Source organism: Halichoerus grypus, chromosome 8 (assembly GCF_964656455.1).
Source record: "Halichoerus grypus chromosome 8, mHalGry1.hap1.1, whole genome shotgun sequence".
NCBI classification, from domain to species: Eukaryota; Metazoa; Chordata; class Mammalia; order Carnivora; family Phocidae; genus Halichoerus; species Halichoerus grypus.
The window spans coordinates 105,345,339-105,489,517 of NC_135719.1; the positions used below are offsets into that span (position 1 = coordinate 105,345,339).

The following is a 144,179-nucleotide window of genomic DNA, read 5'->3' on the forward strand; positions in this document are numbered from 1 at the left end:
GAGAGAGAGGGAGAAGCAGGCTTCCCACTGAGCAGGGAGCCCGATTCGGGGCTCCATCCCAGGACCCGAGGATCATGACCCCGGCGGAAGGCAGCCGCTTAACCGACTGAGCCACCCAGGCGTCCCTTGATGGTTTTTTTATATGTGTACGCTCGTGTAACCAACTGTTCAGACCAAGATAAAGAATGTGAAAAGCATCCCTTAAGGTTCCCTTGTGCACCTTTCCAGTCTATAATCCCCCATTAGTAAACCAATATTCTGATTTACATAAACATTCATTAGCTTTACTGCAAAAATTTTCAAAACAAACAAATGAAAACTCTAAAGGGCAGTTAACTGGAAATTGCTTTTGTGTAAACTTACCAATTGGCCTAAGTATGAATACCAATTATTTGGCGCCAAAATTCTGAAGCAATTTTGAAGCCAGTCATCTCCGAAGCCCCGCCCCACTTCCTACGCCACGCCCCCTGTTTGCTCTTCTCCTTCCCAAAAGTACTGGGGCTCACCAGGCGGTGGGAAGAGACCGCTTTTCTGTCATGCGCACTAGGGATAGGCGCGCTTCCCTCTTTTCCACAAACCAACTCACTAGGACCCGGCCTCGTCATGCGCATTGAGAGTTCCCAGGAGCGCGCGGTAAGGCGCATGAGCAGATAAGCTCTCGAGGGCGGAAGTGAGCAGCGGCTGCGCGGAGGTTGGGGCCGCCGCGCTTGCTGTGGGGTGGGCAAGCTGCAGAAATGACGCCCCCCGGGAGTCGCGTGGTTCCAGTGGCAGTGTTGCTGCTTTTGCTTTGGGGGGCTCCCTGGATCCACGGGCGGCGGAGCGACGTGCGCATCATCACGGACGAGAACTGGAAAGAGTTGCTGGAAGGAGAGTGGATGATAGAATTGTGAGTGTGGGGGGCGGTTGTCTCGGGTCCCCTCGGTGGGCCGGAAAGTCCGTGTCTTAGATCCAAGTCTGGACACCCGACTTCACCTCCATTTACCACCTCCTGCGGGTCCCAGGTTCGCCAGTACTCCACTCCGAGCCGTGGAGCCGGCGCCCCTGACTCCTCGGGATCCCTAAACTCCTCTTCGGATCAGCTTGGTCCCACCCCCTCCTCGTTTCTTATCGGGAAATATTAAGTTTCTTCTAAAGTGTGTACCCCCAGTTTCGTTTCTAGCGCTGTGGTGCTCGTAAGAGACGGCGTTCAACTTGGAATTCTCTCAACTTTTCATGACTTTGGGGCTGGAGATTGTTCGTCTGACTAGTTTCTATACGTTATCTATTTTAGAATGATCTTTCACAAACTTCTAGACTTACTTTTGACCAAACTTTACAAAACAGGAAATTGAGCAGAACCTCTTCTCCTTTGGTCTAATTATCCTTTAACAGTCCATTTACAGTGTTGGAATTTGAGACTCTTTTATTTTATGGACTGGGTATATTTTTATTTTAGGTGCTGAGTAAATTCAAGTTGGGTTATTGTTAAATTTTCCTTATCTTTTTTTTTTCTTTTCTCTTTCTCTGCATCTCAGTTTTCCTTTGGATGTGTGTTTTTGCAAAGTACTGAATATCTTCGATTGTTACTCTTACATTCAAGTGTTATTGCATTAAAAAATAAAATTAATGTATGACTGTGATTATAAACTCTGAAGACCACCGGGTCATCATTTACTCGTCAGAGGAAATCATATGTCTGTGGTGATTCTGTTATAATGTCTCTTCTGCATGGGTAGAAAATAAACTGCCAGCCTTTGCTTTAGTTGCTAAATTGGTGGTGGTGGTGATGATGGTTGTAGTACTATTGATAATAGTAGGGTTAGTGGTATTAGTAACAAACACCACTATTGAGTGTTAACTGTACTAAACACTGCTAAGCACTTTATATACACTATCCTATTTAATTCTCTACAAATTTTGTAAGATGGGTATTACTTCCCGCATTTTACAAGTGAGAGAAATACCTAAAGGCTTTAATTAATCTGACCTGGTATTGCTATACCGGCTTCCTTTCCGTTTTCGAAGCCTAAGAGTAGGTATGCAATAATTGTTAGAACAGCCCCCTTCTTTAACAGAGTTCAGGTGAGTGTTTTCCTCTATGCTGGGGTTGCCAGTTAATGGATGGAGGTGGATGTCCCTAAAGGAGAGCTCAAAAGGCCAAATCAATAACTCTTGAGTCATAAAATCAAAAAAGGCATAGAATATTTATATGGAGGAAAAGATAGGGGAAAATGTTTATGTAGTATACATATAATCTGTAACTTAGTGAAATGAATTTTCAGGCACTATTGAAGCTATACAGGGGAGAGGAAATATAACCAGAGACAACATTTGGTTTTTATTGTCATGAATAACTTGTTTTAGATTGTGCCAGTAAAATATTCACAGTTTCATGAGTATTAAACAATAGTGATTATGAATTTATATGCAAAATACAGTCAAGTAATACTTAGGAGTTTTTTTTTTTAAACTCGTTTGATCAAACTGTAAAAATACAATGGTCAAAAATTTATTAGGGGATTTGAATTAGAACTTCTCTGTGAAATTAGAATATACTGTAGTACTTTCTCCTTTAGCTTACTGAGTTTGAGGTTAAGACTTAAAAAGGGCCTAAGAAACAAAAGGAACTTGAAAGGGGGATCTAGTACTAGTCTTAATGATAGTCTGCTCTTGTCACAAGTCTGTTATATGCATTACATCCATCCTTATCAGTTTTGTTACAGAGATATTTTCATTGAAATACAATCTCTTGTTAAGGACTTTTCCCTTTTATGTATGGTACTAGTCTTGTTCCACAGTGCCACTTACTTTTAGGAGTTCTATTGTCATAAAATAAGTTCAAATATAATGAAATGTAGAAACTGTACTCTTGTGTTCAAGTACACGCTTTATTCTTCTTGGTTTCATTAAAAAAAAACTGAGGCAAATTAAAAGACGATATGCAATAAAGCGAAGAATAAAATCCTAGGGAGAAGTCAGGGCCTTGAAAGATGCAGAATATCAGAGGAGTAATTAAAAAGCTAATAAACTTACCCATAGATTTGTAAACCTGAGGTCTTAGAAACTGGCTGACCAAGGGCTGGCCAGAGGAATTTTGTTTGGCTTGCCTAATGTTTGTGTCTGGGTTAACTTTTGAGGTAACGTTTTTACATAAAAATGCAGATTTTCAGCTTTTAAATAAGATAGAGCCTGCTTCCTAGCTGTAAATCCCTTCCTGGTGGTCTTGCTGAGTGATTGATGGTGCCCCTCTTAAGCAGGGGCATGCATTTCCTTGTTCAGCTCAGCCCTGGGCACTTCCTATTTTTCTCATTTGTGACTCATGTAGTGCAAAGTATTAAAACTGGTGAACTCCAAATTTGGTTTTGAGGTTTCTGGTTGCCACATATTTGTGGAGAAATTCAATTTTTTTTTTTTTTAAGACTTTATTTTTGAGAGAAAGCGCACATGTGGGGGAGGGGGCAGAGGGAGAAGCCAACTCCCCGCTGCTGAGCAGGGAGCCTGACTCGGGGCTCCATCTCAGGACCCTGGGATGACCTGAGCCGAAGACAGATGCTTAACCGACTGAGCCACCCAGGCACCCTGAGAAATTCAAAGGTTTTTAAAGAGCTGTTTTGCATGTGAACTTACGAACTTATTTTTGTGTCTTAAGAACTTATTTCAGAATTACTTTTCTGTGATCAGCGTTATCAGTTAGTTTTGATTTCCAGAACGTTAGACCCACAGTTAAAACTTTTTCATCTTCACAAAGTTAATCATTTTGCTTTTTGTTTTTGGTATAAAATATTCTTCATAAATTATACACTTAGAATTTTTATCTCCATATGGTCATATTAGATTGCTTAACTTTTTTTGTACTCTGTTTCTTAGTTATGCTCCATGGTGTCCTGCTTGTCAGAATCTTCAACCAGAATGGGAAAGTTTTGCTGAATGGGGAGAAGATCTTGAGGTTAATGTTGCAAAAGTAGATGTCACAGAGCAGCCAGGTACTGTAAGTCTGTGGTTAGTCTTTGCAGATTGGGTTCATATATTCATCCTGTTTGCCACATCACTTGGTCTTAACTACCTTTTATTAGGTTTTGAAAACATAACTGTCTGTAGTACTTAAGCTGACCCACCCACCTCTCTGATGAGGGATCCTTGTGCAGTGGCTGCAGAAAGCAGATTCCGTGGTTGTATATGCAACTCATTCCTTTTATGTGTGGCTCTAAGGGACCTTGGAGACATTGCCCTCTCCCCATTCTTGCCCATTTAACTGCCTCTGATCTTTTTTTCCTTTGTATCCCAGGCCCCAGAATAGCGTGTAAGATGCCTTTGAGAAGTCCTAGAATACTGTGGTTTAGGTGGACATTGGAAAAACCATCATTTGCATCCATACCAAGCTTCAGAATAAGGAGCATGTGGTTGAAGTTCTTTGTAGAGCCAAGGGCACATTCCCTGACCAGCGATCCTGATCTCTTAATTGGGTTTCAAATTTAATATCTATGATTTGAGGACATGCTTTTAATACAAAGACCTCAAGGTTGTGGGGTCAAATATACTCCTGACTTGGCCCCCTGAATAAGTGGCAGGCTCTGTTCTTAAGGATGCTCCTTTCTTAGACCAGCCTCATCTTATGTGTTCTTGGTCACAATAAACCTGGATTTGTTGACTCCGTTCCCACCTCAGATGGTAATAATAGCTAATATTTATTGAGTGCTTACCTAGTACAGATATTGCTCCAGATTTGCATTTATCCTATACAACCTTGTGAGGTAATATCCCCATTTTACAGATAAGAAAACTGAGGCATAGAGAGATTAATCCTTGGTTATATTATTGCCTAACACATGGTTAATAATGTTATTGTTATTGCTCATCTTACGAAAGGTTCAAAATATTTTCCATTTTAACAACATGTTAGACTCTGCCTTTGTTTTTTGAATGTCAAATGCAATTTCATTTGATTTTAGAACTTTCTAAAACTACTGTTATATTGTGCTGCCCCATTACTCATCGCTAGTAGTCTTATCGTCCAGTGGTATAATTGATCAAATGTTAATAAATATATATTCACAGATATCTTCAGTATTCAAGCTTTTACATACTTTTAGTTGAGATAATGTGCAATAGTGTTTATTTTTTAATTTTATTTTACTATGTTATGTTAATCACCATACATTACATCATTAGTTTTTGATGTAGTGTTCCATGATTCATTGTTTGCGTATAACACCCAGTGCTCCATTCAATACGTGCCCTCTTTAATACCCATCACCAGGCTAACCCATCCTCCCACCCCCTTCCCCTCTAGAACCCTCAGTTTGTTTCTCAGAGTCCATAGTCTCTCATGGTTCGTCTCCCCCTCCGATTTTCACCCCCCTTCATTTTTCCCTTCCTACTAAGTGTTGATTTTTTAAAGTTGCTTTCAGTACATAATTGGGATTTTTTTTATTGTTTGTTACAAAGCTCAACTATTTTCAGGTATAATTTCATATGCTTTCCCAGTTAGTATTTAAATACAGAATCAACTTTTAAGTACTGATTGTTGGCTTATATAAAACCTGTTGTGTGTTCTTTCTTGTATTTATTTCTAATCTTTATCATTTTTAGGGCTGAGTGGACGATTTATCATAACTGCTCTTCCTACTATTTATCAGTAAGTATTTGAAGATTCTGTAATTATGGAGAAGGATGCAACATAGTATAATCAGAATAGTAGACCTCTGGCCTGGGTCATGTTTAAAGAGCATTATATTCAGTAAGGCTCATTTTGCTCTTAGCACTATCCTAGGTGTCTTTAGGTAGATGGTTGAGGTATAAAACAGTCCCTGGTTGGGGCGCCTGGGTGGCTCAGTCGTTAAGCGTCTGCCTTGAGCCCAGGTCATGATCTCAGGGTCCTGGGATTGAGCCCCGCATCAGGCTCTCTGCTCCGCGGGAGGCCTGCTTCTCCCTCTCCCACTCCCTCTGCTTGTGTTCTCTCTCTCACTGTGTCTCTCTCTGTCAAATAAATAAATAAAATCTTAAAAAAAAAAATGAAAAATAACAGTCCCTGGTCTCAGAGCTTTGTAATTATTTTGGAGGGTGGTGTTCACATGAAATCGTGTGAAGCCATATAGCATAGTAAATGATTATGAGCCCAGAGTTGTGTTAAGTCCTGTAGAAAGTTTGGTAAGGGAAAAATCACTGGGCTAGTAGGGTGGTTCCTGGAGAATATGGGGATGTAAATGCAACCCTGAATTTTCAAAAGAGTGCAGAAGTAAGCATTCCATCCTTTGAATAATCTCATGAACAGTCATAAATAGGGAAGTTGTATGTTCAAAAATGAACTAAGAAAGGGCTATATAGCTCAGTCTTTGGACAGTAGTAGGTGAAATGATTGAGTGCTAAGTCAGAATGAGCAAGATTATGTAGTCTTCAGTATCAGGTCTTTTAGTTTGAATTTATCTTCTAAATTGGGGATAGGAAGTCTCAAATCTGTACAGGCATACCTCATTTTATTGTGCTTCCCAGATATTGCAGCTTTTTACAGATTAAAGGCTTGTGGCAACCTTGTGTCAAGCGAATCTATCCACCATTTTTCCAACAGCATTTGCTCACTCTGTCTCTCTGTCACATTTTGGTAATTCTTGAGTATTTCAAACTTTTTCATTACTCTGTTTCTTATGGTGGCCCATAATAAGTGATTACAACTTGCTGAAAGCTCAGATGATGGTTTACATTTTTTAGCAATAAAATATTTTTAAATGAAGGTATGTACATTTTTTTTAGACATAATACTATTGCATAGCATTAATAGACTACAGTATAGTAAATATTTATATGTACTTGGAAACCAAAAAGTCTTGTGACTTTATTGTGATAATTGTTTTACTGGGGTGGTACTGTGATATCTCCCAGGTATTGCCTGTACCTGCCCGATACCTTAAAGTTCATCTAGTTGGTGGGTTGAATGCCAGGAGGTACTTCTCATTTAAAGTATAAAAGCAAGCTGGCAATTTTTTGTGTGTCTATATCTCACTTTTCTTTGTCATTTTTCTTTTTCATGTTTATGTCTGTTTCCCTCTACCTTTGTATTCATCCCTACTCCCTTTGTGTTTTTTCATGTCATCATAAGTACTGCTGTCCCTTTTCACTCAGTCCTTTTCTCCACATGTCCCTTAACTGGTTCTGATTGTGTCTCTCATCTTCCTTCTCACTTCTTAACATCCCTTAAACTTATCTGGAATTTCCTGTGCTTTTTTAACTTACATTGTTTATGCCCATTCTTTTGCCTGTTGAACTTCTACCTATTCTTCAAAAACAGCTCAAATGCCATTGCCTTTACAAAACGTTTTTTTGAGTGGGGGCTTCCTTGTGGTCTTTGGCTCTGGATGGCTAAAGGATCCTCTAACCCTACTGTAGGTAGTAGGGAGCTCTTGAAAGTTTGCACTTAAGAGATAAAAATAGAAGTATTGTATAGGATGAGACTGGCAGTGTTATTGGGGGCAGTTTGAAAATAGTGAAGATGTGGGAGGAGAGAGAGAATTTTTGAACCTATGAGAACTCCATACATTGGGAATGGGAGGGAGGGAGGGGCCTATCAGGAAGAATGCAAAGTAGACTGTAAAATACAATCACTGAAATAGGAGGAAAGGAAATATGACCAGATACCTCCAGCAATTTAAAGTAGCATGGCTAAGATGATGTGATTAGGGCTGAAAATTCCAGAAAAATGCCTTTAATTTTTAACCTAGATAGCTTAAAAGTAGCTAATAATTAATAAGTGCCAGACACTATTCTAACTTTACATATAGTCATTCTTTTAATATGTTCATTACACATTTATTGAGGTATAATTGACATATAACTTCTGTGTTTCATTGTTTTACTATTTGGAAAGATAATAATAGTCTTAAGGCTTATTATTGTTTATAACCCCATTGTTTAAATAAATTTGGAGCTAAGATGTTATGAGTAGGCAATTAGTATAATTTGTTACTTGTGCATTACTAATGATTTTGAATATAAGGATTGATTGTAAAATGAGGTTAAAGAAATAGCAAAACAAATACAAATTTATTTGGTTCTGTTTAATAATGTGATTCTGATCCTCTTTAGTTGTAAAGATGGTGAATTTAGGCGCTATCAGGGCCCAAGGACTAAGAAGGACTTCATAAACTTTATAAGTGAGAAAGAGTGGAAGAGTATTGAACCTGTTTCATCATGGTTTGGTCCAGGTTCTGTTCTGTAAGTATGAGGATTTTTCTTTTATTTATTTCAGAATTAACTGGACCAATTATATTTTGTGGAAATAAAGCATTTTTATAGACCCTTAAGGTACATTCATATTTACTGTGATATTTTTAGCTTGACTTTTTCTTCTAAGTCAGGTGCTTTGATCCTTGTTAAGCTAGAAGGAGGCATTCACTAGAATTGAAAGCCTTTTCAGGAATATTTTAGCTCTGTAGATCATGGTCATTTCATATCAAAAACTAATCAGGCTTACTGAGCAATATGATGGGTAAAGTTATCATTTGAGTTTAATATTTGAATGAGAAGCCTCAAACATATACCTCCTCTTGCTACTTTAGATTTCAGTTCTTAATGTGATTAAATTATTCTACCCATCTGATAATATTTTGGTTGAATAGTATGGATGAACAGTGCCCTTAATGGCATGAGTAACCACTGGACTTTATATATAGCTAGATATATGGAGTAGTAAGGGTTGGAGATAGCATATTTCCTGCTAGCTGTTGGGGTGTAAGGCCTCACAGGTCATTTGAGAGACATTTAGAAATACTGAGTTTTGCTGAGGTCCCCATGGACTCATCCTGGTGTGGCTAAGCTATCTCTTCCTGTCTCCTCACCACACTTGCTCTTGGTATACACAAGATCTACCAATGATATATACACACCAATGGTATAAGAGATAATACACACCAATCTTGGTATACACCAAGATCTACCAATGGTATATACACACCAATAGTATAAGAGATAAAAATATAAAGAGATATGAAAATATAAAAAGATATACCAGTAGTATATACACACCAATGGTATAAGAGATAAAAATGCTCTGGGTTCTGGGAGTGGAGGAAAGATCAGCCATAAGCGATATTTTGAAATAGAATTTTGTCTTTAGCACCTTTCCCTTACACCTCTCTTCCTGTGAAAATCTCTGAATTGAATTGTCCTGTAGCTGTCAGAATTCCCCCACTGAACCACCATGCCAACCCAGTTAAGGCACCTAATCTTCCTGATAGAGCCTGATTAGTGCTGATTGTAGTGAGGCTATACGGTGCTTTATGTTTCAGTTCTTGTTCCTATTCCCGTTTTGCAGTTTAAACAACAGAAACAACATGATTGAACCACCTTTCTATGTTCAACTGAAAATGCAACTGATTTTTGTTAATTTGAAGTCTCATAAATGACTTCTCCCCTCTCCAGTAGAAGAAGGGGTTGCTTGTAAGACTTTGTTCAAAGAATCCTCAGGGATTCAGCAGTCCATGCCTTTGTCTTGTGGACTGAATAAGAGGTACTTCCAATGTCAGTGTGTTCACCCACCCGATGATGGGCAACAGATGGGTCATCTTGCCTACAGGAACTTTGGCTTAGGTGTGAATTAGTTTTATGTGTTGGTGGCAACACTTGCTCTAGAGGGGAAACAGTTCGGAACCCACAAACCGTTTTTAGTTCTGGAGCATGCCTTTTTCTAACTGTCCATCTAAACTATTTGGGTTTATGTGAAAATAATAATAATTTTTATTTATAGGGGCGCCTGGGTGGCTCAGTCGTTAAGCGTCTGCCTTCGGCTCAGGTCATGATCCCAGGGTCCTGGGATCGAGCCCCATGTCGGGCTCCCTGCTTGGGGGGAAGTCTGCTTCTCCCTCTTCCACTCCCCCTGCTTGTGTTCCCTCTCTCACTGTGTCTCTCTCTGTCAAATAAAATCTTTAAAAAAAAAAAAAAAAAATTTTTTTATTTATATTATTACTTAGTATTGATTTTCAAGGTAATTTCTTTGTATATCATTAAACTATATCAAGCTAATGCTATGATAAGTTTTATTTAATTTTAACACAAAAGGTGGGTAATTTTTAGGTGGGAAGGATCAGTTCAACAAGTGCTCCCGGTTCTTCCTTCAGGCTCTCTTCTCTGCTCATTCTTTGGAGAATTTTAAGTGTCAATAAGAGTTGCCATTTGCTTACAGTACACTTGACTTTAACTGGTTCCATAGAGCTCATAAGCTGTTATTCAGAGTATATTGGAGAAATCATCAGGTGAAAGGTGAAAGGCTAATGTCAAAGCAGTAGGGACAAGGAAAAAAGTTATCAAGTGTTTTATTTATGAGGACATCACATAGTGACAGCAATTCAAGAACTGTTAATTTTCATTAATGAGACTTCTTAATACAGGCTTGAAATCAGTGATGTATCACTAATCTTGATTAACACCAGCAATAAAATCTGTCATGTTGGGGAAATTGTAGACTGAAAACTAGAAGGTATAGATAGACACATTCTACTTCAAAGCTGTGTGTCTTACTCAGTTTCTCAGTCCTCTCTCCTTTCTTTCAGGATGAGTAGTATGTCTGCACTCTTTCAGCTATCTATGTGGATCCGGGTATGGACTAAAGTTTTATTTCTATTTTAAACATTTTTGACACTACCCTTTTATTTTAAACAACCAGGTTTTTTATTTATTTTTTCTTTTGATTTTAGACTTGCCATAACTATTTTATTGAAGAACTTGGATTACCAGTTTGGGGATCATATGCAGTTTTTGCTTTAGCAACTCTACTTTCAGGACTATTACTAGGACTCGTAAGTATTTCATTTTTCAGAGTACTAGGAGAAAACCTTTTACGTCTGGTAATTTAATATAGTTACACGAGCTCAATCATATACATTCAGATTTCTTGTGTTTATTTTTGCAGTGTATGATATTTGTGGCAGATTGCCTTTTTCCTTCAAAAAGGCGCAGACCACAGCCATACCCTTCTAGTAAGTATATTTTTTAGTATTTATTTTTTATTTTTTTGTTCACTGTAATTCTGTTCATTTCTGTGAACACAATTACACCTGTAACAGGTTGCCCTTCCAGCTTAGCTTTCTAAATGTGGAATGGTAGGTTATATTGGAAGTGGCAGGGGGATATTTATTTCATGTAAGAATGACAGCCTGGTGGATTTTGGAACATAGTTATTTTCTTGGGTTTTATAATGTAGAGAATTTTAACATTGCATATAACTTGTCGATATTTAATGACATTGATCTGATGTCATTTTATTTGAACCATCATATTCCTGGATCCATTTGAGTATACTTGAATCAGAAGAAGTTGAATATATTCTACTCTTGAAGTCATTCTTTATAATAGTGATCACATTTGAAGATTTTTCTTTGTATGCTAGCCAAGTCTAAGTTTTTATGGTAGGGTATTGGGAACAGTAATTCTCGTAGCTGATTTAGGAGTGGCATTGACACTGGATTACAAGATGAGTTTATATAATTAGAAGTATTCACTGATGTCTGTCTTAGTATAATTGCCTCTCAAACATGCATTTAATCTTGAAAATTACGGTGTTATGGAAGCCTTCCTATTTGCTGTTTATAAAGAACTTTCACTTTGTGCCATCCCATTCACTTTTCCGTAACTGTCTAGATTTCATAAGTGATACTCTTTCCATTTTGTGGTTGAGGAAAATAAGGCTCAGAGAGATGAATTATTTTTCCAGGGTCACACAGAAGTGACAGAGTGGAGAATAGAGCCTAAATTAGACTGTTGGCATGACATTTTCATTGTGCTGCCTTTCATGACTTAGGATTTATTGAGGTCAGAACTCGTGAAATGATATCAGTGGAGATTGCTGATAACTGACAGGTTGTCTTTTCTTAGATCATTACATCAATACTGAAAAGGACATATACAGGGGAAGGAATCATTTTATCCAGCAAGAGCCACTGACATGTAGGGAAAGAAATGCAAGCACAGATTACTTAAGAGACAATTTAAAAGTTGGCGAGTGTACATTTAATATTTATATCACTTGAAACACTTTTAACAAATTTGTCTCTTTAAGTAATCTGTGGCACAACTGATAGATAGTAACCCATACTTGAATCTGATACCACCCTTTCTATAGCAGGCCACATGATTTGAGTTGTTTTCTAGGATGTGTTTAGCTTAGATTTTGAGTTGCTAGGGAAAGACCCAACTCAGTCCAGCTTTAAGCAAAATAGAAGTTGATTGCTTTTCAGGTAGCAAGCAAGTCTGAGGGCAGAGATGGCTGGATCCTAGGCCTCAAATGTTGAGATGTTGTGTTTCTCAATTGCTTAGTTGTCCATGCCTTAGCTTGCTCCATTTTTGGCTCTTTCCAGTCCTTAGCATAAAATGATTAAGAAAGCCATAGCTCACAATCCAGAGTAAGAAGGAAATACGCTTTTCCCCTACACCCACCTATCTTTCAGAAAAATTCTGATGCACTCCACTAGTGTAAAGAGCTCACTTGTTTGGAACAGTCACTGTAAACCAGGGTTTCTCAACCTGGACACTTCTCACATTTGGGCTGGTTACTTCACTGTCTTTTGTACATTGTTGGATGTTCGGCAGCATCCCACTGGTTGGCGGTAGCACCACTCCTCTTAGTTGTGACAACCAAAAATATCTCCAGATGTTGCTGAGTGTTCTTTTGGGTGGGGCGGGTTGGGGGGAGGCGCGTGTGTGCAGCAAAATCACCCCTGGTGGAGAACCACTGGGGTGAACTGTAGTGCTCACCACAGCTACATGGGATGTGGTACAGGGAAGGGGCTATTAACCCAACAGAAAGAGGGAGGCCCGACCAAACAACAGATTGTCTACCATGTGGTAATTGCTTCTGGTGTTTTCTTCTGCCTTGCACCCTCGCATCTCCCTACTCTTCTGAATTGCCTAAGATTAGGGGCAGTCTAGTATCACTGAACAGACTGAAGCTCATTGGCCCAACTCTATGTTCTGTATCTCTCTGTTACATGGTGTGTTCTAAGTTTAAGTTAACTATCAATAGGCCTTGTTAAAAAAATGGAAAGGGTATGTGTGTGTGGACAGAGTTAAAAAGTCATTGAGCTGTACACTTAAGATTTGTACATTTCATTTGTAATTATATCTTAATAAAATTATATCTTTAAAGAAGAACATTTGTGAAACTCGTTGGAAAAAACCTGGATAAGAATATAACCGTCAGGGGCACCTGGGTGGCTCAGTTGGTTAAGCGACTGCCTTCAGCTCAGGTCATGATCCTGGAGTCCCAGGATCGAGTCCCGCATCGGGCTCCCTGCTCAGCAGGGAGTCTGCTTCTCCCTCTGACCCTCCCCCCCTCATGCTTTCTCTCTATCTCATTCTCTCTCTCAAATAAATAAATAAAATCTTAAAAAAAAAAAAAAAAGAGAATATAACCGTCAGTAGTAAATGTCTGATTCCTGTTTATGTGGGAACTGAAACAAGGGTAGTGTTGGAGTCTGTTTCAGTGTACTTGTTCACTGGAAGATTTAATAGCAAATTAAGATGGTTCTGTTGAATGCCGTGTATTTTCCACATTCATAGCATTAATTTTGGTTTATTAATTTCAGTTCAGTTTATAAACAGGCAGGTAATTATAATGAATTTGGTAAGTAAAATGGATCTTTCAAACCAATTTTTATTTTTATGGTGTCACTCTTTTTTTTTTTTTTTTAGATTTTATTTATTTATTTGACAGAGAGAGAGATAGCGAGAGCAGGAACACAAGCAGGGGGAGTGGGAGAGGGAGAAGCAGGCTTCCCGCCGAGCAGGGAGCCCGATGTGGGGACTCGATCCCAGGACCCTGGGATCATGACCTGAGCCGAAGGCAGACGCTTAACGACTGAGCCACCCAGGCGCCCTTTATGGTGTCACTCTTAAAGATAACTTTTTCCTTTTGGAAATCTAAACTTACGATTGATAAATAAGTGGCAAAGCAGTTTATGGGCATAGAATCGTGTCTTGATTTTACTCCAGTGCAAATCTGTTAACAGCAACAACAACAACAAAAACCCATTTCTGGTCTTGATCTTTTTTTAATGCTCACCATGAATGTTGTTGTCTCTTGCCATACAATGTTATTAAGATATTACTGACTATATTCCTGATGCTGTACTTTTCATCTCAGTGACTTATTTATTTTATAACTGGAAGTTTGTACCTCTTAATTCCCTCTGGTCTTTATCTTTAAGAAAAATTATTACCTGAATCTTCTCAACCTTTGCAAAAAGTGGAGGAGGAACAAGAGGCTGATGAAGAAGATGTTTCAGAAGAGGAAGCAGGAAGTAAAGAAGGAGCAAACAAAGACTTTGCACAGAATGCCATAAGACAACGTGCTTTGGGTCCTTCATTGGCCACAGATAAATCCTAGTTAATTTTTCTTAATATCATAATATTATTTTGGCAGAAAGAGAAGATCATTTCTTTTGGTTTGAAGTGAACTGTGACATGCTTGTACATTGCAGGGTTCAGTCTAGATTATCATTAGATTGAACAGACTACCTTCAGAAAATAAAAGTAGCACTACATAAAAACGTTTGAAATAGGATTTAAGAATGGCAATATGATGGTTTAAACAATTCTTTAATTTTTGAAAAATCTGGTGCCAAGCAATAAGATTTGAGTATGTTTGTTTAATAATTGGTTTCAAGTTTTCTGAGTTGAAAATTTACATTTCCCGAATATTGCATTATTGAGGTATTTAAGGAGATTACTTTGGAGAAAAAGATTTCTCATTTGATATAATTTTTCTCAGTTTCACTGTGTGAAAAAACGAACATATTTCCCATAAATGGGAACTTTGCCCATTGTCTAAAGAAATGTGTATTTGAGTGACAACTCTGGTCATTTTAGAGAGATAGTTCAAGATTTCTTCATATTTTTAGATTATGCAACTAATAAAAACTACCTTGTTTAATTACAGTTTTCTACATGTGATAATACAGGATATGCTACTGATTTAGGAAGTTTTTATATAAGTCCATGGTGTTGTCTTGATTCCTATAAAGGTTGGTTACCTTTTTTGTTCCCCTCTGTTCAGTGTATGATTTGTATTTTTCTTAACCATGGGTTACATTTTTCATTTTCCAAATTGGGTAATTTTTGGAATGTTTTTCATTCTTTAATAAATAGTCCTTTTTTGTTGTGTCAAACCGAAGTTTACTGAGGGATCCTTAAAATTGAAGAGCTGTCTACTGATCATTTAAAATTTTGGCCATTCATTTCAGATTTTATATCATTCTGTTGAACCTCTCCTTGAACCATGTTTTTTTGTTTTTGTTTTTTTTTGGATATGAAGGTGAACATTCCTGATTTTTATTTGATGTGGAAAAGCCTTGGTATTTTACATTTTCAAAATTCATAGAAACTTAATTTGATATAAAATAAAGTTAGCATTCTACTCAGGAAAAAGTATCTTATAGTGTATGTTTTCAATGTATATTCATCATGCAGAAAGTTCCTAATTAATTTTACAAAGTCTGTATATGCTTGATGTTTAAAAATCACAGCATTCTTACGTTTTTGAACACACAAAATCTGTATTCTGCTGTACTTTTTTATTGTGTAGTATTTCATAGGTGGGCATCAGCAGGATGGGACATTTAAAATATTTTTACTCCTCAGAGAGTTAGAGCACAGAGTTTTCACCTTACAGTGAAAGTAGGGAGGGGTGCTGGGTGGCAATAAGAACTATATTACCTACAAGAAGGGGAAAAACCATAACTCAGAGTGAATCCCTTGTCCATTTATGTAATAGACAATTTCTGTAATGTCCCCTTTTGTCTGGATTCTGCTGCTGTGTGAATCCATTAGACTTATACAGTATCATAATGTACAACAGTTTTCTTGAAAGGCCTTGCCTTTAGAATATTAAATATTCTACCATTGAAGAGTTTTGGATGTATAATAATTCTGTGATGCTTTAGAAAAATAGTCTAAGCACAAAATAAACTTTTCTAAGCACTTCACTCAAGCTGGAGACAAGTGTGATTTCTTGTTGCATATTAAGAAAAGCTTAATTACTTTGTATTTAACGATGTTCAGATGAATAGTTATGTCACTGTGTGTGTTCTTGATCTGCACAGTCCAAAGGCTAGAGTCATACACATCTTTTTCTGTTACTTGAGATGATAGAGGAAAATAGTACTTATTAATCAGGCATGCTGTTTTCTAGTGTTCTAGTATACACGGCGTAGATTTTAAGTTTCTAAGTGATTAGAAAATAGTATATATGTAGAAAATTAAAAGTAGCCCGAACAGGTAGAGACATGATATTTCAGAAAAGATAATCTTGCATTTCATAAGGACTCTTGCATCTCTCCAGTGACTCTTCAGTCACTCTAGACATCTGAATAAACAGTTTTCTGTCACACCAGCGGTGCACAGAAGGTATAGGGATCGTTTTACCTTTAACAGACCCCTTTTGTTCCATTATTGGGCTAAGGGTACTCTATATGGCAGAGAGATTAAGGCGCAATATCAGCGTCCTAGAGAACTCTGCTCATCACTGCTCCCCCCCGCCCCCCAGTAATTATTCAGTGCTTCCATGGAGGTGTAAAATCTGATCACTCCAATGGAAAATGCAGTTCTACCACATACTGCATGGATACTTAATGAGCAAGAATGACAAGAGTTGTAATGAAGAGTCCTGTGTATATAATAGTAGCTTCCATTCACGAGGGTTCTTTTTTCTCCACATTCTTGCCAACATTTATCTCATCTCTGAGTCTAGTCATTCTGACAGGTGTAAGGTGATACCTCATTGTGGTTTTGATTTGCATTTCCCTGAGGATGAGTGACATTGAGCATCTTTTCATGCGTCTGTTGGCCATTTGGATGTTGTCTTGGGAAAATTGTCAGTCAGGTCCTCTGCCCATTTTAATCGGATTATTTGGGTGTTTTTGGTGTCAACTTGTATAAATTCTTTAATATGTTTTGGATATTAGCCCATTACTGGATAGATCATTTGCAAATATCTTCTCCCATTCAGTAGGTTGCCTTTTCATTTTGTCGATGGTTTCCTTCACTGTGCAAAAGCTTTTTATTTTGATGTAGTCCCAACAGTTTATTTTGCTTTTGTTTGAGGAAATGTATCTAGAAAGTGTTGCTAATGCCAATGTCAGAGAAATTACTGCCTATGTTTTCTTCTAGAAGTTTTATGTTTTCAGGTCTTACATTTAGGTCTTTAATCCATTTTGAGTTTATTTTTATGTATGGTATGAGAAAGTGGTCCAATTTCATTTGTAAATGATGCTTTTGAAAGCAGTTTTCTGTCAAGTTGTGTCCTTATTCAGCCCAGTGCATCAAAGGCATAGTTCTGGACGCAATTACATTATGAGATTAACATTAAAATAAACATTTTGACTCATTTTAGGGTTACCCAGGATATTCTGATCCATCCCAACAGTTAAAGGTAGAAGTCTTTCAATAAGTTATTTTTTCCATTTTATTGAGGTATGATTGACCAAACAAATTACTTTTGTTAGGGCTCTTTTATTAATAAAATAATTGACCTGGGGTGGAATTTAAACGAGTGGTCCTAACAGTAAATTTACAATTGTCAAAGTAAAATTTTAAGTATCTTACTTGCAGATTTAGATTTGTATTGTTTATCTAGCAACTTTTGCATTTGTTTTAAAACATTAAAACAAGAACAACAATAAATTTAAATTGGAACTTTGATAATATATAAGTAGTAAGGTCAAATTCAATACTTGAACAGATCTAAAATATATCCTTTTTTTTTTTTTCCGTATCATTATTTTTAATGTCCATCATTTACAATACGAGGGCCAGAGCTTTCTCCCCAATTCAAGTTTATAAATTCTCAATTGGCTTGTGAGGCCAATAGGGATACTTCTTGTCTAATTTGGTTTCTGGGAAGACTTCATTCAGGTCCTCAATGGTCATCTGATCAAATGGAATTATGTTCCTCATCTTCTCCAGCTCTTTTTCATATTCCTCAATCCTGGCCTTTGAGAGAGACATAAACTCGGCACAACTTTTCACATCTTTTTCTTCAGCATCCACCTGAACAGTATATTTATCCTCTGGCACAGGAACCTTCAGGGCATTAAACTTCTTCTCAAAGTCATCTACCAAACCAGCCTTCGCCACATTGGCCTTGTAGTAAGCCCAGTTGATAGCAGGTGGTTTCTCAGGGAGAGCAGCCAACCTGGAGGTAAGTGTCTCATTCCAGGATTTCAGGGAGTTAGCAATGGCCTTCTGGTTTCAGGGTATGATCTCCCCAAAAGTTACCCAGTCAATGGTTTTTAGAGCAAATTTTTGCGCAGCCATCTTGAGATCCTTCACCGACCCCAGCGGCCCATATATCTTCTTTTAATGATTGTTTCTTTTGAGTCATTAATTACAAATGGTGGTAATATCAGTATTGTGGCCATTAATGAAATCAGCTCTCTCTCTACCTATCTGGCTGTGACATTATTTTTACACCTATTTTGGTTGTGTTTTGATAACTCAGACTGGTTGTATCCTGAAAATGACAATATGAAAAATGAAAATATAAGAAGTCAATTAACCAAATAGAGGTTAGATTCTCTGAAATTTCTTTCAAATCTAAATTAAGAGTCAGTTTTGAACTGAGTGAAAATATATTTAATTTTGAAGAATAACTCAAGTATTAAGTACTTTTAAAAAACTTTCCTAGGTTCAGTGTTTTTAATACAGCAAGTCACAGAAATAAGGTTGCTAGTGGATTGGAATATATTAAGTTCAGTACTTAGGAAGATTCAGCTTATTGCTACCTGGGCATTCTGAAGAAAATTTCTCTAAACTTCAGATGTTTCTGCTTCCACAGAAGCATACATACTATATACTTGGTTGGAAAATTTAAATGTAATCAACTTTATCTCCCCGCCCCAATGTAACTAATACTCCTGAAACAATTTTAACAAATCCTCTGTTGTTCTGTGAACATGTTTCACATTCCATCTGTTGGTTTAAGAGTCAGCTCAAATCCCTTAAGTCCTTTCTGGCCCACAATTGTAGTTTTTTTTTTTTTTAAACTAAACTAAAATGTAGGTTTTCATCATTCCCTGGCAGTTAAATCACATTCTGTCTTGTAATATTTCTTCTCACATTTATTATACCAATTAACTGAGTGACAGAGCAAATCACAGTACATCCCGTGGCCTCAATTTATGAGTTAAGTGATTTCTGGGGTTCTCTGCCTTTAACAAGATAGTCACTGTATTCATAAATTGTCTCTAAAGCCTGATTGTCATCACCTTGAGCCCTGAAAATAGTTTGAGACAAAGCATACTGTTGTGCGGAGACTTGGCAGAAGTCAGGAGACCTGGCCTCAAGTCTTTTCTCCGCCCCTGACTAGGAATGTGACTACTACCTCTCTCTACACTGATTTTTCATTTTTGTGAAATCAGTGTAAGTCGAGTAGTATAGTTGTTGGATAAATTACTTTGAGGAAGTTCTTGAAATGAACAATGAAGTTATTTGCAACTTTAGTTTCCTGGGCAGGTTTCCTAGAATATTAATGCCAGGGGAATGAAGACAGTTGAATAGTCAAGTTGTTCTTGTTGACAGTAAACTGTGGGTGTCACTAGGCACCAACTTGGGTCCTCCCGTCTACTGAGATGGGGGAACAGGAAAAGAAAAAGGCTATTCTGCCTTCACTATCATTGCAAACACTGATGCCTACTCTACTCTCTAACGTTCATGTCCTTCCAGCAGAACCCAGATTTTCCATTCTCCATCTTTTTCTCTTCAGCCATGTGCTTCAAGATAAGCTGACTCCCTCCTCACCTACTAGGGTTGAGTTTGGATTATTAAGACACATGTGGTCCAGCTTGAGCCAGTGAGGAGGTAAGGGGCTTCTTGTCATAAGGTCTCTGCTTAAAAATGAGGACTCAAAGGAGATGTCTTTTTCTTTTGGAGTTGGCCATTTTCTTAGAATCTCAGAGCCTGAGGATGAAATGAACAGACAGGAGGGCAGAGCCAAGGGAATCAGAAAAGCAAAGCTAGAGCTTTGCCAAGAGCACATCCTACCTCCAGGCATCTTGTTATTAGAGATAATTTTTCTTATTACCTAACCGTGTTGAATAAGGCTTTTCAGTTACTTGTAACTAAAGTATCACTATGGTTCTCACCTTTCTGGACTTTGTGAACAATGGTGTCTTGATTTGGCCTAACTCGGCTCAATTCCATGTAATTTTCAGATTGCTCACCTCAAGCTATGGTTTACTTTTCTTCCTGTGACATTCCAAGGTCAGGAAAAAGAGTTATCTTTATATATGTGGTTGAAACTAATGGGATAAGTCAGTTGTACTCTAAACAGACTTGGTAGTGAAAGGTTAAGTGAGTATAGTTTTCATTTTGGGGAGCTATATTTTTTTCTTTAATTTTGCTCACATTTTATTACATTAGTGTTAGGATCTGTAAGCATTAGAGGTGAAATCCTGGAAGCTAAAAATAGTGTGTTGAGTGTAAGTATAGCTAGCTATTTAGTGTTAACTCGGGCTTTGAGCCTAAAATAGCCTTGTTTGGCTTGTAAAATACTCTTTTATTTGGATTTTGTGTTTAGTGAGCAAATTTCTATTTTCATTTTTGACAGTAACTTGAGTTTTCCACTGAGAATGAGAACAATATAAGTTTGAAGATGGTAAAGAAGGAATTATTTTGCCATTCTGTCTCATTTGAGGAGGAGCAAATAAAGGATGAGGTAGTAAAGGGTGAAGTTTGTTTATGTCTTCTGGAACGTTTCTTTTCTAAGTTTATTGTTTGTTTATTACCAAGATTAAATGAAAATGTGAAAATGTCAATCATAACTTAGCATGTGCAAACAGCTTGATATGGAAGGTTTCTAATCTGATGTTTATGAAAGGGGATTCCAGCAAATAACCGTACTGCTTAATAGACTGTAACTTGCATCGTAGTTTGAAAAACCTGTCAAGAATGCAGTTACTTTTTTTGAAGTGCGAGCTCCTTGTCAGTGCATGCCTAGATGCCTCATTGTTGGGGGGAGCCGGACTCCTTGCTAACTTTGAGTTCTATGCTGTATGTAAAAATTTTTAGTTATGTTCACTGTTTAGGTATGAATCCAAGGTGTTAAATGGCTCCAGCCTTCAGGCTGATTTTTAATCTGAGGATATGCAAATTGTGTAAAATGATGTGTTACTTATTCTCACCCTTGGATATGAACTTCCAGGGAGATTATAGTATACAAAGACAAGACACTGTGATGAATTTTTCATTAAAGGGCTGTCTTTTATTCTGTGATTATAGCCTTCTTAATGTTTTAAAATGAAAAATGCCAGATTTTTAAAAATGACCGTACTTTAGTAAAGTTAAGAATTGACAGTCTCTTGTGAGTATCTTAAATTTGGAGAATTTTATTGGACCATAAAATTTTGAAGTCTGGGAACCACTCATCTTTTCCAAGATGAGTAAACTGAAGTTTCTTCCCTAGACAGCTCATGAAGGGCAAATAGTAAGAATTCCAATCTTCTCACAGTTGATTTCTTCTTTCTTCATAAAATTTTCTCTGAGTGGAGTTATTGGAAGCTATGCCATGTTATACAACGGTAAGCTTAAATGTTCTGTTCACATTGTTAAGTAGAACCCAAGTCTGATCAAGCAGGGCTGTTGGCTTTAGGAGATCTGTCCAGTCACAGTTTGTATTTACTGTGCCACGGAAGCCTGTAGTAACCTCATTTTTCTGTGTCTCTGTGTTACGTTGGAATCATCAAGGAGCATAATTGAATTTTAGCTTCATCAGTAACATTTCCACCTGTTCATATAGGGAGATCAAATTAAATCTGATATTGGTGCTAAGGCATAGAAAGTGCACCAGTTGGGTACACTGAGGGTCTGTAACATTATTTTTTTCTGGTTGAAGCATCATCATTATAAATAGTAACAAGGAGAAGTACCCAAGTTAAGTTCATGTCAGTCACATTCTGTCCTGGCACCTTGTACGAGAGCTCAATAAATGTTTGCTCAGTATATTTACTTAGCTTTTTACCACTGATCTTGAGGTAGACAAAGAAAGCTCTGACTTTGCACAAAACAGTTCTTATTAGAATATTTTCCATTTTATTTCACTGATAATACTCTGTCCTATGATCCCCATGAATTTACCTTATCTCTCCTGTGAGGTATTGTTAAGAACACTTTACTCATGGGGTGCCTCGGTGGCTGAGTTGGTTGAGCATCTGCCTTTGGCTCAGGTCACGATCCCAGGGTCCTGGTATGAGCCCTGCGTCCCCAGAGCAGGGAGTCCGCTTGTCCCTCTCCCTCTGACATTTCCCCTGCTCATGCTCTCTTGCTCTCTCTCTCAAGTAAATAAATAAAATCTTTAAGAAAAAAAAGCACACTTTACTCGTGTGTACTGCTGTAGAGTTTACAAAGTGCTTTCACAAGCTTTGTCTCATTTGACTTACCACATCCTTAACGAGTGGACAGGGCAACTATTATTATTATTTTACTGATAAGGAAATTGAAACTCAGGCCAAAAGACCTGCTTGAGGTTACACAACCATTAAGGGGGTGGATTTAAGACTTGAACCTAGGTTCACTTAACTTTAGTAGAGTTCAGTGTTTCTCAGATTATCTTTAGCTCACTAGTCCCACAGATGTTTCGTGAACAGTCTCATGGTAGAATGAGTTAGGGAAAGTTTGTATATGCTGTTCCTTCTGGATGTTCGTAGTACAGGCTAAATCCCTGTACCAGTAAGACCAGTTTACCGTTGTTTAACCTGATGCTTCCCTATAGAACCTCTTTTTAAATTAACATTCTTTAAACATCTCAAGGTATTAGTTTTCCTTAGTTTCCTTAAAGTACACTTTGGGGGAGTGTTAGTATAGGAACTTTGATACCATGCTACCCTCATCTTATATGGGGCTTTCTTTATGGTACCTCATAATTTAAGCTTCTTACTCAATTGTTGAATGCTGGCTTCCTGAAAATATACCAAAATAATCCTATTGATTAAGCAAAGCTGAGTTTATTCTTTACTATGGTTAGGACAATCACTTCATTGACAGAGTCTTAGTATACTGTGTTCTGGAGAGAGGGAGAGCAAAGGCAGATTATTTGAGTTCTTTTGGGGTCTGGTTTAAGGTGGGTTTCTTGATTTGAGGTCTTCTTTATGATTGGACAAATTTGGGACTAGGATTTTAAAGTAAATCTTGAAAAGTAAATACTCATTCAGTGCTACCTGTTCTGAGAAGGGAGTATATACTTTGTTGAGGGGAAGTTGAACAGTGTTCAGATAAAGGACTTTGAGGAAGTTCTTGAAATGAACAATAAAGTTATTTGCAACTTTAGCTTTCTGGGCTAGTTTCCTAGAATATTAATGCCATGTGAATGAAGACAGTAGAACAGTAAAGTTGTTAATGTTGACCGTCAACTGTGTGATTGCAAATAGTTTCAGTTCTCAGTATCACCCCCTTATTGCCATTCTTTGGTCTGAGCTGAAAGATTCATAATGGAATGTGGTCTCACAATCTTTACTACAGATCTTCACTGCTGTTTGTGGTATCATGATCATGTATCACGGTTCCCAGATGGTGGTTTCAACATAGTGTTAGGTTTTTTTTTGTTGTTTTCATTGATGATTTGTTTAAACTATGTGATGGGACACCAGGTGCTGAGCAGCATTTAAAACTTGCCATCACCCATCTGAGACCCTGTATAGCAGACAACTTCTAGGAGAAGGGCTATGATCAGTTTGTAGAGTCCCTTTTAAACCCTGAGCCAAGAGTACCCAAATTAAGATGGAAGAACAGTTTTCATTTCCATTGTGATGAGTCTGCAGTACTGGACATGAGATTATTAGCCAAATTACCTAATTTTGTGATTTCTATGTTAGCTTATCAGATCTCTTTTAGAAGTATTAAAGATGCCAGAGAGGTCTGCAGGGATATAATCACACCATTTTCCCCTAAAACAGCACAGGCTTCCTCTCAAGACACCAGTATTGTATCTAATGGGCTCTAACTCAGTTCAATTTCCTGAACCTCTTGGATGAGGATTACCTTGGTGGAACTTTATAGCCTTAGCAGCTTTGTCTAGCTCTCCTGCTTTTTTCTCTGAACCATAGCATGTAAGATGTCTCCCTATTTCTAGGCCTCTTGCAAAGTGAAATAAAGAGTCTAGCAAAGAAAAGAAAGCAATCTAGAATCCGCTGTGAGCGGCTAAGGTTTCAGTTTTCAAAACAAGGCCTAATTTTTCTCCTTTCACTAATTTACCTAATAACTTTTTCTAAGAGGCAAATTGATGAGTCACAGTGGCTGATACCAGACTATTCTGAGGGCAGGTGTCCATTTACCATGGTAACAACCCCTTGTCCAGTTTGCAGTTAGTAGCCAATAGACTTCCGTGTTACAGATCTAATTGTACTACAAATTCAATTTTATGTTACAAATGGAGTCTTGGTGGCCCCACAGTCATCTGTTTTTGGTTAGAATACCCTTATGGGGTTGTCAAATGGTTTTTTATGATTTGGGGCCACTTGAGAGGAGTCTGGCTCCAGGTGTTGAAATTTATAGTGTCAAGATCATCAGTTAGGTGTATCTAAAGTAAAAAAAATTGTGTGTTTTACCTGTAAAACTAGATAAAGTGAGACAGCTTCCAAATCTCTACCATATGTTCCCTCGTTCTCTGCCAGGGTCTATATCTGAAAGTTCAGATACCAAAGCTAGCTCCTACAAAAGGTCCCAAATATTAGTTTTGGTGGATACCAGAACCTTTTTTTCTACATATAATATCATAGAGGATTTTAGGTTTATGGCTATCCATGTGTTGTTTGCCATCTAAAAAGTTGCCTAATGAAAGGATTGAGTTTAATTACCCAGAAAGTTACCAGATTTCATTCAAGGAAATGGAATCAAGGGAAGTGGGATAGTTCCTCCCAAAGGAAAATGTATAATTCCAACAGTCAGTTTGGTTGTATGGTTTACCAGTTCAAGAGTAATTTATCTCTTCCAGAAGGCCAAATCTTTGGGTCTTAGGTTGTGCACAGTTTAGGAGGATTCTGAGGCAAGTCTCCTCATACCTGTTGATGGTAAGATTGGATGTATTGCATGAGCCCCTTGAAATATTTGGTTGTCTCCTTGCTAGTAGCATGTAGAGTCTAGAATCAGATGTAATATTCCTAGATGCTTGGACAGGCCTATTACTCATGAGGCAAGAGTTGATGAACCCCAGAGGAGTCATTAAAGCCAATGAGAATATCTTCAAACCGTAGAACTTGGAGAGTCTCTGAGAGCTTTGCTAAACTGAATTTCAGAATTCCATTTGTTCTTTCTACTTTTCCTGGAAGTGGGGACAATGCATAGCAGACTGTCTGAGTAAGTGGTAATAACTCTTTAATAATAGTCCCAGAAAGGGCGCCTGGGTGGCTCAGTTGGTTAAGTGACTGCCTTCAGCTCAGGTCATGATCCTGGAGTCCCGGGATCGAGTCCCGCATCGGGCTCCCTGCTCGGCAGGGAGTCTGCTTCTCCCTCTGACCCTCCCGCCTCTCATGCTCTCTCTCTATCTCATTCTCTCTCAAATGAATAAATAAAATCTTTAAAAAAAAAAAAATAATAATAGTCCCAGAAAAATTGGTACCCTGTTCACTATAGAGAGAGATTGGGATTCCTCAGGTTAGGGCATGAATCAGGTAATATTTTTTATACTGTAGAGCTAGTGGTATGGCACAAAAGGATTTCAGTATATATATGTGAATAAGGCTAGAACAATGGCCAGAGCATATTTAATACTCATACTAGGGTGTAGTTGTGTGAAACCCATTTGGAGATGTTCAAAGAGGACCTGACTTTGGGGCTCTTGTCCAAGGTCAACCTTTACAGTTTTACCAAGATTATGTTGGTGACATGGAACATACGTCAGAGGTACCACCAGCAGTTTTAGTAAAGTTTCCCCACTGATGGTTAAATTTATGTCACTTGACTGAGCTAAGGGTTGCCCACATAGCTGGTAAAACATTATTTCTAGGTGTGTCAGGTTGTTTCTGGAAGAGATTAGCATTTGAATCATTGGACTGAGTAAAAAAAGATCTGCCCTATCAATGTGGGTGGGCAACATCAAGTCAGTTCAGGGCCCAAATAGAACAAAAAGGCTAAAGGAGGGTGATTTTCTCTCCCTTTCCCCTTGGACATCGAAGTTCCTTTGGGGGCAGTAACAGATCACAGGACTTCTTGGCCTTCATAACCACATGATCCAATTTCTGTCTCTCTTTCTGTGTGTGTGTGTGTGTGTGTGTGTGTGTGTGTGTGTGTGTGTTTGTGTATTTATTTATTTGCTTCTGTTTCTTTGGATAACCCTAATACACCAATGTTGTTTCAGTACAGTGGCCAATTTTTCCTTATTGTAGTGAGTAGTTTCATGTAAACTTCTGACAGGAAGTGGTTAAGAGAGAGGTTAAGAGATTATCCATATGCAGTTTCCATCCAGATTTCTTCCAGTAGCTTTCTTCTACTTCTGTATCTAATTGCTGGCATCTTGTAAAATAGCCTCACCTCTTTAAAAGTTTGGTCTTTTGGGATTTCATGGATGCTAGGATTTTAATAAGGATGCCTGTCTCGCATTGTGATCAGCCAGGGTATTTTGTTTAGTGTTGTGTTATCCCTTTTGAGACGAGTTCCAACCATTATAATAACCAGTACTTTAGGAAGTATTAGAGTACTTAAAAGTTCTTTAATCTGCTAACTGATCTTAATTAGATTTTCTGTTGAGATCAAGACTCATACCTGTTAATCAGTTTATATATTGATTCTCTTATGTGTAAGTAGCCAACAAGCTCTGGTGAGTATAATGAGGCAAATTTTACCTCTTGCAGGGTGTCACATCCTAGAGGTGAAGTGTGAGACTTGTTATAGTTTGTCTCCCCTAATATTTTTCTATGTAGGTCCATCAACAAAGAAGTTTAAGTCTGTATTTTCTAATAAATCAATTTGGAGCATAGGTCGTTCCTGCACAGGTTAAACAGTTATGAGTGTCTTTTTCAGGTAATAGAAGGGCAGCAGTATTCAAAGTATTGCAACAGCGGGTGTAAATGCGTGCAAGAGAAGATAATAGGAATTCATAGAAAATAGGATCACCTGCTGAGAAATGTATATTTCTAGCAGGCAACAAAGATTGTACAGCATGAGACACCCTCAAGTTTAAAGGTGACCCTAAAACCAAGTCTGCAGAAGCCTCCACTTGGTTAGCTGCTGTAGCTGCTGTCCTTACCAGGTCCATAGGGTTTGCTACTAGGTTAAGAGGAAGACTGTAGTAAGCACTTGGCCTCTAGTGATTCCCATGAAATTGAATCAGAACATTAAAAGCTTGTTCAGATTCCTCTTGTACAAATAGAAGGGTTATGATAATTAGGAAAACCCATAGTGAGACATCATTGAAGAGCTCAACTTTGCTGTTGTAGTACAGACAGCCTAGGGTAATCTGTAAATGAATGAGTGTTGGTGTGTTCCAATAATACTTTATTTATAAAACAGGTGACCGGATGTGGACATTTTCTTTTACTGAAGAATTTAGTCTTTACTATTTATTGTGGTTACTAATAAATTTGGAGTTCTTTCCACCATCTTATTATACTGCTTTATAAGTATTCTTATATACATATTTTTCCCTTTCTTTTGGATACAGATTTTTTAAAATTTTGTTTTAAATTCCATCTTTCTTCTCCATTGAAAGTGATGCTATTTTAATTTTTTTGTGCTCCCAGAAATTCTAAAAAGCATGTTTAACTTAACAGATTCAAAATTTAATTGCTATTTTTGCCCCATTGCCCAAGTTATATACTATTATTTTTTATTTTACTTCTCTGTATTTAACCCCACAATTTTGGTATGATTGTCACTGCCCCATACAGTAGTAGTTTAGACTTTCTTATGCATTTTCGACTTACCTTGCTCACCATTGGTTTTTGCATCACAGACCATTTTGGGGAGGGTCCATTTTACTTCTTTCTGGAGTAGGTCTTCTGATTTTTAGAAGCCAGTTATTAGACTGATTTCTTTGATGTAATCTTTTCCTCTACCTGCATTAAGATCTACCCTTTGTTGTTCTGTAATGTCTAGTTGTGAATCAATTTAAGCATTTTAGGATTCATCGAGATTCATGAATCTGAGGATTTGTTCCTTTTACCAGTTTTGGAAAATTTTCAGTGGTTATGTTTTGAATATTGCCTCATCCTTATATTATTTATTAGCTCCTTCTGATAGTCTTATTAGAGGTGTGTTAAACGTTCTCCCTCTGTTCTCAATATCTATTAAATTCCTTTTTTTATCTCTTATTATTCTTTCCTTCATTCTGAATAATTTCTTCAAAATTATCTTTAATAGTAATTCTAAAACAATGTCTAATCTTTGTTTCATCTCTATTGAGTTTCTAAATCCAATTATGTGTTTTAAATTTCTAGACACTCTTCTTACGAAATATGCCTGTTCATACTCTTAAGTACTATCTTTTTATATTCAAATATAGTCAGTGTAATTATTTCCAGTCTTTGTGAGTCTGATACGGTTGTGTTCTGTTTTGAGTGTCAGTCATGTATGCTGATTTGTTTTCTCTTATGCTTTAGGATTTTTTAATCTTAATTTCATAATTTACTTTATCTGTAGATTTTTGGGGACCTGGCTTTAAGGTACGTTCCACTAGGATTTGTATTTATTTCTGCCAGTCACTTGGGAGTGTTTTAAATTAAATTCGCACCTTGGAGTTTTTCACCCCCAAAGGGACTATAGATTTTGTTTGTGTGTGCAGGGCCAGATTGTGGAGAAACTCCCAGAGGAATCTTCCCTGCTCCCAGAGCTAAGGTAAAATAGGTACATTTCCTTCCTTTTTCCTTCTGTGTTTATCTTATTTCTGAGGGAGTTGTTGGTGGGTCTCATCTCATCTGACCTGTCACCCTAGGTCCTAGGTTTTTTCTCTAGTGCCCTTGTTTGTATAAAGACCAAAAAGCTGGAATCCACTAGCATTGATCAGCAGAAGCATCACTGCTGTTAGCTCTTACACTTAGCTGTCTCACTTGGTTTAAGTTCTTGCTTCATTTTTGGCCAATGGAGTATTTCTTCATAATGCCCAGCCATGAATATAAAGAGATTTAAAAAAAAAATTTTATCCAGAACTTTTAGTTGTCTGTCCCAGGAGTTTTTAAGTTACCCATTCCACTAAATCATTTTGCTTGAAACAGAAGTACTCTCCTGTTCTTTTTGGTATTGTGGGTTTACACTTAAAAAAAAAAAATCTCTTTACCATTACTTTAGTAGAGTTTTGAGAAAATCAGAGATTAACGAAAGCTTTTTATTGTGGAAGGTCTTTTAGCTATTACATTGGGGACTTTTTTATGCTGAAGCATGTGGTGGTGATGTCACAGACACAGAATTGAATTTAAATTTATAGCTGCATCCTGAAATTAATTGTGATGCTTTTGTTCCTTTTATTGTCAAATATTTTTATTATCAGTTGGGTTTGGCAGATGAATGTGTGTATCTAAAGGTAAGTTCTTGTGTCATTTCATTCAGTTAAGCTATTAAAACTGATATATTCGGGCGCCTGGGTGGCTCAGTTGGTTAAGCGACTGCCTTCAGCTCAGGTCATGATCCTGGAGTCCAGGGATCCAGTCCGGCATCAGGCTCCCTGCTCAGCAGGGAGTCTGCTTCTCCCTCTGACCCTCCCCCCTCTCATGTGCTCTCTTGCTCTCTCTCATTCTCTCTCTCAAATAAATAAATAAAATCTTTAAAAAAAAAAAACCTGATATATTCAATTGATAAATTCTGCTCATTTTCATGAAACTTTAAAATGATATAAAGTAGATATCATAAAGTTATAAATGTTGAGACTTTTACTCCTAGATATGCTGTCCATAGTGTTAGCTCTTTATTAAATTTTAAAGGCCAGAGAGTGACCTTTTCATGGGTCAGAAGAGAAATGAAAATTCTTGAGAGTTACTCTCTTAAGATCTTACTCAGATCTTACTCAGATCTTACTCAGATCTTACAGTAACTTACTCAGTTACTATGTTTTGTAACAAAGGACAAAATAGTTAATTAACTTGGTAAAGATAAATTTTCTTTTACCTTGGAAAGGGCACATTTGTAATTAGTTTTATGCCTGAGGTAGGACTGACTCAGCAACAAATTCTCAATATGGTAAAATGCAAACCTGATTTATTTGGGTAGAAACGAATAGAACAGAAGGGTCTGAACTTGTGATCTGGGGGTTTGGGATCCCCTGATATTATGTACAGTTTTACATATATATTTGTGTTCATGCATTTTCCTGGGCCCAACCCTCCTTGGCCTTCACATCCCTTTTGGCATAAGGTACATTTGTGCAGTGTACAAACTGTGTAACTGTATATGGCAGTTAGATTTCCCAAAAGCTTGCATCCCATAGTTTGAGAAACTGAAAAAGATAAATGAAAGCAACATGATTTCACTTACTGAGGAAAACTTGTCTTATGGGGTTGGGATTTAAAAACTTAAAAGTCATCTTTATCAGGTGTATTAAGTGTGGAGGTGATAAGAGTGAAGTCTCTCAGTCAGATGTTAACATTTCTTTTTTGTTTATTCTAACATCCTTTTGTATGTGTTTACTACACCTGGGAGGGGCTATTCATCCCTGGAGAAGTGGCTGTCTTGCAGATCTTTAAAAAACTTGCTGGGGGGACGCCTGGGTGGCTCAGTCATTAAGTGTCTGCCTTTGGCTTAGGTCACCGAGTCCTTGCTCAGCAGGGAGCCTGCTTCTCCCTCTCCCTCTGCCTCTCCCCCTGCTTGTGCTCTCTCTCTCTCCGACAAATAAAATCTTTAAAAAATAAATAAAAACTTGCTGGATTTCTTGAAGACTGGGCTTAAAATGTGCCATGCTTAGTGGCTCACTGTTTTTCCAGCTGACATTTCAGGCTGGCAAGGAACTTGGGCACTGGTTAACCATAGTTTTAGTTCACAATTCTATTTTTTCTTTTTAAGGGAAGTAGCTAATAGATCTTTTAAAGACAACAAACATTACCAAAAGAAAGGAAACATGGGGAAAAGAGCAACAAAAGTTTTGTGTGCCAAATATAAAATGATATGATTGGCATAAATTGTTAGGCAGCTGGTTTGTTAAAAATTATTTCAAGTATCAATAGGGCCAAATTCATTTTTATTAACAAATTAAATGGAAAATTTTGCTAAATTATATTTCTTTTAGGCTCCTCTGCTTTTTTGTTCTTTGTATAAATCAAATATTTCCTTTCTCCCTTAAAAAATGTAGGACTTAATATTTCCTATCAACAACCTTGAAATACACCTTTCTCTTTCCCAGGTAAAATGCTTTCGTTTTTCATCTTTTTGCTGGCTAGTGATAGACTTCTTTAAGAGCTCATGTACATAAGTTCTTGAGCAGTGCTGACTGCAGTTTATGACACTCTTTTTTCCATGTTGGCTAAAAAAAAAACCCAGCTTGATCTGAGTCCTGTGTTGTCTGTCCATGGATGTGGGATACTCTCTTTGCTTATTCAATGACTCTCAAAGAATTAATACTCATCAGGGATCACCTCACAGTCTACCTCCATTTGGAACAGATCATTTAAGGGGTAAAATTCTCATTTGTGAACATCTTTAAGGCTGTTTTATGCACTTAGTAATAGACTCCCACTGATTGGTATCTACTTCATGTTTGTGTCAGCAACTCATACTTCAGGGCAAGCATGTATCTTTCCCTTAGCTTGGGTCTCCACCATCCCTTCCCCTACACTCCCTCAAAGCAGAGCCCATGGCAAAGACTGGCAAATAAGAAGTCCCTTTGGGAGTGATCCCACTGAGCAAGAATGAGGGGTCAGGAGAATTGAATAGGGAGAGAGGGGAAACTAATCCGGTGATACATTATGGAGTGGTCCATCCCTATAGGTGACTCGTGCAGTCTTGCTAGGGCATTCTTTTAAATGTGTCTCAGAACTGTTTGCTTGGGGGACAAGAAGGGGAAGCTTTTATCCATTGGTTTCTGCTTCCTGTTTGGTAAGGCTGGATTTGCAATGGTGTGAATGAGGTCCAGTAAAATGTTGTGAACTTAATTCTGAGCACAAACTGCGCATCTAGTGACTACTTACTGACTTGAAAATTATGGTTCTATCTCTGCCAATAGAAATAGCACAAGTAGCACATTTGTATTCCTATTTCCCCAAATCTAAACAAATAAGCTGTATTTCATTTTACAGTGTTTTAAACAAGATATTATTCTGCTGATTTTTTTCTGGGGTCCAACATTCTTCCTATAGAATTTACAAAACAATATCTGCAGAGCTTACCTCCAGCAGTCATAATAAGGCATTGCTCATGTAATACCCTTCAGAAATGTGCTATGTGGACATGTGTTCACTTAACAGAACCACTTTTTAAAAAAAAAAAATCCTTTAAAAATTTCCTTACTTTGAAGTAAGTGTAGACTTACAGAAGAGAGTGGCAAAAATAATATAGAGAGTTCCCATATAACCTTTACTCAGCTTTCTCTCATTTTGATACTTATTTAACAGAATTAATAGGGAAATTAACATCGACACTCGACTATTTACTAATCTGTAAACCTTATTCGAATTTCAACAATTTTCCCACTAATGTTGGAATAATCCTCTGCTCCCAGATCTAATCCAGGATCACACACACATTGCATGTATTTGTCACGTTTCTGTCTCCTTTGTCTTTCATGACCTTGACCTTGACACTTCTGGAGAATACTGGTCAGTTATTTTCTAGAATATCCCCCAGTTTGGGTTTGTCTGATGTTTTCTGATGATTGGATGCGAGATGATGTATTTTTTTTTTTTTTTTTTACAAGAACACCACAGAAGTTGTGTTGTACCCTTCTCAGTGTATCCTGTCAGGGGCACATGATCTTGCTATGCCTTATTACTGGTGTTCACTTTGATTACTTAAGATGTATGCCAGGTTTCTGCCCTGTAACTATTTTTGCCTTTGTAATTAGTATCTTGTAGGGAGATACTTTGAGACTATATAAATATCCTTTTTCTCATAATACTTTTGCCTCCTGATTTTATCATCCATTGATGGATCTTCTATGCAATAGTTATTACGTATGGTATTTGCCTAATGGTGACTTTGTTTCCTTCATTCCTTCCACATTTATTAATTGGAATGCTAAGTTTTTTAAAGATTTTATTTATTTATTTGACAGAGAGAGAGCACAAACGGGCAGCAGCAGGCAAAGGGAGAGGGAGAAGCAGGCTCCCCGCTGAGCAGAGAGCCCAATGCGGGGCTCGATCCCAGGACCCTGGGATCATGACCTGAGCCAGAGGCAGATGCTTAATCGACTGAGCCACCCAGGCACCCCACCCCTCCAATCACTTTCTATACTTTCAAAACGCATTAATTTATGGTTTATCCTTTTGGCATTTCTTTTGAACAAATGAATGAATATATATATATAATGAATACATACATAGTGTTGTATCCCCTCTGTCTTACACAAAAGGTGGCATACTATAGATACTCTTCATTTTGCTTTTCAAATTTAATATGTTCTGGAAATCACTCCATATCTTCATTTTTTTTTTATTTAAAAATTTTTTTTTTTTTAAAGATTTTTATTTATTTGACAGAGAGAGACAGCGAGAGAGGGAACACAGCAGGGGGAGTAGGAGAGGGAGAAGCAGGCTTCCTGCCGAACAGGGAGCCCGATGCGGGGCTCGATCCCAGGACCCTGGGATCATGACCTGAGCTGAAGGCAGATGCTTAATGACTGAGCCACCCAGGCGCCCCCATTTTTTTTTTTATAGCTGCATAGTATTTCACTTGTGTGGATGGCTCAATTTATTCAACGACTCCCCTGCTGATGGCATTGAGCATCTAGGTTGCTTCTAATATTTTGTAGTTACAAACAGTGCTGCAGTGAATCACCTTGTGCTTATTCATTTTGTATTGCTGGAGGTTTATCTTCAGAGTAGACTCCTAAAAGTGGGATTGTTAGGGCAGAAGTTACGTGCATCTATAGTTTTTGTTAAGTGTTGTCAAATTTCATTCCAGAAAGCGTTGTATCAATCTTCATTCCCACTGGCAATTTACAAGAATATTTCCCCACAGTTTTGCCATGTATTATCATACTTTCTAATTTTTGCCAGTCTGATAGATAAAAATGGTATCTCAGTGGTTTTTTTTTTTTTTTTTTTAATTTCTCTAAGATTTTTTTCACATTTTTAAGGACTATTTTATATTTCAGGGGTGAATTGTCTCTGTATCTTTTTCCCCTTTTTTCTACTGGGTTTTTGGTCCTTTATTGATTTCAAGAACTCTTTACATATTACAGATACGCCTTGCAAATATTTTCTCCCAGTCTGTCAGTTGTCTTTTATCTTTGTTTATTGTGGGTGGGGTTTTTTTTGCTGTTGTTGTTATGTATTGTATTTATTTTTATGTGGTCAGATTATTAGTCTTTTCTTTTATTGCCTCTTTAAATCTTTGTCTCTACACCAAAATTGAAGAGGAATTTACTCTATTTTCTTCTAGTACCTGGATAGTTTTATTTGTCAGATATCTGATACATTTAGAGTTCATTCTTTTGTATGGAATGCAATACAGATCTAATTTTACCTTTTGCTCCAAATGGCTCTCTTCTTGTCCTGACACCATTCAAAAGTGATTTGAGATGTCACTTTTAGCATATACTAAATTGTATCAAATCACCTTTAAAAATTCACTTTTGCTCTTTTTGCACTTTGTCATGGTGTGGTTAGTGTTATCTGTTCGTTGCCTGTGGCCACAGATAATGCTCCAGATTGGTGTTTGTTCTTCTGAAAGAATAGTTAATTAAGCCAGAGAAATTTACCTTCTGGCTATGTACTTATTAAACACTGTTACCTAAATTGAACCCACTGCTATGAGGCATTGCATTGTTCCTTCTGCCCAAATGTTATCTGAGTCAGTTTCTGTTGTATTGTAAAATCGTTAGGCTGAAATGAAGCTTCCTACAATGAATCTCAGGGCTGCTGGTTTGGAACTACTGTATTGAGACCTTGAAGAATGGCCTCATGAGCACTAGCTTTTTTGAAGGTTCATTGGCTTTGGCTCCTTGACTTGTTTTCTTAATTCAGCTGCTAGATCTTGGGAGACAAATTGTAATACTGTGATTACTGCCAGACTAGTCATTAGAAATATGAGGTAATTTAACTTTTGCATTACACCTACATCTAGAGTACAGAGTTGCCTGGCAACAATGACATCCTTGTTAAAATACAAAAAATCTGAAACAAAGTCCAGACATTGTCCTTCCAAGATGACTTTACGTTGATGTGAGGAGAAACACTATCCTAGGGGTGCCTGGCTGGCTCAGTCCATGGAGCATGTGACTCTTGATCTTGGGGTTGTGAGTTCAAGCCCCATATTGGGTGTAGAGATTACTTAAAAATAAAACCTGGGGTGTCTGGGTGGCTTAGTCGTTAAGCGTCTGCCTTCGGCTCAGGTCATGATCCCAGGGTCCTGGATCGAGCCCCGCATCGGGCTCCCTGCTCTGCGGGAAGCCTGCTTCTCCCTCTCGCACTCCCCCCTGCTCGTGTTCCCTCTCTCGCTGTGTCTCTCTCTGTCAGATAAATAAATAAAATCTTAAAAAAAAAATAAAACCTTAAAAAAAACCCCACCATCCTAAAAAATCTTCCTGTTTACAAAGGAAACAATGAGCTGTTTGGGGAAATAGACTAACTTAGGCTAATGCAGTACTGTACCTTTTTCCCATCCTATAAGGCCTGTCTTAAGTATTTGATTAGTGCTGTACTGTGGCTTTGCTTACAAAGCACCTCAAATTTGTGGGCTTCAAATTTGAGAATATATGGAAAGTGCCCAAAAGCCAGAGGAACTTTTATTTCTTGCCCTTATTTTGTCCTTTTATTTTAATACGATTTTATTTTATTAATATTTTTTTCTGACTTATTTTAAAGTGAAGAAAGATGCCGTCCAAATGAAGCCGAGGTGTTGCTTAGTGATTTTTTTTTTTACAGACATGTTATTCACACCCTTGACCTCCAGAGGGAGCAAGAGGGTTATAGTTAAATAGGAATTGTTCCTGAAAAAGAACTTTCTACTCTCCTGTTCTCTCCCCTCCACTCCCTTGTCTTCCCTTTCTCTTTTACCCTACCTACATAAACATGTTGATTTTGAAGAATCATGTCTTCTTTATCATTTTCTATTTTCCTGCTTCTTTTGTGTAACATCCACATAGGTTTCCCTAAACCGTTATTAAGCATATCTGTTTTCTAGTTGTTAGCCTTCCATTCCCCTGTGGTGGAGGGGGTACCTTGCTGTTTCAAGAGTGATTCTCAAGGAACCCAGATAGAAATTTGTTTCAGCAATTGGGGATATTTCTTTGGAAATAGTATTGGTCCTTTCACCCCCATCGCTGCACTCTGCCCCTCCCCCTACTCAGAGGGGTCTACACATTCTTTTTTCCCTATTCCTACCCAACAACAGAAATGTTAGAGTGTATGGTGAAACTCTAAACCGTAGGTCCATTTTGGGTAGTCAGAGAGCCCACCCTCTAGGTGGCTTCTGTGCTGAAAAACTGGTCCATCCCAAGGTCCTTTGTTGATAGAAAGGTCAGTTATTAGGGAGTGCTTTGTTTCTCCGTGATCTCCGCGATGAAGGATCCCAAGTGTTTATTTTCTCTCAGATAAAATTCTGTACAAAAATGATTACCTAGTTCCCACATACATATTTTCTCTCTCCTCTGGTTGTAGCTAAAATCTAGATGGGTTTGTGATGACTGAATCTGGACCTTAAATGTTACACTGAATCTTGAGAGCTCGCCTTGAGGTAGATTTGGATTGGGTCAGGATTGTTCTTTTTGTCCCCATTGTCCTAACGTAGCTTGACCTACAGAAGCTTCCACCTCTGGTGTAGTCTGTGCGTGGACCTACCTTTCTTCATAAGGTTTTAGGCACCATCTGTGTGCTACTGACTCCAAAGTTTCTATCATCTCTGGGCCCCCTTCTAAGGGGCCTGTTTGACACGATCACTTAGACGTTTAATTGAAATTTCAGATTTACTGGGTGTAAAACAGAATCCTTGACTTTTCTTGCCCCAAACCTGTTTCTTCTCTAGTATTCCCAAATGAACCATCTGTCTATTACTCACTTAGGAGTCATTCTTGGTTCCCTGTTTTCTTCACCCCCTACGATCTCATCCTTCAGCTAATTCTATTTTAATTCCAAAATATTTCCTACATCTGCCTACTTTGCTCTCTCTCTCTCATGCTCTCTACTTCACTTGAGCTTGCTACGTTTCTCTGTCATCCAGACCATTAAGATAGATTCCTAACAGGTGTAATGATGGCAGTGACTTGGAAAAATTTAATGTGCTTTTCTTTTTTCCCAAATATACCTGCTCAGAGAGGGGATAAAAGAATACAAACCGAGGGGCACCTGGGTGGTTCAGTTGATTAAGCATCTGCCTTTGGCTCAGGTCATGATCTCAGGGTCCTGGGATGGAGCCCCGCATCAGGCTCCCTTTTCAGTGGGGAACCTGCTTCTCCCTCTCCTCTGCCTCTCCTACCACTTGCGCTCACTCTCTCAAACAAATAAATCTCTAAAAAAAAAAAAAAAAAAATACAAACTGAAAAAGCTAAGATTTGGCTTCTGACATTAAAAAATAGGGTCATACAGAAAGACAGTAGACTTGAAAGCTAGTCTTTGTAGGGAGAGAAAGGATTTTATGAATGTTTTTAGTGCCCATTTACATAGCAGAGATCAGGACTAAAAGACTAGATTATAAATTTCTTCCATAATACATAGACGGTCTGTACTGTTCACCGTCCATGCTGAGTGAGTGAGAAGGCTATTCAGATGATGGGACTATGATAATGAAGCCTGCGTACCTGCCCACGTCGGTTTTTGGAGGAAGAAGACAGAGGGAAAGAAGACAGGAGATAATGGTCAGTTAAGGATTCTAATCTTCCCTTGGGGCTGCAACCCAGAGGGAAAGAGAAGCGAACTAAATACCTGGAGGAATACAGAGGGCAGAGGGGCTCCTCCTTGGTTTCTAGTCTGGGACACTGGGAGAAGTCACCTGGAGGCCCTGTGAGGGGCCTTCCTGGCCAACCCGGAGGGTGACCACATGTGAGTACGTTCAGAGATGTGGTCAGAGAGAGTGAGGATCTCATTCGTGTCCCCAAGCCTTTGTTCTTCCAAGGCATGAACGTGGAATTTCGAGCCACCAGGGCTGGCATGGGCCTATTGAGGTGGGGGCTTCGAGGTATTCAGAAGGGCCTGTAATGCCAGTGAGAGCAGAGGTGACTACTAGTCCCACCTGGCTGAGAGTTTGTACAGACCAAGACGTAGACCAGCTCAGCCTCGGCTGCAGCCCCTACTGACACCGTTGTAGGCTAATGACCCGGGGGACAAGGGACATTGCTGGGGAGCCAGAGGACCCTGCATGGTTTTGAGGACTCTTTTCCCACCAAATCCATAAGGCCATGCATGCTTCTCTCCCTCCATATACCATCCTGGAGGGCGGGGGTGGTGCCAAAATCTAGACACTTAACATGTCTAACCAAAGAGGCTGACTTTTACCTAAAAAGACTACTTAAATCACTGTGTTGGCCTAAGGGTTGTGTCCCTGCTCCTTCTATTTTCCTATAGTTGATAGGAGCTAGTGAGCAAGAACAGATCAACTGTAGACCAAGTGGAAGTCTAATTTCTCTGCATATTTGGGTTCTGGGCTGAGTTCTTTGTAACCCTGCTGCACCGGTTGCTTCTACATCACTCTTACCACCCCTACAGTGCCTACTCCACACAGGAAGCAGAGCAGGATCATAACACCTTTCTACATCTTCCGAAGTCTTCCCGTTGGGCACAGAATGAAGCACCTCACCTCAGCATACAGAGCCCCATATGATCAGGGCCTGTCTCCTCTCTGTCCTCATCCTAAACCTTGTCCTCTGAGCTCCAGCTCAGTGGCCCTTCTGTTCCATGAACAAGCTCTGCTCTTTCCCATCTCGAGCCTTCATACTTGCTGTTTATGCTGATGCCTTCCCTTTGCCCTTTCAGACCCAATGTCTATCCTTTCTCACTTTGTTCTGTGACCCCCTAGGCTGACCTATGAATTACATCAGTGGACATGCTAGTGTTCTGGCTTCCTATTGGAATTGGCCAACGGGAAGCACTAGCAGGGTATCAGACGGAGGGAAAAGATACTTATTCAGGATATTTATTCTCCCTGCTTCTTTCCGGCTAGGTCACCGGGGATTGGCTGTGTCCCGGGAGTGCCCTGGTTCCCCCCACCTTTGGGAGATCCCATTCTCTCTCTAGTTTCATTAAACTCTGTGCTTTTGTCCAGAGTCCCCTTTTGGGTGTCAGCTGCTTCCTGCCAGACCTCAGCTGTCACACTCTTCTGGGCTCTCCGCATGCTGGTTTCTTGAGTCTCTGCTCAGACGTCACTGCCTCAGGGAGACCTTCCCTGACTGCCTCCCCATCTCACTGCCCACCGCCGTGGCCTGCCTCTTGTCCTTCACTCTTTATCACCACATATTTTTAATTTCTTGCATTACAGGGATCAAAATCTGATGCTATCTTTGTTTTGTTTTGTTGTTTTGTACTGGTCTCTTTGATTAGGACTGTAGCCAAGAAGAGCAAGAAGCTTGTCCGTAACTCCCTCTTGTGTCCCCAGTACCTAGAATAGAGCTTGCACGTAGCAGGCAGCCAGTGCGTGTTTTTTGAGGACATGAAGGAAGAGCTGATTTCTTGCTCACGAGAAGCCTGGATCTCAAGGCTGGGTGTATGTGAGGGTGTCAGAGGCAGGTCAGGAAGTTGTCTCATTTCCTTGTACCTTTATTGCATAAGGTGCTAACACTGCTTCTCGGGTACTATTTATTTGCCAACTGACTCAGTCACCAATGCTCAGGAAGTAGGAAAGAAGATACAGAATAAGCCCTTTGAGTGGAAACATGGAGGGGTCACTGTAACCGTCTAATAGCTCTGTCTCTTTTACCCGGTTTAGGTGTGTCTGGTCTCAGCTGCATACGGAAGCTGCTTTGTGTTTCTTTGGAGTCTGGGGATGGTGCTGAAAGAGTATCTCAGAACTTCTTTCTGAGAGGACAGTTTTAGGATGCCTGGGCTGCATAAGGAGAGCAGGGCAAGTGCCCAGTGGAGGCACGCTCAACATGAGCTGATTGTCAGAGTCCCCCATGGAACTTACCCAGCTCTCTGCTCCGCGCCCCAGGCCCACGGAGTCCTGCGTTCCAAGGGATGGGCTCAGGAATCTCTTTTTAAAAGTTGCACGGGTGTTTCTAGGATATGGGCCAGGTGAGAGCCACCGAACTGGCATAAAGAAGAGGGGCTTTGCTTAGTTCCGTGAATTCGAGGATCTAATTATGTTGTCTTAAACTTCCTGAACCATTCGCACAAGGCTGGCTGATGAGCCAAGTCCATTTTGTATTTGAGTCCACTGATGTTTCCTCTCACGTCTTTGGAATTATTTCTCAGTGGCAATAGGGGTCTTGAAAACTTGTCATTTGAAGGCTGGTATTATTTTTAAGAAAGTGAAATCTGGAAAGGTTAGCAGACTTCTTCGGCCACCGTGGCCCTGAGACCACTCTCCTTCTCCTACTAAGTTATGCTATAACTCAACAGCCAATTGCATAAAACTCTTAAAATGTGACACCCACCTGGTCCCTGTAGAGTTTTCTCTTGTTCCTTTCAATGGTCATGGATTTCCATAAAAAGCTACTTCACCTACCAGTTTGGTGTTGTCGCAGGCATTTGCGAACCAGACGGATGCGTGCATTGGCCCTCGTCAGCTGTGGTCCTCCGTGTACATTCGGGCTGTAACATTTACAGTCATGTCACATCTGGGATTCTGTGATAGATATCTCCCGTTTGTATTATGCCATGGCTATTTTGAAAATTTATTGAAGTAGAATTTACATATCAATTATACCAATTTAAATACAGGTAGTTGAATTTTGACAAATGTATGTACCCTGTAACCACTACCACAATCAGGACCACAAATATCTCTTTCACCCCAGAATGTTCCCTCATACCCTGCTGTGGTCAGTCTCTCCCTCCACTTTTGGCCCCAGGCAACCACTGATCTTTCCATCACTACAGATTTTGCATTTTCTAGAATTTCACACAGATGATACCCTCCATAGGCATGATTTTGTGTCTCATTTCTTTTACTCAGCATGTTTTTATTTTTTATTTATTTTATTTTATTTATTTCTAATTTATTTATTAGAGAGAGAATGTGTGTGCCCTGTGAGAGCATGAGCTGGGGGAGGGGCAGAGGGAGAGGGAGAAGCACACTCCCTGGGGTCATGACCTGAGCTGAAGGCAAATGCTCACCCTCCTGCCCCTTAAACCAGGTAGCTTGAGCTTAGTATGTATATTTTCTAGCCCGTCTATCAATATTCATACAACCATGTCCACATACAAGAGAGCCCAGATGATTCGGTTTGTAAAAGGTCATCCTCCGTGAACACAGACTAGAATAGCAAAGGGCTGAGAATGGACTTGGAAGGGCAAAAGGACAACAATCAACAGAGGTAGGAAGGTATTCCTGCTTAACCGATGAGAAAACTGGGAAACTCAGAAGGCACCTACAAATGGTCACTGGCCGAGGCAGCCCTCGGTGCAGCTCTTCTGACTCCAAATCCCACATCTCATTTCCCTGCAAGAGGTCTTTTTGTTGTGTTTTGTTTTGTTGCTCAGTAAAATTTTGAAGGCCCCAAAGGCAATGAAATGTAAGGAAATTTAGGACCTGGAGCAAAGATGATGATGTTAGTGATGATAATGGGGATGGTGATGACGTTAGCAGCCGTGGAGGTGCGGAGGATGATGGTAGCAATGGCGAAGGTGCTGGCCATGGCGGTGACAGTGATGATGGTGCTGGTGGCGCTCTAAAGAATCCCGCTGAGATCCAGGGGGGACTGAAGAGAACCGGAAATAAAACCTCATCTTTTTACAGTGCTTTCACCTATTTTTTCTCATTTCAGCATCATAACAATCCTTCAAGGTGTGTATTATTATCATTCCCATTTTAGAGGAGGAACCTAAGGGCAACTCAACCATTGGCAAGAGAAGCGGGTGATAAACATTTGGTCCACTCTTTACAGTAAGGGGTTGTGAAAATCAGCAAGCGTTTTAGTGGCATATATGAGGCATTTGACAGATTTGAAAAACATTCCCAATTTTTCACGATTTTTTTCTAATTTTTCACCCTTAAAAACAAATTTTCTTCATGCCAAGTTGTTGCTACGAAAGAATGGGCTGATCTATATTCACTTGGAGGGATTTCTGTTTTGTTGTTAATGTTGTCCTTAGGTGGGGAAATAAAGATGCAGATACATGTATATAGTAGGTTCTGTTTTCATTAAATGAATATTAAACATACTGATCTCTGGCTTCCAGTTTGGTTTGGCTAAGCTGAGGCTGGTTTTCCGGAGACGAGCAGGTGGGAGGAGAGAGGTCAAGGGGTTATCCCCCGACTCTGGCCTGCTCCCTCGTTGCTTGGCTCTAGTCTAGGCAGGGGATCACCACCCCGCCGGTCTCCCCTTTCCCTGAGGCTTGACCCTCAGGAGGTCCCTATAAGGTCATTCCTTCCTCTGGCCCCTTAGGTTTGGGGTGGTGACTGCCTCCTGCTGTTCCCAGTTGGTGGTGGTTTTACCATTCCCTTGACCTTGCCCCACGCCTTTTGTGCCCATTAATTAAGCTAATATGGCTCAGCTCCTAACCCTTCTGTGCCCCACTTTTTGGTGCTGGGCCGGGACTTTGCAAATGACACCCCTCTGTGCTAGTAGCTCCCTGTCAGTTCTGCCAACACTGGGCGCCACATGTGCCCAGTGCATGACCGAGGAGGAGGAAGGACCTGGGCCTCCCTTGGCTTGCTTTTCCTGTTCTGGTGCCCTCACAACAGCCAGGGTTTCCCGAACCGTCAGTACAGCTGGGTAACCTGTACCAGCCTGGCCTCGCCTCGGAGCTTCCGGGTCGTAACAGCCCCGAGCCCATCCCTTGCTTCCCTGGCCAGAGGAGAGCTAGCCTCTCTTCACACTAATTCGTCTGTCTGTCTGTCTACTACTTACTTATTTAGTAAGTAATCTCTACACCCAGTGTGGGGCTCAAACTCACGACCCCGAGATGGAGTCTCGCGCTACCCCGCAACTGAGCCAGCCAGACGCCCCTTGGTGGCTTCTCTGCAGTTAACTTTTCTGTGTTACCTCAGGGAGCCCTTTCACATATTCAGCTCTCCAACGCTTTTGTTCTTTTTCTTTCTGTGGTATAAAAACACATCAGATAAAATTTACCATCTTACCCATTTGTAAGTGTACAGTTCAGGAGTGTTAAGTGTGCTTACAGTGCTGTGAAACAGAGCTCCAGAACTTTCTCATCTTGCACAGCTGAAACTACCCATTGAACATCTCCCCTCCCCCCAGCTCCTTGCAACCACCATTCTGTTTTCTGTCCTTATGAATTTGACTATTTTCTATACTTGGTGTAAAGATCTCCAATTCTTTTAAACTAATTATTTTTTATTAAAATAATTGGCATAGTTTCTGTTTTCCCGATTGGACTCTGGTATATCTCTGTAAGTTGTTCCTTCTTTAAATAATTTTCAATTAAACTCTTTGAAGGTGCCCCTTGATTCCTGTGCAATCCCAACTGATACTCTATCTGGAGAGGAGTAACAAGTGTTAAAGTAACAATAAAGGTGAAAGCCCTTTTAAAACCAAAAGCACTATATATTATTACTACTACTAGTAGTATTCCAAATGAGGCCATATCTAAACTTCCTTTGTGTGTCGCTTGAAGCACTACATCCAGAGAAGAGGAATGACAGACACAAGAAAATGCATGCAACCTCAGAGTTTCAACCAACCCCGTGGCTCTGGGCCTGAGGATCAGAAAGAGAAGCCAAATGGGAACAGTCCCCTTTCCTGAGAGAGGGTGTGGGAAATATAACAAAAGCCCATATTGACGTTCACAAGTTAATATGGGGAAGAAGCCAGGGTGTCTGTGTCCTTACATGATACAGAGACTCTGGCTCTGGTCAAGATGAGACTCCAATCCCACATGTCAGCCCCCAGCAATTCAGTGACACCTCAGCGACCTAATAATGTCAGATGAAAGATCTGGTTGCTTTTACAGAGTAGAAAAAGACTGGAAAATCCCAACCACCAGCCAACTCACAAATGCCATAGCCCTGGCTAGAGATGTCCCTGGCAGGGTGGGGTCCCCAACCTCTTTAAGAGGAGCCCTCCTCTCTGAGGAAGTCAGATTTTAGAATGAGGCCCCAGTGGGTCTCGCCCAGGGGCTTTAAAGGTGAAAGGGGGGCGGCTGGGGCAGGAAGTATTGTGGGCAAGTCCAGCGAGGAGGACCTTGGCTTTTCTGAATAGTGATTTGGTTGGCCATGCACTCTGGAGAATACGGTCAATCCCTGCCAGGAAAGAAGGACTCAAAACACAAGTCTGAGTGAGAGTAAGGTGTTTTCTGTAGCAGCTATTAATCAAGAAAACCTTGAGCTCCAAGGACAGGATATTACTCCCTTCTTAAACTATTTGACTGACTTGGTCTCTTTGTATTTGGGTAGGACTAGCTATGACAGAAAGCTCACCCCCATGAGTTTCGTGGCCAGATGTTCCAGAACACGCACCTGAGCTACTCGTCCAATGTCCAGGAGCTCTATAAGCCCTGAGAAATTATTTGCCGAATTGTGTGGGTACATGGAGATCTGGAACAATTTTCTACGACCTATAAATGTCGTCTGATTCATGAAAGGGTCCATGCCCCCTCTCTGCCTCTCCATTCCCAGACCGAGAACAGCTCTAGACTATGTATGAGTCACTGGAGGGCAGCGCCATAACTTTCATCCTGAATCTCCCAACAGCATCCTGCTTGGCGTGCTTTGTGCACAGTCTTTGAATGAGTATTTACTAAAACGACCATTTGTAAGCAGACTTGAGCTTCTAGGAATCCACAATAAAGAAGGTGGGCTTGTGATGGGTGACCCTTTCGGGGATCTCAGTGAGAGTTGCTTTTCTTTGCAGGGTGGCTCTTTCTATAGGGGTCTTGAAATCAGAAAAGAGTAAACACTTGTTTAGGAGGCCGCATGCCAGTGTTGTTTCCCCCGCCAACACTGCAGGCTTTCTTTCCAATTTCATCATCTGAAACATCATAGTCTCTTCCTGTCTCTACCACTCAATGAGGTTATTATGGGGATTCATGATAAAAATGAGAGGAAAGAATTTTATCATAAACTCAGTCATGGTACTAGTATTGATAAGTGAAATAGGAGTTGATCTCTTGCTTTCACTTCCACGTTGTTAGAGGGATAAAAAAGAGACAAATTGAGGGAGGAGAAGAGATGTAATGAGATACTGTTATTGAGATCATAGTAAAGTATTATGACCTAGTGTAGGAGAGCGGGGAAGAAAGATAGCTTTGAGTCCCTCACGTTAAGACAGAGTAATGGAAATGAGTCAAAACATTATGGGAAGTGAAAACATTGTTATTATTTTTACCATTATCCTCTTCTTAGTTTTTCCTTTTCATTTTAGTTATGACTGTTGGTCTGTTGGAGACATTGAGATATGGGGGGCAGGGGTAAGGAGTGGGAACTATATTTCACTGATTCTAGAGCACACATTTTCCACCTTCCAACATCTCTGGGAATCAAATGGTGTCTGCTAAATTCAGCAGAGATGCAGTTATTAATATTGCCAAAACTTGGTCATTGCTGCTCATATGGTCATCACTTGGATTGAGGTAAGTGTATTGTTGTTATTGTAGGTGTTGAGTTGAACTGCCATTTAAAAGGTCCTCAGAAGATCACACTATGATTTGGCACGGAAATGAAAAATGCTGTTGCAAAAAGAGCAGAAACAGCAGCAGGACTTGAATTTAATATTGGTGAAGCAGATAGGCATGGTTGGAGGAATGAACAATTGCCTAGTTTTTGCAAAGTCACAACTGACTGCTTTCTGGAACCTAAGAGCAGAAGAGTCATGCCTCAAGTAGAAGAAACTCTAGCTGAGATCCACAAAAGAGTTGGCCATCCTCACAAGCCCAGCCAAGTGACAGGAGAAACTGCTAACTCATGTCGGGGGCATGAAAGAGATGTCAAAGCAATGAGAGGCTTGCACCACTGCCGAAGACTATGGTTAAGACGTGTTGTCATTAAATGGACAGTGTTTTCTCCTGTGGGGCATAAGAAAAGGTGTGTCTTACAATTAATGGAACGTGGTACAAAATGCAGGCTTAAAAAGTTCAGGGAACCACTACCATTTTACAGGAAAAGACAGATCCAATGCCGCCTCTGCCGGTGGGCCTACAATTACGAGATTCAGCATAAGGTTGGCTGATTGTTGACCAGGCACTGTGTGAGTAGGAGGGGGAAAGAACCTGTCCTCTTAGATGTATGGACTTGAGATGGACAAAGGATTTTTTAAAAAGTACAGTTTTTTACTTAAAGAAAATATTTACAGTTTGGGGAGGCTTCTTATACAATAGCAAAAAATTAAACCTGAATTCTTAAAAAGCTTCTCAGTTTTCATACCCCACAGCAAATATAAGACATTTTCAAGTAAATTCGATTAGTAAATATTTAATTGTCTTGAAGATTATATCTTTAAATTTGCCAAGCGTGATTATTTTATGAGCAAATTCTATATAGTCAATTATTAATGTCCCTAAAATAACAAATTACTTCAGATTAATAAAAACACTAGAAAGTTAAATATTGCATATATCTACATTTTTGCCAAATTTCTATTAACAGAACATGAATAAAAAGAATACATATAACTTGTTTCCTTATGCATCCCACCCCATCCCCACCTTGACTTTCCTCATGTGTGTATAAAAATTTTTAGCCATTTCTGGTTCTTAATTCTCTGTCATGTTTTTGGTAATTCTTAACCTGGGGCTAATGGGCAGAGGTTCATGGATGGGCTCAAAGGAGCCTTGCACCCCTGAAATTATATGAAAAATCTTGGGGATTATACGCTTTTTGGTGGTATTGAGGAGAGGGATTCTGGTGGTCATCACTTTCTCAAAAGTGTCCATTTTTTAAAGAACAAAAGAGTCCATGAACTACCAGTCAGAATTTTGGATCAGTTGTGACCTGGCCCTGGGCCCCTCCCAGCAGTGGGAACTTTTGGCAGATATTTGGCTGTAGAAGGAGGAGGGGCTAGACCCAGCAGCACCTGAGCGGGTAACTGGGAAATGAAATGGGCTTTGTGATTTGGCTGCCAAAATGTCCCTGCTTGTCCTCAAAATAAACAAAGAAAAGCCATCACATTCCTGTGCCTTCCAGGCTCAATCTGGTACTTTGAACTGTGTTTTTAAGTGACAAAAACCAGGTCCTAATCCTTTAGTTTTCTTCTCACTCTGGTAGGTCCGAGATACTCTGACTGTGATAAGGATAAGCTTGGGGGAGGGCTGAAGAGGCGGTGATCCAGGCCACTTGCCACTGGGGGCAAGGAATCAGGTTGGATGGAGTCTCATTTAGTCCCATGGAATTCCTCTACCTCGAAGACCTGGCTTGGCTTAAATTGATGCTCAGCCTCTGAAAGTCCTTGGCTAAGAAGGGACTTGAGAGCTAAGAGCGTCTTAGACTTTAGCAAGCATCAGAAGTTTGTTGGAGAGCTTGTTCAAAACAGATTTTTTAGATCATCCCTGGAGATTCTGATTCAGTAGGTCTGGGGTGGAGTCCTGGAATTGTTCTGTTTGTTTTTTAGATCAATATCTCCAAGTGATTTTGAGGAAGGGGCCATAAAGAGTTTTGCTTTTACAAATGTCAAGAGCTTGGATGAAGAGAAGGCCATCTGGGCCATCAAACATTCTGCCCTCCGTGAGTTCATTCTGTTGGGTCTGGGTGCTCTCCTTATCTTCAGAGAATGGCCTGAGAGGGAAGCCCTGGGTCTGTTTTGATTCCTTACAGATGTGAAGCAAGGCAGGGATGACTTGGGTCTTGGTGCCATGGCTCCCTCAGTCTTGGCAGGTAGGAAACCTCTGCTCAGCCCTGCTACCTCCAGCACTTCAGGATTTCTCCCCAGCCAAGGGAAGAATCCCCTGAAAGGGCACTGAGTGTGGGTGAAACATCTTGGCCAACTCAACCAAGAATTGTCTGTTGGGGGCTTTGTGTTTCCAAGCCCCTGCCCCCACCAAGGCTGTGCATTGGAGATCTGCAGAAGACAGTGTCCAAAGTGGCAGTTGCTGTAGCCTTCTTCCTAGCAGGAGGGGGAGTGGTATAGTGGGAAACCACCCATTTAGGAGGACTAAGTCATACATCCATTCATTTATCCATTCGCTGAACAAATGCTGCAGCACTTGCCATGTGCTAAGCACTGGGTTAGGTGCTGGGATTCAAGAGTGAGCGAGAGAAATAGTCTATGCCTTCATGGAGCTCTTAACTCTAGTCAGAGTGGAAGACGTTAAAAAAATGGTTCTAAAGTTCTACATAGGAGGGAATGGGGGTTTTCAGAGAGAAAGGGAGTGGCATAGAGGTTCATCCTGAAGGTGATTTTGCACTGCAAAATGACTTCTCTCACATTATCTGTTTGTTTGGGATAGATGGTGAAGAAGAGCTGATGGATATTGTCAAGTGGTCAAAGACACCTCGCTCCCAACATAACACAAAACCACCTCTCAGTGCCAACATCTGAGAGTAAACAAATCATTATCTAATTCATTTACTCAGTCAATCAATCAGTCAAGTGATTAGTTAATGACAGCCATAGTGCAAAGAAGTATATGGCCTTGTGGGAGCTCACAAAAAAGATAATTAGTCTAGGGTAGGGCATGAGGGAAAGATTTCTTAAATAAGAGGTAACTGAAGCTGAGACCAGAAATAAGAGGTAAGAATGGGTGTAGAATGAGCGGTGAGTTAGGGCCCAACCAGGGTGGCTGTAGCTGAGGAAACGTGGGGAAGAATGTCCCAATGAAGTTAGAAGCAGGGTGAGCCTACAGGGCCTTATGGAGGTTTTTTTCATTATACTTGTTGATATGTGATCTTGAGTAAGTTGCCTAACGTCTCAACTGTAAAACGGGGGGACGGAGCCAACCTGACAAGGCCACAGCAAGGATGAAACATTGCTTCGTCAAACGTAATCTTACAAAAACAAAATGATTATGACTGCTCAGTGTCTAACAACTCATTTTCCTCCCTTAAAAATGGCAGACTGGTTTTGGCAAGAGCCCAAATGGGACCCTCCTTAGCTCTTCAAAAGCCTTTCTGTGTAGGGAAGGAAGCAAATCTGACCTGTTCCATAAACCCTGGCTCTGATGGCCATGTCTCTTCAGACTCTCCCCTGGGCCCATCCAGAGCTGGCATTTCCTCCAATGGGCTGTCTAGCTTCTGGAAGTTTCTGTTTCTGGGTATGCCATCACTTTCGTTTACCTTTATGGTTTCTCTGGCTTAATGAATTCTAGCCCTTGTATTTTGTTGACTTTTTAAAAGTAAGTTTGAGAACAGCAACCTGTGGTTAGACATTCATTTCTCATGTCTCAGTAGATCCATACTGCATATTAATGGAATCTGTAGACCTTGATGAATCAACATGACATTTGGCAGTGGTGTCACTCAACAGGAAGTGTACCTAGCACTTATTTCGGTTTTATTTATGAAGTTCCACAAGGCACACAAATGGTTAGGGCAGAGTCTCTGGTGAAATGAAGGTCTGTCTACTCTTTATTCCTCTTGTCCTTGTCTCCTTTTTTAAAGTCAAGAGAATACACACTTGCAAAAGGCCTAGATTAAACCTGATTGTTCACCCTTAGGATATGTTACTGTCAACTTCAAAAGAGTTGTTATAACACTTCTTTTCCCATGGATAGGTGCATCCCCACATTAGCATTTTTTTTAAAAGATGTATTTATTTGGGGTACCTGCGTGGCTCAGTCAGTTAAGCATCTGCCTTTGGCTCAGGTCATGATCTCAGGGTCCTGGGATCGAGCCCTGCATCAGGCTCTCTGCTCGGCCGGGAGTCTGCTTCTCCCTCTCACTCTCCCTCCATGCTCTCTCTCTGTCTCAAATAAATAAATAAAATCTTAGGAAAAAATAAAAAAATAAAGATTTATTTATTTTAGAGAAAGAGCACAAGTGGGAGGGACAGAGGGAGGAGGGGGAGAGCGAGAGAGAGAGAGAGGGACAATCTCAAGGAGACTCCCCTCTGAGCATGGAGCCTGATGTGGGGCTCGATCCCATGACCCTGGAATCATGACCTGAGCCAAAATCAAGAGTCAGAAGCTTAAACCGACTGAGCCATGCAGGCGTTCCTTAGCACTTCTTGATTCCATATGTGTTTATTAAAATTTAGTCAGGAAGGAGGCATAGGAAGAATTTCTGGGCTGGGAGTCAGAGGCCCTGAGTCCTAATATTGGCTTATCCACTTGCTAGCTGTGTGACATTACACAGGATGGACAAGTGGTGTCTTATACAAAAAGAGATTTATTTACTTGTAAATGATAAGAAAGCTGAAAGTAGGAAGTTATTGGCTAGATTTCAGCCACCAGCTAAATGATGTCATCCAGGATGAAGGTCCTTGTGTCTTTACCTATTACAGCCGTTATGTGGCCCTTTTATCCTCATGCTTGTAGCTTTATTGTCACAAGAGGCCCATCCCAGCTCCAGACGCCACGGCAACTCTGGCAGGATGCACAGGGAAGGACAGTACATCCATGTCTGGCTTACTCTACCAACAAAGCAGATTTGCAAGAAAGCCTTAGGACTATCATGTAGTCACTCATAGCAGCAAAGAAGACTAGGAAAATATATAGTTGTTTCACATTGTAAAGTGGAGAGTAGCAAGGGAGGAGGGGTTGGAAATACCTATAGGATTAATCAAGGGGCAGCATCTTTTCAGACAATTTCAGGACAATTTATATTCTTTTGGACATCAGTTTCCTCAGTTATAAAGTGAGGGGGTTTAAACAGAATGTACATGGTCTCTGGGGTTCCTTTAGTTCAAAATTCTTAAACTTTTTTTTTTTTTCCCAAGGAATTTCTTAAACTTTAAAGTGCATACAGATCACCTGAGATCTTGTTAAAATGCGAATTACCAGTGGAGGTATGAAGCCTGAGATCCTGCATTTTTTTTTTCACTTTTATTGAGATGGAAGTTTAAGGCGTATAGCATAATGACTTGACATACATATATTATGAAGTGATTACCACAGGAAATTTAGTTATTATCCATCGCCTCATGAGATTCTACATTTCTAATAGGCACTCAGGTGATGGGAATGCTGCTGGACCACACTTTGATTTGCAAGATTCTAAAGGTCTATGAGTCCTTTGATATATTTTTCTGCTTTTCTCAATGGACAAGCCAGCTTTAAGCAAAGCCCATACAAATTTCTTAAGTTGCCTAGAAGGATTTTGGATTCAAAGAAATGTTTCTTTTATCAACAAGTGTGCACATTCTTACTGATTTTTCGGCATTTCTAGATCTAGAGGAGGTAAGAGCTAGACCCTCAGTCCTAGTTAGAAAGAGAATAGGGAAGAGGAAAGGACTTTTCTGATTTAATTCTCACAGCAACCCCGTGAGGCCAGTGTGATTTTACTGTTAAATTACTTTCCTAAGGTCATACAGCTGGTAGTTGACAGGGCCCACTGATATACCAGGCCTGCTTTCCAAGTCCACGCTTTTTCCATTTCTCCATACTGACTCTTGCAGAGGTCCGCATGCGAGAGACACTAAGGACGAATACAAGATGGCCCCCAGTTGAGGGATGATTAGCTTGGTTCAGACCTGTCCATGGTGATTAGCCTCTGTTTGCCCCTCCAGGTCCCTTCACCCTTCTCTCCATCACAGGGAGACTGACCTCTGTGTGGGCTCTGGCCTCCAGTTGTGTCCGCCCAGTGGGAACCACCTGCAAGAGACTGCTCGAGGGGAAGAGACAGAGGTGGGACATTGGTTCACTCACTGTCCCCATGGTTTCTTTACTTCAAGGCCATTACCTGGGTGGCCTCTTCAAGGCCTCCCACTGGTTTTCAGTAACTGCTCCCTTCCCTTGTTTCCTCAGGCCTGGGGGATAACTACTTCCCCTGTTGCTAGTTCTCTGGGTCACTTGATGTTTCCCTTAACCCTGCCTATGCCTCCATAAATAGCCGCCGTGGTTGCCTTTTTGAGGTGCTTCCTGTTTTCTCACGAGACCATGACTCACGCACTCATTTCTTCAAAGTTTTCAGGTAGCGGCAGATAGCAGTAAGCAGTACAGAAGTTGGCTGGAGATCTGGGCTGGGGGGCTCCAACAGTCAGGACTTGGGGAGGAGGCAGGGCTTCAGCTGGAGAATTTACGGACAATGGAGAGAAAATATTTGGGAAGAGCATCAAGCAAAGTCAAAGATAGAAGGGGCACGGAGATCTACCTGTATTTGGGGATCAATTGGAAAGTAAGTGGCCTGGGGTGAAACCAAATAAGGATAGGTTATAGTAACAGTGCTAACATTATTAAGTGCTATGTGTTGTGTTCTCAGTGCTTTACTGGAACTAACTCATTTCATCCTTGGCAGCCCCGGGGTCATCCTGCTTTTTAGAGGGGAGGAAGAAACTAAGGCACAGAGAAGTTATAAACTTGTCCCATGTCACCCAGTAACTAAGTGGCCAGGGTTTGACTCTTTGTGGTCTGGCTCTGAGCTTGCCCTCAGAAACCACTATGAGTGCGGATGCACAGATTTCCATTGATTGTTTTGGAGGCAGGATGAAATCTGAAGAGAGTGGTATTAAGAGAGTAGGGCCCAGATGTGCAAGGTAGAAAGCACGTGGGGAAGAGCAGAGGAATCTGATGTGCCCTCCACGGAGCCTTCAGCTTAGCGTAGCTCTGGGTCACGGGTGGGAGTCCACCGGCTGGGTTCACGGTTTTCCTCCTGCCCTTTCCTGGACGTAATGACAGCAGTTCTGTCTTTCCTTTTCATAGTCCCAGGTCCAAATTCATGTTCATTTCCCCCAGTGGCAGGGAAATGGAAGGGGCCTGGGTCGGGACGCTGGGAGCTGCGAGTGTTGCCAGAGACCGTTATGGAAAGGCCTGGGGGAGGAGATGCCCCCACCCTGGCAGGGCCTGCGCATCTGCGTCATGGTGGATTGAAAGCGAGCACATGAGGAGTCAGCATAATTATTTTTGTTTTTAATCCGCTCACTGGTGAATTTCTTTAGCAGCCAAGATAGTTCCAATGGCCCGATTTGTTCTCTATTTTCCATGTGAAAACAGGTTGAACCCGAGTCTAATTTTTATAAACTGGTGGTAATAAAAGCTACCTGACATGTGATGTGCACACATAGGAGGGCACACAGCACAGAGACTAACCTAAAGTAGGTGTTCCCAAATATTAATGGAATTTCTCTTCTCTCTTAATTCACCTTTTTTTCTATCAAAAGATAAACTGAGGCGTGTTGAAAATTTTAAGAGTTTATATGAGCAAAAATTGGTTCTGCTGGGACAGCACCAAGCCAGAAGTTGTTAGCAGTGCTCTGCCGGCAGGAGCTGGGGGAGGGACTTTAACAGAGAAAAGGCAGAGGCGAAGTAAGGACATTACTGATTGGCTCTAGCTTATTTTTTTTTCCTAAGATTTATTTATTTATTTGAGGAGAGAGCGTGTGTGAGCAGGGGGAAGGGCAGACGGAGAAGGAGAGAGAATCCTCAAGCCGACTCCCCACTGAGTGCGGAGCCTGATGTCGGGCTTGATCTCACGACCCCGAGGCCATGATCTGAGCTGAAACCAAGAGTTGGCCACTCAACCGACTGAGCCACGCAGGTACCCCATTATTGGCTTTAGCTTTAAAGCCTTGTTTGCTGTTTGTGATTGGTTGTCCTTAGGTTTCAATTTTGTAACCTTGAGGCATTTATAGGCTTAGGGCCACCTCAAGACTAAAGGCCTCCTTATTTAATTAATTAACACTTCCTTCCATTTAAAGTCATTATGAAATGATAATAAGCATGTTGGAGGGTAGTTTTTCTCCCTTCCTTCCTTCCTTCTCCTTTTCTTCCTCCCTTCCTTCCTTGCAACTTTATTGTGGAAAATTTCAAACATACATAAAAGTAAAGGACAGTGAATTGTGCCTCCATCATCATCAGGATTCAACAATGTTCAACAGCTTGCCATATTCGGTTTCTCTATTTTATTTTTGCTAAAATATTTTAAAACAATACCGAATGTCATCAGTTTCACCTTGAATACTTGAGTATGCATTTCTAAATTATAAGAATATTTTTTAACACAATGACACTGATACACCTAGCAAAACTAATAGTAACTTCTTACTAGCAAGTTCTACCCAGATCGTATTTAACTATGTTCAATGCCAACACAGTCTTTTTGTAGTTGGTTTGATCGAATCAAGATCCCAACATGGTGAGGAGCTACAAAGAGAGAGAAAGCAGCTACAAAGGGCCCTGTTTACAGTTCTTAGAGTTCTGGAATTTCTTTGCCTTTTGCATAATGACTCAGCTTTGCCGATAAAGTGCACCCTAACATTTGTGGTTTTGACTGTCTGGAAACAACTCCAGATGTCCATGGCATTTAGCAAAGTCTGCCGAGGCACAGTTGTGAATCCTGGGTATTTCCGGGGTTGTGTCTGGGAGGGAGTTGTTCAGCTAGAGTGTGCACCTTGCCGAGAGCTGGCACTTGGCTTTTCAGTGATGTTCTGTTGTTCTCGCTTCTTGTTCTTTTCTGATTTGGTATTTCACAGATTGGGACAATTTTTTTTTTTTTTAAATTGGAGTCATACATAGGATTTCTTTTATTTTACTAAGTAAGGACATTAAAAAATACCTCTTATCACCATTATTTCATAAAAGGAAGGACATTTTATTTTATTTTATTTTTAAAGATTTATTTATTTAGGGGCACCTGGGTGGCTCAGTTGGTTAGGCATCCGCCTTCAGCTCAGGTCATGATCCCGGGGTCCTGGGATTGAGCCCCACATCAGGCTCCTTGCTCAGCAGGGAGCCTGCTTCTCCCTCTCCCTCTGCTGCTCCCCCTGCTTGTGCTCTCTCTCTCTGTCAAATAAATACATAAAATCATAAAAAAAATTAAAAAAAGATTTATTTATTTATTAGGGAGAGTGCCTGTGAGGGGGGGTGGGGGCAGAGGGAGAGAATCTTCAAGCAGACTACCCGCTAAGTGAAGAGCCCAACTCAGGGCTCAATCCCATGACCCATGAGATCATGACCTGAGCTGAAACCCAAGAGTTGGATGTTCAACCAACTGAGCCACTCAGGCACCTCAAAGAAGGACATTTTAATGTTAAAAGGAGAGGACTGACATTGTTTCAGAATAAAGGGGCACCTTCCCCAGGAAGTGATAGTTGGCCACTTTATGCTGATGTATATATGTTCCGTGGTTCCAGTTTTCCCATTTTGCCATGGACTGGTGAGCAGTCTGTCACAGTTTGACATTTGGGAAGCATCTCTTTACTCAAGATTGCTTGAATAGTAAAAACTTGCAAAGTGATAAAAATGTCATTCCTTCTTGAAAAGTAGTCATTGAGTGGGAGATGAAACTTGAGTAAAAGCTGAAAACGAAGTTCACTTGTGAAGTGGGGATAGGTACAGGAGAGAGGTGCCACTTGTTTTAGTTGTGATTTAGGGACCTGTCAGGAGCCAGGTATAAACTTTTCCATATTTTCCTAGGGGTCTGGGATTGGATCAAGGGATTTCAAGAATTAATTATTTTCTTAAGTCATTAGACTTCGGATGAAACCTCTTCTCGGTTCCCAAGAACTCCTTTTGATCTTGCTCCTGTTTTTCAACCCCATGTCGCCATCCTTGTCCAGTGCCCCACACTTGTCATGCGTTGTGTGAGGCGACGGCCATTCTATACACCCCTGAACCTCTCCCACAGCCTAACACCAGCACTAAGCCCATGACCCTGCACATTTGTCACCTACCCTGCTCTGCTGAGCTTCAGACCAGCAGATCCAGTTGCCATTCAGCAGCCTCACATGAGTGTCTTTGTCCCAATCTGGTTCCTCCTCCTTGCTTCCCCACTGCACAAAATAGAAACTTTGCTCATGCCAGAACCTGGGAGTTCTCCCTGACACATCCGTCACTCCTCACATTCACACATTACCTATTCCTGAAGTGATGACTGCAAAATATATTTCTAGTCTCTTTACTTCATGCCATGACCACTGCTACTGCCCCTATCTTTGTCACTGTTCCCTCATCCCTGGGTTATTGCAACAGTTCCTCTTAATCCCCATCTCTAATCCCATCAATCCGTTTTTCACACAGTAGGCAGGAGAAAGACTTTCTCAAGATGGAGATTGGGCCATGTTGCACCCCCTGTTCAAAACTCTGAGGACATTTGGGACAAAATGAAAAAGAAAAAAAATCCCTAACAGGGCCTCCAAGGCTTGTGTGGTCAGTGCATTACCCAGCCCTAACCCCACCTCAAGTTATTTTCCTCTTCATGTACCACGTGTGATTGACACATTGTGCATTTTAATTTTCTTGAACACTGAAAGCCCTGTCCTACTTCAGGGTAAGGAACACATGGTGTTTCTTCTGCCTAGAAAGTTCTCCCCACCATTCCCGCTCTCTGCCTGTTCTCCCTCCAGACTGTAAGCTTCCAGAGGACAGACCCTTGACTGTCCCTCTCTTTAATGAACAGCCAACATCTAGCACAGTCCCAGGCAGAGAGTCGGTGCTTGGTAAATCTATGTTGAATGAGTAAGCGACTATTCCAATTAACATCAATATTCTTCCATCTCTATAAAAGGAATAGAAAGGAGAGGTTGAATATATTTTAGAAAGAAAAAAGGCTATATTTTTGCTAGATTAGCCGAACTGACATTCAACCTTCAGTATTCAGGCCAGTATTTACCTCTACACTAATAATAATGGACCTTTCTGTGAAATAAAGTAAATCATATTTTTTTTTTAAAGATTTTATTTATTTTTTGACAGAGGGAGAGACAGCGAGAGAGGGAACACAAGCAGGGGGAGTGGGAGAGAGAGAAGCAGGCTTCCCACTGAGCAGAGAGCCCGACGTGGGGCTCGATCCCAGGACCCTGGGATCATGACCTGAGCTGAAGGCAGGCGCTTAACGACTGAGCCACCCAGGCGCCCCAAGTAAATCATATTTTAAGTGGGTGCTCAGACCAGCTCCATTTTATCTGCATTACCAGAATTGCCAAGGTTTCTATAAAACTCCTGTAAAGGATGAGCTGTCTTTTAATAAATGCTAAATCTGTCCATTTCTGAAGGACCTATAATACACCCATTTAAAAAAACTAAGTGCCTTATTAGCGCTGGTTATTGGAAAGGCTAAAATCAAATAGACTTAAAATGGCCCCATAATTTAAGTTCAAATTTTTATTACAGTTTGAAAAGAGAAGAGTCAACATATTTGTAGAGCCATTTCCTATAATACTTTTCAATAAGTTATGTAATTTTACTTTTTTTTAATGGAAATGAAATATTTTCTGAGAACTGTAAGCCCATGCTGAGCTCTCCCTTTTCTTATTCCCTTTTAATGCATTGTCTTAGTGGCTCACCTTTAGCACCATGTCCTGTTTGCTTATTATCTCTACTTTCCAATTTAGCTTTTTACTACCTGCTCATTGAGTCTCTACATTTATTTTGTGGATATGACTTATCCCCTCAACTATACTCTAAGCTTCTTGTAAATACGAGTTGGTTTCTTTTTCTCCAGCATCCTCAGTGTAACAATCAGGTCAGGCTAAGTCATGTCGCAGTCACAACATGTCCAAAATCTCAGGGGCTTTCGTTCCTACTCCACCTGCACGTCTACTGTGGGCCAGCAGGGGGCTCTGATCGTGAGCCCTCTCAGGGACCTAGGCTAATGGAAGGCTTTTCATCTTCACCCACATCCCTGATGAAAACAACAGTGGGAAGGAAACAGGGAAAACCACACAGCCGGCTTTTAAAGCTTCTGCCAGGACATAACACTTATCATTCCATATGTGTGTTGTTTGCTAAAACAAGTCCCGTGACTATGCCTGACTTCAAAAGAGGTGGACAAGTGAAACCCTAAAATGTCCCCAGAAAAGGATAGTTGGGGACACTGGATGAACTGCACTAAATGATTCACACTTGGTGCCTGCAGAGCCCTGCTCAGTTCCAGGGCTCATGGTGGGAACTCCATCCTACTCGCTTACTGAAATTTGGAGACATCCGAAGGATTATATGTGGGCTAAAGGTAAAGGAGAAGGCAGTTAGTTGCTGGTTGAAAATGAAGAAAGTATTGCTATAGTATATTTGCATTCTCCTGGTTTCAACTTCCCTTCTAAAATCTGGAAATAGGGAAAGCTCTAGAGAATATTTCAAAATAAGGACCATGTGAATGCCTGCCTTTATGCAGCAGATAGCTATGCACACACTAATGATCTGGCCCTACACCCTGACCTAGTAAACATTCCTGCCAATGATTTCAGTGAAGGCAGATGTTGACACTCAGAAAATATTTGTGGACTACATAAACCTGGGAGGGGAGTGAGTGATTTGGGTGATGGAATTATGATTTAAAGCTGGAATTCTGGGCTGAATAATGGGTTCACTCCAAGAGATCAATGTGTAATGTTTGGGTCTAAAGACCAATTGCATAACTACAGGATGGCAGATCTTTGAACAACAGCATGTGTGAAAAATCTCCAGGGCTTTCTGTTGACATAAATTGTACTGTTATTTAGTAGTGGGATGTGGTAGCCAAATGAGCTAATAGAATGTCCACATGGGAGCATGATGCCCAGGACAAGGGAAGGGCTAAAGGACTCTGCTCAGACAGTGCATGGAAGCTTGAACTCGGTTTGGGATGTCACCATTTGAGGTACCTTGACAGATGAGCTTACCCAGAGGAGAGTCATTGGATCACCAATGGAACAAGAACACTTGAGGAGTAGATGAAGGAACTGGGTCAGTTCAACCTGGAGAATGGAGAGACTGGATTGGGGAAGTATGGGATGGGGAGGGGCAGTCTTCATATAATCAGAAGTCTACCAGTTTTAGAAGAGGGAATTCATTTTGCTAAAGAAGACAGAATAAGGATAGGTTATAGGGACACTGATTTTGACTCATGATCAGGAACAGAACCCTGTGAAAGTTAAGTCTCTTGTAGGTTTTGTCATCAAGGGGATTTATGAATCCAAAGAGCAGAGTGACCAACTACCCAGTTAGCTCAAGGCTGAGGAGTTTTCTTTTTCTTTTCTTTTTAAAAATATTTATTTATTTATTTGAGAGTGAGCGAGCCAGCGCCTGAGCAGGAGGGGCAGAGGGAGAGGAAGAGAAAACCTCAAGCAGACTCCATGCAGAATGTCCAATGCAAGGCTCGCTCTCATTACCCTGAGATCATGACCTGAGCTGAAACCAAGAGTCGACGCTTAACTGACTGCACCACCCAGGTGCCCCAAGACTGACGATTTTCTAAGGCTTGGGATGTTGAGTGCTAAAATCAGAAAAATCCCAGACAAACCTGGACAAAGTGGTCACCCTACCAAAGAGGATTGCCTTTAATGTCATCTAAGGTCTCTTCCAATTTAGAGATTCTGTGGTATGTTGATTGTCCCAGAAAATGTTCAGGCAAAGCAATTATTCTTATACACTATTTTTCCAATCCCCGCTTAATTTAATCACAAAGGACTTTGCATGCTCTTTGAGCAATTGTTCCACATTTGTGTTTAAGATTTAATCACTGCTGCTGGATTCATGTCTTAGAATTGTATCACATAATGAGGTGAACGTTTCCCTGCAAGTCCAAAGTCATTCAGTGCATAAATGAGCATTTTAGAAACAAAGAGCTGCACCTTTCTTAAGAAATGACAATGGCTAATTTTTTGATAGTTTGAATTGCTGTTATTCTTAAATAAAGCATTAAGGAGGTGAACAGTGGGATAGGAAGTTAAGAAGTTTCATCATAATGAAATTTCACTTGGATAATGCACAGCGCAAGAGCTGTTTGTGTTCAACACATCCTGGTAGAAACTTTATTCTTTTCTTTTAATCACTTACTGTATTTATGATTCTGGAATAAATTGAGTAATCAAACTGCAACCTTGCAGTTTGGTTTATTCTTTGAGGTTCAATGTTTGTATATGGGGACCAAGACTTCTACAAAGAGGTTTTGTAGTTTTAGCCTGGCATCCTTCCTGATGGTGTGCTACCTGCCTGTTCCACCTGTTTAATTTCAATAAAACCGTAAGAGATAGTTACTGAGTTTGGCCAACTTTCCTAAGCCTTTTCTCTTATAACTCACTTGATAAAGCCATGCAAATAAAGCCCTTTGAGAAGAGAAGAGTAACTGGTGAATAGGCTCTATTTTTTGTCTAGTTGGTGATTTATAGAGAAGAGAAGGAATCCCTTCAATTTTCTGGCTTTGCATCCAATCCCAAGAATAGAAATCTAGGGAGGTGAGAGCATCATGGGAAGACTCTTGATGTGGCTTCAAGGAAGTGGCAATTTAAAAAGTTCTGACTGAGAGGATGGCAGTGGGGGACTAGCTGCTCATTCAAACCCACTCCACCACATGCTCCCTCCTACTTTGGTTTGCAATCATGCCTTCTGGGAATTTTCCTTGGATATACACCTGACTCTGCCTCTCAAGCAGAAATCACTCTCTGTTCTTACACCTGTGCTGTTGACTGTTCACTGTAGTTGTTGGTGATAGGCTTGTTATAGGGCCAGGAAAAAAAAAGTCTTGTGGTTCATGATAAATAAAGCCAGTAACAGTGCGTACAGTGTTGGACATCCTACTCATTTAGTTGTCATCCATGTAAGAGAGGCACACACAACTGTCTGAGATCAGTCTCCTTATTGTAGCAGCGCTCTGTGTACTCGACCATAGAGCCTCTGAAACTCTAGCAAGGAACATAATATGAGTAATAAATGTAGAAGGACAGTAATGCATCCCCCGAAAGGCCTTATGGGGGAGAGATGGGATGCATTTGTTACTACAATCTGCAACTGTGCTCACAGCCTCACCAATCTGTTACATTCTCACAAATAGCATTCTGGAATATCAAACTGAGCACAGAATTCTGGGCTTACCTTGTGCAACCCTTCACATTGATTTGCAAAAAGTCAGGACTATGAATATTTTCAGTGGGCACTGCACTTTTGATCCAGAATCTCTCTGAACTTTTAATAAATCAACCTAATGGTAAATATTGGAAACCCATTACTCCAGTTCAGAAAAAGGCACTAAAGGTAAATAGTGTGCATTCGTCAACGATAACGAGCTTTATTTTATTTTGCGCTATTCCAGCCATGTTGAAACACTCACGGGAACGTGGCTGCCTTTTTCCAGGTTTGCATCCGAAGTTGCCTCACAGGATAAAGGTGGATTTTTTTTTCCCTTCTTCAAGTGATTGCTTACTTCCTTCTCTCTTGGTACTCATTCTTTCCTGGATTCACATCCTTTTCTCACGATGTTGGTGTTGAGGCCAAGTGACTATCTCCTTACCATTTCCCACGATTAGGATGAAGAGGACACTTGGTTGTTGAATGGAAACCGACTTTCAAGAGAGGTAACTGGAAGGGCAAGAAGTTGAGAAAGAGGACTGTGAAATAATTTGTGGGCATAAAAAGATAGGAGAGATTTATAAGCGTTAGGTGTGAAAACTCAGCATGGTGAGGATGATGTGGATGAAGTAACTCAACAATATCACTCGGTGTGAGAGAAGCTGTAGAACAGGACAGTGGGTGGGCTCCGTGGCAGACCCGTCCACAGACGTGGCGTGGGGGGGCTGCATCACTGGCCCTCTGTCTGCTAGCCAGAGCTGCTCCTGCTGGGCTAATAGATCTTGCTGAACAAGATATAATGTGATCTCACACCTGCTGTGACTCTGCTTTTCAAATAATAGTGTTTTAAATTTATGGACTTATTATGAAAAACAGAAAGTTACAGATTGGATTTATATCACCCATGAAGAAATTCTCCTTCACAAATACCCAGTGCGTCGCTGAGCTCCATTATCTCCGCCTTCCTGCGCAGTCGCTTTCCACATCTGCCACCTTTTCCCGTAGGCTGCCCTGTTGGCGTGACGCTCCCTGCACACGGATGACACGCCACCTGTCTTGTCACCTTTAATCCATCCCCTGCCTGAACTGCACGACCACTTTATAAATCCAGCAGAAGGTTTTTGTTTTATTCAAACTGGTATCAAAGAAAAATTATCCATGGGCAACCAAGCTGTTTTTCCTTTACTCCACTTGCTTTTGAAAGGCTTTATAAAATAATACCATGCATAATTTACAGTCATGAATTTCATTATGCTGGGGCAAGTCACCAGGTTGTTGTTTGGTTTATATAACTTTTTCCCTCACAGCATCAGTCAGATGCCTGACATAAACAGTTAACACCAACACGGCCCTTTTATTTCCTGTGTGAGTTTTGTCTGTCTTGCCTATGTACTTCTCAAGCACTTAAGACAAGTTCATGCTCCATCTGACCTTTTCATTGAACCCACAGAATCACTGCAGGTGATGTTTTCTCTGGTACTCTGAAATTTTAAGTGAGGTATTAGGTCCAGTGTCTGAGGCAGTCAACACAACCATGATGCTTGTTTGTTTGTTGGTTTTTAATTTCTACGGACTGTACGAAGATAAGCCTCTCATCTCATTTGTATTTATCATTATATATAAAGGCATCATAGAGACAATAAGGTTTGCTTAACCTGCCCCTTTGATTCAGAGGATGAGTGTGTGTGGGGGGGTGGGGGGGTGGGTGTGTTTTAACATAAAGAGAAAATGTAGCATGGGAAGAATTTTTTACCACAGTCGTTTAGAAGGTAATGAGCTGTATGATTCCTTAACATAAGGACAAACTACTCTGATGTGCTCTATTTTTACCACATCCTAAGATGGTTGTGTTGTAAACTGGGGTCATGGTATGTGGACCTCATTATCGCTGTTCTACCCTTATAGCAAAATCATTATCCTGATCATTAACATTCTTTCTCTCTGCTTGTAGATAACAATTTTAGCCCTGGACATATTTCTCAAGTTGCTTTTGGGTCTACGAAAGAATTTCTTTGCTTATGTATTTTATTTTATTTCATTTCATTTTATTTTTAAAGATTTTATTTATTTATTTGAGAGAGAAACAGAGAGAGAGAGCGCAAGCAGGGGGAGGAGCAGAGGGACAAGCAGACTCCCCACTAAGCAGGGAGCCCGATGCAGGCCTCGATCCCAGGACCCTGGGATCATGACCTGACCTGAAGGCAGACACTTAACCAACTGAGCCACCCAGACACCCCTTTGCTTATGTATTTAAAAAATGTATTCTGCCTTCAGTGTTCTTTTTAACTAGCAAATATTTATTGGACATCCTATTTGTGAGGTCTAAAAGAGGCAGTGAGAGAGAAGGGACCCCTCTCTTCAAGGAATTTATTTAGTGGAAGTAGATGAGTTCATATGTGGATTAGAAGTGCGAATATGAGATTATTAAAAGGAGGCATTTTTAAGCCTCCCAATGAAATTTTTCTACTTCCTGTGAACAAGAACAAAAAAACATACGCTGGTGGTTAATATGTCAAGGTGATGCATATTTAGTTAGATTTTGGTCCTATGAAAAGTATTAGGCTATGCATTCCATAACACACACATCTATCTATCTATCTATCTATCTATCTATCTATCTATCCATCTATCTATTTATTTTTCATGCATGTTTATTTAGAGCAGTGGCTTTTAAATACATTTTATCTTCTAAGGTAGCAAAGACTGGCTAATGTGAGTGGGAGGTAGGAGACTTACCCATTTACCTGTTTCTGCTGTCCCTTCTCTTCATACAGTATCCTCAGAGCATAAACTGAAAGGCCCTGGTTCAGATCCGTAGATCTAAAAACTTTATCTTCCAACGTTGAATTATTACAACTGTGATCCATTTACACAAAGATGATTCAATACACATTGTAATTCACTGGTTGATTGGTGTGTTGCTTAAGTAATCTTATCTCTAATGTATTTGCTCCCCCCACCCCTTCTAATCTAGGCCTTCCACCTCATTCAGTCTACTTGGTGTGTGAATTCTGCTCTGAGAATCGATGTTTTGGAGAGCATAACAACAATGATGCTTTCGTCTCTGGATCGTTAGTAATATTCTGCTGTTAACCTACTCTTATTTCTTTGATCTTTGCCCTTTCTATACCCATTCTTTTACTTTTTCAAACTTTTGTAGGGAGTCAAAAGCATTTACTGTCAGAAACAGGGTTCTTTTGCTGTTATGTTCAGATTGCTTGCTCTTCTCCAAACAGTTTGTGAGAAGACTCTAGCAGAGAGCTTGGCACAATGGCTAGCCCTTGATCCTAGCCAAATCTCATCCTAAATGGAAAGCTCCAGGTGGTGAGGTAAGTAGCCTCAGTGGGACTTGGAAGGTGAGAGGAAAGCGTGGTTCAATTTTGAAGGGAATAAAGATAGAATTGTTTTTTTGTTTTAAATAAATGTATTTCATTCTACACTGTAGAAAATTTGGAATATACAAAGAAGTGGAGGAATAAAGAGATATAAAAATCATCCCACAAACAACTATTTTTACATTTTGGTTAGTTCTGAATGAGGGTGTGGAGGTCGTGTGGCAGACTAACATGCCCAATAAAGTTTTGGCCGTGGTGGAGAAAAAGGTGAGATGTTTGTGATAGGAGTTTGAGACTCTGGCCAAATAGAGGACCAGGTAATGTGAGGCAAAGTTGGGAAGGAATTTAACATTTTAGTTTAGACGATCCATGGGCCCAAGATGTATAATGAAGGGCAGTATAGTCAGTGGAATGCCTGGGACTTTAAAGCCCAGGGCACTCAGCCAGTGATAAAGGAAGAATGAGGAGTTCCGGCAGAAGCAGCTGATTTGGAAGCAGGCTTGGGATCCATAACAGAAGTGTTTCCTCCATAGAATTTGTGTGGTCAGAAACAGGGGGGTTTAGATAAGTGTAAGACAATCTTATAAAAAGGCTGATTCTGGAGTCCAGAGAGAAAAGGCAGCTTTTTTCTTTGGTGGCCAAAAGTATGGCCTGGAAGGTGGCAAGATGGTGAAAACAAACAAAGAGGAATCCAAGGAATGGTGTCTACAGAAGGGCCTTCAGACTAGATACTCAGGGAGCCAGGAGAGGGGAGTCACTGTAGGGTGCCCAATAATTTATTACCCAAATTGGGATACTCTTGAAAAGAGAAGGGGTGCTATGAATAATTGTACAGTGAAATCCAGGACTATCCCACACAAACCAGATGGCCACCTCTTTTGTCATTAAGTATCTCAACCATACACAATGTGGAGCTTTACCACAGAGATTTTCTAGAACCACATTGGCTGTTTGACAATAACTACCTAATTTATTTTCCTAATAAATACGTGTGCCTTGGGTCAGGGTCTTCATTATTTTTCTTCTGAATTATTAGGAGAACCTCTAAACTGGCTTTCTGTCTCCATTCTATAAAATGGCGTCTAAGCTGTTCTCTTCCACTTTGTTACCAGAGGGATATTTCTAAATCCTTAGTCATTTCTTGCTCCTCTCTCCTTAAAATTTAGTACTTTGCATGGTTCTTGAGGTAAACTTTGAACTTAGCATGGCACACTAGTTCCTTCCTGTTGAGCTCATTGAGTCTCTGTCGAGATGTACATTAGAGATGGGAGCCCTTTCTTGAGCCCCTCCTGCCTCATCCCTCCACATGTGTGCGGTGATGTTTTCCAGCACCTCCACACCTTGCTACAAGCTGTTCCCTCTTTCTGGCACAGCCTTCCACACACTTGACTCGTCCTACTTTTTTTTCCCCCCAAAAAACTCAGCTTAAGTTTCACTTCTTTTTAGAAACATTTCCTGATTGTTCCCAGACTAAGAGCTTTTTATGTTCCCCTTCTTCACTCAAATATGTGCTAGTATATATTTTTGTTAGAATTCTGTTGCACTGGTTGTAATATTCTGTCTTCCCCTATAAGAATGTGTCTCTTTGATGGGCAGGATTGTGTCCTGTTCATGGTTTTTTTTTCTTTCCTTGTATTATATCATCTAGCACTCTTCTAAATATTTCATTTAAAAAATGTGAACTTGAATGTATCATACTATTAATCTCTGGAGGATACCCTCTGCTTCAGATGGGCCACAATTAATTCAATGCTACTGAATTTCTCCCCAGAAATACAGACTTGGTACCTACTACCCAGTGGGTATTTAATAAATATATATTAGGGGCGCCTGTGTGGCTCAGTCAGTTAAGCGTCTGCCTTCAGCTCAGGTCATGATCCCAGGGTCCTGGGATCGAGCCCCACATCCGGCTTCCTGCTCTGGCTCCATTATGTGTGTGTTATGGAATGCATAGCCTAATACTTTTCATAGGACCAAAATCTAACAGAGGATACCCTCTGTTTGTGTCCCTCCAAAATTCATACACTGCAGCCCTAACCCACAGTGTGATGGTATTTGGAGATGAGGTCTTTGGGAGGTAATTAGGGTTAGAAGAGGCTGTAAGGGTTTGGCCCCCACAATGGGATTGGTATTTTCATAAGAAAAGACATCAGAGAGCTTGCTCTCTCTCCAAGAACATGCGCCAAGGAAGGGCCATGTGAGCATTCAGGGACAGGGTCCTCATGAGAAGTTGCCATGCTAACACCCTGATCTCAGACCTCAGCCTCCAAAACTGTGAGAAAATTACTTTCTGTTGTTTAAACTACCCAGTCTATGGTATTTTGTTATGGCAGCCAAGGGGACTCATAGACCTACAGAGGAAGAACTTCCTATTTATTATTTTGTTTACTGTCTCTAAGTCAGATTTCTAGCTGTAAAAAACATTTCTTTTAGTTCCATGGTAACTCAGCATTTAAAAGCATTTGTTTTTCCTTAATTAAAAAAAGTAGGGGTGTGTGGGTGGTTTAGTTGGTTAAGTGTCCAACTCTTGATTTTGGCTCAGGTCATGATCTCAGGGTTGTAAGCTTGAGCCCCATGTCGGGCTCTGTAATGGGCGTGGAGCCTGCTTAAGATTCTCCCTCTCTCTCTCTTTCTCTGCCCCTCCCTGCTCACACATGCACGCACATGCTCTCTCTATCAAAAAAAGTAATACATTCTTAATGCACAAGAATTAGAACACACACACATACACACAAAGGGAAAAAATGACCCATAATACAGCACACAGAATCACCGCTAATATTTTAGTGTTTGGTTTTCTAATGTTATATACAATATAGTATACATATATATTATGTATGTATACATACATATAGATATTCCACAAAAATGCGATCATATACTTATGACTTTGGAGACTACTTTTGATACATAGTTCACATTTTCCTATGGCAATAATTATTCTTCTGCAACGTTATTTTGGCTACCCAATTTTCTATCAGATAAATACATAACTCAACTTTAGAAATACTTCTTGGTCTATTCTTTTCAGAGGTAATTACAATTTTATTAGTTTATTAGTTCCCCTAATCCAATAGTTTTTTCACTTCCACAAAGGTTATGTAGTTTCCTGTGGTTCAAGTATGGCAGTTTCTAGCAAGAATATTATGGAGAATTGTAAAAATTATTTATTCATTCATTCATTAATATATATTTATTATTTATTTTTTAAAAAGATTTTATTTATTTATTTGACAGAGAGAGGGAGAGAGAGCGAGCACACAAGCAGGGGGAGCGGGAGAGGGAGAAGCAGGCTTCCCGCGGAGCGGGGAGCTGGATGTGGGGCTTGATCCCAGGACCCTGGGATCATGATCTGAGCCGAAGGCAGACGCTTAACTGACTGAGCCACACAGGCGCCCCTAATATATATTTATTAAATACCCACTGGGTAGTAGGTACTATGTCTGTATTTCTGGGGAGAAATTCAATAGCATATAGCAAGAATCCTAAAAATATGCATGACCTTTGTTCCAGTTATTGTTCTTTTAGAAATTTGTTGTGAGGAAATATCATAGATGCACAAATAGATTTATGTTCATTGCAGCATGGAGAGCAAAAGAATGGATGTGACATAAATTTCCACCAGTGGAAAAATAGTTGAAATAATTGTGGCCCATCCATATGATAGAACATTTTCCAGCCATTAGAAGTACTATTTTCAAATAGTATTTAAGAATGTGGCAATTGCTTAGAATAGAATGTTAAGTTAAAAAAAAGAGTTAAAAAATTATGTGTACAGTATATGATCCCAGTTTTACACAAAACAAAACAAAAGTCTGTTCAGAGAAAATAAAACAGAATAACAAAACAGTGATAATATTTTCTCTAATACCTGGATTCTTGGTAATTTTTACTTTTCCCCTATCATTCTCTGTATTTTCCAGAGTATCTATGGAAAACACATATTACTTTTGTGATTAAAAATGTTTTAAGAAGTTAAAAACATTCGGGATAGTTTATTCATTTCAGAGAAATGGAGCATCTTTAACTGGAATCGTTTCATTTTGGTACAATGAAATGCTTCAAAAACAGATGGAAGAATCATCTTTTTTTTTTTTTAAAGATTTTATTTATTTATTTGAGAGAGAGAATGAGACAGAGAGAAAGCATGAGAGGCGGGAGGATCAGAGGGAGAAGCAGACTCCCCACTGAGCAGGGAGTCCGATGCAGGACTCGATCCCGGGACTCCAGGATCATGACCTGAGCTGAAGGCAGTCGCTTAACCAACTGAGCCACCCACGTGCCCTGGAAGATTCATCTTTATGGTGATGCCAAAAAGTTCTGGGAGTGTTTTTGATGAAGGGGAAATACACCAAAGAACCAGGGGAGGCATCACCAATATACCCTATACACTAATCTTTCAACACCCCCCTTAAAAGCCACTCTCCTGGGGCACTTTGTCTGCACCCTACCCAAGCACCCCAAATACATCTAATCTAGCCAGTGACCACACTGCATTGCAATTATGTTTCTTTTCCCTTCAGGGTTTTTCAGAGCCTAGCATGGTATCTGGTTTATAACACTCAGTAAAATGTAGAATGAAAAAATGAATGACTCATCAAATGCCAGTATTGCCCATTCATTGTGTGAAACCCAGAGCCAGTATGTGGGACTTGATGGAGTGATACCAGCTTTACTCAAGAGGAGCAACTCAAGTCAGGATATGGGATGGCCTGTGTCATTACAACCTCAGTGAATAATTTTCATTCCTTCCTCTTATCTTGCTGTCCCAGGCTCTTGCATTACCTATATTAGCCTTCACATTTCTGAAGTGAGAACTATTCATCAGAAAGGAGGCTGTCTGCTTTGTGGGTCAACTTCCTGCATTATTTGGTCTTGAGTTCTGCAGTAGAGTGGTCCATGTCCACACGCTGAACTATCTTTTCCAAGTGGGCTGGGGGAGGCTGCTGGGGTCCTCTGACCTCAAAAGCCTAATCAAAGAGCAGTCATATAGTAAAGACATTGGGGAGAGGGACTATTGACCAATGCTTTTCTTTATGTGGCAGCACAAAAAGATGGGGGTCTGGGCTGGAAGTAGAAGTCTTGCTAATAAGCAACCAGCCCTCTGGCTGCTTTCGTTGTCATGTGAAGGAATTGAAGTCAATGAGCAGATGGTTAGAGCACAGGCCTCTTTCTGTTAACTTCAAATTCCATTCCTATGGTGTAGGACTGATTAATAGGATGTGGGTCACATTCTGGCTCCTAAAGCCCTGCCCACAATTCCTGCTGGACTCAGTGGGAACTGTGGATTCATAGCTGCGGGCAGTTTGGTTTCCTTAGATGAAGAGTATAGAGTATATGGTGTGTATGTGTGTTGCAGAGAGAGAGAGACTGAGAGAGAGAGAGAGGTTGAGATTGAGAAATGCTGAGTATTGGTCTTTTCCAAGAGAAAGGACTAAAGACATGCCTGTGTGTTTGGGGATAGCCCTGTCTTTGCTGTTATGAATCACTCTACTAAGAGAAAGAAATAAGAACACTCAATCTGTCATGGATCCCATTTAATATTCATGCCCAAAATAAACTGAGTTCTTGCCCTAATTTGGCTCACTAACTGTTATTTTTCAGCCTCCGGGAAGGGATCATCCCCATGTCATCTCTTCCAGATATTTGAAGAAAAGAGGGTGAGAGCAGAGAAAATGAAAAGACCGATTCTGCCTTGCAAAGAGTGGAATTAATGTCACTACCCTTTATCCCAGGATTACTTTGTGGCCAATGGCTCATCTTGGTTTTCTGAAGTGCACCCCCTCTTATTAACAAAGGCCATTTAAGGTCACTGTGATCGGCCTTCATCTCCCAAGTGTCTCTCCCGGCCCAGCCGGGGCAGGTCTCAGCTTCTATTTTGTCTCCTGATAAGGCTGCCGGTTCTGCGTGGGAACCTGAAAGACTCTTCTATTTCATATTCCATTTTACAGACTGTTGCCAAAAAGCCATTTACATTGTCCAGACACGGAAATGAATGCGTTTTCTGTTTTCTCTAGGAGCTCTTCATGGAGGGTAGCAGAGAATTCAACTTTATGATTTGGAAAGATCAAGTTGACGGTAGGTGTGTTTTGCAGGGCCTGTAAAACTGTGTCCCCAGGCGGTCACCCCAGCCCCACCTCTCGGTGACTCTTAGTGCCAAGAACTTGCTCTTTCACTTTGTGTAACTTGAAAATAAATTTTGATATCCTATAGGGCTAATGCTTGTGCCTCATTCTTCTCCTTTAAAATTGTTTTAGGTATTCTTGTTCCTGTGATTTTTTTATATTAATTTTAGAATCATATTGTCATATTCCAATCAAAATTATTTTAGGCTTTGACTGCACTTTTACTGAAGGTATAGATTAATTTGGAGAGAGTTATCCCTATAGGTTATTAAGTCCTGTCACAATGACATATCTCTCCATTTATTTGGTCTTCTTTCACATCTTTCAGGAAAGTTTAAGTTCTCCAATAAAAGTCTCGCACATGTTATTCCAGTACACGATTCAGTGCCTGGATACTCAAACTTTTATTGAGTGAATATATTTTTGTGGATATTATGAATAGAATAAGAGTTCAAAAATTTTTTTATTCATCTTTTATCTAGGAGTCTTTCTGAAGCATCTTTTTCAATTCTAATATTGGAGATTTTCTTGGATTTTCTATGTATATAATAATATAGTCTGAAAATCAGTTCTTTTTTCTTTCCAATCCTTATGCATTTCATTTGTCTTAATGACCTATTTTACTTGATATGGTTTCCAGTTCAATATTGAATAGAAACAGGGATGCAGGAAGTCTGTGTCTTTTCAGGAATGTAATGGGAAATCAAAGTCTCACCATAAAATATATGCTTTTATTGGATGCCCTTTATCAAACTCAGGAAGTTCCCCTTCTATTCCTAATTTTCTTTTCTTTCTTTTTTTTTCCCCAAGATTTTATTTATTTGAGAGAGAGAGAGAGAGGAAGGGAGGAATGGCACAGAGGGAGAGAGGGAGAAGCAGACTCCCCGCTGAGCAGGGAGCTCCATGTCGGGCTTGATCCCAGGACCCTGAGATCATGACCTGAACCAAAGGCAGATGCATGACCGACTGAGCTACCCAGGCACCCCAGTCCTAATTTTCTAAATGTTTTCTTATTCTTAAAATCATGGGTGGGTTTCCAGTTTTATTAAGTATGTTTAAAGAATAAAAATTGCGTGGGACGCCTGGGTGGCTCAGTTGGTTAAACGTCTGCCTTCTGCCCAGGTCATGATCCCAGCGTCCTGGGATCAAGCCCCACATCAGGCTCCTTGCTCAGCGGGGAAACTGTTTCCCCCTCTGCCTGCCACTCTCCCTGCTTGTGCTCTCTCTCTCTCTCTTAAATAAAACCTTAAAAAAAATAAAAATAAAAATTGCTTGACTAGATGTGCTAATACTTATTTTCTGCACCTATGTTCATTTGGTGTTCATTCTTTAGTATTTGCTTATTGGAACACAGATACAAACAGGAGGGACTATAGCGTGATGGTTAAGACTGCAGGCTGTGCATTGAGAGTGTGCTAGGTTTGAGCTCTTGTTCTATCACTTCCTGACTCTTAACTTAGGCAAGTTAGGCAAACTCTCTGTTCTACCTCTTCTCCAAATGGAGTTAACAGTAACACCTACTACATAGATATTAAACGAAATAATCAAGTAAAGCTTTTACAGATTTTATTTATTTTAGAGAGAGAGAGTGAGAGAGCATGAGTGAGTGGAAGGGCAGAGGGGGAAGGAGAGGGACAAGCAGGCTCCACACTGAGAGCAGTGGAGACCCAGTGCTGGGCTCAGTCTCAGGATCCTGAGAACAGGCCCTGAGCCAAGACCAAGAGTCCCAAGTTCAGCTGACTGAGCCCCCCAGGTGACCCTCAAGTAAAGCTTTTAGAATAGTTCCCAGTGCTTTGTGAACATTCACTGTATGTCAGCTGCTATTCTGCTTCCCACTGCTATTATTCCTTAGATGCTCTATGTGTAGTTTCAGGATCAAGATTATGATAGTATCTAAAGGGAGACTGAGAAATTTCTCTTTTATTTTACTTTCCAATATAGTTTATATAGGATTAGGATATATGTTCACTGGAACTTTGGTGATAAAAATCATAAATGAAATTAAAATAAAAATCATCTGGCCTGGTAATGTATATGGATATATTTTTTGCTGTTTAAAAAATACATAGATATATTTAAACTTCTTATTTCTTGTTGAGACAATATAGACAAATTTGTCTAAAAATTGTAAATTTAGTTCTCAAAATTTGGATTTATAGCATTCACTTAGGTCATTTCTTCAATTTCTATTACACCTGAAATAATTATCCTTTCTACTTCTAACCTTGATTAATTTGTGCCGTCTCTTTTTCCAGACCAGTCTTACCAGAAAATAGTCTATTTGATTTGCCATTTCAGAAAAAACTTAGTTTTTCATTCCTTTCTATTGTTTCTTCCTGTTGTCTTTATTATATCCATTCATCTTTCTTTGAGTTTTATCTTTCCTTTTTCTGACTTCTTGAATGCTTAGCTCATCATATATATATATATACATATATATTCAAGTTGTTATATATATTAGCTAATATATATATAAGATATAATATATATATATATTAGCAAGTTATGCTAATGATTTCTACCGTGACTTCTTATTTAACTCAAACTATTGGGATATATGTTTTGTTCCACTTTTTCAAAAGTATGTCTTTCTGCTGCATTTTGGGGATTCAGGATTCTGTATTGCCTTTAGGTCAATGTTGATAATTATAATTTGAATCTTCTGTGTCTTACCAATTTTTGGTCTGGGTGATTTATCACTTTCTGGGAAGGCATATTGGAATCTCCCCCTATGATTTTTCTTTTTATTCCTGGAGTTTTGTAGCTTTTGGCTTTATATATTTTGAGACCATATTGTTCAGCACAACAGAATCAGGCTCATTCTGTCTCCCTCCCACCCCCCAAAATTCCTTTTCATTTAGTTTGTTTATGAATAACTCTATTTGCCTTAAATTCTATTTTGCCTGATACTAATAGGGCTTCACTGGCTTTTTGCAGCTACAATTCGCCTGATATATATTTTTTTTCATCTATTACAAATATCACACAGTTGGAATTTTAGAAGTGCCAGACTGAGACTATAACCAGTGGTTTTAATGTTTTTTCCATTTATTACTGATATATTTGGAATTTTTTCTTCCATCTAATTTTCTGTTTTTGTGTTACTCTCCTTTCTCTTTGCTATTCTTTTTGCTCTTTTTGTCCTTACGTTTGATTTTTTATTTATTTTCTCTCCCCCTTTTCTAACTTGGAAGTTATATTTTTTGTTTCTGTTGGTGGTAGTCTTTAAATTTTTGCCATCAATACCTAAGTATAAAGTGAGTATTTCCCAAACAGTGTAAGGACTTCCACTTTTTTCCCCCATTTTTTTAATTGGGGAAAGATACACATAAGATACACATAATGTAAAATTTACCATCTTAACTATTTTTTTCCTCCCTAGAATATTTTATTTTTTATTCTTTTTTTAACATTTTTAAATTTAAATTCAATTAATTAACATATAATGTATTATTAGTTTCAGGGGTACAGGACTGTGAGTCATCAGTCTTATACAATACCCAGTGCTCATTACATCACGTGCCCTCCTTAATGTTCATCACCCAGTTATCCCATCCCCTCCACCCCCACCCCTCCAGCAACCCTCAGTTTGTTTCCTATGATTAAGAGTCTCTTATGGTTTGTCTCCCTTTCTGATTTGATCTTGTTTTATTTTTCCCTCCCTTCCCCGATGATCCTCTGTTTTGTTTCTTTATTTTATTTTATTTAAATTCAATTAATTAACATATAATGATTTATTGGTTTCAGAGGTAAAGGTCAGTGATTCATTAGTCTTATATAACACCCAGTGCTCATTACATCACGTGCCCTCCTTAATGTCCCTCACCCAGTGACCTCATCCCCCTACCCCGTCCCCTCCAGCAACCCTCAGTTTGTTTCTTATGATTAAGAGTCTCTTATGGTTTGTCTCCCTCTCGGTTTTGTCTTGTTTTATTTTTTTCCTCCTAACTATTTTTAAGTGTACAGTTCAGTGGTATTAAATACATTCATAATGTGCTGCCATCACCACCATCCGTGTCCAGGATGGACACATCTTGTCGAACTGGAAGTCTGTATTCATTAAACAACTCTCCCAGCCTCCCCACCCCCCGACAGCCAGCTTGCTACTTTCTGTCTAGATGATTTTCCCTACTCTCTGGACCCCGTGGAAGTGGAATGACAACGTATTTGTCATTCTGTGGCTGGCTTTTTTCACTTAGCAGAGTGGGGAGCTCCCACTTTTCAAACTCTGCTCTTCTCCCGTTTTCATGTTCGTGGTGCCTACTATTTTCTTTGTCTTGTTTCCAGCTTCCTGTTTCTTCATATTATTATTGTTTTCTTTATAGGCAAATTTACTTAGATTGATTACTCTAGATACTGACATTGGTACTCATTATTGCATCCAGCATCTTCTCCTTTGCTTTGCACTACCTTTCTTTCTTCATGAGCTTGGTTTTAGCAGGTATTTCAGTGAGGGTCTCTGAGTGGTAAATGCTTCCTTGTCTTTGTCCACACATGTTTTTATTCTGCTCACTCTTTCTTGAGTTTTGGGTTGGTCAGGTGTAGGATTCTAGGTTGACAGTTATTTTCTCACAGTGGTATGAAAATACTGTTTCATTTTCCTGTGGAATATGCTGTTGCTAGTGGGAAGCTGGCTGCCAACCTGCCTGTCATTCTCTTCTAGGTAATTTGTCTCTTCTCTGCTCAGGTTTTCTACCGATTTTGATGTTCTGCAGTTTTACCACAATGTGTCTCCTGGTAGATTTATTTTTATTTATCCTCTTCAGCATTTGGGTAGTTTTTCATTCTCAGGAATTAAACATTCAGTTCTGAAAAAAAAATCTTAACCATTGTCTTTTCAAAGCCTGCTTTACCTTTATTCTGGCTTTTCTCTCTTTCTGGAGATATATTTTAGACTATCACATTCTAGTGTTCATATCGCTGAACTGATTTCACATTTCCTATCTTTTTATCCTCTCTGTACCATATTCTGCATGATTTCTTTAGATTTATTTCCCATTTATCTTTTTTTTTTTTTAAAGATTTTATTTATTTATTTGAGAGAGAGAATGAGAGAGCACATGAGAGGGGGGAGGGTCAGAGGGAGAAGCAGACTCCCTGCCGAGCAGGGAGCCCAATGTGGGACTCGATCCAGGGACTCCAGGATCATGACCTGAGCCGAAGACAGTCCCTTAACCAACTGAGCCACCCAGGCACCCATATTTCCCATTTATCTTATACTCTCTTCAACTCTATTAAATCTGCCATATCTCTTGAGATTTTCATTTTTAACACTGTATTTTTCATTCCTAAAATTTCTATTAAAAAAATCTGTCCTTTGGGTGCCTGGGTGGCTCAATCAGTTAAGCGTCTGCCTTCGGCTCAGGTCATGATCCCAGGGTCCTGGGCTTGAGCCCCACATCAGGCTCCCTGCTCAGCAGGGAGCCTGCTTCTCCCTCTCCCTCTGCCCCCTCCCCTGCTTGTGCTCACTCTCTCTCTCTAACAAATGAATAAAATCTTTTTTAAAAATCTGTCCTTTTTCATACTTTTATTTATGATTTCCGTTCTTATAAAAAGTATCTTAATCATTTTAAATATACTAATTTTGTACTCTGTGTCAGAAACTTGGAATGATGATTCCCCCACGTATTACATCCATTGGCATTCCCTCTTAGTGATTTATTCATTTGTTTTGTGGATTTTAGTACTTTATTTTGAGCTCTCTATCAGCAGCGTTTTTGTTTTTTCTTGTGGGACTTCTGTGTCCCCACTTGGTTTAAGCGCCCCTACAAGGACTAGCTGAAGTATGGTTTCCGGAAAGTTATGTATTTTTTGCAATGGAGGACATAGTAGCAGCAGAAGGACAAGTCCCAAGTGAGAGAGGACAAAATTGATAGAGTCGGATGCTGGACAAGGTGAGAAGCTGGAAGATGAGGAGCCTAGGCGTAACTTTATAGAAAGGAAGAGGAGTACCTCTTTCTTTGAAATAGGAGAGAAGGCAAAACTGTAGTAAAAAATACAGGGGAATTTTGAGTAAAGCAATGACCTACTAATGTTCTCAGAATAATGAATAAGTTTGTCTTTCCAGTAAAGGCAGACACATGTGTCTGAGGAGACCAATGTTGTTAGAAGTGGTATATGGAGACAGGAAAAGTTAATGAAAAAGGTTGTCAGTAAGGAGTGAAGACCCAGCCAGGATTTAGAGAGAATGGGCACATGGGATGCAACCTATGTACTTTGGTGTTTTGTCCCACATCACTTGGCAGCTATAGAATGGGGAGGAGGAAAAGTGAGAGTATCCCAGATTTGATGAGTGGAAATCTGGCCACTCAAGAGGTAGCTTGCGAGAGAGTAATTCTGAGGTTCAGGGGAAAATCCTGCTTAAGTCCTTTCTGATAGGTCCAGGCTGGGAAGGGGGCAGATGAAGCCAGAAGGACACTGATGGATGAGGACACAAGAGAAGGATCTAGAGAATGGAGGCCCAGAGGAGGTGAGGACAGTTTTAGTAGGAATTAGAGAACTGTAGGGTGAGAAATAAAGGAGGTTTAGGTCAGAAAAAGGGATTTTTCAACTTGAGTACCTTGGTGATAGAATAATGCCCAGTGCTGAGCATATCAATAATTTTTTGTGGATTGGTTATTTACCACATACTTGATATCTGGAGGAAAAGTTAGTTGCTCTGAACTTCAGCATAGCAGTTTCTCTATTTCAATTCTCCTTCTTCTTCTTTGTTTTTTTTTTTTTTTTTAAGTAGGCTCCATGACCCTGAGATCAAGACCTGAGCTGAGATCAAGAGTCAGAAGCTTAACCCACTGAGCCACCCGGGCGCCCCTCAGTTCCTTCTCTAAAAAGTGGAAATAACCAACCTTGCAGAAGTATTATCATACATTTTATTTTATGATTTTTACTTTTTGGCATCACAATCTCTTTATTATGTTTTCCACTGTGCCCAGGCTCTGGGAGCATTAGCTCCTTAAGGAGTGAAGGCTGAGCCATGGGGAGGAGCATGCGCCTGTAGGGATGGGAAGACAGGGCCTGGTGATGTTCTACCTCAGCTTATTGTCAGGTTACCTGCTGCAAGAAGGGCATGAGGGACCAGAGGACACTGGATCCTTCAGTTAGCTGAATGTTCTCAGAGCCCCGTTCTTCATAAGCCTATGTTTGACTGGGAGACAGATCAAGGGCCATCTCTTCAAGGAGGCTAAACCTGAAGGCCTTTGTTTGATGTTCTCATCTATGGTCATGCCAACCCATGCTACACAAACTGGAACATGACTGGACTTCTTAATCACTGGCCCAGACCAGATATGACACCCTCTCCTCAATCTGGGTCATCAGGGCCTGTGGCCCAAAGGGAAGAGGGTTTTCCTTAGTGCTAGTTGGGTCTAGTGGAAATTCTGTCACCTGTTTATTTTCTTTCCTTTCAAGGTTGCCAAAAGCAGTGGCGGCAGGAAAGCAACAGTCCCACCCCACCCCAGGACTGAGCTATAGTGCATTAATATTTTGATGCATTAATATTTTCCATTCTCCATCCATTTATCCTGCATTTTAAGAAAAGGTCCATATTGGGCACTCATCAATTTACAAAAATCTCCAAGGGTTTTGTCTAAAACCTTCATAGGCTTTGAATCCTGCTTCTTCAAGTGCTTGCCCATAATTCCTGGAATGTCTGCTTTTGGATTGAGCTCTTGGTGTGCAGCCGAGAATGCAGCTGAGGGCAGCCCAACCCCCGCTCCTGTCAGCCAGCCAGGACTTATATTTTCCTCGGTGAGCCAGCTGCTGCCTCTGCAGCAGCCTTTGGGGAGTTTGTCCAGAGTGGCGATTGTCCTCCGCGGCGCTGTGGCTTGGCCATTGTCAGTGCCAACTGTGGCCGCATCGGCTCTCCTTTTCCATAAGGCATAGGGGCTGGTTTGGTGCTTTACCAAACTGCAGTGGGCTTTGTGGGTCTCTGTCAGCATTTCTTCCCTGTTGCCTTCTTGGTCTCAGTTGTTCCTAGGAGGGAGCAGAACTTTGTCCTGAGTGATCACTGGCTGCGATGTGGGAAGTCAGAACAGCTTTGAACTTTTTCTTGTTCATTTGTGATCCCTACTTTACACACCCCCCCACCCCCTGCTAACCTGGAGCTCTGAGGGTGTCTTGAGGGAGAAGATGCATAGGAAGGACTTGATTTCATGGGGAAAATTCCCTGGGATGGGACATAACTCCTCCCAGTCCAGTCTTTCCACCCCCTGGGGGGGGGGTCCATTCACTGGGCCATGTCACTGGGACTTGCTCTGAGGTCTACGTAACTGCGAAAAATGCAGGAAATGCAATGATGGGTTTGCATTCATTCTCCAAAAAGTGCTTATTTGCGACTGGCCTACTTAGGAAAATGTAGTGGAAAAAGAAGGAAAGTTTTGATGCAGAAAGAAAAATCAGGTAGTAGAAGGTAGAAATAGAGGACCACAGTGAAAGATTAAGTAGATGGGCCGTGTCAGCTCTAAAATGTCCCAGGATGGTGCTCCTCCTGGTTCTGTCCTGGATTTCCCATTTCTGCTGATATTTCTAAGTCATAAGTCAAGGGGACCTATTTGAAGAGCCTTATGACTATGCTGGAATGTGAATGTTGGGGAAACCCTCTGGGTGAAGTAGGGCATGTAGGTGCTGGAGGTGGGCAGGGCATGAGGGGAACAACAGAGAGGGGTGTTGAATAGAGTGGCCATGCCCGTGGAGCCCAAGGTCTCTCCTTTTTAGAAGAAACTTTGGAGTTTAGCCGGTAAAGGACAGCCCCAATGAGTCACTTCTGCACAGTTAGGGTGGGAAATTGCTACTTTTTGTTCTCTTAGGATTCCAAAAGTCTATAGGAGATGTGCAGTCATAGATCTTTCTTATTCCCTTTTTACTTTTTTTTTTCTTAAACTTCACAGTTAACAACTTCCCTATTCTCCCTCAGGAGGATCAAATCTTTTTTTTTTCTCATTGGGCCTACAATAATCCTGAGTACTGTCGAGGTAGTTTTCAGATGAGGAAGCTGTTGTATTGCCCCAAATCTTACCTCAAAGGTCAGCTTTTCCCCAAATTTAGGACCAATCCCTGATCAACTGCTTCATATTTTTAGAGTAGGCATGGCTTCACTTTTGTGCATGCCTGAACATTTGACATTGATGTTTATCTAAAGGGCTCTCCCTCTGGAGCCCCTGAAGGACTGTTCCTGCTTGCCCAATGCCAGAGTGTTTGGGCTGTGACTATGCAGCATGCTAATCGCTAGACCTCCATAGTTTTATTCAATTTTTACATCCCTATGAAGTAGGCATTGTCATTCATCTCATTTTATAGAGGAATAAAATGAAATTAGAAGAGTTATGTAAGGCAACCCCAAGTAATGCCGTTTAGGATTTGACCTCAAGTCAGGATTTGAACTCAAGTCTGTCCTACCCTAAATCCTAAATGTCTAACCAGTCTGCTGGGAACTCTCAGTCTGTGCCCCTGTCTCCCCTAAATTCTATCTGAGCTTTTGTGCAGGTGGCTTTCTTTTTCCAGGAAGAAGGATCGTGGTCTATGTTAGATTAACAAAGGGCTGCGGTCACACAAAGCATTGAATTATTAGAATTGGTAAGATCACTTAGGATGCTCTTGGTTGCAAACAAAAGAAAACCCACCTCAAACTAGCTGAGAGTTTTCACTCACAGTTTCATCAGGATTCCTATTCCATTTCTCTGGCAACACTCTAGGCTTCACCCTCCTTAGTGTGTTGGCTTTGTGCTCAGGCTTCCTTCATTGGTAGCAAAATGCGTGCAGTAGCTCCAGATCCGGTGTTGCTCCACACACGTCCAAAATAAGAGCGTTTCTCTCCTCTCCATCACCCAAAGACGTTTGTGGGCTTCACTCTGATTGGACCCACTGAGGTCACGTGCCCCTGTCCCCATTGGTTCCTGGGGCTGGAGGCGGGGTGGGGTGGGGGAGTGGCATGCACTGATTGGCTGAGGACTGTGTTCCTATCCAGTCCTGAATCAATCCCAACCCGAAGAGAGTGAGCTTATTAGTAAGGTCATTTTTGCCCCAACAGCGTGACCGTTTCATAATGTTCAGGGGAGGAGTGAAGTGGATGAGGAGGAGGCATCCAACAATACCCAATATAGACAGTATTCTTCCCTTCGTATCTCAAAGAACACCTTAGAACAAACTCCCTACCTTAATGGGATAAGATAAAAGCAAATTCGGCTTCTAGTAGGAAGCTTGCCATTTCTTCATTGTTCTCTTTGATTTGAGGAGTTTAATATCCTGCCTTTGCTCCATCCCCAATCAGAGTCTATTTAGTGAGACAGGATGCTCCTACCAACCAAGATTTATTTCCTTTAGATGCAGTTCTATTTAGAGTTGCTGCTTCTGAGAAACGCTTTTTCATTCCCTGAGTTACACATGCCTTTGGTATATTTTCCACTTTTTTTAAGAGTGTATACTCTCAGACTCTGAGGGTGGGTGGGGAAGAGGAAGAGCATTTGAAAATGAGAATGTGAAGGAAGACAGGAGTCTTTATAAGAAACCAAGCAGAGTGATGACTGCATGTGTCTGAAAATATAATTATCCTCTTTTGTTTGCTTGATAGAGTTTTGATAGATAGAATCTTGACAGCTCTGTTATGAAATGTTAAAATGTAATTTAGGTTAAAAAAATCTTAATTAACTTAAATTATAGTCTGAAGTCATATTCCAGGCTTTGATCCTTTTATCGCGTGTGATACAACAGGAGCTGCAGGTGCAGCTAATCCAGCTGCTGTCTTTGCATAAAAGAAAGAAATGGTTGATTGGCTCACTGGACACCCGGGGCGGGGGGGAGTTATATGGATGCCCGGAGGGAAACCAGTGGGATTTGCTTCCGTTCAGAAATTCCTGGATGATGCTCTTAAATTTCGAGCTGAGGGGGCATTGTGGGTCCTTCCACCCATTAGAGAGTAAAGCCCAAGCTCCTTAGGGCGACATTATGGCTCTTCAGGACGTGGCCTTCAACACCTCCTCGGGCTTAGGGAGATGTATGGTGCAATGGGGAGAGTGTGGGCTTCAGAGTTAGATGCTAGACTCTTAGCTCTCCTGCTGGCTTGCTGAGTGTTCCAGGATTAACTCTTTAAGGTCTCTGAGTGTCAGTTTCCTCAGTGTGCTATGAAAGCAAAGAGGTCACACTGACCTTCCTTGTGAGGTCAGTTTATCCCATCATCCTTCCATACCTGCTGTATCCTTCCTTTTCCTCTCTCCCTTCCATACACACACACACACACACACACATATATATATGGAAGGTACATATATATATATATATATATATATATATATATATATATGTATTTTTTTTAGAGAGAGAGAAGGAGAGGGAGAGAGGGGGGGCAGAGGGAGAAGGAGGGAGAGAATCTTAGGCAGGCCACGCCTAGTACAGAGCTCATGGTGGGGCTCGATCTCACCACCCTGAGTCATGACCTGAGCCAAAATCAAGAGCTTAACTGACTGAGCCACCCAGGTACCCCCCTCCCTTCCTTATATTCTGTTACTTTTATTTCACATGGCTTTTCTCTCTCACACCCCCTCCCATCAAGGAGACTGAATGTTCATTAGGGGCATGGGCTGCATGTCTCCCCTGCCCCCCCTTCATCTCTGACCCTAGTAAAATGATTTGTAACATGGTACATGGTTAAGTCCTGGATACAACTTTGCTAAAATGAATGTTCATTAACAGTTTTCATTATCCATTTGGCTTTCTTAGCAAGCATCCATAAAAAAACGAAAAACTTCAGTGAGTCAGAAGGAGAGAGGGTAGGTAAAGGGGAGACATAGCTTTGTAGCATAGGTGCTAGATTTGGAAACACTGAGTTCAACTCCTGGCTAACTGATAACCTTGGGCAAGTTACCATTCTGTGCCTCAGTTTCCTCTGTAAAATGGGGATGATAATAGGATCCACTTCAATGAGTTGTTGTGAGGAAAAAATAAGATAATGAATATAACACATACTTAGGGACTTAAGGTAGGTACTTAATTAGCATGGACTGTTATTGTTCCCCTAGCAGATTAGTTCTGCTAGGTGAGAACTCCACACTTATGGCCTTCAATGAAGGTCTTATTCTTTCAGGAAATGAAAACTGAGCAAGAGTAGAGAAAGGTTCTGCTCGTGTTGCCCACAGTGGAGATCAAGAGATGTTTCCTTAGGATGTTTCCCTTAGACAGTCTGAGCATGACTGGGGGGCAGGGGTATGGTGGGTGGTGAATCCTGTGCCCCAGCCCGATCACACTGCTGCCTGTTTCACCACATCAGGAGGCTGACACTGTCGCCTTTAACATTTTCAAGAAGCTACCCATCATGAGGACTAAATCCTACATCCATTTTCTTTCACGAGTCAATAATAACATTTGTTAAGCACTTATGATGCATCTACGGAGTATTTTTACATAAGCAATTCATTTAATACTCATGGCAATCCCCTAATCCCTGCCTCACAGAGGAGGAAATTAATGCATGGGACAGTCAAGTCAACTGCCTAAGGTGAGATGGGTAGGGGTGGTAGAGACAGGGTGTGCACCCAGGCTGGTTCACCCTGGACCCCATGCTCTTCACCCCTGGCCCTACTGCCTCTCCCCAGTCCTGATGTCTATACCCTAGGGTCTGGCACGAGTCCACAGATACCCACCTGGCTGCCCTTTCCCACATGGGTGCTCTTCTCTTTGGTTTATTGACTCAATGTCTGACCCTCTATTGAATGGTGATAAAAGGTAATGCATTTTTGAACTTTAATGCCAAACAATAGCCTTTAATGTGGCTATCATTTCCAAGGGGGAATCGTGATTTAAAAGAGGCTTAATGAAGTTTAATGAATTCACTTGTCAGGTAGGTGATTCTCCTAAGGCTTGGGGTGAGTTGAAAGAGAATCGAACACAAGCCACACAGATTGATGTGATGCCTTGGCTTGGGGCCTGCCGCAAGAGCCCAGTGTGAAGGCCAGCGAAAAGGGCCAGCTACAAAAATGGGTAGGTACACATTTGCTTTCTCCCATCAAATGGGATGTCCTTACGCTCCGTCTTCTCAGATGCTCTTCCCACCCTGTGACCCTGCCCCTGGCTCTGCAACCCCCACCCCCACCACCTGCAAGAAAGCAAGAACTAGTTTTTCAGTCAACATATTGCGCATGCTTATTGTGAACCCTAGGGTAGAATCAAGCTTTGGAGGAAGCAAGGGGACATGTGACTTTTATTATTCTTCAGAGCATCCTGGACTCCATCTGCTTGTCTCAGAGGAAGCACCAGTGGTGCTCTGGGCTGTGTTTTGTGCCTGGCAGCGCCAGGGGCGGGGGCATTCACTGCCTCAGGGGAAATCTAAAGAGACTATTTCTCCCATTTGATTCTAGCCCTTCCTGAAGTAGTGATTCTAAATTAGGCTTAGAGGATCATTTATACAAGGTTCTTTCTGTTTGGGACCTGATGGTTTAACTAAATCTGCTTTGGGGAAAGAGGTCTTTTGTTTGTTTGTTTTTTGTTTTTAAATTTTACTTCTTTCTATAAACAGTTGTTTACCGTGCACAGTCCCCATGTATAAACAGGATGGGTGTTAATAATGCTTCAGAAGTTATTGTGGAAAACCATTTGGCCTCAGGCATCTGTATATAACAGTTAGGACGCACAGTAGAGTTACTCAGCCAAGGTGCCGGCAGGATGTAGGGGAGTTGAGGAACCCTACCGGCCTCTGCCCTGCCTGTTCCAAAGGCTCCTCTGTTTCCTTCCTGTTGACATGTTGGGCGATTAATATGAGAGCTTACTGAGATGTTGGCTCTGAGAAGCGAGGTTCTGTGTAATGCTGCATATGTAGGACTCCAGACTTGAAGCCTTTAAAGTCATCAGACGTATCAGTACTTGGAAGGCCAAACAACGAAAACTATGAGCTGAAGAAAGACTGAAACAAGATGTAACAGGCCTCCTACAAATTATTCATAATTCCTTTCTGATTCAGAGCAGGAGTTAAAAAGGCCTGGAAGCCCCACACCGCAGCAGCTTAGGGGAGAGCGCTGGTCTGTTGATTTGCTTCCTCTGATGAGGACAAGCCAAAGGCAGAGGCCTTTTGGGAGGGAGATCACTGCAGATAAAAATGATCCTTCAAGGCCAAACGGTCTTCTGGCAGAATGTCTAAAAGATTTGGTAACCACAGTTGGACTATAACCAAAGAAAAGGCTGAGAAAATTCTCAGCCACAGGCCACCTGGATAGATTTTTCAGGGGTGGTGGCCTCTTGTCCACCTTTGCCCACACACTGCAGATTGTCTCTGGAAAACACCCCATAGCCCAATTTTTCTCTGGGTGATGAACTGTCTACTTCCAAATTACCTAGGACACTTATTAAAAGGCACATTTCAGGTCTCACCCCAGACCCCGTAATTCAGAGACTGTGTCAGTACAGCTGGGGAATCTGCTCTTCTAGAAACTATTCCAGATGTCTCCTCATACTTAAAAGTTTGAAAACCACTGCTGAAGCCTAATAGGCAGATACTTTCCTGGGCTCTGGCCTAATTTAACCTTTTCTTTAATTTAGGATGAGGAGGATCTGTTATGATCCGGATTGGACATAACTGGGCAAGAACTTGATGCATCTCAGTAGACTCATCCAGTGGTTAGAACAAGGAGTTAGCAAGGGTTTACTAAGGATTCTGTCATAGAAGGGATGTTCAATGTTTGTTGTGTTTGTTGATTTGTTGTGATGTTACCAGTGAGACCTACTCAGGTCATATGGCAGCTTCTTGCCCTCAAAAAACTTTTACTCTGGTTGAGATGTTAAGGCCAACACTGATGAAACATTTGTGAATCCTGTGAAGTAATATATAATTTAGTACTAGATTGCCTGGTGTAAACAGTTAAATGTTAGATAAAAACAGGCTGACATAAGCAGGGGAAGCCTCACAGAGGAGATGGGATGTAAACTGGATTGTGAAGAACTGGTAGATTTGGGGCCTGTAAAGGAAGACAGGAAGTTCCCGGCAAGGGGAACATGATGCCTGGAGGCCCAGAGTGGAAAGAGGGCTTGGGGGCCAATGGCCCAGTAGGAAGATCAGGGTGGCTTCAGGGAAGGGATGTGTTGAGAAGTATGTGGGCTGGTTACAGAGGTCCTGAGAAGCCAAGTAAAGGAATGTAGATAAGAAAATGGAGCTACTGAAGCTATTGAAGGCTGTTGAGGGGCAAAGGTAACACTATTTCCTGGGCCTAGCAGGGCCAGGAGAGTTGTTACTATTTCTATGGTTCCCAGAGCTGGGTGTCACTTGGTGAGAAGTCAGCTACATCTGGAGAGACTCTGTTTAGAGTCTGCATTTCAGATGTATGCCAGGGCAGATGAGGCAACCCAGGGCAGTTCTGGGTCTGGTGGGGAGAGGGGTACCATGTCAGTCCAAGATGGCTGGAGCCAGAGATGGAGTTGAGTTGAGGTCATGGAGTGTGGAATCTACAGTAGACTGGGCCAGGGCTTCATAGGCAAGGCAGAAGGCCAAAGCAGACATTGAAGCTAGCAAATAAGACTTGGCGCAGCAGAATCTGTGGAATTAGTCTGGTTTATCCATGGTGAATTGAGGCTCATGGGATATGTTCTTTGGAAATCCTAACAAGAAGTCAGTGTTGAGCCTTAAAGGGCCATCCCACATTGCATGGGCATGGGCTGGGGCCAACTCCACCCCACTGTGGGTTATAGTTAGGACTGGTTTTCCTTTGTGCGGCATGCTGGCAGGACCATCCTGGAGTCTGCCCAGGGCTGCAGTGTGAAAAGGCATTAGACCGTAGGTGTGTCTGGCTGATTTCTAGGAAGCCCCAATGCCCCATTTTCTGGTGATGCTCATCAATCAGCAAACTTGTACTTTGAGGAAATCCACGTCACAGAAGCAGAGAATGTTCAAATACTAAGGGAGATTTTAGATTGTAGCTCAGGGATACCAAAGAGATTTTGTCTCCTGTGCCAACTCCAGTTATGGGATGGTGGCTGCCTGGAGTGCTGGGTCTCATCTGGGTTCTGCAGGAAAGATCAGGGACGTTTGCCATGAGTGTGGGAGGAGTGAGTACATGATGGCACCTGTGCCATCTATTTTCCATGCCTGATTTGGTTCTGACTCCCCCCCCCCCCCCCGTGGGGGTACTGAAGCCCACAGATGTGAAGTATGTGACCCACAGCACTTCTAGGACTGGGCCTGAGGTCCTCTGACTCCTAGTCTGGTGTGTTTCCCTCTGGATCACACAGCCTTCCTACCCTCCTAGTCACCACGGGGCTGTCACGCTGACTTTATTTTCCCAGTCCCACCCTTGGCTTTTGTTAGACTGTGTTAGGAACTTGGCCACAGAACTCATTTGCACAATGGCTAAACTTGTTTCACATGTGATCTGAACTCTTGGGGAAGGATTCTAGGAAGAGGAATTGCAGATTGGTTCAGAATTCCCAAGTGTTGGGAAATGCAAGTGGGAAGGGGACCGGCAAGGAGCCGACTGAGAGAGAAGTAGGATGAATGAGGAAGCAGGAGTGGATTGCCATTACTTTCTTGGGGTTGAAGGTACAACACTGAAGTTGGAGGGTGGGAGGTGGGCATGGGGTGGGGAGGAGGGAACCCAATGCTTCTTGGACAACCACTGACAGGTAATGCCATCCTGGAAAGAACTTGGGCAGTGGCCCTGCGGATAGAACGTAGGCACACAGTAAACGTTAGCCAAAAAGTCCACTGGGCATCCAGTGTTTCATCCTCACAGCCACTCTGGCTGTGGCTATGATTAGCCCACGTTTTCCAGAAATAGGAAGTTAGTTGGGTTTTGGGATGGTGAACTCACGCATGTACATCAGCAAGAGGCTGATTGTGTGGCAGATACCGAATCTCATCTCTTTCCCAGGCAGGGAGAATGCCTCTTTAGGGGATCTAGTATTTAGGAGACAGAAAAGGGTTATCTCTTTCTGCTTATTACCCTGCTTTCGGATGAAAAACCATCTGCTTCTAGTGTGTTGCACATAAATCCAACCTTATTCCTAATTCCTAGAGTAGAGGCCAGCTCTGTGTGTTGTTTGCTCTTGAATTGTGTGCATGTTTTATTGAGGAGTTAACTTCAGAGGAAAAGGGTGTGTTTGGAACTTTGTAACTGCATCTGTCACTTCTCTTAGTCAACCTCTTCTCCTCTCCCCTGCCCTGCTTTTTGCTAAAAGGATCAGTGATAAACTGCTTAAATAAATGTTCAGCCTGCTGAGTCCAGAACTGCCCTCAATTGCTTGTGGTGTTTGGAGACATAAAATGTTGTTATTTGACGGAGTTCAAAGAGGCTTTCAGCACATGCCCAGGCAGGGCCTCCGGGTGGGCAGAGCTCAGCTCGAATGCTGGCTCCACCAGGCTAATAACAGGGTAACGTGGCTCCTGTCTTACTACCAGCTTCAGAAATTAGACCTGCGCTTCTGCGGCCTGGCTGGAAACCACCAGCTCCTTCCCCTGCCAAGCAGGAGCTCTGCCCTCAGGGACTACCTGCAGAGCTAGTGTGGCCACTTTTGGGCATTGAAAGCAAACTGACTGGTTTAAGTCACCCATTGCTGTGAGCGTTGGGCAGCTGGTGGTGGGCCAGAACCTACAGGAGGCCGGTCGAGTTACCCTCTTCTCTCTCTAGTCTCACAACTACCCTACAGGAGCCCTCTGGTCGTCCCCCCCACACTTACCTGTGGTTTTGCTTTCCTCGATTTCAGTTACCCGCGGTCAACCGCAGTATGGAAGTAGTTCGTATTGTCCGAAGGCCTGCAGTAGCCCCCGTGCGACGTCCCAAGGCCGGCGTCACTCACCTCACTGCGTCTCACCACACAGACATTTCATCACCTCACCTCATCCCAGAAAGAAGGCTGAGTCTAGTGCCGCAAGATAATTTGAGAGAGAGAGGCCACATTCACATACCTTTTATTATAGTATATTCTTGTAATTGTTCTACTTTATTATTGTTGTTGTTAATCTCTTTGCCTGATTTATAAATTCACTTTTGTTATGTGCACGTACAGGAAAAACCATAGGGTTCAATACTACCTGTGGCTTCAGGCATCCCCAGGGTGGGTCTTAGAATGTATTTCCGCTGATAAGGGGCAAAACCACTGTCTGTGCTGATTGACTTTACTCTTAAGAGTCTCACAACCACGCTGGGGCATGTGGAGGGTCCATCAAGCTCATTTAACATGAGAAAACCAGGACACAGACTTATTAAGGTTTAAGGTTACATTGAAACCCTAACATTTGCTTTTGCTTTGTTTTTTTTAAGATTTTTAAAAATTTATTTATTTGACAGAGAGATAGCACAAGTAGGCAGAGCAGCAGACAGAGGGAGAGGGAGAAGCAGGCTCTCCGCTGAGCAGGGAGCCCGATGCGGGGCTCGATCCCAGGACCCTGGGATCATGACCTGAGCCGAAGGCAGCCGCTTAACCGACTGAGCCACCCAGGCACCCCTTTTTTTTTGGTTTAAATTTTATTTTATTTTCTAGTTTTCCTGAGATATAATCAACATATAACATCGTAGAAGTTTAAGGTATGCAACATAATGATTTGCTACATGTCTATACTGCAAAAATGATCCCCACGCTGGGTTTAGTTAACATCTATCACCTCACATAGGTACAACTTTTTTTATTGTTGAGATGAGAACTTTTAAGATCTACTCTCTTAGCAACTTTCAAATAATACAATACAGTATTAATAATTAGAGTTACCAGCCATACATGATATCTTCATGACTTATTTATTTTATAACTGGAAGTTTGTACCTTTTGATCCCCTTTATCCATTTTGTCCACCCACTCCAATCTCCACCTTTGGCAACCGCCAATCTGTTCTCTGTTTCTAGGAGTTAGGTTTTTTTAAGATTCCACATAGAAGTGAGATCATACAGTATTTGTCTTTCTCTGTCTGACTTATTTTACTGAAGCCCTAAAGTTTGAAAATGGAAACCCAGCCTCTATATATCTGTAGAAATGATTATTTAAGTGAATTAAAAATAATCAGATGCTATTTTAATTATACTGCTCCTTTCTGAGGAAAGATGATTCTAATGCAAATGAAAAAAATCTTAATACTTTCCTGCTTTCTTTTTGGGAGAAGAGAGCAAACTGAAATCAACCAAAAACACTTAACCACATAATATATCAACAGTTTCTACTGTTTTGCTTCAAAGACTTTTCAAGTGTTACATATTTTTACTTTTGAAAAATTGAATCCAGAATTCTTTGCTATTATGATTTTAAGAAATCTCATATATATATTTATTAAAAAATAAGTTCATAGTGAAAACTTGGAAATTACTATAAGGGCAGAAAACAAATGTCATCCTCTAGTAAAAGTTAGAAATAACTGTTTGCATTGCTATACTTCCTTTCATTCCATTTTTCTATGCCTACATAGGTTTCTTTGAACAAAATTAACACTTTGCTCTGTGTACTTTGGAGCCCTAGTTTTTTTCACTTCACATTACATCATCCTATTTCTGTAATATTAAGATTAAAATACATTATTTTTAGTGACTACATAATATTTCACCATTCCCTTCTTGAAACTTATTTTTTTTAAATTTAGCTGCTGGGACATCTCTCTCTCTCTCTCTCTCTCAGTTCTCTTCCTTAGAATCTTCTAAATCTCTTTTGTGGAACCTCTCCAATTTCCAACAGTGGGAGGTGCCCCAGAATTCAGTCCTAAGGCCTCAGGCTGCTTGTCTTCTCCAGGTCTATTCACTTGCCAAGTGATTCCATCAATTACCATGGCCTCAAATACCATCCATCTACTGCCAACTCCCCAAATCTATCTTCAGTGCTACTCGCATATACAGCTGCCTATCTGCCATCTCTGTGGCATCTCTATGACTCATGGACGTATTAAAGTTAATAGGTCTAAAGCTAAACTCCTAACTAACCTGCACCCTACGTTCCCATCTGAGCAAATGACAATTCCATCTTTGACCTACTCAGGTCTCCAACATTGTCTGAGTCTTTCTTTGACTTTTAAAAAAAATTTTTTAAAAAGATTTTATTTATTTATTTGAGAGAGAGAGAGAGAGATTGTGTGTGAGCACGAGCAGGGGGAGGGGCAGAGAGAGAGGGAAAAGCAGACTCCCTGCTGAGCCAGGAGCCTGACGAGGAACTCGATCCCAGGACCCTGAGATCATGACCTAAGCTGAAGTCAGCCACTTAACCCACCCAGGTGCTCCTCTTTTTTTTTTTTTTAAGATTTATTTATTTATTTTAGAGAGAGAGAGAGAGAGAGTACACGCATGAAATGGGGAGGAGGGGTAGAAGGAGAGAGAGAATCCTCAAGCAGGCTCCCTGCTGAGCATGGAGCCCAACTTGGGGCTCGATCTCACGATCCTGAGATGACAACCCTGAGATCACGACCTAAGCTGAAATCAGGAGTCAGACCCTTAATGGACTTTGGCCCCCAGGCACCTCTCTTTGACTCTTTTATATCACACATCCAGTCCTTCAGCAAAACTTACCAGCTCTGCCTTTCGACTGTGTTTAGAACCTAATAGAACTCACCTCTCTATCTCATCTTCATTGCAACCACCTCGGCCCAAACCACCTTCCTCTCCTGGTTGGATGATTTCAATAGCTACTGAATGGGTCTTCATCCTGATTCCTTTCTGGCTCCGTGACAGTTTATCCTCAACAGAGTAACCAGATAATGTCACTGCTCTGTCCAAAACCTTCAAAAGGATTCCAATCTCACTGCTGGTAAAAGCCCCCAGGCACCATCACTGCCTCTATGCCCACCCCTCTGACCCATGTCCACTCTCTTCCAGCCACACAGGCATCCAGTTTGCTCTCCCTTTGAGCTTTGCCTGGCTGTATCCTAATCTGATAGGCTCTCCCCCCAGATAGCTGCCTGTGTGGTTCCTCCTTGCTTCATGTTTCTGTTCAAATACCATCTTACCTGTGGTTCTCCCTGAGTAATCTTTATGAAGAGCTAGCTCCCCACCCAATACTCCCCCTCCACACTCTTACTTATTTTTATTTTTCTCCATATGTGGAGTATGTGTATTCGTTTCCTAGGGCTGCCATAACAAAGTACCACAAATTGGGAGGTTGGAAATGACATAAATGTATTCTCTCCCAGTTCTGGAAGCTAGAAGTCTAGAATCAAGGTGTTGGCAGGGTTGCTTCCTTCTGAGGGTTCTGAGGGAGAATCTGTTCCACACCTCTGTCTTCTGGTGACATCCCGCAATCCTTGCTATTCCATAGATGTGGACACATCACTCAGTCTCTGCCTCCGTCTTTATATGGCTGTCTTCCCTCTGTGTCTCTTTCCTATTTCATAAAAGGAGACCAGTCACACTAGATTAAGGCTCACCCTATTCTGTACAACCTCAATTTAATTTAACTAATCCATGTGCAATTACCTTGTTTCCAAATAAGGTCACATTCTGAGTTAGGACTTTAACACAAATCAGCCCATAGCAGCATACAATAGATTTACTTGCTTATTTGATTAGTGTTTATTTTATTAAATTATTTGGGGGTCTTTATCCTCTCTTATTGGGCATTTAGGTTATTTCTGATTTGGAGCCATTATAAACAATATATCTTCAAACATGAAGATGTTTTTTTCCTCTCATGTTGGTTTTTTTTTTTCCTTAGGGCAAATTCTTAAGAGTCAAAGACCCTCAAAGAGTCAAAGAGATTAAATATTTCTATAATGTTTGATATTTCATTTGAACCACATGGGCTGAAGGGTATATTCACACATTTTTGAAGACCACTCATAGACACATCCATCTTTTATGAAAATGGCCTCCCAATTTTTTGCCATTGGTATAGTCACTAATTAGTTCATATTCTCTCAGGGAGTAGAGTTTCCTATTAACTGGTTCCTACCTACTGGATTCAGAAGCTGAAGGCAACACTGTATGGGCTTGGTGTAAGGGAACCAATCACCCTTGGGAAGTTGGGAGAGATTGTACCCATTAAATTCCTCCAACCCATGCAGTGCTACACGACCCAGTCAAATCCCCTATTTAAACAATATACAAATATAAGATGATCAGAGAAAAGGCCACTCAGCCTAAAGCTATTATTTTGTCTGGAGCAAGAGTGGGCATATGGTGCTGATTGTTTATGAAGCTGGCTGGATGTTACAGTCAGTCAGCTGAGGCCCCTGAGTATCTGGGCTGCTGATGGGTAATGCCCTCTTTTGCCAAACCTTCCCATGGTTCTCTGTAATAAACCTTTATATCTGCTAGCAATTTCTGTACATATCCTGCTGGTAAGCCTGAAGAGAACTTGACTAGCAAAGCCAGTACAATATTGCTTTACGGAAGGGATGTACCCCTTGACAATCTCACCAATAGTCATGCCTGTAAGCAACTGGGTCACCATAACCTTACCAGTTCTAGAGGTTGTCATGAAAACCTTTTTCTGGGGGTTCAGTTCAATAGCAATAAAATGGTAGCTCAGTGTCAGTTTATTTAATGACTGTTTCGAAAAACTCAGTGCTTAAACGGTCCTCACTTATTGTAAACAAAGTTCACACTAATAAACTGAAGATTAGTTGTGTTTTTTGCCAAATAATATTCTTCATTCACTGGGAATTTATCTAACATTGATCTCAAATTATTTAACAGTGAAATTGCAGCTTTATTGTAGGTGCAAAAGTCCTCAGACTTACAGATTTTGAGGATCCAGATTGCCTACTCGAATCTATCATTTGAGTTCTGTTGTTGTCAATTATATGAGCTGTGGCCAACTTGAATGCTTTGATGGTCCCATGTAGTATTGACCCCTATGCAGAAGACAGTAATTCTCACTTAAATAAATAAAACAATTAGGAAGAGAACACTGGTACCTGCAGTAGGCACAATTTTAAGATGAGCCCGGTGAGTCACACTCTTGCATAATCCTCTCCTCTTGAGTGCCAGGGGAGCCTCTGAGTTACTTTTAGCAAATAGGATATGGTAAAGGTAATGGGATAGTCACCCCTGTGGTTATGTTATTGCCATGTAAGGCTCCATTGTAGTAGATTCCAGAGAGAGAGATGGTCCTTCTGGTCTTGAAGAAGTAAGCCACCATGTGGGAGTGAACTGTGGACAGCCTCTAGAAGCTGAGAGTTGGCCCTAGATGAGAGCTAGCAAGAAAACCAGGACCCTAGTTTTGCATCTGCAAGAAACTGAATTCTGCTCAAAACCATGTGAGCAGGGGAAAGGCCCCCACACTCCAGAAAAGAATGCAGCTGGGTTGACACCTAGATTCCAGCTTTGAGAGACCCCGAGCCTATCTTCTGACCTGTAGAAACTGAGATCATAAATGTATGTGGCTTTAGGCTACCAAGCTGGTAGTAATTTGTTACTCAGCAACAGAGAATTAATACGGTCTCCTTATCAGGGTAGTATAAGAGAGTGGGTTTAAATCTCAGCTCTGCTATTTATTAGCTATGCAGCCTTGGCAAATTTTAACCCCTCTAAGCCTGTTACCTTAACTATTAAGATACTCCCTGTTTCAGGGTGTGGAGGATTGAATGAAATAATGCATGTAAGTTACTTAGCATGGTTTATGACACCAGTAAGTTTTCAGTAAATGTTTTTCGTTGCCGGCAGAGGTAGGACAGTTTTAGTTCCATAATGCTAAACATTTTCATCATATCTTTTCTCCATGTACCCCATGTTTTGATGATTTTTGTCTATCATTTTAACTGAATTTATTAAGTAACAACTCATTTTCTCATCTATTTCTAATTAATTAGCTATGCAGAGCTTCTAATCAGCTTGAAATAGTAGCAGAATAATTATAATTAATACAATTTGGCTAAAAGCAAAGACATTTGATGTTATAGTTAATGCAATTTCCATTAGCTTTTGCAATATTGGAAAAGAGTGGTTGAGCCTTATTAGACTACCAGATTTGGAACCACAAAGTTGATTGATGGGAAGTAGACATTGAATGATTTTCTGTAGTTAGGCAAGGTAATCATGACTTGCCTTTATATGCCACCATATTTACTCAGGTAATTTTGGACGGGTGAGATTGGCTGAAAAGAAACCCAAGTTCAAATGAAAGAAACCCAAGTTCAAATGAAAGAAAGGAAGGGAAAGACATTGGGTACAATATTAAAATTAGTTTAGGCACTTAATTCTTGGAAATTAGCTTTAGAATGACTAAAGTTTTAGGAATTGTGCCATGTCAACTTTTGAGTTGTGGTAAAGTGAATAAATATGTTGTATGGATGTTCTGCATTTATATTTAAATGTTCTTACAATATTTGAAGTATGATTGCTATTCTTTCATTAGTGCTTTATTTCCTCTTTGAATATTTAAAAAAAAAACCCCGCATTTCATTGTATTATTAGTATCAAGGCCTAACGTATTCAATTTTTACCTGAACACTTTTCAAGTGGATTACGGACTTGATAGAAAATTGTATATATTTAGTAGAAGTTTCTTTTATGCAAGTTTACCAAAAATTCTGATAAACAAGAAATAGCAGTGTCATAATAAACTGTTTCATCTAGTCTAAAAGTATCTTGATTTTTTTAAGTGCAGGAAACAAAAAACAAAACTTAAGAAGTACATTTGAAAAGTTAAGATTAAATAAATCACATTTTCCAGTGTATACTCTGCATATACCCTGAAAAACATAAGTTCTGTGATAAAATACACACTCAATGTACACACACACACACACACACACACACACAAAATGCATGCAACAGGCACGCAATACATACATCACCCCACAGTGCGCACACAAAACACACAAATGGCGACCCATATTAGCATATTAAGGGCTCTAAGAAGTCCTGTAATAGAGAACTTTTGAACTTGGTTTAATCATATTTTTCTGAGATTAATCTCAGAATCCTTCCTCCCCCTTCCCTCAAGTGACTTGATTTCTGATGACACAGTGTTTTCTAGAACAAAGTTTGTGAATGACTGCTCTAGGAGAGTTTCCCCAAGGAGTTAGCTATTGTGTAGGGTAAGTATAAGGTGCCCTGAACATTTATGGGTAAACTTTTTAACCATTAAAACAACTCACAAATGAGAAACAACACGTCCAAACTATGTAAAGAGCGTTGAGGATCGTGGCAGGGACTGAAAACCCTGTTACTCCCTCTGGAGTCCAGGTTCATTCTTTTATGTACAGATAAGCCTGGTTTAGCTGCATTGTCATTCGCTGTTCACGTGGGGAGAGAGGTCCTGTTGGACATAAAGGTGGCCACCTTCCTGCGAACTGGGTCCTTTACCCCAGGGTGGAAGTCCTCCTCCCTTTCTCTATCAGCAGCCTTTGACCTGACAACATGATGTGGAGCAGTAGGCTTTTTGCATTCCTGATCCAGAGGATCAGGATCCAAAGGCAGCTCCTATCAGCTTTACCCCACCCTGTTTATTTCATGGAGAAAGACAGAGGAATACATTTCAACATTTCAAGAATGTACAGTAGGGCTTGGAGCGTGCTTACTCTGAGGATTAAAAAGGTTTTATCTTCATAAGGAAGCTCTGACATTTGCTGTCAGGATACCAGATCACAATTCTATATAAGCTTTCCTTAAGGTTCAACTGACAATTTCTCAGGCACTGGGAACATTTATTGCCAAAATGAGAACGAAAGGCTTGCACAGTCTGAGGCATTAATGTGTTATATTTTGTATAAAACCCTGATTTTCTGCAGAGTGACTTAAAAGCTATTAGATAAATGGAATATTTTGGCAACTCCTAGATAGGCCCTTGATTAGTAAATCACCGTTTATTAAGGTACAGAGCAATGAAAGAATTTGCTAAAAATTATTTTGCGTCATTCAGTTCACTCAATATTTGAATACATGTGAGATATTTTGGTGTATACTTTGCCAATCTATGTGCTCCATCAGTAGAGAGTAAATATACGATACCCTCATTCTTCCAAGATAATTTCCACTCATCGAAGGTCTTATTTGGTGGACATTGCAGATGGAAAACACACCAGAGTCAACCTGTCTGCCTTCTTATGCACACAAACCTAACCAGGCTGGGAAGTGGCAAGTAGGACTAAATGAGGTCAGTTTCGTGGGAATTTTTTTTATGGGAATTTTTAAATGTTAAAGGACAATATTATCTTTAGAAATTAGTTTTTGATAAATAAAAAATATTTCCCTATCACCAATGCTGAGCTTTGCGCCAGTCTCTTCTAGCCTTTTTAGCCTACTGTCTTGCATTGAAACACCAGAGCTGGTACTTTGAGATACACACGTATGGTTCAGGAAACCGCATTGCTCGTAAGATATTTCTGCCCTACCAGGAGTTTGGAGACAGGAGCTTCCTTAGCTTTTATTCCTGAGATCGTTTCTAGAGTTTTTGATCGTTTCCAGAGCCTCAGTCTAGGTGCTGGGATTCAGACGGCTGCCTCCTCGTTGTTAGAGAGTGGATTGTAATGGTGGACTTTATGCGTCAACTTGGCTAGCGCATGATACCCACATATTTGGTCAAACATTATTCTAGATGTCTTTGTGAAGTTATTGTTAGATGATATTAGCATTTAAGTCAAAAGACTTTGACTAAAGCAGATTGCTTTCCAGAATGGGGGTGGGCCTCATTCAGTCACTTGATGACCTAGGAAAGACTGATCTGCCCAGAAAGAGAGAGAATTCTGCAACATTTGCATTTTCCCAGGTCTCTAGCCTGCCAGCCTACCCTGCAGATTTTGGACTAGCCAGCCTCCATAATCGTAGGAGCACATCTCTTAAAAATAAATCTTTCTCTCTATATATGTACCAACCCTATTGGTTCTGTTTCTTTGGAGAACCCTGACTAATACATGGGTGGATCCTTTACTATGCCTCATGGTCAAACTCATGAGCTGCTTCATAAAAGCAATCTGGAATGGCAAGCAAGACTTTTGGCAATCTGTCTTGGTCTCAAAATTTGGCTTTGATCTTTTCCTGGAGTTTAGCCTGTCTGTTCCTTTCTGAAAATCCTGGTAGTGACCCTTGGACTGGCTCCTTATGCACCAGCTGACTCTGCCTTTTGAGTAACAAAATAGGCTCCCTTATGAATGTGAATCCCTTTGGCATTTTTCTCTCCAGCTAAAATTATATGTGGTACGCTCCTGACTTTGTGTAATTTAAGAATCTCTTCAGAATTTTAACAGTAAACATGTCTGAGTTCTAATATGATACAAGGTTAATCAGTTATTAATTCTCAAACAGCATTTTCTTGTACTTGCCCTATTCAAGTCACATAGAGATGAGCCTGTTCTAGTATAGTGTCATTTTATATAATTTTGTGTATTTCTGCTCATTGCTTTCCACTAGATCCTATACTGGAGGAGAAGACCTATAAGACACCAAATGCACAGCGTCATTTCTGTAAATACAATATTATTTGTTGATGGTCTAGCTCTGAATGGTGGTGACGTAAGTGTTACAGTTAGGATGCTCATGTTTACTGAGTGCCTACTATGTGCACCAACAACCTTAACTGAGGGAGGTGCTGTTATTAGTCCCATTTTGCAGATGAGGAAACTGAAGTGCACATAAGGGCATTGTATCTAGCAAATAATCCTTGAGATTGTTCGACTGCACTTGTTGGGAGCCATTCCTGGTGCCCCACTGATGGCCTTGAGATTCTCCCCTTCTGCTTCCATCCACAAACGCAACAGCAGAGTGACCCCCTAAGCCTGCCTTCAAGGACATTATTAGAGAGCAGATGGCTCTCTCCTTCCCACTGGAAAGTAGAGCCGTTCAGTCTTAAACTTTCCTGGCTGATTCTCTTTTCTGAGGTCGATTCTAGAGTCCGATATTTGTCATGATTCCCTTTTTTTTCCTACGCTGCCCTTCCATAAATGACCCCTGTTTTGCTGGGTTTCTGTGTCCTGTCCCTTTTCCAGCAACCCTCAATGAACGTCCCTGAGGGCTGGGCATGCTGAGGGCTGTATCTTTTCCTTCAGAGAGCTTGTTCACTTCCTTCTCAGCTTCTTGGCCTGACCTGTTCCACAAGACTGAGGGCTCTGGATAGTTGAGGTTTTCTGTCCATACAAAGAAGTACACGGACTCCTCTTTTCTAACATGTTCGTAAGATGATATATCACTTACCTTGTTCTTTAACCAAAGTCCAACTTTGCAGATTTCATTAAAATATCACTTCAGTGAACTTATTACAAGTTCTCAAATGTTCTGGTTAAATTCTCTCTTAACTTTGAGAGGACAGATAGCCTTCTCTTGCTGTAATACACTGAAAAATCTTCCTAAAGCCAGAAGAGCCTTTTCCACACTTGCCTCTCTGGACCAGACTTCGATTGCCCATTTTAACATATTCCTTCCTTTGTGCCAAAGCATACTTGTTCTCTGTGTGTCCTTATGCCCTCTTACATAGCAGAAGTCCATCACGCCTGGAACTCATGGCATCATAAATGTGACATATCTCTAAACATAGTACCCTTCAAAACTGGGGGTGGCTGCTTCAATCCAGGGCATTAATTCCTGTTAGAATTGCAAGGGTTGAATCCCGCTAGAGCTGAGCAGACAGGGCTCACACAGTCAGGAGGCAGGATTAGGCAGGGAAGAGCAGATGGACTGGGAGCTCTGAGATGCAAGGATAGGGCCCCGGAGTCAGAAATAGGCAGTCCCTCCTGATGGCCACTGACATGGACCCTGAGGGAAGGATGGCCAAGTTGGAAGCAGGACAGAGGGGCAGGGAGCCAGAAGTTGGGGTGCCAGGGACACAAATGGAGAGCTGAGGAAAGGCTGGATTTGGGTTCTGATCCCAGGCTGAAAAGACACAGAATTCTGAGGCCCCGAAGCATCTACACTGGTGCTTCCTCAGAGAGCTACAGCTCTTCTGAAGTGATAGGAAGACTCCCATTCTCTGGGGATTCAAGGGTCCGATCATACTGGAGCTCGGACACAGGAGCTCTGCATACCCATGGTGACATCCCGGATAGTACATTCATGCTCTTTCCTAGAGAAGGGATTTGAATGTTCCTGGAACACTGAATTGAACTGAATTGAAGGGAAGGTGGGCGAGAGAGAGGGAGGAAGAGAGAGATTGAAAGAGATTGAGAGAAGGCTGTAGTCAGGTTGAGGCAACCTATCTCTGAAATTTGTATGTTAAAATTTAGGCATTTGTTGATGTGCTTGTCTCCAATCATGACATTCCTTGGGAAAGGACGGGGCTCTGTTTTATGAGTCAGAGATTTCAGTTTGACATCTCATTTGTTATTCCTCTCACAGCAGAGGAAAACTAAATAAATTGTATAACTGGAATAATTACACTTCCTATTTTGGGGCGGCACATTTGCCAGTTCTTTCTCAATAGCGCTAGAACAAATTCAGTGAACACTCATTGTGTGGTGCGAAGGGTGGGAGTGGTTAGCCTAACTTGAAGCGTAGATCTACGTGAATTGGAAAAGAGACCATACGGGTCCACGGATGAGAGAGATACAGATCTAGAGAAGATAATTTTTGAAACATCTTTAAATATATTATTCCAACTTAATCCATAAGCATAATTATAGCATCCCCCACCTATTTTGCAGGTACTTCATCATTCTGTCCCCTCTCAAGAAGAATCATCTCTTTGAGAGGATAACTCTCATTTACCTCTAGTGTGGCTGGGATTCCCACACATAAACCTGCATAATTAGAGGCCCACGGGAGATCTACATTCCTTCACTTGGTTTGCCTCTCAAAAACTCTCATTCATTTTCAGTTTCCCTGAAACAACACACATGTCTTCCCTTCACTGTGCTCAGGCCCCCAGCACCGGGGCCTCAGGGCAGCGGACTTTCTGGAACTTTTCCGGAGACATGGCACCTCTATCTGAATGCCCCGTGGCCTGAGTTCTGGTAAACAATGAAAGGCATGTGTGGACTTGTGAGCACAGGAAGATTTTTGACTTTGTGCTTTTTGTCAGTGGGAAGCCTGGGAGGTTGGCCCTGTTTCAACCTCTAGATCTTTCTTTTTATGAAGATAATGATGATCGCAGAGTCATATTATTGGCCTCCCTGCAGGCACTCAGAGGCAGGCAGCCTGATGATGCTCTGATGTTCCTTTGCCTTTCATTTTAAAACAGCATGTAGAGACACATAGACTTGGTCAAGATAATTTTGAAAGAATCTTTGAATTTAATTAAATAATATTTAATTAATAATATAGTTCGTTCATTTACAGAGTGTATTGCAACATGGAAAGGACTTTCACACATATTATGCCATGCACTACCCGAAACATTAGACCTGTCTTCGTGATCACACAAGTATTAAAGCAAATGTTTTCCTTTTTCCCTTTGGGGAGTATGACAGAAACTGAATATTTGCCCTTGACTCTTTTGCATATGCCATCCTATTTTTATGCTTTTCATTATAGATTAAATCCTTTCTTAATCTAGTGCCTCTCAAAAGTTGCTTGTACTTGTCCTTCTATAGCCTAGCGCTTAAGCCAAATTTGGATTCAGGGCCATATTTTTGTTAATTTCCTTTGTAAGAAGATGTGCTGTTAGCAATCTGTGCAGCTCATTCTTTAGTTTGACTTGCAACTAGCAAATTCACAGAGCTAGAGCAAAGTGCAGGTGAGCTGGCCTCCAGGATAATATTTCCTCTTCTTTTCTGCAACAGCTTGCCTCTGAAACAGTCCCCCAAAAGGACTATTTGATGAAATTTTGACATTTGGAAAATGTAAATACATTTCATAAAATGGTATGGATGAGCAGAGATTTTTCTGAATGAATATATGAAAGAGAAAAAACATTGAAATGGGAGCTGGATCCCTAAACTCAAGTTGAAAAACAACTGCTTTCTTTGTCCCTAGAGCCTTCAAAATACTGAGATGGGCTTCATACCAATAACTTCTCAGTGGGCTATGCCATGGGGAGTCTAGGCAAGCAAAATGAGGGACAAAATGTAGAATATTGCCAAAGCACCCTTTTTATTGAGTCTAACAGACATACAAAAAGTATGTGCATGTGTATGTGTGTGCACGCACACATATTTCCTAGATCTGCTCACTGAAAAGGCCTGGAAACAATGATCATCTAGTAAACGTGCATCTCTATTGCCCAGACTGTAGTCTTGAAATGTCATTTCCCTCTAAAGGAATCTAGAGAAATATCTAATTCCAGGTTTGGGGTGGGAAATGAAGGACATGTGTCTGGAACATCTTATCATACTAAAGGGTGAGGAAACTATCAAAGACCACCGGGATTATGTCAAAAACACTCCAGAGCCAACTTGAAGAGGCTTCTGGTGGCCAAGGAGGGGAAAATCTGAGCTTTAAAAAGGATAATAATTTTAATTATTTGGAACCCATCAAATAACTATTTAGTTATTTATTTTTAAAGTTCTTTTTTGGGGGGGGGGGGAGTAAGATGGCAGAGGAGTAGGAGACCTGGATTTCGTCTGGTCCCAGGAATTCAGCTGGATAGGGATCAAACCATTCTGAACACCTACAAACTCAACAGGAGATCGAAGAAAAGAAGAGCAACAACTCTCTGAACAGAAAAGCGACCACTTTCTGGAAGGTAGGACGTGCGGAGAAGTGAATCCGAGGCGATATTCGGGAGGATAGACGGCGGGGGAGGGGCCTCCATCGGCCACTTCTGGCAAGTGATAGAGCCACGGAGCACAAAATCGGAACTTTTAGAAGTCTGCTCCGCTGAGGGACGTCGCTCCGGTGGCTAAGCGGGGGGTGGAACCCTCACGGGACAGTGTGGTCTCAGGACCCTCAGGGTCACAGAAGGACCGGGGGTGCCTGAGTGCGGCAGAGCTCCCAGGTATCGGAGCAGGGAAGCCGGCTGCAGAGACGGAGCAGAGGAGCGGGCTCTCAGCTCGGGGTTGCCATAAACCGTGATCCATGGCACAGTCGGGCCCCTGCTCCTCCAGCAGAGACCCAACAAGCGGCAGATCCGGGGAGACTCCCCTTCCTCCCCTGGGAGGAGCCACGCGGGAGCGCACCGCAGGGATCTGCTGGGTTTGGAGACTCCACGCCGGGTCGGGTGCCAGAGATAGAAACGCTCGGTCACAGGCCAGGTGAGCACAAAGTGCGGCGGGAGACCGGGGAGACGGGAGTGACTGACTGCTTTTCTCTGGGGCCTCACTGAGGAGTGGGGCCCTGAGTTCTCGGCTCCTCCGGGGTGGAGATTGGGAGGCCGCCATTTTCACTCTCGGCCTCCAAAGCTGTACGGAAAACTTGCAGGGAACAAAAGCTCCCGAGAGCAAACCCAAGCAGATTACTTAGCCCGGACCGGGCAAGGGCGGGGCAATTCCGCCTCTGGCAAAGACATTTGGGAACCACGGCAACAGGCCCCTCCCCCAGAAGATCAGCGAGAACAGCCAGCCAAGACCAAGTTTACCGATCAGTGAGAACGGCAGAACTCCAGCGCTAGGGGAATACTGCACATAGAATCCATGGCTTTTTTTTACCATGATTCTTTAGTCTTTCAAAGTTAATTTTTTTTTAACTTTTTTTTTTGAATTTTTCTTTTTCCCTTTTTCAACCAACATCTTATCATTCCCTTTTTTAAAAAAATCTTTTTTATTTTTCATTTTTAGAGTCATATTCTATCCCTTCATAGTAGTTACCCTTATTTTTGACATATATATATATAAGTTGTTCTCTCTTTAAAATTTTGGGATACAGTTTCTTCTAACAGATCAAAATATACCCTAAATCTCTAGTGTATGGCTTTGTTCTAGTTTCCTGCCTGATCACATTCTCTCCCCCCCTTTTTTTTAAATCCTCTTCTTTCTTTTTTCAACCAACTTCTTATCAATTCCTTTTTAAAATCTTTTATAATTTTCATCTTTAGAGTCATATTCCATCCCTTCATCATATTAACCCTTATTTTTGTACATATATAACTTTTTCTTTCTTTAAAATTTTGGGAGGCACTTTCTTCTAACAGACCAAAATACACCCAAAATCTAGGGTGTGGCACTGATCTATGCACCAGCCTGATCATATTTGATCATATTCTGTTTTTGTTTTGTTTTGTTTTTGTTTTGTTTGTTTGTTTTTATCTTTATCTTTTTCTTTTTTTTTGTTTTTCTCTTTTTTTCTTTCTTTCCCTTTCTTTTCCCCCGGTTTCAGGTCTTTTCTGATTTGTTTAGTGTATATTTTCTGGGGACGTTGTTACCCTGTTAGCATTTTGTTCTCTCATTCATCTATTCTCCTCTGGACAAAATGACAAGATGGAAAAAATCACCTCAACAAAAAGAACAAGAGGCAGTACCGACTGCCAGGGACCTAATCAATATGAACATTAGTAAGATGTCAGAGCTAGAGTTCAGAATGATGATTTTAAAGATACTAGCTGGGCTTGAAAAAAGCATGGAAGTTATTAGAGAAACCCTTTCTGGAGAAATAAAAGAACTAAAATCTAACTAAGTCAAAATCAAAAAGGCTATTAATGAGGTGCAATAAAAAATGGAGGCTCTAACTGCTAGGATAAACGAGGCAGAAGACAGAAGTGATATAGAAGACCAAATGATGGAAAATAAAGAAGCTGAGAAAAAAAGAGATAAACAACTATTGGATCACGAGGGCAGAATTCGAGAGATAAGTGATACCATAAGACGAAACAACATTAGAATAATTGGGATCCCAGAAGAAGAAGAAAGAGAGAGAGGGGCAGAAGGTATATTGGAGCAAATTATAGCAGAGAACTTTCCTAATTTGGGGAAAGAAACAGGCATCAAAATCCATGAGGCACAGAGAACCCCTCTCAAAAATCAATAAAAATAGGTCAACACCCTGACATTTAATAGTAAAACTTACGAGTCTCAGAGACAAAGAGAAAATCCTGAAAGCAGCTTGGGACAAGAGATCTGTAACCTACAATGGTAGAAACATTAGATTGGCAACAGACCTATCCACAGAGACCTGGCAGGCCAGAAAGGACTGGCATGATATATTCAGGGCACTAAATGAGAAAAATATGCAGCCAAGAATACTATATCCAGCTAGGCTGTCACTGAAAATAGAAGGAGAGATAAAAAGCTTCCAGGACAAACAAAAACTAAAGGAATTTGCAAACACGAAACCAGCCCTACAAGAAATATTGAAAGAGGTCCTCTAAGCAAAGAGAGAGCCTAAAAGTAACATAGACCAGAAAGGAACAGAGACAATATACAGTAACAGTCACCTTACAGGCAATACAATGCACTAAATTCATATTGTTCAATAGTTACCCTGAATGTAAATGGGCTAAATGCCCCAATCAAAAGACAAAGGCTATCCGATTGGATAAAAAAACAAGACCCATCAATATGCGGTCTGCAAGAGACTCATTTTAGACCCAAAGACACCCTCAGATTGAAAGTGAGGGGGTGGAAAACGATTACCATGCTAATGGACACCAAAAGAAAGCTGGGGTGGCAATCCTTATATCAGACAAATTAGATTTTAAGCCAAAGACTGTAATAAGAGATGAGGAAGGACACTATATCCTACTTAAAGGGTCTATCCAGCAAGAAGATCTAACAGTTGTAAATATCTATGCCCCTAACATGGGAGCAGCCAATTATATAAGCCAATTAATAACAAAAGCAAAGAAACACATCGACAACAATACAATAATAGTGGGGGACTTTAACACCCCCCTCACTGAAATGGACAGATCATCTAAGCAAAAGATCAACAAGGAAATAAAGGCTTTAAATGACACACTGGACCAAATGGACTTCACAGATATATTCAGAACATTCCATCCTAAAGCAACGGAATACACATTCTTCTCTAGTGCCCATGGAACATTCTCCAGAATCGATCACATCCTAGGTCATAAATCAGGTCTCAACTGGTACCAAGATATTGGGATCATTCCCTGCATATTTTCAGACCACAATGCTTTGAAACTAGAACTCAATCACAAGAGGAAAGTCGGAAAGAACTCAAGGACATGGAGGCTATAGAGCACCCTACTAAAGAATGAATGGGTCAACCAGGAAATTAAAGAAGAATTTAAAAAATTCATGGAAACAAATGAAAATGAAAACACAACTGTTCAAAATCTTTGGGATGCAGCAAAGGTAGTCCTAAGAGGAAAGTATATAGCAATACAAGCCTTTCTCAAGAAATAAGAAAGGTGTCAAATACACAACCTAACCCTACACCTAAAGGAGCTGGAGAAAGAACAGCAAATAAAGCCTAAACCCAGCAGGAGAAGAGAAATAATAAAGATCAGAGCAGAAATCAATGAAATAGAAACCAAAAGAACAGTAGAACAGATCAACGAAACTAGGAGCTGGTTCTTTGAAAGAATTAACAAGATTGATAAACCCCTGGCCAGACTTATCAAAAAGAAAAGAGAAAGGACCCAAATGAATAAAATCATGAATGAAAGAGGCGAGATCACAACCAACACCAAAGAAATACAAACAATTGTAAGAACATATTATGAGCAACTATATGCCAGCAAATTAGATAATCTGGAAGAAATGGATGCATTCTTAGAGATGTATCAACTACCAAAACTGAACCAGGATGAAAGAGAAAACCTGAACAGACCTATAACCACTAAGGAAATTGAAGCAGTCATCAAAAATCTCCCAACAAACAAGAGCCCAGGGCCAGATGGCTTCCCAGGGGAATTCTACCAAACATTTAAAGAAGAATTAATACCTTTTCTTCTGAAACTGTTCCAAATAATAGAAATGGAAGGAAAACTTCAAAACTCGTTTTATGAGGCCACCATTACCTTGATCCCAAAACCAGAAAAAGACCTCATCAAAAAGGAGAATTACAGACCAATATCCTTGATGAACATGGATGCAAAAATTCTCACCAAAATACTAGCCAATTGGATACAACAGTACATTAAAAGGATTATTCACCATGACCAAGTGGGATCTATCCCTGGGCTGCAAGGTTGGTTCAGCATCTGCAAATCAATCAACGTGATACAATACATTAATAAAAGAAAGAACAAGAACCATATGATCCTCTCAATAGATGCAGAAAAAACATTTAACAAAGTACAGCATCCTTTCCTGATCAAAACTCCTCAGAGTATAGAGATAGAGGGTACATACCTCAATATCATAAAAGCCATCTATGAAAAACCCACAGTGAATATCATTCTTAATGGGGAAAAACTGAGAGCTTTCCCCCTGAGGTCAGGAACATGGCAGGGATGTCCACTATCACCACTGCTATTCAACATAGTATTCGAAGTCCTAGCCACAGCAATCAGACAACAAAAAGAAATCAAAGGCATCCAAATCGGCAAAGAAGAAGTCAAACTCTGACTCTTTGCAGATGATATGATACTTTATGTGGAAAACCCAAAAGACTCCACCCCAAAACTGCTAGAACTCATACAGGAATTCAGTAAAGTGGCAGGATATAAAATCAATGCACAGAAATTAGTGGCATTCCTATACACCACCACCAAGACAGAAGAAAGAGAAATTAAGGAGTCGATCGCATTTACAATCGCACTCAAAACCATAAGATACCTAGGAATAAATCTAACCAAAGAGGCAAAGAATCTGTACTCAGAAAACTGTAAAATACTCATGAAAGAAATTGAGGAAGACACAAAGAAATGGAAAAACGTTCCATGCTCATGGATTGGAAGAACAAATATTGTGAAGATGTCAATGCTACCTAGAGCAATCTACACATTCAATGCAATCCCTATCAAAATACCATCCACTTTTTTCAAAGAAATGGAACAAATAATCCTAAAATTTGTATGGAATCAGAAAAGACCCCGAATAGCCAGAGGAATGTTGAAAAAGAAAAGCAAAGCTGGTGGCATCACAATTCTGGACTTCCAGCTCTATTACAAAGCTGTCATCATCAAGACAGTATGGTACTGGCACAGAAACAGACACATAGATCAATGGAACAGAATAAAGAGCCCAGAAATGGACCCTCAACTCTATGGTCAACTAATCTTCGACAAAGCAGGAAAGAATGTCCAATGGAAAAAAGACAGTCTCTTCAACAAATGGTGTTGGGAAAATTGGACAGCCACATGCAGAAGAATGAAACTGGACCATTTTCTTACACCACACACAAAAATAGACTCAAAATGGTTGAAAGACCTAAATGTGAGACAGGAGTCCATCAAAATCCTAGAGGAGAACACAGGCAGCAACCTCTTCGACCTCAGCCGCAGCAACTTCTTCCTAGAAATATCGCCAAAGGCGAGGGAAGCAAGGTCAAAAATGAACTATTGGGACTTCATCAAGATAAAAAGCTTTTGCACAGCAAAAGAAACAGTCAACAAAACCAAAAGACAACCAACAGAATGGGAGAAGATATTTGCAAATGACATATCAGATAAAGGGCTAGTATCCAAAATCTATAAAGAACTTATTAAACTCAACACCCAAAGAACAAATGATCCAATCAAGAAATAGGCAGAAGACATGAACAGACATTTTTCCAAAGAAGACATCCAAATGGCCAACAGACACATGAAAAAGTGCTCAGCACCACTCGGCATCGGGGAAATCCAAATCAAAACCTCAATGAGATACCACCTCACACCAGTCAGAATGGCTAAAATTAACAAGTCAAGAAACGACAGATGTTGGTGAGGATGTGGAGAAAGGGGAACCCTCCTACACTGTTGGTAGGAATGCAAGCTGGTGCAGCTACTCTGAAAAATAGTATGGAGGTTCTTCAAAAAGTTGAAAATAGAGCTACCATATGATCCAGCAATTGCACTACTAGGTATTTACCCCAAAGATACAAATGTAGGGATCCAAAGGTGTTCATGGACCCCGATGTTTATAGCAGCAATGTCCACAATAGCCAAACTGTGGAAAGAGCCAAGATATCCCTCGACAGATGAATGGATAAAGAAGAGGTGGTATATATATACAATGGAATATTATGCAGCCATCAAAAAAATGAAATCTTGCCATTTGCAACGACGTGGATGGAACTGGAGGGTATTATGCTGAGCGAAATAAGTCAATCAGAGAAAGACATGTATCATATGATCTCACTGATATGAGGAATTCTTAATCTCAGGAAACAAACTGAGGGTTGCTGGAGTAGTGGGGGGTGGGAGGGATGGGGTGGCTGGGTGATAGACATTGGGTAGGGTATGTGCTATGGTGAGTGCTGTGAATTGTGTAAGACTGTTGAATCACAGACCTGTACCTCTGAAACAAATAATACATTATATGTTAAAAAAAAAAAGAGGAAGAAGATAGCAGGAGGGGAAGAATGAAGGGGGGGAAATCGGAGGGGGAGACGAACCATGAAAGACTATGGACTCTGAAAAACAAACTGAGGGTTCTAGAGGGGAGGGGGTTGGGGGGATGGGTTGGCCTGGTGGTGGGTATTAAGGAGGGCACGTTCTGCATGGAACACTGGGTGTTATGCACAAACAATGAATCATGGAACACTACATCAAAAACTAATGATGTAATGTATGGTGATTAACATAACATAATAATAAAAAAAAAGAAAGAAAAGAAAGGCTCCACTCCCAGTCATCAGGCTCCATGCCACTCAGGGAGGCTTAATTGAATCTTGAGTAAAAGAAATGCTAGCCCCTCAAAAAAAAAAAAAAAAAAAAGATTTACTTATTTATTTTAGAGAGAAAGAGAGAGAGAATGCACATGAGCAGGGGAAGGGGCAGAGGGAGAGAATATCCAAGCAAACTCCTGCTGAGCATGGAGCCCTATGTGGGGCTCAATCTCATGAGCCTGAGATCATGTCCTGAGCCAAAATTGAGTCAGATGCTTAACCGAACTGAGCTACCCAGCCTCCCCAAATCCATCAAATAACTTTAAATCCATGACTTCATAATGATAGTTTTAAAACTTGATCCCCTTTAGAGTATGATAGGAAACCAGTTATTTTTGTGAAAACTGGTAGATGAAGGGAAAAAATCATTTATTCTGCTTTTCCTAGGTGAATGATATCACCGAGTAGCCAAATAGTAGATGAGGGAAAGCATATATTTATAAAAGTATTCCAACAGATGGATTAATGAGTAGAAAAGAAATGCTAGAAGTAGAATATTACCATTCTGCAACCCCCTCTGAATTAATAGAACATAAATAGCTGCTCCCACCCCCAAAAGAGAGACACGCAGACATCACACGACTCTTGAGAGAACAAATCAACACCAAAATCTTGCAAAAGATCAAACCCAGGACTGAACAATCCTCTGGATCCAACTGCCCGTTTGCAGGACAGAAGGACATGGGGAACTACCCCATGCATGTACAATCAGCAAAGTCCTGAAGGTAGGAGGTCTACGGGTCAAATTTCCAGAGAAGTTGTAGGCAAAAGAAGGGGGTGGAGGAAGGAACCTGTGGAATAGAAGAGACTTAAAAGGCATGTCAGATTTACAAATGGGTGATGCTAGACTCTAGTACCTAGGGATGCATGCTTACTCGATGAAGCTGCAAAGTAACACAAGGATAGGATTCCTATTGAAGTCAGGGTAGTGGGTACATTTGTGAAGAGGAAGGTGCATTGACCCGCACAGGACACATCGAGGGGCTCTAGGGATAGCTGGAAAAGTTCTATTTCTTGACTTAGGGATGATGGTTGCTAAGGTGTTCACCTTATACCAATTCATTAAGCTATATGTACACTTTGTGCAGTTTTTTTGAGTCTGTGTTCTATTGTCTAATGGAAAGTTTGAAAGAGAAGAAGAAAATCAGAATAGCAGTTTTCAAATTTACATTATATGAATGCCGTAAAGGGCTCTGATAGTCAAGATCCGTTTGTGTACAAGACGCGGTATAATGGAATGATAAAGAGCATGAGCTCTGGAGCCTCCCCAACAGGAACCAAATCCCAGCCTGGCCGCATACCAGCCGTGTAACCCTGGACAGGTTACTCAACTTCTTTGTGTCTCAGTTTTCTCATCTGTAAAATGGATGGCATTATAGTTTCTACCTCAGAGTGTCATTGTGAGGTTTAAATGAGATGATCTATGTGACTATTTGGAATATTGCCAGGCATATAGTAAGAGCTCAATACACGTTAACTATGTTATTTCTTCTTATTTCTTAAAACTTGCTTTTCTCTCCTGTTCGTTTTCCTCACACACTGCAGCATTATTTCTTTCTTAAAAATCCTTGGCGGGCAGGAGGAGGGGAGCATCCTCTTCTAGCTTCGTCAGTGCCTCTCTAGTTCTTCTATCTCTGCTTCCCATTCTGTATTTAAAGACTCCCAAGGAGGCATCTGGCAAGACAAGGAAGGACAAATCCCAACCAGGCAATCAGAATGTGTTCAGTGATGAGAGAGAAGGGTGTGGGGGGTTCTTATTTGCCACTGGATCTCCAGAGTCTAGAACAGCATATGTCACCACATAGGCACGTATTAGACATTTGTTGAAAAGATGAATGAAATAACTTCCAGAACACAATTCAGAAAGTGCTGTTCAAGTGTCTGCTTTTTGCATGAAGAGTCTGAAACGGTCCAGGGCTTTGTTTCTGCCTTCCCCCTGCCTTGCTGTTTTTCTTTCCTGTTGCCCCATTTTAGTATTCATGGCTTTGTGTGAGTCAGTTAGTCTAAATTGAGTATCTGTTCATAAAATGTGTATATTTCACTTTTTCTTCCTTCAGAAAGCTACATGTTGACCCCAGCCATGTGCCTGCCAACCATCTTGCTGCTGCCCCTTGGAGCTCCTTCCTGCCCTGCAAATGTGTCCATTTTGCTCCCTCTTCCTCTGATGCCCTTCTTGTCACGGTTCCCATGGCTGGCTCCTTCCCATCTGCTGAGGAGTCCACTGCAGCAGGCTTCTGAAGCAGCCTCTCACAGGTAAATCTCCCAGGTTGAATCCTCCTATTTTTCTTCAAAGCACTTACCATGTATGGACTTGTGAATAAATATTTGTTGAATACTTGCAGGAGTAAATGGCCATTACAACAAATGACTAGATACAAGAATGGAAGCATGAATGTGAGTTCACTTGGTCATTGTCTCTGCCATAATTTTCATGAAGGTACTATGATTGTTGAGCTTGCTCGTTTTTAGTTCTTGGTGGGTACTCAAGTGACTCTCAGTCCTGCTGGCTTTAATTCTTTACATTGGTTTGGATATTATATATGCATCATTCTCAATCATTATAGAAGGTTTAAGAAGATACTTAGAGATATAAAATGGTCTGTTTCCAAATTGTTCACTTTGTTTGACATAGTTTTTTTTTTTTTTTTTTTTTGGTTATTTGCTTTTTTTATTGAAGATCAGTTGACATACAATGTTATATTAGTCTCAGGTGTATAATACAGTGATTTGACAATTCTGTACATTACCCAGTGCTCACCACAATAAATGTAGTCACCATCTGCCAAGTTGGTCACTCTTGACAATCTTGGCTAGAATATTAAAGATTAGTCACCTTTAATAAAAAAAAAAAAAGAAATACTGATTTGAAGGGGCACATGCTCCACCTCAATGTTTATAGCAACATTATCAACAATAGCCAAATTATGGAAAAAACCCAAATGTCCATCAGCTGATGAATGGATAAAGATGAAGTTGTGATATATCACACACACACACACACACACACACACACACACACACACACACACAGGAATATTACTCAGCCATCAAAAAGAATGAAATCTTGTCTTTTGCAACAACGTGGATGGAGCTAGAGTATATTATGCTAAGCGAAATATGTCAGTCAGAGAAAGGCAAATACCATATGATTTCACTCATATGTGGAATGTAAGAAACAAAACAGATGAACATAGGGGAAGAGAAAAAAAAAACAGAGAGGGAGGCAAGCCATAAGAGACTCAACCATAGGGAACAAACTGAGGGTTGATGGAGGGGAGGTAGGAGGGGGGATGAGCTAGATGGATGATGGATATTAAGGAGGACACTTGTTGTGATGAGCACTGGGTGTTACATGTAAGTGATGAATCACTAAATTCTACTCCTGAAACTAATATTATACTATATGTTAACTAACTGGAATTTAAATAAAAACTTGAAACAAACAAAAAAGAAATACTTTGTGAATGAATTAGTAAACAAGTGCATAATATGTGTAGCCTCAGGCTCGGAGTTGGGGTAGCTGGTTCTACAAGATGAAGGATCAGAATCTCATTGAGAAGGTACAGCAAGGAGATGGGGAATCCAGGGCGGGGATGCTGACACTGCTAAGGAAACATGTGGTTTTACTGAAAGGTCTGCCTACAGCAAGATGGAACACCTCATAACTTTATTCAGAGATGGACTGGAAGGCAGGGTTAGGAATGGGGACTGAGGGTAAAACCAAGTACTAGGGCCCGGGGATGGTGAGCCAGTTGCCAGGCCCAGTGGGTGCCCAGTGGGTAGTCCTTGACTCACTGACTCCAAGGGGCATTTCTGGATTTCTGAGAATGACTGACATCTGGGCTTCCGCAGGGGCATCAGCATGGCCTGCCCCTGCCAGGGTGCTTTAGGACTTGAGGGGACCTCTACTTGCCAACAGAGTATAGCTTAGAAAGGCTTGAATTTGAAACTTCATTCTGCCCCTTCATAACTGTGTGACCTTGGACAAGTTTTTAGCTTCTCTGAGACTTGGCTTCATTGTCTATAAAATGAAGCTCAAAATACCACTTTCTATGGCTGTTTGAAGCTGAAATGATATAACATGAAGTGCCTCATTTGGTAGTGATCGAACCTGACTGCACATCACAATCACCTATGCGAGTTTTAGCAATGCACACACACCTGCACCTGACTGTTGGAGACTCTGAGTTAGTAAGTCTCGGGTGGGTTCCCAGCATGCGTGGTTTTAGAAAGCTTACAGGTGAGGGCGCCTGGGTGGCTCAGTCGGTTAAGCATCCGACTCCTCATTTCGGCTCAAGTCAGGATCTCAGGGTTGTGAGATGGAGCCCCATGTGGGGCTCTGTTCTCAGCGTGGAATCAGCTTGAGATTCTCTCTCTTCCTCTCCCTCCATCCCCACCCCCACCTCCCTGCTCATGCACTCTCTCTCTCTTGAAAGAAAGAAAGAAAGAAAGAAAGAAAGAAAGCAAGCAAGCAAGCAAGCAAGCAAGCTTACAGGTGATCATGAAACTCGAGCTCAGTTGAGCACGGTTGGTTCAGTATACCACTGCATCTTCCTTCCCATCCTTTCTCCTTTTTTTCTTTGTTATTAGGTGTGGGTGTAAGTGGACTCAATCAGGAGATGGCTAGGGGAGCAGAGGCATGAAAAACAGGCAAAGGCTGACAGTGTTGATATTGGGCATTGATCCCAGCAAATGGCTAGATGAAAGCCACAAGATCGAGGTCTATGGTGCTAATTAGCTTTAAACGAACAACAAATGCGAAGGTGTGAAAGATGGTTCTTCCGGGGCTTCATTTGCATGAAGTAACTCTTCCATGCACTTTTCTGGTTTTTCTATATTTTAAAATGACTTTCTGATGGAGAGCTTTAGACACTCTCAAATAAAGTACAACCCTTCTAAAATAAGGTGGTAGAGTGGTTTAAGTTACCTGTGCAATGAAAATTTATTAAGTGCCTACTGGGCTAAGGACCATGGAGATATGATTGATTTCATTCAAGAAATATTTATTGAGCACTGCTCTAGGTGTTAGGATGTATCAGTGAAAAAACAACAACAACAACAACTAGATAAAAATCCCTACCCTCTTCGAGCTCACATTTGAATGGAGAGAGATAAGCAGTAAAAAGTAAACATAGTTAAGTAAATCATAAAATGTTAGAATATGATAAAATGCTATTTAAAGTATTTTATATGAGACAGTTAAGGAGATGCATTGAGCAAATGCTTGAAGAAGGTGCAGGAGTTTTACTAGGTGGGTATCTGGGTCAGGAACATTCCAGGCAGAGGGACCAGCCAGTGCAAAAGCCCTGAGGCATACAGGGTATGTCTGAAGAACCACAAAGAGGCCAGGGTGGTCTCAGTGAAGTGAGAGAGGTTGAGTAATGGGGGATGAGGTTGAAGGGAAAATGGCCAGATTATGTCAGGTCTTGTAGGACATTTCAGGACTTTGACTGAGACAGAGAGCCACTGGGGGTTCAGGACGGGGGAGGATAGGACTTGTATTATAACAGCATCACTTTGGTTGCAGCATTGAGAATGGACTGCAGGAGAGTCAAGGTACAAAGGAGGAGACAAGTGAGGAGGCTTCTGTAAGAATCCAGGGAGACTCTTGGCACTTGGGACTAAAATGGTGGCAGTAGAAATGGTGAGAAGTGGATATATTCTGGAGGAAAATCCAGCAGGGTTTCCTGGACAGGTTGAATTGGGTGTAAGAGAAAGAGTAGAATTACTGACTCCAAGGTTTTTTAAATTTTGTTTTTTGAGTTTTTTGTTTTGTTTTTTGTTTGTTTTTGCCTAAGCGACTGAAAGACTAGAGTCACTTGCAAGATGGGAAGACTGTAGGTGAAGCCAGTTTGGGAAGGAATACTGAAGTTTGCTTTGGGTCATTTGTCTGTATTCCACGTGTAGATGTCCAAGAGGCCTTGGACCTGGAGTTAGCAGGAGTATCTGGGATGGAGGGGCACATGTGGGGAGCCATCAGGGTATAGGTGGTATTTAATGCCAGGGACTGCTTGGGGTCACAGGGGAGTGCAGATGGAGAATGGACAAAGTGCACAGACTGAGCCCTGGGGCTCCCCAAGAGGTCTGGGAGACAAGGAGGTGCCAGCAAAGGAGAACGATGAGGAAGGGCTGGTAAGGTGAGAGGCACTGGGCCAGGTGCTGCTTGTGGGTCAGAGTAGAGGACTAAGAAGTGGCCATTGGGTTTCCTGATGGGGAGACCATGAGTTACCCAAACTGGGGCAGTCTGCTGTGCAGAGGTTAAAGCCAGCTTGGAGACAGAACAGAGGAATGGCAGGGAGCTGAGTAGGAGAATTAAGTCCAGAGAAGGCTTTTGTTGTTTTTTTCTTTTTTAATGGGAATGATTATAGCATTTTCATGTGATGATGAGAAGAATAAGGAAAGGAAGGATTCTTGATGCCAAAGAGAAGGAGGGAGTTGCTGGAGCAATGCCCTTGAGTAGGTGGGAGGGGATGAATTGAGAGCACAGGTGGGCGGTTGGTGCATGGATGGGCCAGCCCTGTGTTAGGTGGGAAGCCAGCACACATGCTGTGTGATGAAGCTAGAGGGGCCAAGGAAGCCATTATGTAATTGACCAGGTAATTGAAGCAGGTGAAAAAGGGAAGAGGGCAAGGGATGGTGAGAGTTGATGGGATTCGTGGATCCATGGTCCCAGTGGCTGAAGGCTTGTTGTAGTTGGGGCACCCAGTGGAATGAACTGGAGGGTTAGGATGTGAGTAGTCAGAGACTGGGATGGATGACAATGAACATGTGGATGGTGGTGTTGGAGGGGGTGGGGGGGTTGTTCACCAACATCCCTGGCTGTACTACCTTTTTTATTCCTCCTTGCAGTTAGATATGACCAGTGACTACTTCTGGCAAATGGAATGAGGTGGATGTGATGTGCCCTGTTCTAGGTCTGGCCTACAACCCTCCCCCCGCCCCCCCCCGCCAATGCAATCCCATACCCTCCCTCGATTCTGACAGCCAGCTAGCTGCTGAGAACGCAACCAAGGACTGTGAGTTCCTGGGGCGTGGCTGCATCTCAAGTTGGAAGGACCCTGGGTCCCTGAACCATCACGTGGAAGGCTCTCTACCCAACTGCAATGGGGTGATACACCATGAGCCAAAAATAAGCTTAGAGTGTACTTATTTTGTTTGATTTTATGATAGTTTACAAAGCATTGATCCCTCCCTGACTAAATCAGTGATGTTGAAATGATTGATTTGGGAGCTATGTCCTTGGGAGTGGGTGGCCCAGGCAAGAGGTCAAACAAGATGATGGGGGGAGGGGAGTTCAAGTGACTGAGAGGACAGATGGTTGGATGCTCCAGCTGTGTGTGTTGAAATCACCAAGAAGAGGGAGGGAAGTGGTACAGGAGGGAGGGACAGTGAGCCAGGAGTTGAAGTAATCAGACGCCGGGCAGGAAATCCGGGAGTGGGCCACAGCAACAAGGTGAGGTAGTGAGGGCTAGAAGCTGATGGCACAGGAGAGAACGCTGGGGAGTTTTAGCAAGGAGGGAGAGCAGTGCTATGCAGACAGGGCAGGGAGGACACCCATTCTACCTCCAGGTGCAGGGCTCGGAAGAATGAGGGGCGAACAGGACTGCTACAGGGGAGGACTGCTCGCTCGCAGGAGCCCCAGGTGAAAGGAACATTTGGAATCGATTTTGTGAAAGAAGGACTGTGGAACCAGAGGGCTCATTGGAGGGCCCTGTGATTGGAAGATGGAGACAGAACGGGAGATGTACAGAGCCTTCTGGGGAGTAGAAAATCCAAGATGTGGGGCCACCCAGGAGCCTGGCTTCTGTGGTCACAGACACAGTCAGGGATAAAAAGCATGATGTGAGTATTTCTGGGGGACCCAAGGCAGACAGTGGTGGCAAGGGGGCCGGAGAGCACGGAGCAGTTTGGGCTTCCTGGGACTCCCATCTCGACCCCTGCCGGTGGATGCCTAGAGGTCTGGAGAAACACGGAGTTAGTCCTACTCAAACACCCTTCTCCAAGCCTTCAGCCTCCTCCTCCAGCCCTGAGATGAAGGAAGAAGGCCTAGGGGAGTTCGGTCTCATGGATGGGATGAAGATGCAATCTCTCTCTCAAGATGCTCATAGTTATAGAGAGATAACATAGGTGCTCGCGTCACTATGCTTCAATGGGCAAATCAGAGCAAATGTCATTTAAAAGGTTGCTCTGTGTATGCTGCAGAAAACAGAGTCAATAGGCTGTCCACTTCCTTGTGTGTGGCTGGGCAACTGTGCATAAGCACCATCCACCCAGGTGAAACTTAGTTAACTCCCTAAGCCCCGATGCCTTGCTTCTCTTAGGCGAGGCCCACCGGCCAGCAGCCTCAGCCTCACCTGGACACCTGTAAGAAATGCAGGATTCTGCCCCACCCCAGACCTACTGAATCCGTATCTGCCATTTGCACCAGATTCCCCAGTGATTCGCAGGCACATTCACGTCTAGAATCGCTGTGAATGCATTCCTTGTTATTAGTAGGAACAAAGCAGGTGCTTCCATGAAGAAAAAGGCAAGTGTAAGAAGAAGCCCCAGGAAAAGATTACATGTTACTCATCAACCTTAAAATCCCAAATTCAATGCATCTTTTCCACAGCCTTGGCAGTATATTGGATTCATGTGAGCTTCATTAAAAAATAAAACAAACAAAGTTCTAACTTGCATGGCTGGAAAAACATTTCATTGTTTCTTTAGGGAGAAATAGATCAGCACAGACCAAGTTGATTATACAGAATAAGGAAAAAAACAACTCTGAACTTTTAACCTGCATGAGTAGTCATGCGAGTCTTAGAATCATAGAATTCCAGAACGTAGAGCTGTAGCTCTCCATGTTGGCTGTCTATTAGCATCACCTTGGGAGCTTTCAAAAAAAAAAAAAAAAAAATACCCATGCTGAGCCCCAACCCCAGGTATATTGATTTGAGTGTTCTGGAGTTTTCAAAAAGCTCTGAATGATCCTAATGCAACAAGAGTTGAACCTCATGGTAGAAATAAAATTACGTATGTAATTTTCAGTGATCTAGTGCCAAATTAAAAAGGTAGAAACAGGTGTAATTAATTTTAGTCATGTAGCCTACTTAACTCAATATATTCAAAATATTATTTCAACATGTAAACAATGTGAAAAAATTAATGATGAGATATTTTATATCTTTTTTCTTAGTAAAGCTTCAAAATCTGTTGTGGATTTTACACATATAGCACATCTCAATTTGGGTTAGGCATGTTTCAAGAACTCAGTAGATACCTGTGGCTAATGGTATTGTGTGGACAGGGCAGTTTCAAGGGGTAATGGTCATGCCAGACTGCGGAAGATAGATTTCCACTTCTGGAAAACCAAATGACTGTCCATGTACAGTAGAAGACATGGTTTAGGAGACTATGGGGCATAATCCATATTACTTCCTATTTGCAAACAACCTCTTAAAGATTACTTTGGAAGTCCAATGAAGAAGTAGGATTCTGAAGGTTTGCAAAATTTCTTCCAAAAAGGGAACTGTTGCCCGGGATTGAAGTGACGGAGGCACATCCTTCCATGATGTGATAGAGAGGCTCAGGAATACTGTGCTCAGTCTCTCTGCACCCTATGATAGTAGGCAGTATTGGACTTCTACCAATTTTGATCTAGGAAAAGGTAAGAAGGTAATCATTGGCTACATTCCCTTTTGCTCTCCTGGAATTAACAAGTATGAAGTATAACCATCTTTTGGGATTTGGCGTCTCCATAGCTGAGTCAGTGCTAGAATCAGGGATGTGAAAGGTAACATTCTATGGCTTGGACTTCCTGGCCCAATCCTCCTTCTCTTCTTAGAAAACAAGCATCACTCAGAGATCTCCCAAACCAGTTTAGTATAACAGAGATCTTCGTCCTAGTATTAACATTAGATTGGATTCTCAGGATCCAGTTTTTACCATAGGCTTTTATTTCCCCTCTTAAGAAATTAGAAAAATCACTTATTCAATGGCTTGCGTTAAACTGTAACCAGGTCATGTAGCTCTTCTGAGCCTGAGGCAAATAAGTGGAAAAATCTGAGTGCCATGTGCCTTTCCCAGGACAGATTGCAGAATAGTTGACCAGTGCAGAGGCACCCAGGAGGGATGCTTTCTCTCCCAACCCCCACCTGTCCAAGTGCCTATGCTCCTGTTAAGGCTCTTTGTCACTTTTCACCAAATGTCTTTGTTTCCACTAAAGCTATTCCTTCCCAAAGCTGACTATGGTTCAACCAAAGAAAACACTGAGATGGGCAAAAGTTATCTTTGGCTCCTCCGGCCGCTCCATTTTGTGCCCCTCCCTCATCTTTGCCAGCGGCACCCCCTTCCATTCTGAAGGCCCTGGAGTGTGTCTCTGTTGTCGAAATCCTTCTCAGCAAAGAGTCATGAACTCATTCACACCATGGAGTGACCTGTTTGCATCAAGGTACAAATGACACATAGCGTTCTCTCTCTGCCCGTGCTTTTGTGGCAAAGGAATAAAGCACTACCAGAAGGATATTAGGCATCAGCTGGGTGGTAGGGATTTTTTTAAAGGTGGGTAGAAAATTAGAACTAATAGGCCCCTGAAATAGCACTACGTAGGCGGTAGGGTCTTTCCAGACTGAGGAAAGAATGGAAGTTGGAGAACCCTCAAGCGGGTGAAGTATGAACCTGCAATAATGATAGTCTGCCACCAGGGGGCACTTTGGTGCCTTGGTTGTGTGGTAAAACTATGGCGTTTACCATAGAGAATAAGGTAATTTTTACGTCTTTAAAAATGTAGAATTTAAATATTATCGCCAAAATTAGGTTTGGAGATGATTCATATGAGTAAGTTATTAAACAAATCAAAGCCTAAGAAGAAACGTGCTACCTGTCTCACCACTCTGACACTGCTTTCACTGTTCAGGGTAACTCTGTTCATACCCACCCCCACCCCCAACCACCCCCAATGTCATGATTACCTTCCTTCTGACTCACACTGATTTCTATTTGGGAACCATACCCTTTTATTAGGACAGAGGAGAACAGTTAAAGGGGATTTCACAATTTCAGTAGCCCAACCGTATTCTGTAACTTTCTCTTTTCCTTTCCTACTGCTATGTGGGATGGAAGGAGCAGCTCTCTGGGTTAAAATGTGGGGATTATTTTGCGAATCTGACTATGGAGAATAGTTACATGATACACTTTTTTTTTGGTGAGATAATCTTAGCTGATATTTTCAAGATGTTATAAGGGATTTTGGGGTCAAATTACTCTGAAGTCACACATTAAGAAAAGTCTGACACTGACAAAATGTGTGTGATCAAATCTGTCTGAAACCCTGCAGTTGTCTCCTTTGCTTGAAGAGGAGTATAAATGCTGTCTACTGTGAATGAGTATAGGATACACATAGTGGATTAACTTGAATTAATGCTGAAAGGTAGGGTGAAGACATAAAGAAATCTGAGTGTTTGACTCAGGAGGTTGCACTTCATGGGTGGCCGTAGGGATCCATTGAAGGTTTTTGAGGAAGGAGGAGGATATTCTTGGAGCGGTGCTTTAGCTGCCTTTTGGGAAAATGGAAAGGAGGAGAGGAGCCCCAAAGCTTGGTGAAAGTGGAGCCTATACGAGCAAGCTGCAGATCGAGTGTGGAGACTAAGGAGGAAAGAGGAGTTACGACGATTCAGGTTTGAGCACAGGAGGAAGATGATGACCTGAAAGAACAGGGAGGCCAAAAGTTGTTGGGGGGAAATATAATAAACTTGATCTTGAACATATAGAGTTTGAGGATCAAACAAAAAATGTATTGAAGCACTTTCAAGAGTGTACAGCACTATTCTCCTACGATAAAATAGTAGCGATAATACCGTTTGTTGGACATGGGGTGAGTATTTTACATGTGCTCTTTCAGATACAGGCTGAGTCTTCATTGTCATGAAAATGATCTTTACCTCCAGGACTAGGTGCTGGGCTGATGTATCAGTAGGAGCATGAGAAGCGGCCCCAAGAAAGTAGCAAAGGACACATAGGACCTGATGCAGCAGGAAGTCACTCCAGGTAGTATAGCAGCTTGGACATGTTGACTGGATTCTTTGTTGGACAAGAGCATGGACTTTCAAATACAACTGGCTCAATGTAAATTCAGATCCCAGAACTTAACTAGCTGGGTTATCCTGGGCAACTTAACCTGTGTGTGCTTCAATTCCCCCATCTTTAAAATGGGACTGTCAAAAGTATCTGCCCATAGGGTTGTTGTGAGGCTTACGTGAGATCATACTTGAAAGTACGCAGAACGATGCCTGGAGTACAACAGTAATTCAAAAACTGCTAATGTTGTCAAATGCCATAGAGGGCTCCATGCTGATGGGGGAACGTAAAGACCATTCATCGCATTTGGCAAAAGGAGGTTAAGTAATGACATTTGGCGTGGGGAAGGGGGTGTCAGTTTTCATAGAGTGGTGGGGGAGCGCAAAGTTTGTCCTCAGAATGTTAAATTTCAATCACAGCGTAGAGTAGTAGTAATAGCAGTATACTTCAGAACAGTAATTCACCTGTATTTCTTTCAAAGTGGCCTACCTATGGTATTTGTTACACATTGGGGGAATTGTTTTCTGTCTTTCTCATGCACAGGAGCAAAGTCTGATACAGTAACAATATGCAAAAGAGTAGATGTTTAAATTTATAACATGAAGTGGCATGTTTGTTTTTTCTCAGAAGGAAATTTAACAGTATAATTTATAAAAATGAAATAATCTAATTCCCATGTCTATGCCGAGTAGTGTATTACCACACCTAAGAATTGCATTGGTGAACACTTAAAAATATTTTCTCAACGCACAGCTTCTAAAACACTGTGTACCCTGCTTTAATATTCTCTACTACAACACTTTCCCTAGGACTCACTAGATCTAGATCAGTGATTTAATTACATTTTCTCCCGGATGCTTTTTCAAGGATTCTCCTGAGTCTTTAAATCAAGTTAGCTGAATATTAGTATCAAAATTTGGTTTCTTGGAGTATGATGGTTTTCTAGGTTTACTTCATTTAGAAGATGTAAAATTAGAAAAGTAATACAATCACATTTAAAAAATACTGAAAAGTAGTTACATTACCATTCAATAAATCACTCTAAGCAAATTGGAATATTTCTTTCAGACGTTTAAAAATACACTTCTTTTTACAAAGTTGTAAATATCCCATACATGCAAGGTCGGACCGCTCTTCAATATAAAGTTAATAATTTTTAGTTGCCTACATAGTCTCCTCTACCATCACTTTAATTATTAGGTAACAATTTATCAATTATACTATAATATACCTATTTATTCCCTTCTAGCTGAACATTAGTTTCTTGTTTTCATTTTTTACCATTAAAAATAATAATATTTAACATATTTAAGGATGTAACCTTTTCATATATAATATTTTTTCCTTTTTCTTAGAAGTTGCACAGAGGATCAAAGGGCATGTGCATTTATATAACATCTGGTATATACTGCCAGATTATTCCCCAAAGGAAACACGCATACGCGTGTGTGCGTGCATGTGTGTATGTGTAGTTTTGCTGATAGAAATTGATGCCTTATTTTAGTTTGTAATTCTCTGATTCCTTGTAGGTTTGAATCCTTTCCTAATGTATCCCTCTAAGGTTATTTGCTGGTTCAAGAGCCCTTTTGTGTTGGCCTCATTTATAGGGAAGCAATTCTTTGGTTTAAAATTGATTTAAGGTGAAGGGTTACAATCAAGTTAGATTATTTATTGCTCCCTGATACTCTCCACCTTCACCAACCAAAATACAGATTTCCATCTGGAGCTATGCTTTTAAAATGTAGCCACCATATCAATGAGCTTCAACAGGGCTAAATAACATGTGTACTAAAATAGAATAAATTACCTGAAATACTTCCCTCAGAAAAAACTCCAGAGGTCCTTAAAAAGAGAGAGATCTTTAAGAAGCCAAAGCATGATATAAAATATGAGTAGCGTGAAGAACTTATAGAAAACATTGGGACAATTTGAAAGCATTTATTAAAAGTAATTAGGTGTGATAAGACTGGTAAGTGTATTAGCCTGCCAGTAGCCGGAACCAATTCTAGCAAAAAAAGCAGGACGAAAGGAGAAGGGAGAAAATGTATTGGTGGCTTGGGGGGATATCTCATGCACTCCAAGTCAGGGATGCACCTGGGCCTCAGGAAGAGACTCGGGGGGCGGGTGGGACTCTCCAGAAGTACCTCCTTTCTCTCTAGCTCTTGTCTCAGCTTCTCTCTTAATACCGCATTTATTCTTTTTCTGAAGGTCTTTCAGTCTTGGATCCGAAATTAATTGGCCAGGGTTAATAGAGAGCCGGCCCCATGTCCCAGTCCACTACAGCTGCGTGGGTGGGCAGGGCCTCCACACAGCGTAAAGACATGGCGCTTCCTACTGCAACCATTGGGCGGTGAGAGAGTGGGTAGAAGCAGTTCCTAGAATATAGGAACTAGGCAAAAGATTAAATAGCATGCATGCTCTACCTGCTGCCCTGTTTTCTTTCCTGCCAGCTAACTGCAACTTTAGCTTTGCAGGAGCTCTTAGATGACCGTCACATGACCAACTCCCCAATTGGCCAGATAATGGCACTTCCAGCAACATAAGTGGATACATATGATATGTAATCTTTTTGTATATTTCTGTTACTATACAAACAATGTATAGTAAGTGCCTAAGTGTTTATCTTGTGTGTGTGTAGATACAAAGATAGAGATATTTCCTCAATTTTGTCTGTGAGAAAATGCTAGGAAAAAAGCCCCTAATTTTCTTTGGTCAGGTAAGTTCTAGAAGTACTGAGCTATACAAAGATAGACAATTTCTGTATTGCATGGCTTCTTAGGAAGCTAACAGTCTATCTCTTTCTCTCTCTTAAAGGCCTGTAATGCACTGTATACTATACTATTCTATATTAATTTGAAGAATATCCGTAAACACCTTGCATATTATGTAGAATGTGATTTCGGAAATGCTGGCTTAGGTTCAGAGATAAATATGACTTTCCCTTTGGAAAAGAGATGATAATTTGTGAATATTAAAGCCTAGAGGAAAAAGCAACTAGAGGAAATAATCACCTTTGGGAGAAAATCAGCCAGAGGCGGAACGTGAGTTCTAGCCCTTATATTTTTCTTGACTTCTAAAGACCTCAACTGAGCTGTGAGCTCTGTTCCTCTAATGTAAAACACTAGATTAAAACACTAGATTAAAATGTCTCTTTTCTGGACCACCAACGGTCTTTTTCATGAAAAGATGAAACACCCTGCCTTGAAATTTAGCACTGTTTGGAAGATGAAACACCCTGCTTTGAAATTTAGCACTGTTTGGAATGTTTCCGTATAAGCTTAAGATCCAGATGTTCAAAAACAGCAAGATGTCTAGCTACTGCCTTCAGTTAAAATGATTGTATCATTAACTAGATACAATAGTTACTAGATCTTTCAGTCTCCTTATTTCTCTCTCTCTCTCTCTCTTTACTCTCTTTACCTGTATCAAATTCTTTCCTTCTACATCAAGAGAAGGAATATTTTTTCAGAGGCTACTCTTTTACCAATAGATTACTGATTTAAAAATTGAAGTGATTGGCTTTAATATCCTGTGAGGCTGGTAGACAATAGATACATAGAACTTTTAAAATCTTTATCATACCTTAAAAGTTAGTTTAGCCTTACAAAACAATCATTCATTCAGTTGCTATTTGTTGTGTACTTTTTATGGGCCTGGCTTTGTTCTAGGTGCTAGGGCTGTAGCAATGAACAGATAAAACCCTACCCTCGTGGAGCTTTCATTTGAGTGTGTGCGTGTATGTAGTCAAACTACATATAATGCCAAATAGATAAATGCTAAGAAGAAAAAGCAAAATAAAGGGATAAAGAGTGACTGAAGGTGCTATTTCAGATAGGATGGCCAGGGAAGTTCACTTTGTTCAGTTAACATCTGAGCAGAGACTTGAACTAAATGAAGGAGTCAGTCATGAGGCTACATAGTGGAAGGGAATTCCAGGCATATGTAAAGCAAGTGCAAAGGTCCTGAGGCAGGCATGTGCTAAGTGTGTTTCAAGCGCTACAAAGAGGCCACAGTGGCTGGAGCCCGGTGACTGAGGGGCAGAGAGATGGGAGTTGGTGAGTACGTGTGTGTATTTGTGCGTGTGTTGGGGGAGAGGCAGATCATGAAGAGCTCTGTAGGCCATAGGAACAACTTTTTATTTTATTCAAAGGATGACAGGACATAAAAACCAGGATGTAAGACATCAGGGAAAATATCATGGATGTTCTTTTATTACCCTTTCTTCCCTCCATCCCTATCGCCAAAAACTTCTTACACGCAAGGGAAAGAAACACATGTACTATCTGGCAAGGACTTTGGGATTAGGGCCACAGGGAAATAGCAGAACTGCCAGTGTGAGAGCCACAGTGAATAGGCCCTTTCTAAATGGGATGGGCTTCCCTGCTGCAGCTTTTGGGTTCAATTTGTTGTCTATAAATATCACCATTAATACAACCCATTAACTTGGTGACGGGGTAAAGAAAGGCAAACAGCACCAGGTTGAAACTGCCTAATGATGAGTCAGAATTGCTCTGTTTCTACCTGTAGGCCTTAAATGAATAGAAAGCTATTTGTAGGTACAGAGAGGCATGCTGGCACAGGTTGGGAAGAAGCATAAATCAGGTGACACTCAAGACTTACTGGTGTCAGGAGCAGAGAGAGTTTTTTTCTGGACCCTTAGAAATCCACGTTAGATACAAAGAGATCAGGTCTGAGGAAGTAAGCAGCCCTCTCTCCTCCTTGTAACATGCCCAATTCAGTGGGTTTCACACAGGGTGCTCAGGCCTAACTCCTGGAAACGTCTTTTTAATGGCACCCAGAAATGGTGACAGATTCCAGGTGCCAGGGTCTGATGGTGCGGCTCACCCATCGCTCTGCACTTCGTAGCTTTCAGTGTGAGCCCTGGCTTCGCCCTGAGGGAACCCTGTTGTTTCTCCTCTCCCCTTTACCATGGTGGGAGTTGGAGCCAGAAAGAGACCGGGTTCCAGGTCTAGCTCCACATCTCGGTCGCCTTGTGTCTTAATTAGCAAGCACAGAACCTTCCAGGGCCTCAGTTTCCTCATTTATAAAATGAGGACAACAACACATACCTGTTGTATGAGGATGTAAAGTGCCTGGCATTCAGAAAGCACTTAATGCAGGAAGTGGTAGATTAAATTTAAGTATTATTATCCTCACCCAGCAGTTGAGGAAACAGAGTTCTGAAAAACTAAGCATGAAGAATTTGTGAATTGTTAAAATGGCAGAGATGGAGTTTCAACTTATGTCTGCTTGAATCTCCAACCTGAATGCCTTCGAGGACCCCGGGTGGTCTACTGAGAGAACATTACCGTTAGCAAGTACTTAGTGTTGCACTGAAAGAATCCACTGAAAACAAAACAACAGGGGACATGGAGCCAGAGGTTTTACTCTTCTGCCTAGCCTCTGAATCTCACTGGATTCTGTGAATAATTAATGTCCCAGAAACAGAGCCAATCCTGTTGTTGATGGCTAAGTAGAAATCTAATCTTGGGCAACACTAGACAAAAATGCTTCTTGCCTGGTTTTTGTTGTTGTTGCTGTTCCTTGTTTTTTTTTTTTTTTTTTTAGTCAGTCCTCTTCTTGGCCATCTCTTCTAGAATCTTCCAGCCCTTACAGACACCCTCACTTTAGCCTGAATCCCCTTCACGGGGGCCGCTTCCACTCCTCTAACAGCTTGACCCAGACACGAAGACAGATCTTAAATCTCACTGTAGGCATCTCTTTTTTGGAATAAATAGCCCTAGTTCTTTTCGATTTCTCATAAGACCTGTGTCCTTGGCCTTTTAATAATTTTCCCAACTCTTTTCTGGACATTTTCCAAGCTTCCCACTACTTGTCTCAATTACTGAGTCCAAAATTGGACATTTAATTCTAACAGAGCTCTGAGAAAAATGAACCAGAGGACCTGCCCCATGGTCCTGTATGTTCTCTTGCTTGTATGGCCCCAGGGGTGTGGTCCATGTTAATACAATAGCACTACTGAGTCATTTTCCTGGCTGTGAAGAAATGCCAAGTTTGAAAAAAAACAATAAATTAGGAAGCCAGGGCTTTTAACAGTGTCTAATAGAGCTGCTGTTGCTACCACAGTAAGGGTCAGTCTCTACATATACTCTTTTTTGTTCTAAGGAAAAACACAAAAATGAGTGCTTTTTTTTAGCATCAGGAGTTTACAAAGCATGTCAAGCAAATGGATCAATTCAATGCAGCATATTCGTATTGTTGGCCCAAGCAGAGCAAAATCCCCAGTTAATAAAAAATTGGGGAGGGACCCATTGGAAGTAAGCAAATAAGCTAAGATAAAGACTTTACAGCACAAATTATTTTCAAGTTTTTAAAGTACCGAGATTTGGTGTTTTATTTATAACTTTTGGTGGACTTATTTTTTTTTAAGATTTTATTTATTTATTTGAGAGAGAGAGAGACAGAGAGACAGAGATAGCAACAGAGAGCACGAGCAGGGAGGAGAGGGAGAACCAGGCTCCATCCCAGGAGTCTGGGACCATGACCTGAGCGGAAAGCAGAAGTTTAACCGACTGAGCCACCCGGGCACCCCCTTTTGGGGGACTTAAAAGAGAATACTTGGAATAAAGAAAGCAGCTTATTTCTTTTAAAAATACTCTCATATACATCTAGCCACAGGGAAACATATTCATAATTTTGATACTTAAACATTCAGTATTTGATTTGGTTAATTATGTTGAGAGTTATTATCATTTCATTAAGAATTTCTTTCAGTTCAGTTTGGGGAATAGAAGAGCTTTCAAAATTCTTCTGATGGTTTTATTGCATTTTTAGTCAGTGCCTTTTCTTCCCTATGGGAATACATTTTCCATTTTCATACAGTCAATAAAAAATATTTCCATTTACAGAAATTTGTTATCTAACAAATTGATTAAGCAGACGGATCAGGCTAAGATACTGTCTCCCACAATAACCAACTGTGTGACCTTGGAAAAGTGACTAAAACTCTGTGGCTTAAGTTTTTGTGAAGATAAATATACACAGAGTTCTTAATACAGACTAGGAACAATGTAACAGTTCAAAAAATGTTAATGTTAGTTAACAAAGACATAAGTGTACTCTTACTTATTTATTTAACGTCTTTTATTTATTCGATTAATTTAAATTCTGGTCTAGTCCTTTAAAGTATTAGTCAGCTCACTATTTTAACAATGTCGTCATTGATAAAAACATAAATATATCGGTCAAATTAACAACCCTTTAAAAAGTCTAGTTGCTTACAAAATTGAACTATTTTCTTGGTTTTGTTTCTCTGACTTTACCTGAAAAGTCTTTGTTACTTCTTCATGAGGCTTTATTAACTTGTGACATTTCTACTTCTTATGAAATTTTTGTGTGCTTTATGTCATGTATGTTTTTTGCCAACCAACATACCATAGTTTTCATAATCATCCCCTCCAGTCACATGCGTACCCCTTCCTTTCCTGTGGTTCCAGGATGGTTTAGTTTTTAAAATAAGCACTTCTATTTTCCTGATTTTATATACCCATGATGTTTTTTTTTTCTGTCATAGAGTTTGTTTCCTGACAATTTTCCTAAGCCAATTGAAAACTTGGGAATTGGTATAAAGTTTCTGTCTAATAAAATATGTACAAGTGGATGAATAACATCGATGTTTAATTTTTCTCTGCTAATGGAAACAAAATGATCATACTCTGTGGTAGACTGTCACTTTGGTGGCCAACAATGAACCATGACTTCTGGTATTCACACTCTTGTGAAGCTCCCTCTTACATTGACTCTAGCCTTGGTCATGGAACTGTGTTTGGCCAATGGGACATTAGCAAGTGTGATACAAGTGAAAGTCTGAGAAGTGCTTTGATATTGGGGCTTGTTTTCTTGGAATATTTGCTCTTGGAACCCAGCTGCCATATTATGAAAAAGCCCAAGCAGCCATGTGGACAGGCCTAGATAGAGGAGGACTGGGGCTCTGGCCAACAGCCCTAGTTGAGATCCCAGCTCACAGCCAGCACTAACTTGCCAGCCTTGTGAGTGAGCCATCTTGGAAGTGGGCCATCCAGCCTCAGTTGAGCTGCCCCAGCTGACACAATATGGAGGAGAGACAAACTGTCCCCACTGGATCCTGACCAAATGACGGAATTATGAGCAACTAAATGATTGCCATTGTTTTAAGCTTCTATGTTTTGGGATGGTTTCTATGTAGCAATAGATAACAAATGTACAATCACTCTCATTCCTGACCTTAGGTGTATAATCCAGAGAAACTGGCAGCAAACTGGCTCAATGCTACATTGATGCTAGACAAATGTAAATCTCATCCACCTAAGGCATAATTAGATTTTGAGAACAAGGGGATGTCTGAGGCTCAGGTGAGCATCAACTGGTTCTTTTCCAAAGGGGGCAATAGTTTCATCCCTCCTCCCCCTCCACGCCCCCCTGCCCTTATCAACACATATTCATGGAAGAGTAGGCAGTCAGCAAGACAAAGTTCCTGCTCTGATGGAGTTTGTTTATCCTCCTTCTACCTTAGTTGTTTACCAGGATGCCATACCCTTTGATAGCTTGAAGTCTGACCTACTTTTTCATCCCTTACACAGTACGAAATGTTGACAAATGATCAAACAGTGCCTGGCCAACAGAATGAGAAGCGGTCATTAGCCCATTTTCAAGACCGTAACTGACATAGATGACAGAAGAATTGAGATCTTACATGTGCTACATTCATGCTTAAAAGATAATTCTTCCACACACATGTCATCTGAGGGTGGAAAAGCTCTGCATTTTCCTTTCTTCAGTGGCCAGTGTGTCTCTCAACAGGTCCCATGACCCCAGATTTCCCTGTAGAATATTTCCTGGCACCTCCTTGCCTGAGGGCGTTATCCTTTTCAGTACTCACCAGATTTGTGATGCCTCTCCAGACTGCACACTCCTTGGTGTGTGAGGGAGTAGGTGGGTTTTAGTAGGTGGGGTGGGCTTGCAGGGTGAGGCAGCTCTTGGCTCCAGCTAGAGAGAAAATACAATGGATGGTAGGTTCCAGGTTCCTCCTCTGCTGAGCAGCTGACAAGAGGCCAAGCTTTGGAAATCCTGGAGACGCAGAAAAAAGTAGAAGAGAGTTTGTTGCACTATAAATACTTTATTTACTCCAAAGCAGAGGAATCACTGCTCATTTCAGGACACCATGGAAAGTTAAGACATTTTCCTTGTAGGGAGACAGTGCAATGTAATAGTTGCAAGAATGGGCACTGGGGTCATACTGCTCAGGTTCTTAGTTATTGTTCATCACCTACTAATCCCGTGACCTTGGTCAGGGTGTTTAATATAACTAAATCCCAATTGCCTCCATCTGTAAAATGGGGAAATAATACCTACTTCATGAGTTGTTGGGAAGAGCAAATGTGCATAGTGAATGCTCAATAAACATCACCCATTAGTGTTAGCTATTCTTTCCTTAAAAACAGCACCTTCCCTGCACTGATTGAGCATATTCTTAAATCTGCAAAGCAGAAAGGACCATTTTAACCATTGAAAGACACACTTTTTTGGATGCATTCTATTTACATTTTCTCATAAGAAACCTACTTACAAATTTGAAACTTTCTAGCTTTGGAAAACCTTTAATCTAAAAATATATTTTAAAGCCATATCTCATGAGTCTTTTCATGCATTTAAGCATTTAAATGATCTGTGTAGTCAAGAATTTAAAGTAAAGCATATTCTTCACAACTCACTATAGTATATAAGTAGGATTTGTGAGGCAGCTTTGAGTGGTTTCTGGCTGTGGACAGTATTTGATCATGCATCCTTCTTGGAGCAGTCCATTCACCAGGGAGCTCTAGGATCCCTACTGAATGGGGAATCTTCAAAGAAGTTCTATGCTGGGGTCTTCATTGTCAAGCCGGCCAAGTTCATCTATATGCACACAGGTCAATTTATTGACAACTTGACAAATACTGCATTTTATATTGCATTTCCTCTCTCTCTCTCTCTCTCTCTCTCTCTCTCCTCCCTCCCTCTCTTCCCTTTCTTTCCCTCCTTCTTCTCTTGCTCTGGTGCTTTCTTGCTCTGTAATATTAAGCCTTGCATTATTTTCCTTCTGAGATACATAGGGCTGCTTTTTTTATACCCACAGAACAAGTGGCAATGCAGGTCATCCATGTAATCTTTAAACTTTACCTTGTAAAATGGGAATGTGTACCTTCTACTCTCCATTCAAACTGTGTTTAAAGACTGGGGTGGAACTTTCTGAGGGTGTTCAATCCTCCTTCTTCCTTTGGTAATCAAGGCATGGAAAGCATGCCTTAGAGTCCATGTATAGGCGTATGAGACTCATGGACTCTCTAATTAGAAAACTGTGTTCCCATTTTATAACCACTCTTTTTCAGTTACTTCCATGCCCGATATCCACTCAGTAGGGATTTGCTTGTTAGTTCCCTACTTTTGATGTTTTCCAATCCTATTACTTCTAGGAATGGGCCCAGCTTGGGTGCCAGATTATAGCGGAGTCAGATTTCAAGTACTTGTTTTGAGCAGATACCTGAAGGGCACAAATCTTTCTGTTGATTTCTAGGTCTGCTCACAGGGTCATGCCCAAGCAGTCTGCAGGGGACCTGGATCTTTCTGGCTTCCCAGGCTTGAGAAGTGTCCTGTTATTAGCAATGAATATGAGTCCTAGAATCTGGAAAAGTGCTCTATGTCTTTCGTGAATAGGTGCGAAATGATCAGTTGATGCCTCTGGAGGGTGAGGAAGTTTAATTATTTTCATGATGGCTTATATCAATATTTGATAGTAGTATACCATGGCTCATCTGATATAAGGAGCATGGTAAGATGATGGACTCTTTTTAACTATCAAATACTCTGTGAATTTCCTTCCAAGCAAGATCTGTGTCTTATTTCTCCCTGTGTTCACTTAGCATGGTATCTTTTTTATTTTATTTTATTTTATTATGTTATGTTAATCACCATACATTACATCATTAGTTTTTGATGTAGTGTTCCATGATTCATTGATTGAGTATAACACCCAGTGCTCCATTCAATACGTGCCCTCTTTAATATCCATCACCAGGCTAACCCATTCCCCACCCCCTCCCCTCTAGAACCCTCAGTTTGTTTCTCAGAGTCCATAGTCTCTCATGGTTCATCTCCCCCTCCGATTTCCCCCCCTTCATTTTTCCCTTCCTACTATCTTTTTTTTTTTTTTTAAACATATAATGTATTATTTGTTTCAGAGGTACAGGTCTGTGATTCATCAGTCTTACACAATTCACAGCGCTCACCATAGCACATACCCTACCCAATGTCTATCACCCAGCCACCGTATCCCTCCTACCCCCCACCACTCTAGCAACCCTCAGTTTGTTTCCTGAGATTAAGAATTCCTCATATCAGTGAGATCATATGATATATGTCTTTCTCTGATTGACTTATTTCGCTTAGCATAATACCCTCCAGTTCTATCCATGTCGTTGCAAATGGCAAGATTTCATTTTTTTGATGGCTGCATAATATTCCATTGTATATATACCACATCTTCTTTATCCATTCATCTCTTGATGGACATCTTGGCTCTTTCCATAGTTTGGCTATTGTGGACATTGCTGCTATAAACATTGGGGTGCACGTACTCCTTCGGATCCCTACATTTGTATCTTTGGGGTAAATACCCAGTAGTGCAATTGCTGGGTCATACAGTAGCTCTATTTTCAACTTTTTGAAGAACCTCAGTGCTATTTTCCAGAGTAGCTGCACCAGCTTGCATTCCTACCAACAGTGTAGGAGGGTTCCCCTTTCTCCGCATCCTCACCAACATCTGTCGTTTCCTGACTTGTTGATTTTAGCCATTCTCACTGGTGTGAGGTGTTATCTCATTGAGGTTTTGATTTGGATTTCCCTGATGCTGAGCAATGTTGAGCACTTTTTCATGTGTCTCTTGGCCATTTGGATGTCTTCTTTGGAAAAATGTCGGTTCATGTCTTCTGCCCATTTCTTGATTGGATTATTTGTTCTTTGGGTGTTGAGTTTGATAAGTTCTTTATAGATTTTGGATACTAGCCCTTCATATTTTCGGACCACAGTGCTTTGAAACTAGAACTCAATCACAAGAGGAAAGTCGGAAGGAACTCAAATACATGGAGGCTAAAGAGCATCCTACTAAAGAATGAATGGGTCAACCAGGAAATTAAAGAAGAATTAAAAAAATTCATGGGAACAAATGAAAATGAAAACATAACTGTTCAAAATCTTTGGGATGCAGCAAAGGCGGTCCTAAGAGGAAAGTATATAGCAATACAAGCCTTTCTCAAGAAGCATGGTATCTTGACAGCAAGTAGGCACAGAGCAAGTGCTAACTGCCTGAATGAATGCATGCTCTGCTTAACGCTTCATCAATTCTCTTCTAATAAATGCAGTCATTTTTGTGATTAGGGCTCTTAAGTCCTGATGTTGGCGGAGAATTCATTGCCAGGACAAATTCTGCATATTCTTCATAGTAACATAAGGTCTAACCCATGCATGCTCTTCTGCTTTCCTAGGAGCAAGTGGAATGTTGCCCTGGGATGTGGAAATCTCGGTTTCCTGGATATAGGAAAGTTTAGAGGGGAGACTCAAATGAAGAACAATGGATAGTGGTCCCGGGGCTACTCCAGAGTCCTGAGATCACTGCTAAAGGTGGCGTGGGAAAATGCTCCTCTTGCCAATCATGGTACGCACTTCAGGGATGGGAATTTGGTGGAATAGAAACAAGAGTAGAAACTTAGCTTACATCCCCTACTAGACTCTGAAGTTGATCCATAATTGAGATCTGTGGAAAGAAAGAGTAAAGAACCTCTTCCTTCCAAGACCACTTTGAGAAAAGATTGAGGTGCCTTTCAGGTACCTTTTCCCTTACTTTCTTTGGTATGTAGTCCAGCCCTCTCACTGTACAGATGAGGAGACCGAGGATCAGAGTGGCAAAGTGATTTCTCAGACCCTATCAGCTACAGGGCTGGATCTTTCCAGGGCTCTCGACTCTCAGGCGCACCATTGTTCTGTCAACTTCCCACTCCATCCTCCACCGATTTCCATTCTCAGATACGTCCTCTCCTGGCCCCTCTCACGATTATCATAACTACAGTATGCTGAGCACTCACCATGTTGCAGGCACTGAGCACTAGCCATGTATTTTATTTAATCCTAACACCTTCATAAGGTTGGTCCAGTTATAATCCCCACATCATGGATGAGCCACCTGGAGTTTAGAGAGGTTAAGTAGCTTACCTAGGTTTCCATAGCTAGTGCATATTCCAAAGTTCATGCTCTTAAACACTGTGCCCCACATCCCTGCAAGGGCCTTGACTGGTTCATGGTCTCTGTTCCTATAGAACTTACAGAGCTTGCTTTTTTTCCTACTATCAATAATTCATGTTTAGGTGGAAATAGCCTGTGTATTAGTTTTCTAGGGCCACCATAACAAAGTCCCACATACTGAGTGGCTTAAATAATGGAAATTTATTTTCTCACAGTTCTGGAGGCTAGAAGTCCAAGATCAAGTTGTTGGCAAAGTTGGTTTCTTCTGAGGCTTCTCTTTCTGGCTGACAGATGGCCACCTTCTTCTGGTGTCTTTACCTGATCTTCCCTCTGTACATGTCTGTGTCTTTTTTTTTTTTTTAAGATTTTATTTATTTATTTGACAGAGAGAGTGAGAGCATAAGCAGACGGAGTGGCAGGCAGAGGGAGAGGGAGACTTCCCACTGAGCAGAGAGCCTGATGCGGGGCTGGATCCCAGGACCCTGGGATCATGACCTGAGCTGAAGGCAGACGATCAACCTACTGAACCACCCAGGCACCCCTCATATCTATGTCTTAATTTACTCTTATGATGACACCAGTCACATTGGATTAGGGCCCACCCTACTGACCTCATTTTAACTGAATTCCCTCTTCAAAGACCTAGTCTCTAAGCCCCAGTCACATTTTGAAATATTGAGGGCTAGGACTTCAACATCTGAATTTGGGGGAGGACAGAATTCAGCCCATAACGGCCTGATGTGCTGTCCCTTCCCAGCCTATTTTCATTTTGAGGGAAGACGCTTAGATATATAAATGCTTAAGCCCAAAGCAATAACCTATGGTAGGTGTTTCAAGCACCAGACCAATGCAGTATGTATTCTGTTTAAGGGGAGGTGAGAAGAACACAGGTTTTAACTTCACTTTCCATAGTATTGGCCTATCCTGACTTACAGTTAGCTTGAGTGTATGAATTCTCAGATCATTTTAAGGGACTTGGGTTATAAGAAAAACAATTCAAACTGGTAGTGCCTGTTCATCAGAACCTCAGTTGACACCATACATTTCTAATGATCATCCCTTTCTGGAAGAATCTGTAACCCTCACAATTTGATGTCATTAACAGCAATTTTCAAATTCCAGAGGTGTCTCGGGTGAATTCCCAGGGTCAGTGAATGACACGTCCCCAGAGTCATTTACTGTTAGCTTGAGAGCTATTTGCTTGGCGTGCAAATAATTCCCTGGCTCCTGACTGAAGAGAGGCCAATTCTTCTTTCTCAGGAAGGCCCTTGAGTTCTGTTTATGAATCCTCTTTTGTCATAAAATCCAGACACAGACAGCCTCCAGTGGCACTCTGTCTACTTCCTGTGATGAAGTGAAGTCAAGGACAGGACGCGTGGACAGTTACTCTAACTGGACGCCAAGCGCTGCCCACCTGGAGCCCCCAGAACCAGGAGTCAGTGAGGAAACGAGGAAGAAGCCGTGCGGGTTACAAAGTGTGAGGCCTCCTGGGTTTCTCCTTCCCTGGGTGATGTGGGGCTAACACAGTGGCTCTATTGTTCAAGAAAGACTGAGGTGCCAGGCTCCTGCCCTGAGAAAGAGTAGGAACTTCTCCCCCTCTCTCCTCTTCCTGTGCCCTCCCCCTTCCCCAGCCACCTTGGCATTTGAACTGGCCCTTCAAGTCGAGCCAGTTTGTGCAGATGGCAAGCTCTTTATTGGACGCGTCACAGCTGTGTCAAAAAGGTGTCTCTTTAGTGACATAAAATCCTTTTCCCCTCCTGGCACCCACAAGGCCCTGGCTTTATTTTTCCTTGAAGAGTAGCTGGGTTAAAGCTTACTCTAATTTAAACCAAGCCACATGATAGCGGAACATTAAAAAGGAAACAGCCATCCTTGGTATCTCTTCCCGGCTCTTCTGTGACTTGCTGTGTGAGCAACGTGAGCGGCCGGCCTTGCCGAGCCTCATCCTTCTGTAAAATCGCGTCTCCGTTCCCTTAGAGCTCTGCCTCGAACCAGAAACAACAGTGCACGGCGAGTGGCCAGGCTGGAGGATCTGTGAGAGCCAGCAGTGTTCCAGGGCTGTTTGTCAGGGACTGAGGGCTGATTCATTCTGCCTCTGGGGCAGGCTGAGGGGGCAGAGGCACCACTCTGCGCTGTGTGCTTGGAGGCTCCCTTCCGGAGCACCCTCCTTGGGACAAGTCTGGGCTTCACCCCGAGTGCTCATGAAAGCAGGTCAGAGCCTGAGAGAGAGGGTGGGCGCGGGAGGAGGGGAGGCTCCCACATTTGTTTTTGATCCTCACAACACACCAGATGGACTTAGGATAACTGAGGCTCTGTGAGCGAACATTCTTGTCGGGAGGCCAAAGAGGACAACGCCAGAACCACTCTGTGCCAGATTGTGCGGAAGGGTGATGCTTCCCCTCAGAGGTTGGGAGCCTGAGGGCCTGCTCTCCACTCCAGGGAGAGGCAGAGGTGGTGCAGAAAGCTCCAGCATTTCCTAGTTTTGTTCATAGCTCTCAGGCACTTTGGCTAGCAAAGAATCATCCAATTCTTCGCTTCCCTCCCTCCCACCGCCCTCCCTTTCTTCCTTTCTCTTTCTCACTTTCAAAAAAGCATTCATCTTCTCTTTTCAAAGCCATCACAAAAATGTTTATTGTTTTTAAATAAGAGGGTGAAACCGCGGTGAAGAAGTTTGGTTCCTGCTTCTTGAAACATCCTTTTTCCAGGACAGTGATGTGTCTCTCGCCTGAATACCCGTGGTCATCTTTGTTGGGTCATCAAGAACTGTTTAATAAACATTATTCAGAACACCTGGGGAGATACAGGTTTTTAACGTTATATATTGCTCCGTATACTCGAGAACTCTCTTCCGTGGCCTAGACATTTCTTACGCACTTACACAGTCACCGATGTCCTATTAGTTTGTAAATAACACGAAATATTTGTTCGTGGAGGTGGAAGGGATTTTTATATGATTCATAACCATCTGTTATATAGCAGGAAATGAGGGGTTTGTCAAATTTCTCTTTCTTTTTTTTTTTTCTCCCCTGAAGAAGTTAAACATGTGTTCCGTGGCCTACAACCTGTGAGAGATCTTGTACTATTTATCGTTGTAATCCGTGGGCTTGCGGGGCGTGTGTTGCCAGGGGGCTCGTGGCTGCTGAACACAGCTGCCTGAAGTTAATGATTCAGGAGCCACCATCTGCGCTGAGTTCTGTCTCCGCGTACAGCACGCAGACACATCCAGGGGTTCAAAGGCAGCGCTCAGGCTCACAAATCAACATCCTGCTTGCCAGAAAACTTTCCAGGTCGAAGCTCCAGCTTTCTGAATTTTAAAAGTTCAGGTGAGTCATGAGAATCTTGCACTGGGGGAATCTGTAGGCCAAGTTAGTCAGCCAGTCCGTGTGACAAGTTGGACACTAATATGTGACTTGGCAAGCTCTAAGGGTCTTACTAATCAGCTCCAACCACCTCCCTTTTTTATATGCAAATCCAGTTTCCAGTTATAGTTGTGCTGAAGTGGCTATTACATGTTCCTGTAGTGAAGGTGAAGTGTTAAGCCGCATCATGTGTAGAGCTAGGAGATTTGGGTGGTTCTAGGTGTAGGGCATCAGGAAGGAAACTAAGCAAAAATAAAGAGTTCCAAGCAAAGGATGGGGTGCACACATCCTGGAGAGAGTGCCCCCATCACAGGGCACAACTGCAGGCCCCCTTTTTATGGGTATCTGTGGCTTCTGCCATAGGTGGGGAGGTATTAAGATTAACAAGTTCATTCAGATGCCTCCCCCCAGCCCCACAATATCGTAGGCAGGTTCAGACCTAGAGCCTGAGACAAGAGATGTGAAGTTTTCAGAAATTTTGAAATACTTGCAAAGTATATGTCGTATGCAGTGATGATTTGTAAGGGGAGAAAAACAACTTTTACATAGTACTCTTTTTTTTTTTTTGCCTTTCTTCAAAAGTAAGGGCATAAGTGCATTGTACTTTGTAACTTGCTTTGCTAGTAAATTGGTTATGTTTGATATATTTAAAAGTGTGAAGTCCTGGGAGAAAGTTTGGAAGCATTTGAGCACGGAATTTTTTTCTAGGATAAAAAGGGGCAAATGACCTAGGAGAAAGTTGTATATGTACAGGGAGACATCCAACAAGAATTCTAAAGATGAGGATTTTCTGTTAGCTTTAGAACTGATGAGGTGTGTATCTTGAAACTGGTCATTTTGAATCTTTGGTCTGTTTTCTTGCTCATGACGTGGAGATGTTGGTACTTACGTCTCAATTATCGGGGCCATCCAGAGATAAGAAGAACAATCAATCTGTGTTCCTCCGCCCAGGATCCCCTCCCATGCACACCAGCAGAACTGGGTGTTTATTTCTGTGCACATTGCCCCAAGGTAGGAGTCATGGTCTGTAGACAAGGCAGAACTAATTTTCTTTAGTTCTATTCCTGGTGGTGGAGTGCTCTTAGCAACTTAAGCAAGAATGCTAGATACGCATTAATAGACAATTTCTCCAAGAACATCTTCTCATCATCTATATATCAAAGACACATTAATATCATGAACAATGTCAATTAAAATGGCCAATATTTATAAACCGAGCAAATTGTGTATCTTTTTTGCACATTTAACTACTCACTAGGGGTTCTTAGATTATGAAAAGGGCACTAAAAAAATCTCTGATTACCAGTCTTTTGGAACAAAGAAACAATGATGGACCTAGCTTATACTTTTCTAGTTTCAAAAAGTTCCATCTGATATGCTAATAATTCTTTCTGAAGACAGCAAGTAAACTGGAAGATTGGGAATAAAAGTCCCAATCAGGGACAATGGACCCCAGAACCTTCTCACTGGTCTCTAGGCTTTGCTGACTCTAAACCGTCCTACCCACTGCTGCCTAAGAGGATGCCCCAAACCTAGGTCTGCTCACTCCTTGGCTCAAAAAATGTCAGTGGGTCCCCAGTGCTTACTGAATAAAGCCCCAGCTTTGGGTCAGGTTCTGTTGCCCACACATTTGCTTGTCCCCACCCCAAATAGGCACACCCTCGACTCAATGCAAACTGCTCATTGCTCCCTGGGCAAGCCCTTTTCCGATGTGTCTGCCTTTGCTCATGTGCTTTTGTCTGCTGATTCCCTGGCCCCAGCTCTGCTCTTGGAAACCTTACCGTTCCTTCATTCCCTGAGTCAGAATTAACCGCCCCCTCTTCCGCCTTCCTCACACATCATTGCAGAGCTTCCTTCTGTAATTGTCATAATTGTGTTAATATCAACCTATCTTTGTGCATTTCCCACACTAGTTTGTGGGACTGCTGCTTTGAGGAATTATTTACTCTTTCATCCTTTGCAGTTACTTGAAAATAGTGCTCAGTAAACATTCAGTCTACTCTGTAGTAGACATTAGCCACCATCTGGATGTACTAAATCTTTCAGTATAGGTACATCTATGTCTGGTGAAATCTCAGTAATCTAGATTAAAAGTTGAGATACTAGTCTGAGTTAGAAATATACCTGATCATTAGAATATTGTTTCTAAAGTATGACTTTATTATTTTTGAGTACCTGCAGTTTCCAGAGTTAGGCTGCAAAGTGTTGTTTCTCCTTGAATTGATTCTGATGAACAATTTGAAATAATGCTATCACGATAGCCTTAACAGGGCCCCCTGCCCCCGCCACATGCTTTAAATCCAGTCCAGTTATCGATATCTAACTAGGTGGTCCCAAAGCCTTTATCTACCTAAGAGAATGGTTTTCTTAGAATTTTTATTCCAATTCTCCTTATATTGATTGATTCTCCCAGAATAAACTTTAGCCCAGCTCTTGCCAAAATTAGTAAAATTGTTGAATCAACTTAGGTAGAGTTGAGAGGTTTTATCACATAAGGCAAAATACAGGGGAATAAGAAAGAGTTGAATTTGTTTTTTTCTTTTTATGCTTCAAATGTTCAGGGAATGTTGCTCTGTTGAGTTAGCAATTATTTCTTGATTATAGACCATTAGTAATTCGAACAGATTTACCAAGGGTTTGCAATTTTATGCTAGTTTCAGGTAATAGTGATATATCTAATAAGTACTTTGTTTCAGTAAAATAAAAATGATACTTTAGAATTAGGGTATAAATGGTTAGCTATTTTATTATTAATCTATTTTTCCATGCTAATTAGTAACCAGAATTTAGTCATTTGCTGAAGCCAGCTTATATAAAACATATAAAGTAGATGTCTGTATTTTATAAGTGCTGGTACATATATAACTGACAACAACCAACATTTAATGACTGCCCTCTGTGTGCCAGGCACTATTCTGTCTTACATTTATTAACTCACTTAATTCTACGAGATCATTTGATTCCTGTAGAATTTAGGAGACATGAGAGAGGGATCATTTTGCTTAGAGATGAAGTAACAGGCACAGAAAGCTTGAGCAACCTGCCTGAGGTCACACAGCTGGTAGGTGGTAGATTCAGGGTACTAAGATGGTGCTGTCTACAGGCGGGGACTGAGTGTAGCTCCGTGGGAGATAAAACAGAAAACTCAGTTTATGTCTCACGGTGTTGTGGTCTAACAGAGAACTGAGACATATGCACAAAGTTCCAAGGGAGGAAGGATACAGAAGACAATAGAGGGATTCCAGTAAAGGCTGATGGAGGTCGGCAGAGGAAGCAATTGCTGCTGGAGGGGAGCTGAGGAAGACTGCCAGGAGAAAGTGGCACATTGGCCATGTTGTCCAGCAGGAAGGGACTTCAGCACGTGGAGACAGCAGTGTGAAGGGAACAGGGAGAGCGGTGGCCCGATGTCACGAGTCTGGTGCAAGCCCTGAGACTCCAAAGTGAAACCCTGGGTGTGTGCGCAAGAGTAATGTGAGATTTAAGACGTACCAACTTCTGGTTATAAAATCAGTAAGTTATGGGGATGAAAAGTACAGCACAGGGAACAGAGTTGATGATATTGTAATAACTTTGTATGGTGACTAGATTGTAACTAGACTTCTGTGGTGAGCATGAAATCATGTATAGAATGGTCAAATCACTATGCTGTATACCTGAGACTAATATAATATGTCAACTATATTTTAATTAAAAAAAAAACAACAGAGTAATGTGGGGCACCTGTGTGGCTCAGTCAGTTAAGCGTATGCCTTCGGCTCAGGTCATGATCTCGGGGTGCTGGGATCGAGCCCTGAGTCAGGCTCCCTGCTCAGCTGGGAGTCTGCTTCGCCCTCTCCCTCTGCCCCTCCCCCAGCTTGTGCTCTCTCTCTCTCTCTCTCTCTCTCTCAAATAAATAAATTAAATCTTTAAAAAACAAAAAACAGAGTGATATGACATTAAGGTTAGAAAGGCACTTGGGTCCACACTGTGGAAAGCTTTTAATGCCCACATAAGAAATTTGTACTTTCCTGGGGAGGAAATGGGGAACTATGGAGGGTGTTGGAGCAGGAAAGCAGCACCCAAGAGCAGTTTTTAAAAAAGATAACTCTGGCTGCTCCTTTAAGGGTAGACTGAAACACACAAAGGCCAGAAGCTGGGATAGGTGCGAGGAAGTGTCACGGTGGCTTGGGAAGAGTTAGGGATGGACTGTGGGGACAGATGAAGGAAGAGCAGGGAGGCATGATGGCAGAGTGGGAAACTGGGGCTTTTGAGACCCACCTGGGTTTGGTACTGGCACCCTGACTCTCTAGTTGTGTGTCCTTGGGTGACTTCTTTCCCTTCTCTGAGGTAAAAATGGGGGTCATAATCCCTGCCTCGTGGCGCCATTGTGAGGTAAAGTATGGAAGGCCCTCAGCGCCATGTGTGTCCGTACAGCCGACCCTCGGGATAGCCACTGAGGAGGGTTGTTCTCATTGCTGTCATTACTCTTGCTGCTCCTGATGCTTGCTTGGAGGGAGAGGAGACCCTCAAAGCTGTCTCTATAGTCTCAACTCTCTCTGAAAGGAAGAGTAAGGCGCCTTGAATAGAAATAAGAAACACAGAAGCCGGAGCAAACTCGAGGAAGGAAAGAGGAGCTCAGTTTTGTATAAGGGACAGGAAGGTTGTCCTTTTCAGGACACACGGAGCTCTGGAGGGAGATTGGGCAGGAGCCTGGGATCAGAGAGTCACTTAATAAGGGACAATGTTGAACTCCTCTCAGGAGGGCAGGTATGGGGCATCCGCACCTGCGGCACAGCTCTGCAGGCCCGTGGGCAAGGTCTGTGCCCAGGTGGGCCACAGCTGTGCGTAGCCTTAATTGGTATTTTGCAGCAGAGTTGGAGTCCCACGTCATTCTGGATAAACCATTGTATGTGGACAGAGATAACTGGATGGGGTTAACGTAACAAGCCTTTTCCCTACATAGTTGCCTCGGGGCCTTGGAAGATGACCTAGAGTGGGAAATGTTACAAATTCTTCCCTACATCCACAGGAAAGAAAATGTTACCATGCCCCTTCTTGGACGTTGTTTACCCAGGAAACAACAGAGTTTTTAAAGTGGTACCTCTCTGATGCTGGAAGGCCCTGAATCCCTAGAAAAAGTCTGGTAGCTCTGGAACTGGGCCTTGGGTGGTGTGATAGGAAGGGCCTTGGACAAGGAGTCAGGCACTGGAGGGCTGACCTTGGATCAGTCATTTGCTTCTCTGGGTATCAGTTTTTTCCCCCTTACAATGTTGAGGTTGGGCTGGAATACCTGATGAATAAATCATACAGTCCCTTCCCACCCCCCCAGTCCTGGTCATAATGTTGGCTCACCTTGGAAGTGGCTTTCTAAAACCAGGGTGAAAAGCCCTAATGTCATTCTTCGTCTCTCCTCGTATCTTCTGGTAGAAAATGGCCAAATCTCTTCTTTCCTAATGATCTAAGGGCTTATGCTGAATCAGAAGGAACCTGCCATTTTAGGACAAAGAACAGACACTCTGAAATTCTGCATATATGCAGTTAACTCTTTGTTATTTTCAAGTCTGCTACGCACTACACATATTTATACCTGCTATTTAGCAGTCAGTCAACAATTAAAGCCCCCCGTGAGCCTGAAGCGACTTTAGGCACATTTCAAATTAAAAAAGATCACTCGCAACATGGAAATTGAAGTATTTCACACGGGCAGGATCTTAGATGATCTGTTCTCCAACCCCGTCCAGGTTATAGATGAGGAAACTGAAGTCCAGGGAGGTTAATGGTTCTGCCTAAGATCACAGAGCAAATCAAAGTCAGAACCAGGAGCAGAACTCAGTTCAATGGCATAGAGTGATACCCGAGAGACAAGGCAACGTTCACTGGTTGTACGGCGGTTCTTAGACAATAGTGTACACCAGACTCCTGCTAGGAGCTTATAAACCTATGGCTGAGACTCTCAAGCCCCCTACCCAAAGAGCTGATTCAGTAGGCCTGGAGTGAGATCCAGGAACCAGCATTTAATAAGCTCCCCTGTTCATTCTGATGGAGGAGCCCCAAGGGCAACTCTCAAGGAAAATACTGAATTCAATCAGCCTATTATGTCCCTAGTGAAGCTCAGATGGTCAGTTAAGTCCCACCAATGCCGCCTACAGAGAGCCCCAACCATAGGCACAGAGCAACATGCCTGTCCCATGTCATGAGAATGAACTATTGGTGCCAAACCAGGACTCATGGCATTGGTCAGTGTTTTCGTCCCATCTTGACAAGCCATAGGCCCTGCTCTCAGGTTGCTGGGGGCATCCCTTCTGGCTCTTCCAGACCCTGAGATGGGCTCTCACACTTTTTTACGTTTTTCTGGTCAGATTCAAGATGAACACTTATGAGGGAACGGACCTTTCCAATTATTCCTAACAGTGCTTCGGTGGCACAGTGTCCTTAATGAACTCTTGGAGACATTTGTTTGCACACGGACACCAGGATAACCCAAATTTTAGGTGAGTGTGTGCGCTTGTTTTTAAAAGTGAGTCTATTTATTAGTTGCTTGTATTAGTTAAATTCTCTGCTGCTGTAACAGAAGCCAAGCTTAGGAAACTTAGCTTAAGCAAAAATGAGGAATTAGTCATATGGGTATCTTAGAGAACCATAGCCAAGAATGCTCCCAGGCCTCACAAAAATCCTGGAACCTGTCACTAAGCAATGAAAATGGAAGCAGAAAGCTGCTAGTCATTCCTCTGCATCTTTTGTCTTG

General features: G+C 41.3%; 1 protein-coding gene, 1 non-coding gene and 1 pseudogene across 3 annotated transcripts; 2 read left to right on the forward strand and 1 right to left on the reverse strand.

Annotated features, from left to right (window-relative positions):
• Window positions 1-633: 633 nt before the first annotated feature.
• On the forward strand, window positions 634-70,301 carry TMX1 (thioredoxin related transmembrane protein 1). 2 transcript variants are annotated; one of them, XM_078053688.1, is made up of 8 exons: window positions 634-886; window positions 3,847-3,962; window positions 5,569-5,614; window positions 8,056-8,184; window positions 10,518-10,563; window positions 10,662-10,763; window positions 10,877-10,943; window positions 70,267-70,301. In XM_078053688.1, the coding sequence occupies exons 1-8, from the start codon at window positions 735-737 to the stop codon at window positions 70,284-70,286; spliced, it is 678 nt and encodes a 225-aa protein (XP_077909814.1). In that variant the 5' UTR covers window positions 634-734; the 3' UTR covers window positions 70,287-70,301. The 2 variants fall into 2 exon arrangements, with proteins under 2 accessions (XP_077909814.1, XP_035967049.1); XM_036111156.2 differs by lacking the exon at window positions 70,267-70,301 and adding an exon at window positions 14,169-15,949 and having other exon boundaries at window positions 635-886.
• On the forward strand, window positions 4,072-4,205 carry LOC118547671 (small nucleolar RNA SNORA70). The gene has a single exon (XR_004923211.1). It is a non-coding gene; the product is annotated as a small nucleolar RNA SNORA70 (small nucleolar RNA).
• LOC118547594 (ATP synthase peripheral stalk subunit d, mitochondrial pseudogene) lies at window positions 17,714-18,273 on the reverse strand (annotated as a pseudogene).
• Window positions 70,302-144,179: the final 73,878 nt, after the last annotated feature.

Excerpts from the sequence above, each read along its gene's own strand:
- TMX1 (XM_036111156.2), top strand. The coding sequence starts at position 735 with ATGACGCCCCCCGGGAGTCGCGTGGTTCCAGTGGCAGTGTTGCTGCTT. Across the intron at positions 8,185-10,517 it reads TTTGGTCCAGGTTCTGTTCT|GATGAGTAGTATGTCTGCAC; the intron begins GTAAGTATGAGG and ends CCTTTCTTTCAG. Across the intron at positions 10,564-10,661 it reads AGCTATCTATGTGGATCCGG|ACTTGCCATAACTATTTTAT; the intron begins GTATGGACTAAA and ends TTTTGATTTTAG.